Source organism: Cuculus canorus, chromosome 3 (genome assembly GCF_017976375.1).
Source record: "Cuculus canorus isolate bCucCan1 chromosome 3, bCucCan1.pri, whole genome shotgun sequence".
NCBI lineage: Eukaryota > Metazoa > Chordata > Aves > Cuculiformes > Cuculidae > Cuculus > Cuculus canorus.
In genome coordinates, this window is record NC_071403.1 from 31312819 (window position 1) to 31456997 (window position 144179).

General features: G+C 43.3%; 1 protein-coding gene across 5 annotated transcripts; it reads left to right on the forward strand.

The window, feature by feature from the left end:
* Window positions 1-352: 352 nt before the first annotated feature.
* Window positions 353-95908, forward strand: FOXO3 (forkhead box O3). 5 transcript variants are annotated; one of them, XR_008448963.1, is made up of 5 exons: window positions 353-2125; window positions 79223-80657; window positions 81464-82260; window positions 82417-92991; window positions 93150-95908. XR_008448963.1 is itself a non-coding variant. In XM_054061179.1 (3 exons), the coding sequence occupies exons 1-2, from the start codon at window positions 1598-1600 to the stop codon at window positions 80621-80623; spliced, it is 1929 nt and encodes a 642-aa protein (XP_053917154.1). In that variant the 5' UTR covers window positions 354-1597; the 3' UTR covers window positions 80624-80657; window positions 93150-95908. The 5 variants fall into 5 exon arrangements, 1 of the variants encoding a protein (XP_053917154.1); XR_008448964.1 differs by having other exon boundaries at window positions 81464-81586; window positions 81999-92991; XR_008448965.1 differs by having other exon boundaries at window positions 81464-81586; window positions 82127-92991.
* Window positions 95909-144179: the final 48271 nt, after the last annotated feature.

Sequence of the window (144179 nt, forward strand, 5' to 3'; positions counted from 1 at the left end):
CCAGGTGGGCCTGGAAAAGCGAAGCAGGACTGAAAACCGAGACGCTTGCGCCTGCCTTTCCCGTTGAAACCCTACGAGGCGCAGAGAGCCTCGCAACCCTTGGGAAGAGTTCCCCGAGAGGCGCGGCGCAGCGCATCCTGCGGCGCGGTCACCCTGGAGAGGCTTCTCCCGAGCGAAGGGAAGGCGGGCGGGCGGGCAGGCGCCTTCCCCGCCGGGTCCCATCAGCCTCTCCCGTCGCCGGCCGCCGCCGCGGCTCCCCCTGCCCGGCGCCCCCGCCCCACCGGGGCGGCCCCTCCGCGGCACCGCCCGCTCCCCGCCCGTGGGCGGTGCGTGCGGGGCGGTGCGGCGGGGCCAGGGCTCGCTGCGTGTGTCTATAACTTTGTGTCGCTGCGGGTGGTTGTTAGGAGGAGGGATGTGGAAGGCGAGGAGGGTGACGGGCTGCTCGGGCGGGCGGCAGCAGCAGGCGGATCGTTTGCCTCTCGCCGGCTGCTCGCAGAGGGAGCGGGTTCGGCGCTTTCCCCTCCTTCGCCTTTAAAGGGAAGGCTCCTCGAGCTGAAGGCGCAGGAGCAGGAGGAGCAGGAACCGTGCGGCAGCGCTGCTTCTTCCTCCCGTGGATTCGGATCAGGATTCCTGCCGGTGTGGAGGTGGCCGTGGGCTCCCCTGCCGCCTTCCTCCCCTCCCGAGGTGTCTCTCGCTGCCTCCTCTGCCTGCGCTTTTTAAATGACTTGAGTGAAGGGGGGGAAAAATCTGTCAAGATGGCAGCAGCAGGAGCAAGGAGGTTATGAATGTGGTGTTGGTGCTGGAACAAAACCTATTCCCTTTGGCAGCCCTAGGGAGGGCTTAAAGCTTCTGGACCTGTTGGAAGACTGGCGATTTGATTTGTTCACGCGGCGTTTGCTTTTTTCCCAGCGAGAAGAAGGATTTATTATTATTATTTTTTTTAAGGGAGCAGCCCCCGGGTGGCCTCCTCCCGCCCCCTGCGAGGTTTTGGGGGGCTGCTTGTTTGGGGCTTGGGGGACACCGCCAAGTGACAGCCTCAACGCTGGTATCGCAGTCGGATGTACGCCAAGACTTCGGCTCCCTTCAGGGCGTTTTGAAGAAGGAATAAAAGTCTTCGGCGTCACCTGAAGGACCCCTCTCCCTGCTCTCCAGCCGAGGGAGGGGGCAAAGGACCACCTCCCTTCCAAGAAAGGGAAGATAATCCGCGGAAGCGACGAGGAGCCAGCTCGAAGGTGCCGGGGGCGGGTGAGGGGGGGGTTGTCCTCTCCCGGCTGGATACAGCTCGCTTCCCGCTGGAGCTACTTCTGCATCTGGATGGAGTGAAACATAAACAAACGCACACACGCACCGCGGGAGCGGCCGCCGTTCCGCTGCCCGCCCTGCGCTCCGGCTCCTAATCCCATATTTTTGTGGGTTTTATTTTTTTTTTTCCCCCCGTTTTCCCTCCCTCTTCTCCCTCCCCCCGCGGGGTTCGTGGCGCGCATCGCCCGGCAGCCCGTTTCGGAGCGCGGCATGCCCGCCCGGCGCCCCGCCGCCTGCTAGAGCTCCCGCGGGCACCGAGGAGGAGCGGGGCCGCCCCGTCGCAGCCGAGCGCAAGATGGCAGAGGCGTCGCCCCCCGCCGCCGCCCCGCCGTCGCCGCTGGACGTGGAGCTGGACCCCGAGTTCGAGCCGCAGAGCCGCCCCCGCTCCTGCACCTGGCCCCTGCAGAGGCCCGAGCTGCAGCCCAGCCCGGCCAAGCCCGCCGGCGAGCCGCCCGCCGACGCCGCCTCCATCATCCCCGAGGAGGAGGACGACGAGGAGGAGCGGGGCGGCTCGGCCATGGCCGTGGGCAGCGCCGACCCCGCGGTGCCGGCGGCGCCGCTGCCCGGGGGCGGCGCGGAGGGGCCGAGCCTGTCGCCGGGGGCCGCGGCGGGCGGCGGGGCGCTGGGCGCGGCGGCGGCGCCGAGGAAGTGCTCGTCGCGGCGCAACGCGTGGGGCAACCTCTCGTACGCCGACCTCATCACCCGCGCCATCGAGAGCTCTCCGGAGAAGCGCCTCACCCTCTCGCAGATCTACGACTGGATGGTCCGCTGCGTGCCCTACTTCAAGGACAAGGGCGACAGCAACAGCTCGGCGGGATGGAAGGTGAGGACGGGGGTCCCGGGGCGACCGCCGAGCCGCCCCGACGGCAGCCCGGGCACCCGCCGCTCCCCCCGACGGGGCCGCCGCTCGCCCCGCTGCGGGGGCCATGGAACCGCCGCGCGGCTCTCTGTCTGTCGGTCTATCTATCCATCCGTCTATCTGTCTGACTGTGTATCTGACTATCTATCTGTCTGATTTCCTCTGACTTTCAGTCTGTCGATCTGTCCACCTATCTATCGCTCTCTCTGTCCGTCTCGCTGTCTGTCTGTCTATCTATCTGACAGTCTGTCTTATCTATCTGTCTGACGGTGGGTCGATGTGTCTGTCTGTCTGTCTATCAAAGGAGGAGAGAATAAAAGTTTTGGTCCTTTCCCGTCACTGTGCACAAGCAGTGAGGGCTCTGAACTCTGGGAGCGGGGAAGGGGATGCTGGAACAGAGCTGGCTTCTCCGGTGCAGCAGCACATAAGCAGGGAAAGAAAAAGAGACGGAAAAAAAAAAAGAAATTTTAAAGGTGGGCTTATGTGTTTTGTTTTTTTTTTAAAATTTTTGCTTTAGTTTGGTTTTGTTTGTTGGTTGGTTGTGGTTTATTTGTTTTGCGTCTATATATAATTTTTTTTAAGTTCTAGGTATCTTCGGTGTAGCTTGTGCTGGAAAAGCTGAGCTGCTTTTATACAGGGTCAGTCTGCGTCTCAAAGCTCAAACACAGAACGACGACTCTCGTTAGTTTTGTCAAGAAAAATCCCAATGGTTTCCCACATGTTCCTCAAAGGCAATAGAGGGAAATTCAGGTCTTGACATTTCTTCATAAAGTTAATCAAAGCGTGGAGTTATTGGCTGCTCAGCCACGGGAATGCTTGGTTTTTGCATTTCCTGCAGTGGCAGTGTTACGAGGACACCGTCTGGTGCTAAATCCTGCATATCTGAATATTTTCTGTCTAGCATTGTGACAGTTAGCAGCTCGGATTGCTGCTGTTTTAATAAGTGAGAAAAAAAATAATCTGGATTTGTGGCTTGTTTACTTAGTGCGTGCAAAAGCACGTTGCAGGCGAGAAGGGTTTTTTCTTTCCAGCAGAGTCTGATAAGGCCTACCAGGAGCTGCTGCTGCGCGTAAAGTGCATTGGAAGTGAGTTCCAGAACTGCTTTCTTCTTCCTCGTTTTCCATGTCTATCCGTTAGTGCCTGTCAGTCGCTGAAGTGTCACATACTCGCAGCTATACAGAAATGCAGGTGCTGCTCAATGTCGATACTGTTTGTGGAGGGAAATCCCGGTACGATTCAGTTGGTGCCAAGGGCCGATACTGGCAGCATCTGAGACCGAGTTTTTGAATGGATTGCTGAAGGCGAATTTGCCGGCAAGTTTTACTGAGTTACAGGGAAATTAAATTTCTTCTTTGAATCTTTCTCTATCCTTGGGTCAGGGGATAACTTGGAGTGTACACATCAGTCAGAAATACTGTATGGATGAAATATTTCTGACAATTTTCTTGTTAGCAGCCCTGTCTCATATTCTGGTGCCTGCTAGGAACTGAAGTGCGGCTGTATGATTTTTACCTTCTAAATGAAGCACTGTAGAGGAAGTGTTTCACCGACAGACATGTCTTGGGCTGGGGAGAATACAAATACAAAGTTTATTGGTGGCATAGCTAATTTAAGACAAGGCTTTTCAACACACAGATCCTTTTTACAGCTTTTGCCTCTGTATTAGGTGTTGAATTTTGATCTGACTTTACAAGTGTGACACGGAGTGTGATGAAGGATGCATATTCCGATGACAGCCCATGCTTTTGTAAGTTATTTGGTCTCACACAGAAGCAGTGGCTTTAGATGTCAGCTGATATGACAAATCCATCCTTTTTATATGATACATTGAATTTTCAGTAAATTCTTGATACTTAATTCAGTGGAAGATTTAGTGAATGAAGGGGACCGATGTTGTTTCGGCTGAATTTGGTGGCAAAACTCCCATTTGCTTCAGCAGAGGCAGAATCTGGGCCATAACGCAAAGTGCTTACATTGATTAGTATGCTTAATACAGTCACAATTTTTCTGACAATTTATACTGTTAATTTGATATTGATTCTTTTGCTGAGCAGCATTAACTGGTACTTGGAGCTAATTAAAATGTTAAAAACTTGGATCCCTTGAGATTCCTTGGATATAATTTAGTTTAGAAGTTTCTCTCAAGCCTTTAAGATGACCTTTCTCAGGAGATGCAGGCACACTGGTAGCAGAAAATTCATGGTAATAACTATGGGCTGTTTCTGGAAGTTAGGGTAAGGCATTCGATTGCATTAACGGCGGGTGCAGTTTTGCATTGGTGGTGGGGACGTACTGAAAGGGGGCAAAGGAGAGGTCAGGAGCTAATAATTTGCCAGGCGTTCAAGACTGCAAAATATTAATTCCTTAGCAGGAGTAGAGTTTCTTTAAATATATGCGTATACATTCAGAAGAGGACTATTTTGATTTCTTGACTGGAACGTAAATTAGTTTGTGCAGAGGCAACACTTAAATGGAGTCTCCATCTTAGCCTCCCGATGCTAAAACACATTATATGTGATTATTATCTTTGTTTCCCTCACAGGTAATGAGTACAACTCTTCAGGAACTCATGTCAGCTTTTCACATCAGACTTTTCAGATTGCTAGTTACACCAAGATTTTAAATGAACAGAAGATACTTCTGTATCAGAAAGCTTTTATCTTAATTTAGAATATTTTTACACAGCTAAGTTTGTCTTTGAAGGCAGCAAGCCAATTTAACAGTATTCTGCTCTGGCACTGAGTGGGAAAATTGTCATTTTAAACAAAGGCAAGATGAGAACTTGAGTTTATTACCTCATGTATTATTATATATGAAATATTAATACCGTTTCCAGTGAGATGTGCTGAATGCCATAATCTGTAAACATAGCTGGGATTATACTCCTCAAAACAATTATTTTAAGAGCTATATATTAAAGTTGCAATGATCACCTTTTTTTTTTCTTTTTTTTTTTCCTGGAGCATTAAAGCAGAAGTGAGTATTTCAGCAGTGGTTAGGAAGGCATATATTACATTTCCGCTAATTCGGATAAAGTTTGCCCAACACCTCCTTCTTCCCCAACAATCTTCTTTGATCACCCCTCACCCTGGACCTGGTGGGACATTAGTTAACCTAATCCTGACAGCCAGCTACGGCAGTATTGTATGGGGCATCGCTGCAGAGCCAGACACTATCGTGTGCCGCACACAGCGTGCTTTGATACAATCCAGTATGCTTCCAAATCGCTGGGAAGGGTTTAGGTGCTTGAATACTTACAGAGTGTTGGTATTTATATTTATCATTGCTGGGGGGAGGAAAAAGGTCTGAGGGTGAGCTGGTTTCACCCTTGTGAAATCCACTCTGCCAGACGGCTGTTGCAGGTGCTTCCACAATGCTCCTCAATAACAAGATCTACCTGTCTTGCCAAATCCAAGTATCCGTTACCCTATCGATGCCTTGTAGTCACAGAGCTGACTTAAAATACTGTTTTTCTTGCCCCCCCCCAAGTATTTAGGATGCAGTAACTCAGTTCCCTTAATAATCTAGTAATACAAAACCGAAACACCTTTGTGTGTCTCTATACAGCAGAGGTGCCTGGTTTCGCTATAGCTTAAGTACTTCCATATCTCTTCCTATAGTGTTATTTTGTAATTTCTTGCAGCACTATCTTGTGAAACAGTCTTTTCTACATGAAGAGTACACTAGGGGGACTATTTTCCTCTTTGTTGAGCGGTATGGCAGTGCTATGAGTCTGGTCCTTTATACGCAGATACCAGCAATTCTCTAATTTAAATGCAGTTGATTTGCTTTCATTTGCTTTTTTTCATATCAGAAGTTTATTTGTTTTACACTGCTTGCATTCATTTTCCTCATGAAAGATAAACACTGGTGCCTGGGATATCTAATTTGGAGGGGAAATTTTTGTAAACTTTGTACATGGACATTTCATCATTCCTTACCGTGTTTTATTGACCAGCATGTGCCGAAGGGCTGCAGTCACTTCAGTGTAGCAAAGGCATGAGTCTTTTCTCTGATTATTGAGACTTGAAAAGACTTGAAAAGTTTGCCAATAACGTAGACAGATGTCTAAATCTGTTAGCCAGATGCCGATACACAAGACGTGTCGGACTTTTTTATCATCTTTTTGCAAAGGATGGGGGAAGAAAGCAACACCACTCTCTGTTCTTTTCATTTCTCTTTCCTTGGAGTGGCATACGGTGTCTTTATCAAGAGTGGCAGCATAAAACCAGAGTTGCATTAGTTACATTTTTTTCTCTGCTGCTTTTTTTTTTTTGTAGAAGACTGTTTCCTATGAATATTTTTTCCAACTTTCTATTATGTTCTTACCTTCTTTTCTCCCCTTGATTTTAAGCTGCCTTGTTTGTCCATACAGTAGGGTTTGAGTTACAAACTGTAGTCTGATTATTTTAAGTTTTGATCTACTGAAGCGAGCACGAGTTTAAGCACGTGAATGAATCCTTGGGACTCCACTGGGATTACTTGTGTGCTTAAACTTACTGCTTAAGCATCTTACCTGATCAAAGCTTTACTATGTTGTGATTTACCAAAATACTTAGTAACATTTGTAAGTGAATTTTGTCCTGAGCAATGTAGAGAGATGTACAGTTCCAGTCTCAAAGTCGAAATTGCTAGATAACAAGATTCTTGCATCAGAGGAGTGTACTTTAGTGTCAAAGTAACAAGTAACTTGTTAAACTTTCCAGCAGAATCCATGTGTAGGTATTAGTGCACATTATTATTTTATATCTGTAACGTACATCAAAGATCTCACTTTTTCGCAATTCATTCAGGCAGGTGACAGCTATTAGAGGAGAGAGGGAAAGACCGAGTAGCTCTCCTAGAATCATTGACATTGTTTGATCCACAGTGTGACAGTGAGAAGCACTGAAGGACTCCGTAAGCGCAGACAGAAACGGATTGCTTTGGTGAATGTCATCATCTGCAAAGAGTCTCAGGCTCTGATAAACTTAACTTTTGATGTGAATGGGAAACCTCCAGTGAATGATGCCAGATAGTATCGCTGTCAGGTAAACCTGCGTGATAAATACAGGGATCAGTGTTCCTCAGTTCTTCCGAGATAGAAGGTTACCTAAAACAGTCATGCAACATCAGCACCATCTGTATTAGTTTATTAGTGTCAATATTTGAGCATATTTAAAATAGGAAACTTGAGAGTCGGAGAGTTGGCCCTTACACTTACCTGTGTGTTTGCAAGTACATGGTTAATGTTAATAAAAAATAAGTGGCCTTAGTGGCCACTTTTATATCCGTGACACTGTATTGGCTTGAACACACACTGTCCGAGCCTATCAGGCTGGGGAAGAGAGAGGTGCTGTTGTTTCTGCCCTGGGACATCCTGCCTCTGCTTGGTTTTGTTCTGGGAAAGCAAGCGGTGCCTTACACGCGAGGCCATTTTGTATTCGGGTCATTTTGGTGGTGCTACACCACTTTGCTGTAATCCTGGGAGATTAGGGGAGGCTGGGCACGTGCTAGTGCATTTAGAAAGGCAAGCGATTAGGGTTAGCCCGGTGGTTTTGTGAAAGCTCTTTGTGCTGACATGGACAAAGTAGAAACTCGGCATCAGTGGTATCCTTTGCAGAAGGCAGGCAGTGCTGGGACGCGTGCAGTCCCTGTGCACCCCTCCACAGCGGTCCTGCTGTTTTCAGTCAGCTTGTGTGGGGTGCATGGGGGGAACAAGTGTGAAATAGCCCCAGAAAGTCATGGTGGGTGTGCTGGATTCAAAGTGAGGCCGAAGCGATTGTCTTGGAGATAAGGAAAGACCAAAGATAACTAGCCAAAGCATTTCTCTAGGTGGCAGCCTCCGCAAGGTGCCCTGTGAGATTTTGGCAGCCAAATACTTTGCATGGAAGTATGGAAAATCTTTTGTGAAGATTGTTTCTTATTTGCAATGCAATTACAGTGGATCTTAGTGTACTGGCGGCTTGCCAAAGGAGAAACTGAAAGCCTTTCCCAATGCAAGTTGTTACTTAGACTTGAAATCTTTGTGTGTTCTTGCTTCTCTCCCACTTTTTTTTTTAAAAGACTTGCTACTATCCGTCACAGATAATGTGCCCAAGGACAGGGTTATAAAATGGCAGTGTTAGTTTCTTTTAAAGGCAGGAGGCTGGCCGTGATTTAAGGAACACTGTGGAGGAGGGTGAGCTCTGAGCATCCTCCTGCTGCTCTTTCGTTCCCCTTGCCACAAAAACCTGTGATTTCAAGCTGGCACTGGGAAGGGGCCACAACCCCACCAGGTCCCAGGGCAGGAGGTGCAGCCAGGTCCCGCAGCATGTAGCGAGTATCCTAATAAAAGTCTGCTTAATAACATCACACACGGGGAGCTGCAGGGTTTGTTTGATGTGGCTTTTCTTAGGGCTGACACTGTGTAGAGCAGTGGTTCAGGAGCAAAATAAAGTGTTTAATATGCACAGGCATTCAGTTTTCAGTAGTGCTGGCTCAGCGCACCATGAGTTAAGTGAAGATTAAGCTTAACCTTTTTATTTGCTCTTTTTCTGTGCTTCTACAAACTTAGACTGTTCTTTTCTGTTACAATTTCCTGAGCATTGCCACACACTAAGCTTGGAAAATGAGGTGCATTTAGCCAATTTATGGCCTGACATATGTTAATTAACATTAATTACCTGCTTGAATAGTCCATTTAGCACTTATTATTAAAAAGTGGCTTGTCTACAGAAGGGGATTTTCCTTTAGAATGAGATGTTTTGTTCTAACTTGCTTCAGAGAAAGTCAGGAAGAGGTATCCCATGCTTCTCTGCATGTCTGTGCCAGTTTCCTGATATTCCCCTTATGCGTGATGGGATACCATTGCACCACTGACAGATGTCCCACCAGCTCCTTACCCATGTGTATTTAACATTTCTTTGACATCAGCTTAGCTTTCCCAAACAAACCAACCTCTGTCCAAGTTTTTTTTTCCTAGCAGTGGGTACAGTTCTTGCTTCTCTGATTGAGATAGCTGAAGCACCCTGCTTCTCAGTGGGATATTGGAGTGATGTGGCCCCAGACCCTGTTTGGGGTGGAGGGGTAGGAAAATCTCATGTGTGTGAGGCCTCAGGGGTTCGAGGAGTTGCTGAGGTGCACTGTGGTGCCTGGCAGGGAGGACATCTTCAGATTTGGAATCAATGACCTTAGAGGTCTTTTCCAACCTTAATGATTCTATGATTCCATGGTCTGCGTGGTCCAAGGTGATGCATCTTGAGGTTTCTGGAGCTGTTGAGAGCAGGCCAGTGCTGAAATGGAGCATGGTCTCCATCAACGGCAAGTTATGTCTTGCTGTATTAATCAGCGACATTATCTATGGTATCTCCTGGGAAATATGTTGAGCAAGGGTTGTCATAGGTCATTGGTATAAAACCTGTGAGATGGGGAAAGTAACAGGCAGAGAGCACCTGTTCAATTTCCAAACACTGGTATTAAAAAAAAAAAAAAAAGTAGAAATCCATTCCCCAATTCCTCGTTCCTGTCTTGGGAGACTCCAGGCACATTATGTCCTAATGCACCTTCTCCATCCTTCCCTTCGTAACACCAGCTGGGTGGGTTGCATGGTGCATGCGGTGCCTCTTGGGGAGGTGAAGGGCTGGTTCATAGCTGTGTGGGGTGTGTTGCAGCGTATAGCTGCATTTCAGTTGGAGGTGATTAGGCTACAGGATTGACAAAGAGCAATTTCAGGGCAGTTGAAGTGGTTGGGAACAAGCAAGTGGTTGCACTAGTGCTCTGCCTGTGCTGAAATAGCAAGGGAGCTGCCTCTCAGTGGGGCTGGATGAGAAGAGCAGTCCTATGATGGCATTGCTTTTTGCCAGAATGGTTCCTCTGATACTGTGCCCAGCTGTGAAGTCCAGGAGGAGCCAGGCTTACCAGGCTAATCCAGAGTCCTTTCTCTGGCCCACCACCCTTGCACATTTGCTCAAGAACTGACATGGCTTTAGTGCTGCTTTGCAGGGAGTTTGCAGCGAGTTAGGAGTTAACAGCATTGGTGCCTTGTTGAGAACTCTGCATGTGTCCTTCCTGGACTTTGCTTATTGGAGTAATTGTCTTTATCTGTACACTAGTACCTATTAAAAATAAATACTATTTAAATACTTCCACTGATACAAAACAACTTTGTAAGATTCCACTGGCAGAGAAATGCGTTTCTGGGGATTTGTACTGCTAAAGAAATGCCTTGTGAAAATTAGCTCTTATAACAAACTTGTGCTAACGAATTGAATAGATTGCTTGCTTGATCGCAACATGCTATGTACTCAAGAGCTGAATTACAAAATGTTGGGTTCTCACTTGAGCATGTTTACCTGGCAAGGTATTCTTTTGCTTCTTTTGCTTTTCTTTATCATTTTTCTCTTGCTGGTGAAGTTGCTACTCATTATGTGTAAAGGGACATACAAGGGAGATGTGCGCTGGGACAGGAGGGTAGAGGCAGCCTGCAGGTCATTGCTGGAGGGATTGAGAAAAATCCCTTTACTGCAAGGAGGATGGTGTGTGGGACTGACAACTTGTTGGTGCCTTTGCAGGTAGTGCCCCCAGGTCTCCTGGAGAGTGCTGCCCACGTGTTTTGAGGGGCAGGAGGCTGCTTGCAATGGGTGTGGGGCTCTGCCTGTGCAGTCTCTGGCTGCTGTGCACCCGAGTGCTGCTGGCAGTCAGGTGCGTTTCCGGAAGGTGAGTCACTGGATCATGCCACTTCTGCATCCCTTCACCTATTGCTCGTGCTGAGATGAAGGGTGGGTCCGTGATGACATCACCATTCCAAAACTGTGTTGAGAGCTGTGGAATGAGGGCAGGAGTGCTGTCAAAAGTGCAGTTTTTCTCCTTTTATATCTACCTCTGAGGCTGCCTTCATGCTTCACGTCATGCTGTGGGTCTGCCTGGAGGCTGCTTATAACCCAGCACTCAGCCTTGCAGTGCCTTCAGGCCCAGCTCCCCATCCCTGGCTTCCCTAGACCTTCAGGTCTCCTTAGGGAACAGTCGATGCCATGGGAACACCTGGAATTGTGACCAATGGGTGGGACATAGTCCTAAGAAAAAGGGGTTTTGGTAGGTTTACTGGCTTCTGAATTGTGTGAGCAGAAGAGGGCAGGTCCAGGCTGGATGCCAGCACTTGAACAGGGAGGTAACATCTGCTTATCCTGACCCCAGGGAAGTGGGAGGCAGGAGATAAGTCAGAAGGCTGATGAGGATGGATAACAGTCTGCTGGGGGAGGACAGATAGAGGAGCACCCAAACACATTGGCACGTGTCCACTTGGGCTTCACTCTGCTTCTCCACTGCTGTGACTGCTCACTTAGTAGTGGGAATGAAAACTGGTTTGTGTGGATGCAGCTCAGTTTATGCCAGTGCAACTTGCACAGGTAGATGAAGTAAAGAGGACAGGGTCTGACTCTTGTCCCTGCTAAAGGCCATGTTAAAGCAACAGAGTGGGGCTCTCCTACAGTGCTACTGCAACATGCATGTGCATTAATGTAAGTAAGACTCAAGCCAGCAGTGTTTAAAATCCTGGTTGCAGCTGAGCCTGGAGTCCCAGTGAGCACTGAGCATGACCAGGGAGCATTAGTAACAATGTTGCACTTAAGTTTTATGAATTACCTAATAATATTCTAATACAAACTACTTATCTAGCCTAGACAGCCAGCACCTCTGACATAGTAGATGATTTGCCCTCATAACTTAGTGTTTTCTCATGCTGTACCATGTTGGTTTCTGCATTATGTTTTCCAAAATAAGATGAAGAAGAGTAAATATGTTATTCTAAAGAAATCATTTTAGGACATGAATTCCAGGGCCATATTTGTTTTATCTAGAATGTGGACTGAGTTATCTCGATACACATGCCAGTTATGTGCCAGCGCTCTTAAAACCTGCTGTATTTTTTTTTGTCCATGCTGGCTCTTGAAGCAGCTATTTCAGTTCTCTGAAGACACATTATGACCCAAGTTAACACTAGTTTCTCACATTAAATTTGCAGTGTAAATATACCTTAGAATGCAAGACTTAATCCAGATCATAAGTTGCTGACTTGGCAAGTATTTGTGAAGTTAGGCAGTGAACGCCTATCTTGTGTAAATATATTTGCTAGTACTTCATGGAGGATTTATCAGTTTCACATAAAAACTTCTAGATATGCTTAGTACATAAAATTTGGCGTCTGATAATTGAGAACAGCACTCAAGAAAGAATGTCTTTGTGTAAGACTCTTACAGGCTCCCGCATTATCACCTTTTATGCTGATCGGTTTTGTGCTGAGAGCAGTGATGTGGTTTCCTGAAAGTCTACAACTTTTTGTTCTGCAAAACTGCTCTGGACCTTAACTAATTTTCAAAGAATTTTTTTTTTTTCCAGGAGTTTGTAGTTGATGCCAGTTCATGTCCTGAGATGCTTGTAAGCTGAGACACATAAAGCTGCTGTCCTTGTTTTTGTGCAACATGATCTGTTGTGTTTAAAAGTTTCACTGTGTGTGGGAACTAAAAACCGTTTGTCTGAGATGTCAGGTTTCAGGGTGAATGGTGCTTCTTTAAGTATTCATCAAGACCTACAGTGAGAGGCTGCTAGTCCTGCAGTTCCCCTGTAGGAGAGCAGTGTTGGCAACTAGAATAATGCTGCTGCTGAGGAGCTATAAAAACGCTGAAGTATTTTGTGAATCTTGTGTGGACAGCTTCTGCATTTGTGCAGGCTGAACCATATATGTGGCTTCGATAAACAGGCCATATCTAAAATCCTTGGTTTTCAAATGGAAATTATGACAGAGCTCTGCGTGGATTGGGCCAGAGGTTTCCAGCCTATTTTGTGTAGTGGTCAAAAGCTGGTAACCTAATAATTTTTATCATGATGTTGGCAGTGTAATTCTTGTTCCCCATAGCATGGTGAGATTTATGGCTTGCCCCATTGCTCTTATGGTGTGGTTCATGTATGGCAAAAATACTTCTCCTTAAATGTAGTAGAACTTTTACACACTTGGGGCAAGAGAGGTCTTTTATAAGGAGCTGTTTTTTAGAAAGGTCTGGGGAAGGGAGCTATGTGCTTATGAAGGTATTTGAAAATCAGTAGTGAGGCCATTTTACATACAAAAAAAAAAAAAGAGGGAAAGTGTGTAGGCCATGAAGTAGTGGCCTGTGGGGCTGGAAGGAGAAAGGATTTTGTAAACTAGCAGTAGGGAGTAAATCAACCTGATGTATTTTCATAGACATCTAATGTCTACTGGGCCTAGTGGGGTAGCTTGGAGCAGGTGGAAGAACCATACTGTTTACCTAATTAGAAACATAAATAAAGTCTTTCCAACATTTTTTTTTCTAAATTAAAATGCATTTGAAGCATATGTCAGGCTTCTCACATCCAGGAAAGTTCTCTAAAATCCTGCCGTTCCCCAGGGAGGCTGTTTCTAGCCCACCTTCTTCAAGGCTCTACCAGGTAGCGTATCGTTCTGGTCAGAGAATGGACTGGGATATGCATTTGCAGTTGGAGATGTTGGGGTTCTTACTGAGTGCATTTGTACTCCTCTTTATTCCGTGGGAAAAGGTCTGTCATTTGAGGTATAAACCAAGGAATTAGAAAAAACAAATACAATTATCATAGTTTAAATAATTGAAGATAGGATTTCACCTCTGTGTATTTATTGACAAGTTGGTGATGGTGGGGAGCAGGGCCTGGGCTGCTCTACAGCCAGAGCAGCTCCATATCTCCAGTGTGTTTTAAACACTGAGGAGACAAAGATGATGGTAATTGCAAGAGAAACTACTTAACTGCTTTGTATTATGTTTGAAATGAAGGGGGAATAATGCTGATTGAATGACCTATTTTAACTTTCTCAGTATAATATGTTTAATGTTTTAGTCTTTTTCTGGACAGTGAATTATAATTTTATCAAATCCTGCTGGAAATTAATATGTTGCTGGGCAAAGTATTTTATCCTCGCAGTTTTAACCACAGTTTCCTCTTGCCAGTTGACTTGATGGCAGGAGTTTTCTGTTTCAGCAGGAAAAGTCTTTTGCTCTGTAGCCCAGGGAGAGCAGAGTTTTTTTAAAACACAAAACAGGGACCTGTCAGGAAGAATATAAAATAAGGCACTGAAGGAGTCCTAGTTAAAAGGAGAAAGAGCATAAATCTCCACCTCTCCCTGATGACAGAAGGCCAAAGTACAGCAGAGACATTTCCCTCCTTGTAAAATGCTGGTCCTGATACCAGAGAAGTTAAAGCTGTTAAAGGCACAGCTGTATCTAACCTCCTTACAAGTTTTTTTGACGTTATTTTCAGTACGTAATTGGATGTTACATAAGGGGATTCTTAGACTACGAAGTGCCTCCATTAGGGTCCGCTTTGCTTATTGTGCTGTTACAGAAATTGTTTGCTGTTTTGGACCAGTGTCAGGCAGAATAATACTGAATAAGTCCCAGATGAATGTGGGTGGTGAAAGGAGAAAAATAACTTCAAATAAAGAGAGGTATTATCAACTGAGCAGCCAGTGTTGATCCTATGGTGCTGAAAAATGGAAGCAGGAAAAATAGTCGTCTCTCTCTCTTTTTTTTTTTTTTTTTTTTTTAAGATGGAAGATTATATCTGAAAAATCTGTTCTAACCAGAGCTGGATACCGTACTTAAAGTTAAGGCAGCTTGGCATTAGTGCAGCAGGGCTGCAAAGTATTGACTGGGAGAACAGAAGTATAAACAAGCCTCCAAAACTTGAGAGGATCCTCAGATTCTTTGTCCACTTCAGACAGCATGACCTGTAGCATCACTTGCTGCTGCTGGATTGAAGAGTATAAATAGTGAAAAGAATACTGATTTGGCCAGGATAAAATGTTCATTTTGGGTTTTTTTCAATAGCTGTATTAGGACTTAACCCTGGCAAACACTTCTCACATGTCATTTTTCAGTTAGGCTCATGCTAAGCATGTGGAATGACGATGCTTTCTAGTTGAAGAGGAAGAAAAAAAAAAAGTGAAAAAAGTAGTAAATTGAGAAATAGTGTGGATTTGATGTCCTCTCAGCCTGAATGAAAAATATTGTACTTAAACAGTATGATAGCAGTTGTTTGAGAAATTAAGTATGGATTACCTTTGACTGTAGTTGAATCGTGACATCTTACTGAATTTATCTAGTCTTGAGTGCCTAGTTTCTGGTTTGACGTTTTCATTGGGTTGTTGTTGTCCTCTGCATGGGCTGAGAGATTATAGTTTCCTTATTTTCTACAGGAAATTATCAGGTATCAAACCACTAATCTTTCCAGGTGGGTATAGGGCATGTAGGGCAGCAGCTTTGTCTGTAGAAGCACCATGAACGGGATGTGGGTTTGAGCAATGCCAGTGATAGGCCTTTCCCATTTTCCAGAGGCAGATAGGGAATAGGAAAGTTGAATTTTGCGTGACTTGACCGGTAACTTCGGATGGCTGGAGTATCTCTGTGGATGATTCTCACTGCTCAATGAAGTGCCGAGCCAGAAGTACTAAATAAGAGTGTATTTCATTTATACGAAAATCTATGCTGAAAAAATGTATCTGTATAAAAGCCAAGTGCTTGGGAAGTACAAAATGTCAGAATGAAAGTTGCCTCTAACACTTGAAATTACTATGACACTGTCATTAGTAATGAGCTTGCACACTTTATCCACCCTCAGTGTCCTTGTTGGGCTGGATGCTTCAAGGGGTATTCAGGATTTCAACTCATCCCCATGATCTCTGTGTGGGCCCTGTACCGCGTTTGTTGCACTCAGCTCTGAGTAAAGAAATACGCCCTTGCCGGTGTGCTTGTCTCTGTCATTCACCTCCCCAGTATCTGCGGGCTTTCCTGACAAGCACCATTGCAGCCCTGCATCCTCTTTTTCCTGCTCCAAGCTCCTCACCCTCCATGATCTCAACCTTTTTCCTAGCAATTTCCAGTTCTGCTCTTTGCATCGCTCCTTCCTTTTCCTGTGATCTCCCACCCTCTGCTCGCTTGCCTGTTTTTTTTTTTTGTTTTTTTTTTTTTGTTTTTTTTTTTTGTTTTTTTTTTTTGTTTTTTTTTTTTTAACACAGCTTTCTGTTCCACATTTCTCTTTTTCCACGTCTCAGGATTCCCTATTCCCCGTATGTTGCCTATCCCGGGCCGCTTACCCTGTTTCTAATCCCAGTTGCAGTTCAGTTTTGCAAAGCTATTGGCAAAAGGCAGCAGGGTTTATAGTAGGAAGTGCTGAACAATACAAGGTGTAGGTGGGGCTCACAGCACCACCTATAATTTACAACATTTGTTTATTTTTTTAACTAATCCACCCTTAGGTAAGCAGTCCTGGTGCTGTCAGTGTGCAAATCCTTAGTTGTTTGGGTAGTCCTTTTCCCTCTGCTGGTCCTGTGTTGAGAGGGGTTGCTCATTTGTGTAGAAGGTAGAGAATCCAGCCTTAGAGAGACTTTGATCTCTGTTTTAGTGTGAACTAGGCCGCAATATCTGAGGTTATATAGTTCATAGGGCTATTGAGCTATCCCTAAAATATTTAATGATACGTGTAGCAATTGCTCTAATTTCCATAGTGAGAGGCTGTTCCTTTTTCTTTCCCTATTGGTGAGAAGAGAGGGGACATACAAGTTCCTCACTGATTATTACATGACATGAAAGTGTATAGTCTGTAGTCATACCGTGTTCTGCATCCTCTAGTAGGCGCACTCTGATTTGGTGTATTTAGAGTAGAAAATATAAAGAGCCTCTTCCTTCCATAGCTCCCTGGTTTTTCTGCCTCTGCCAATGACTTCATACCTGGTCTTTAGTGGTTCTGGTAAATGCCTCCACATCTAGGTGGAAAGCTGATTGTAGTTTTTTTGAGAGCAGAATTAGGCTGAGAAACTCATACTGAGTTGTTGCTCAAAACTGCAAAGTGATGCTTTGGAGTGTGAGAGGATGGATACCTTAGCTGCTTTCACTGGGTGTGACTGTGGGGGAGGTTTATATTGAATATTAGAAAAAATCACTTCACTGAGGGTATGATGAAGCATTGGAACAGGCTGTCCAGGGAAGTGGTGGTGATTCCTTCGTTGGAGGCGTCAAAAAAACATGTAGACCTGTCACTTTGGGACATGGTTTAGTAAGCATGGTGGTGTTGGGCTAATGGTTGAACTTGATGGTGTTAGAGGTCTTTTCCAACCTTAATGATTCTGTGAGACTATGATACTATGACTTAGCTTCTGTTGTAGTCAGTGGTCAGTTCCAAATGAATCTGATCCTAAATCAAATCATTTAATGGTGTGAATAACCTTATATTGACCTTTTAAAGAGCTTATGCATAGAGCGTGCAGTTTATGAGTTCCTTGGTTTGAGCTTTATCAGGAAGGAACTTCAATCAAGTAGCAGGGTGGCCTGTCCTCTTTCCATCGCAACAAAGCACCTGCAAACAGGCATTGCAACAAATAGCACAAAGGCAAACCTGGTATGCCCTGCTTCCTCTGCTGCAAGAGAAATCTGTGGTTTATTCTCAGCCACTGCTGCCCAGACTATCTCAGCAACTCAGTTGGCTCAGGAGTTCACTGGTAGTGGCTGATGACTTTCAGATACTGCACTTCAGCTTCCCAGGCTATTGGTAACAGCTAGTTAGTCATAGCTCTCTGGGTCATGATGTGCGGGGATTTTCAGATGGTTGTGGTGACCTTGGAGGGGAATTAGACTGGATGTAATGTTTCCAAGAATTGGAGATGCCTATGCCATTGAGCTTGTGCGTGTTGCTGAATCAATTACTAACATTGGCAGGATTTTGCTTTAGGGGGATCTCACAACTACATCACAGTCTTGCTATTAGTAGATTATCATTAATTTGTTTTAATACAGCACCTTATATTTACAGGAAGGATGGACATTAGAAACTTGATTTCTGTGAAGTATTTTCCCTATACAGAGCACTGTTGCAGGGCATGCCCTGGCACTGTATCGCACTTCCATTTGGGGTAAATTTTTATCAGCTCCTGTATGGAAATATACATTCGATGTAGAATTGTCATCCTCAGGTGAGAAATCACTGCGTGGTGCTCTTACCTCTTCCAAAGCTGGTGATGACAACTGAAACTCTCTGCATGGAGAGTTTGTAATTTTTTCGTAATGTGTTGAATCATGACAAGGGCACTCAGCAGTTTTGTAAATTGGGCTGCTACAGCATAGGCCCTGGGCAAGCTTTTGCAGAGGGACTTCTCAGCAAACCCATCAATTTTTATGTGCAGCCTGCAGTCTCAATCCAGGTTGCCGGCTTCTCCTGTACCCGTTGCAGTCAGGTGGCATGGAGCAGTCATGATGCAGCGTGCTCAGATGCCTTTAATTTATGACCTAACATATTGTGAATGTGCCTCGTTGCAGGTAACAATGGTGCTGTGACCCCACTTCACCAGTGCGTGTTTCTTTCTGCAAGATCAAGGTCAGGCTTAGGGCTGCTTCCCTCTTTAGCTTTTCAGTTTTGTGCCAGTGTAGCGTGGTGTTCTCACAGGGTTGCTCAGCCGAAGCCCCACTTGGGTTAGAACTCGCTCAAGTGGTCACTGTAGTTACCAGGAGCTCTCCCTGGAAATGCAGCCTCCCTGGTTCACCTGATCTTTTGTTTTCTATGCTTGTAATTGACTCTTCAAGTGTTGCATTTAATTCAAGTGCTGGTAGGGTTTTCCTCAAAATGCCTGTGTAGCATTAAGCCATTTAGTATTTACAAATGTAAATATGTTTACACAAAAACAAGGAATGCATGAAAGCTGGCATTGCTTAAGCAGTCAAAAGCAGCGTGATTATATGCTAGAGGGACACTGAAAATGTAGATTGCTGTGGAGTGTGCCTCCAGAAGTAAATCCCAACTAGAAGCTCTTGCAGTCCCTTCTAATGCACTGTCTGCCTGCTGTGGCCGCCGAGGCGATGTGGGAGACGGCTCTGGACTCCGTGGGCAGTCTTGTGGAATTTATAGGAAAGTTTGAAATGCCAAAGAGAAGTGTCAACTGTATGTCAGCAGGTCCTTGTTTCAGATTTTCCTGGGTAGTAACAGTATTGCTGGCAGTCAAGGGACCTCTGACCCTAGGCTTTCATAACTTAAAGTTAGGCATTTTTCACAAGCAGTCATTTTTTGGGTTGCGAGCAGAGGCACACCCCTCGCACACCCCCTCCACACCCCCCCAGCACATTGTTTACTTCCCCTGTAAGTTCTGGGACATTCAGTACTAGGGAGCACGATACACTTGCATAAACACCCCAGCCAGATTTATCTCTCAAGCCTATCTTTCCTTTCCCATCTTGGAAAGTGATTAATTTACAGCACACTTTTTGTTCTTTGATTGCAGGACATTATTCTGTAATCATTTACAGTTTTGCAGAGCCGTAGCACTGGCTTGATGGAGTATTTCTGTCATGTAGCCAGTGCTGGCAGCTGAAGCTTTAGCTGTGTAACGCAGAGGGAGCATTACTGTGCAGTTCTGTGGCATGTTAAAGCTGTTCCTTTTTACACTGTGTGCTTTCTGTGCATTAAGAAATGCAGATGTACATATTTAAAGTGCAGATGAGCATCTGCACAGCAATATGTGCTGGGGGCTAGTTTGTAAGTTCTAGAAACAGTGTCAAAGTATTGCAGTGTGCTGGCCACCAGCTGAGGCTTTCCTGTGTGTTTGTGGAGAGTGGAAGAGTTTAAAGAACTTTTGCTTTCCATGCTGCACATTTTGCATTGAAGCCCGCACCAGTTAGAAGTTGCCAGCCTATGTAGATCCAAGAACCTCTGTATATCACCTAGTATCCAAGGAAAACAGAAAAGTGAAGAGACTGAAGGTGAATCATGAAATCTGTCCTGTCTGTACTGCATCGAGGCTTTTCCTTGTGCTCTTTGTGGGTTTTGTTTGGGTTTCCACATTTTCCAGTGTCTTTGTGGGTTTCCACATTTTCCAGTGTGTGACGAAAGGAGCTAGGAGAGGTAGCAACCTTGAGTTAACACGCTATGAGTTGAGATTGGGCTGTCAAGCAGAGTTTCGTGTGATGCCAGTGTCCACGCGGTAAACCACTTCTTTCACTTAAAAGGTATGAAAAGTAGGTAGGAAAAAAATCAAAGAAAACAATATAACTTTGGGTTCTGACGTGCAAGTGGGTTTATTTTTGCAATATGTGTGCAAAATATTTCCTTTCTATCCTGCAAAGAAAGAGGTTATCATGGACCTGAAGTTGGTGGGTCTGTACCAGTCACCTGCATGTGAAGCCCAGTCCCTAATAGCAAAGGACAGACAAACAATGAGCATCTTCTTCAGAAGGGTGCACAGAGATCTGGGCTGCTAATACCACACACCATATTGGACAAAACGCTTTTCTATCACCTTAAGACAAACCAAAGCCCCATGGTTAAAATGCAGAAGCCAGAACACTGATGTACCACATGCAAAGGCCAGGGTAAACTGAGGGCATTGCAGGTGCTGGGTGTCTGTTAAATGAGATGTCCAGGGGATCCCATGCCAGCAGTAGGGACAAGAAAAATCTTCCAACAGCCTTCACTGTCAGTCTGATCTTGAGGGCAGGGCAGGACAAAGGAGAGGGGTTTCCTCTCACTACAAATCCAGCAGTTGTTTTCAGTGTGCAGATGTCAGAAGAGTATCAGCTTCACATCTCCAGCAGTGGGCTTTGGAGCAGGGTGAACACGCAGCACAGATAGGTAGTGGGTTTTAACCCCTGGCCTCTGATTTGCTGATGTATAGGGGTATCTAGAGCATCTGATCACAATTTCACTTCTTTGTCCTGGAAGTACAGATTTCTGTAAAGTCCTCGTGCAGAGTCCTTAGATATAAATAGAAGGGAACTTAAAAGCTAGGAAGAGGATGACTAAGAGTCATGTGAAACAACAGCTGTCTAGGAAAACTACTAAATTCTGTGAGGAAGCGACAGGGTCAGAGTGTGTCTAGGTATGCAGGTATCCCGCTGCTTTCTTGGGCTCAGCCCCAAGTTTAAGATAACTGTTCTGTGGTTGTGTGCTGTGTGGACTGTGAATTTGTACCGTCTCCACTGCAGTGGGATGAGGCCCTTGGTTAGATTGTATTTGAGGAAGGAACCAGGTAAGTAACATTTTTGTGCAGTTGTGAATTAGTAGCAATGGCAGGGATCTTAGAAAATAGACAACTTTTCTTAGCATGTGAGGCTGAAATTGCACAAACCAGTGCCAGTCACTTCCTATGCTCTGCATTCCCCCAAAACCAAATGGAGCTTCTCCTGGTCTCCTGATGCTACTTCAGTCTTACAGCTGATTTTAAGCACTGGTTAATGAGTGGAAGCAACTCAGCATTGGAGGCAGAGTAGAATGAAGTGCTGCTGAAACACAGCCTTGCGGTGCTAGTGCCTGTGCCCATGTCTGGGACCTGCTGGGGAGAGTTGTGGCAGCTCAGCTTCAGAAACTGAATAATTCGTACCCAGAGCCCTGCGGTGGGATTTTCCTCTTGCTGTGCTTGGATGTGTGCCATGGGGTCATAGAGTCCAGGTTCAGCATCACTCACCCGAAATGCCTTATTGCCTCAAAATGGTTTGTAGCAGTTGTATTTGTTTTCCTTTAACAGTGAGTGGTGAACCCCATTAATCTCTGTTGTCGATATTGCTGTTCATGCAGAGTACAGCTGCTGCCAGAAAGATTTCTAGGACATACTGGGTTTGGTATAAAGGAGCTTCACACTGAAACTTGAGGCCCCATCCCATCAGGCAGAAAGGACCTTTTGCTTCAGTGTGGGTTAATTATTTGTTAACAGCTGGCTGAGTAGGCAGCACAATTGTGGACAAGGCATGAAGCCACTCGGCTGTGTCCAGAGTAGTGTGTTTGAGAGTCAGGAGAGGTTTTCCTTAGCAATCCAGGAGTGCCATTTCTGATGTCATGCCAAAGTTATGAATCGTGAGGAAGCTTTGAGAATAAAAGAAGCTTTGAACTTGAACATATTTGATTCTAAAAGAGTACATGCACTGAGAGCAAGATCCTCTTGAGTGGAACAGGTACCTCTAAGAGAGGCTTTAGATAAGGGCCGAGTACTGGGAACACCTGAACATCCCAACCACTTGCTGCTTGAGTGCGGTAGAGTGCTGGTGCTTGGAGCTCGGCTAAAAGCTTAGTGTGGCTGGGGAAGTGGAGGTGTCCGTTCCTGTGTAGGGCCACCTCAGCTCTGTAACTGCGGTGTTAATTCTTAAACCTCCACGCTTACCTGGTGGAGGATGAGTGGAAACAAGATATGTTTGTTTGAAGAAAATCCTTTGCCAAGCTGGATGGGTGAGTTTAGGAGGTGATGCTGTGGGTTTCAACACAGAGAAGCCACTGGCTCCTTGTCATGATCAGATCGGTAGAGAACTTCTGAACCATGAAAATATCCCAGAAGAGTGGAAGAGCCTGTTAAACTGCACACAATCATTTTATCCTCTTCCAGCGCAGCGAAAAAGCATGTGTGTTTTTCCTTCACACAAGGAGTCTGGTTTTAGACAGAGCAATAAGATTGGCCACTGCTATGTGTTGCTGTTGTGTGACTGCTCATTTTTTGACTGCGATAGCTGGAATTGGATCAGATCTTTAGAGAGGACTTGTTCTTTGCAAGCCCCAGTAAGATATTTAGTAAGCCCAGCAGAGGCTGGAACTGACACTGGTGGTATCTGAAGGAACAGTGAGCAACAGGCAGCTCTCCCCGACTGCCCTCCTAGTCCACTGTTGACTTTCAGTTCTTTCTCTCCCCTAAACCATGAGGCATTGGAGATCAAGTCCTATTTGCAGGTCACCCACAAGGGTAACTGGACATTAAATTCTGAACTTCTAACTAGGCGGACATTTTATTTCTTTATTTCATGCTAGACGTTGGTCCTGGGTGCAGTCTTGAAAGCACCTCCTGTGCAACGTAGAATGAGGTCTGGGGAGAGGAAATGAAATTAGAAATGGAGAAAAGTTATTTTTATTATAAATAGCTGTGGTAGAAAGGTACATGTTTATATGTGCAGTAGTACAGTACCTACTGTGTGTATTTTAGAAGAACCTGAGAATAGCAGCTGTGCTGAAATACTTGACAGCAAAGTCAAATATAGTTTAGGTTAAGAAAAAAAAAAGACGCTGGGGAAGGTGGCTTTGCAACCTCTCAGCGTTATCTCCACCGTGTGGCACAGAACAGCCTGTGACTCTGGTGTTTGTTTGTGAACACACAGTTCCCGTAATGGGATATGTCCTGCTCCTATCAGCATGGTATTATGCCCGGGTAGACACTCCTCTGCCTCCCAAATTTCCCCTGGAACTGTCGGAGGCTGACAGGTTTATTTCTTTAAAGGCAGCTTTTTTTCTGAAGTATCGCTGGCTTTGCAGCTGACGCACCTGTTGAGTTTCACATCTATAGAGCTGGGAAGCAGCAAAGCTGCAGGCACTAAAACCAGAGCTCTTGCTAACGTGCTGAGGTCAGACAGTTCAAAATCTGAATTAAACTTGTCCCTGAAGTTTGGCTCTGAATCACAAATTCAGGAAGTTGTACATGAAAATTGGTCTGGGCACTGTTTCTTTCTTAGGAGTTCTTTGGCTGAAAGTAATGTCTTGCACTGTAGTTACAAATAATATGGGCTTTTTTTTTTTTTCCTTCCCCTTTCCTCATCTAATTGAATTGTTACTCTTGCCTCAACTAATGGAAAGGGAAAAAGATAACAACATGAATCTGGTTGAACAACTATGTAGCTTGCAGGTTTCAGCTAGAGTGTTGGCAGCTGCAACAGATGCTGAACCTTACGCTAATGCATTTAATTGTCAAAATTAAAAGCAAAAAAAATAAAAGAATCTGCAGTATTTTTTGTAAAATTGTAGTTGAACCATATAGTAAGGTGTTTTCATGGACTCTAGTGTCTTACTAAAACAACAAGCAGTGGCTGTGAATGACTGCCATTGCAAAGATCAGCACTCACAAGTTTTGCCACAGGTAGATAGTGGGTAAAACTGGAGAAAGAGGACTTCTCTTTATTGCAATCGTGGCACCAAGATCCTCTTTGAAAGCTGCATGGGCAACTTGGCCATGGCTGTCTGCCAGCTGAACGGGAGTGAAGGGCAGCAGCCCAGCGAGACAGCACTTATCACACCTATTGCAGTTTTTATGATAGCCCTGAGAAAAGTTCCGTGTGTTTTGTTGCTGGGATTTGTCAGCGGCTGCCGAGGCCTTTTAGCAGCGTTTGGGGTTTGCGGTGGATTGCCGGGGCTATCGGAGAGGCCATTTAATGTGGTGCAGCTCCTGGGAGAGCGCGATAATGGTCAGTGAAAGCAGTAATCCCAGAGGCCTAAGGGGATAACGACAGGCAATAACATGGCTGCCAGTCTTTACGCTTAATCATGACATCTTTCAGGTGGTGAGAGGGTTATTTTTCCCAAATGAGGCTGTGACAGGGGAAGGGAAGGGTCCTAAAAAGCAGGATACCACAATAAAGCCAGCCTGCCTAGGTGACAGAGCTGGGCACAGGCTCAGAGGTTTATTGCATTGAAATTTGCTGTCACTTAAAAAAAAAAAAAAAAAGAGCAATGAGGCAGCTGTATTATTTCACTGGCAATGATGCAATGCTGGTGACACACCAGGACGGGAGGAACCAGCACGTTCTGTACAGCACGGCATGTACATAGTGTCAGTGGAGCAGCACCCTGCCAACCAGCGTCTTCGACTAGTTCCTCGCTTCATTTAGGGGTTCGTTTTCAAGCCAGTGTTTGTATGTAACAGCTGGGAAGTAACGAATAGTTACTGCAGGTGTAGAATTTCCAGAATACCCCCTTTGCCCCATCCATTTGCTGTGTTTTAAAGAGTTTGAGACTTTAATAATGCAGACAAGGCATTTACTAATTTGTCATTCACTTGTCAGCAGCTCTGCAAGAGTGAAAAATCTCACAGGAAAATGCCATGCTCTGATAAGGTTGTAAACAGAGAGCAGAAATCCTAGTATTCATTTTAATGGTTTACTGCATTATCTGTAAGTCGTCTGCTGCCCTCCAAAAGTTAATGATGGCACAGGCAGAAAGAATGCTGTAATACTGAAACAAAAGACCCCAAAAGAAGAAACTCTAAGCATTTTTTAAAGAAAAAATGCAGAGAGGGGTGTGTGTGAGAAAGCCAGTGAGTAGGTGTGTGGTGTTTTTTTAAGGAATGGAATGAGTAGGAAATACTTTTCCATGTGTGTGGAAAATGAGTTGGCTTTTGCAATAGCATTTTATGGGAAGAAAGATCAAGGGTTCAGGAGCTGAAATACTTATTTATGAGACATAGGGAGAAAAGACAAGCCACTTGTTATGCTTCTGCCCATTTGCTGTGTGTCCAATCTAGCCAAATCATTTCTAGGAATGGAGTGGGTAACTGGATTTTCAACCTCCTCTTCATCCTTGGCTGCTCTCCTGCATGGCTGCTGCTGATTAGTACTGGTTGTACTGAGCTGTATGTGGAGGGTACGTGTCTGTCCACTTGATAGCTGAAACTTTTACCACTTTGGGATCTAAGCATAATGCACTTGAAACTGGATTAAAACAGCCAACTCGTTTTGCAGAGGCTTTTTAAACAGCTCTCGGGCAGCAAGCAGAAGCTGACCCAAGTGGGATTTTGATCTGGTGCTGGGGAAATAAAATGCCCTTCCCCATCACTGGTCTCATCGCCACACTCTGTGTGTGGCTTCTGACAAAAGCTAAAACCAACCTAAGCATTTCCTGTGGTATCTGGGGTCTTCTGACAGGTTGAAGACATATGATCTGCTATGTGAAGCCAAACTATGCTGCAAGTGTAACATTTTTTAGTTCAGTGAATATGATCTTTTATTTGTATCTCTGAAGAAATTTGGGACTGGGCTGCAAAGGCTGCTCGCCTGCAGGTTTACACTGGCTGTTTCTCCCAGCTCACACTGACTGGATGATTTGAGCCCCACTCAGCTGCCAGGGAGCGAATATACGTCAGTATAGCAACCTGGGCTTGACCACTACACCATCCCGCACCCGGCTTTATTTAATCTGGACCCTTCCTGGTTTGCCTTAAATACTGCTGTGTGCCTGAAGTCTGTGCAGCTCAGCAACAAGGCTGAGCTGCAGAGGGGCAAGGTTTCACTTTTTGTCCTCTTTTTAAGTGAGTGTAATGGGAGTGGGGAGGGATTAAAACCAGTAAAAGAACATTTTATCTAGTAGGTACGTTTCCCTGCCCGTGGCAGGGGGGTTGGAACCTAAAGATCATTAAGGTCCGTTCCAACCCAGAACACTCTATGATTTTATGAAACTCTGATTTCTAAGACTTCAGATGCAAGGGTGGTGGTGTATATCTCAGGTGTTCAATCAAGTATCAAGTACCATTCAACTATTCTGCAGCTTTGCATTTTATTTATTGACGTTATTATAGAAAAGTAGAAAGCTCAGGATGCGCTTTTGAGGGGGTGTGAGCTCCTGTGCCATCCGTGGGTTTCCGGAGGGGTTAATGCCACATTCAAGGATTCCATTTGTCCATCTGTTGGGAGGCAGAGGAACTGGGCTGGTGCCACACAGGCTGCGTTTGACTCAGTTTGGTTAGAAAAAGCAGCCTCTGTTGTCTTGCTGATGAATATAATCCCTATTGGGTGTTTGCTAGCAAGTTTTAGTATTTAGTATTTTTGAAATTTGGCTCTGAAAGAGGCATAATTTGGATCTTGTGTTCTTTTTCTCCCAAAAGAGGGAAGTGTTTTTTGATGACTATCTTGCTCCAAAGTGCAAATTGTTCTTTAGCAGCAAGCGAAGGAGCTTTCTAGAGGAAAAAGGTTCTCAGTAAAGCTGTCACCTCTGTATTCTGCAATTATCTTGCATTTAACAAATGGCTTGGGAGGGCTAACAAAGTTCATTAAAAGCAATTTGTTTACCTAAACAAAGCCTATGTGAAAGTGCCATGACTAAAGGGACTCAAAACACTCAAATGATTTTGTGGGGAGGAAAGTTTCGTTGTTGTTGCTGTGTTTAATCCTTAAACGTGATCCTTCACCCTTGGCTTTTCTAGCTCTGTGCCCATTTTTTTTGTGTGTGTATGTGTGGCTGTCTGCCCAAATGTGGTTCCAGGTCCCTTGGGCAGCAGCCTTGCCTTGCCTGATGGCTCTGAAAGGCCTCTGCACAGCCAAAAAGATCGCAGCGATTTACAGGTACCACCCTGTTGTTCTTGCATGCCTCTCACAGGCTTCTTTGCCAAGGTGAGACTGTGCTAGATAAGAGATTTTTCTCCCGTTTTGGAGCAGCTGTTTTACCTTGGGGGTATTCCTGCTGCTGGGGGACTGCAGGGAAAGATGCTGGCAGGCTGGGCAGAGCAGCTATAGCTGGGATGCTGACAGCTCTCCATCCCCTCTGCTGGGGTCTCCCCACTTCTGCTAGGGCAAGCAAAGGAAAAGGGTTTGTTCTCCCCAGCACACTGTTGTGCACACAAAGAGGGGCATGTAAAGGGCTTACTCCTATGTTTACTGCTCCATCATGGTGGTCTATGAAATCTCCACCCCCATTACCTGTTTCATAGCAGCTTCCTTCCCTTGCTGGCTGCCTCTTGGCTACCCCTCTCAGCTGGGTACGTTGGCAGCTGTAGCTTCAGCAAGGTTAGGGGAGAACTTGCTAAGGCTGAGGACCTGGCCATTGCAGAATTGTAAAGAGGAGATGATGACCAACCTTTGGGGCATGATGACAGAGGCATTTAGGCTGGCACGCTCCTTGTGCAATTTCTTGCAAGGCTGGGCTTCTCCAGATGTTGGCTCTCTGTGTTATTGAGCCAAAGCCAAGGAAATATTTCAGTCTGCCTTTACTGCTCACCTTGGTGAATTTGAGTCCTTCCCTTTTTAAACCAGCATGAAGTAATGTAAGAATTGGTCAAGTCAGCACCAGAAGGTTTATGATGGCAACATGATAATTGGTGGCTGCTACTTCTTTCCTTCTCATGGGCTCCTTACCCTGAGCTGGCAGGACAGCCTGGCCCCTGTGTGTAAAACACATCATGGTGTTACACTGGAGTTGGGGTGAATGCTTGGGATGCGAATGCTGTGCCCACTAGGACTTCTGCAGCTTTTTGGGAGACCCAGTGGTGAGGATTTCATGTCTTCCTCAGCATTCGCTTCTTCCAGCAGGGAGATTTCCAAGTCTTTCCAAAACTGAAGAGCTGTAAAGGGAAGATTGTAACTGTATGTGATACTTCAGATAGCATGTCTGTGTTTAAATACCTTTTTGGCTGCAGGAGCTAGCCTCTCATACCTAATGATGTCATTTAAAGAAATAAGTAGCAAGAAATGGGAATGAATTGTTTTTTAAGTATTTTAAAGCTAGCCAAGATATAGATGCTCCCAAGACCTCTGGCAAGAAGAAATTAAATTGTTTTTAATCCAGTGTATTAAGAGCTTCAAAAGCAACCTGTCTTTTAGGAATGTTATGCCTCTTTTTTTCCCAGCCATCTGGGGAAAGCAAACTTCTTTCTTTAGGAATATTTCTTTATAGTGCCAGGACACAGTTGTCCAGTCTTCCTGCCTTTGCTACCTCCAGTCAGTGCTTTATTGAAGGAGTTGTGTTTATTATTTTCAGCCTGAGAGTTTGTTTCAAATTTATGCTGTGTTTCCACATAGAGCCAACTCAGATCCTGTGTTATTATCACTAATACGTGAAGCAATTAAGATCATACAGTATTATGCAAGATGAGCATAATCCAAAGATATTCCTCTCTCCTCCTAGCCTCTTCCACGTTGTGCAAGTGGTTGTGCTCGGAGTCCATGCGTTTTGGAGGTTTTCTGACCTCCTTGCATGTCGGGCCAGCAAAATTTAAATCGTAGAGGTTGAGAGGCAACTGCCTATGTGATCTTGCAAGTGTTGCCAGGTATGGGGTGGTACCGCCGGCCGTATGAAGATGGAGGATGTTGACACGTTCTCACAGGGTGTGATTTACGGCTGTCCTTCTTTAGATGGGAGGTGCCAAGATCAATCGAAGCTCAGTGACCCAAAGGCTCTGTTTGGGGCAGAGTTCAGGCAGTTAACTCAAAAACCTGCACATTTCGTTTGCAATATCTTAAAAATTTTATTCTATTGTAGGCAATAAGGTGTATTCAGAACAAATGTACAACGGGCCATGTATTTCGTGCATCATTTTCCTGTAGGAAATAGTAGGTTGCCATTGTCATTGGATCACTATTTTGGTCAGGAGCTACTTCACTGTACAAGGATGAAGATGTAGTAATAATTATATCAGTGCATAATATGCTAAGTGAAATGGTTGCTTCTCAGCAGAAATAATTTCAGAAATCAGATTTAATGGAGCAGGCTTGAAAGCAGTTTAGTAAATCCCTTGCTTATTTTAGGTACTTCTCAGTCACCAGGTTTATTTGCCCTCCAGGAACCTCTGCGTTCTCTTTGTCTCCAGTGATTATTTTTTGGGGGAGTTGTTTCATTAGCCCTGTGTGCATGGTGGTCATAGTTTGCTGCCTGACAGGAGTTACTAGGATTGTAGGAAGGAAAAAATGGAAAATTAATTTGTAATTGCATACTTGCCATTTTGATTTTATCCTGATACAGATGCGGGATTATGCCGGAGAAGTCTAACACATACCTAATACTCCATGTATTTTTGGTGTAATGCTGGATGTTGTATGTGTGACTTAGAAAGAAGGAAATGAAAATTAAGTTAATGTCATAATATGACATTAATTTTGGACTAAGTTCTGTTTTTCCACAGGCTTTTAAGGAGCAGGGTGAACAACTTTCACATACAATAAAAGAATATATTGAGAATATTTTTTTTTTGTTCAGTTACCACTTTTAGGCATTATACAACCTCTTGCTTTAGCGTGACAGTTGCTTCTTCAGAGTCAGTGTGACTTCATATGGGGAGAGAGTTTAGGCTGTACTTTAGGCTGTATGAGTTCTGTTGAAGAAGTTAGGCACTTCTCCAGAAGCATCCCCTTCTCGAGATGGGAAGGGACAAGATGAGAGGACGTCACTGTGACTTAGGACGGTTCTGCAGTCAAGCAGGAATGTTTGTGCATAGACAAAGGTTGCATTAAAGCAGTACAAAAGCTGGTGCATTTGGTGTCGAGAAGGTCTGCTGCGTGCATCTCTGTGTCAGCAGCCTCTGTGCTCAAGAATGTCACTTGGGAGTTGGACTTGTATTATTATTGTTTTCAGTCTGGCTCAGTGCATTGCTGGAAAGTAGCTCAGACCTTCAGTGTGTTATGACAAACCGACTGAAATTAATACTGTATTTTACATTATTTTTGAGACTGACCTCTCCTCACTTGGGAAGCATAAAGGACCTCATCTCATTTCCCCAGCACTTCTTTCTAAATCTGTGTTCATTTACCCCTGGTTGGGCTGAATTTATAACATTGGAGACAAAGTCAAATGCAGAAGGTTTAAAAAAGCTGGTTCTCGAACTTCAATAAAAGTTCCTTCGAATAGGCTAGGCACTTCTAAATATCTCCTTATTTACAGCTTCATTTTCTCATTTCCCTTGCTGGAATTCTTGAATCAGATGAAGGAGATTTCCAGTATTACTGTGCTGGAAATTTACCTGTGCTTTCTATGATACTTAATGAAAAAGATCACCAAAAAATCCCCCGCGCCAAAGCTGTATTTCGTTAATCTAATTACTTAAATGTAATCTTAAGACACCTGATAGTCGGATAGAGAATACAAACTCTCTTTGTTGAATTTTTGGAATCGCATTGCATTTCTCAATCACTGGCACCTGAATGAAGCACAACAGGGCTGACTCCTCAGCAGTCGCCTTCCATCTTCCTTTGTTTGAAGGATAGCTGGCAGTTTTAACCTTATTCCCTGAACCTCCTTCTCTAGGTACTTGTAATAAATTTGTTTTTTCCCTGCTTTTTTTAGAAATTACAAGCAGTGGAGTAGAACTAAGCCTAAGATTTGGTAAGTTTTATATGAGTGATTACCTCTGTATTTGCATCTGTTGAACAGTGAGGAAGGAGATGCTTGTGTTAAACACCCAATTGCATCTCCTAGAGCTTTGGTCAGAGGTTTTAGGGAGCACGTTAGTAGATTTTTCTTACTGAAAGCATGTTATTTATTTATTTACTTCTAGAATTGAAGGACCTGGTATCTTCTCTCATCAGCAACTTTCCTCAGTGAGAACTTGTGATGGACTTTCTGGATAATTGTGTTTTTTCTTTAGCAGGGTTGACACAGTTGAAGTGAGAGCTCCTTGGAGATTTTTCCAAGAGCAGTCTGAGCCTTTGTACCCAAATCATCTTTATAGTGATGCACTTTCTGGGAGTCAAAGGCAGGGTCCTGCAGGGCTTTCAGAATCCTGGACAGCTGCAGGAGACCTCATCTATCTTTTTTGATGTGCATGCCCCTTGCAGTGCGTTGTGCCCATATTTATGGGCTTGTAGGCACTGTGAGCCTCAGCTCTGGTGGACAGAAAAATGAACTCTTGACGGATACATGTGAGCCAGCTTTAGCTGTGGTCTTTAAGAAAAGCGTTCACTGGAGGCTTGAGGTCTTCATGTAGCTGGTCTAACAGCTTTTTGAATGTTGTTAGCCTTTGCCTTTATTAGCAGATTGGTGATTATTACCTTACGATACCTTTCACATCATATTTTGTAATTTATTTCTGGCGAGAGGACATGTTAAGCTAGCCCAAGTCTGCTGTTGTCTCTCTATGCCCATTGCTCTAGTGATAAGGGAGGACATCCCCCGACCTGGACCACATGTTCTGGCACATGCCTTCTAGCTCCAAGGCCTTCACTGAATACTTTGAGTGACTGGACTTTTTACTTTCTACTTTTTACCTTTTTCTGATATTCTCAAAGTTTCTCAGCTTCTAGGGCTTTTCATTTTCCCCACCTTTCGGTAATTCAGATTAGAGGCAAGTGCGCAGTGGCTGTTTTAGGCTGTGGGTCCAGGCTCCTAATCTTAAAAGAAACTTGAACGGAAATCACATTTCATCAAGAAAACGAAAGCTGTGCTTCCCTTGCTGGATGGCAAAATGGCTGAGCTGAGCAGATCTGCTCATTAGGTCTGACTTGCTTCATCTCCCTCCCATGCAATTATTTGCAGGGTAAAAAAAACTCCCATCGCATATTTTCATTCATTTCATCCAAGCTTGAGGACTCGGTCTAGAAAGATTATACTTGTGTTCTGTGCGTGCTGCCAAGATGCTGCAATCGACTGGAGATAAAATTAATTCTTTTTTGCTGAGTGAGAATTCAAAGCTATTTATTTAGTAAGGAAAAGAAGGTGCCAGATCTTTCTCCTTCCCCTCTTGTATGTATGGACATGCGAAGGGTACTGTTCCTGCTTTTGACCCTCCATTTCCTCTTTCCAAAGAACATTTCGTATAAATCTGCATTAGAATCAGGTTTCTGAAACCAAGTGTGACGGAACTGGCATTTAATTTAAATGCCTTTTAATGTAAAGTCATTCACACTTTCCGGTGGTTCCATTTGAGCAGTAGTGAGGAGACTTTCGGAGTGTCCTAGAAGAGTTGGTCTCTGAACTCCTGTTGACTTTTATTGGGATATGAAGGAAAAGCTGTTGCCACTGTCCTTGAAAGATCTCTGTAAATACCCAGCATTTTGTGATGAGTTGCTCTTTGTCTCTGGGAGTGTTTGAAGCTAGTATTTTCCTGAACGTCTTACCAGAATTACCAAGCAAGGCTTTATATTCAAATATTTAAAAGATTGTAATTGTTTTAATTAAAAAAACATGCACGTACCTGTATTTGATTTGTATTACAAATACCTGTATTATCAGGTTGCATTTGCCAGAGTAAATACCTGAAAGGTTTTAAGAAACTCATTATGTCGAAGCTCATGGACTGAGCTGGCCTGTTTCTCAGGTTTCTCAAGGTTTTGTCCTATCTTCCTATGTGTATGCATGTTTGTATGAGTGTAGATGTGTCCTTGCATTTACCCTAGCAGAAAGCCAGCAGCCTGAAGAGCTGTAATCATCCTTGGTTGGGATAAATACACATTGCCGTGTTTTCTAGAACTACTGCAAACACTGGTCAAGTTGTCTTGAATTGCAAGAAAAGGTTTGGTTCACTCCCATATAGGCAGTCTGAGTGTTTCTTCCATGCAAACTAGTGGAAAAGCTTTGTGCAAGCAGGAGCTTGGCCTGGAGTCACCAACCTTTCCTGCCTAGGACCGTGTGTTTATTCCTCTTGTTAATGTCACGCACAACCACGTCAGCATTGCTGGCACAAAGGAGGAGTGTGCGGGTGATCTGCTTGAAATGTTATTTTCCTTTTCTTCTCTTTGTGGGGTTATATTGGTGGCTTCTGCTCCCACTGAAAACTATGAGTTGGAAAGCAACACTAGGTAGGAGGCAGCATTTTCTAACCTGTATTTTAATGGATTTAATGCACACTATCGAACAACTTGTTTTGTGATCTATATACTTCAACATATATTTAACATACATTTCTACAGCCACATGTTTATCAAAACATGTCATGTTGGGGTGAGTCCGCTTGTGCCCCCAGATGAGTTATGGACCAGTGTGAGACAAACTCATCGATTCTTTGCAGGAGATGAGGTCGAGGCGGGTGTTCTTGCACTAAGCTAAACTTCAGGAACTCTCGGAAATTAAGAAGTTAAATTTCACTGGGAAGTAAGTAATGTAAATCAATTAAAGGGCATTTTTTTCCCTAGAACAATACGGTGGTCCAGTTGTGTTTGCCTTAAAAATGAAAACAGCAGGGGAGGCTCTAAATAACAGGGGGCCTGAGTGAGGACAGTAGGAGAGGGGAGGGAGGGAGTGGGAAGGTGGGAGCCTCTTTCTTCTCACCTTTGTCCAAGGAGTGAAGCAGTAATGGAGTGTTTTACTGGATGCAGTGATGGGGGTTGGAAGATACACATGCAAAATCTGGAAAGAGCTTTCAGTTTGGGGTGCAAAAAAGCCATCTTTATTTGAAAGTGTTCTTGGGAAGGAGCAGAGCAAACAACGTTATCATAATGCATCTTCTCTTCCTTGGCGTGCAGTTGTCACGAGAGATTTGTAACTCTTTTTTTGGTTCATTGTTCCCCAGCTAGTGTGTACTCTCCATTCAGTAGTGCCAGAATTAAGATGAAGCCTGCCTGTTTCAATAAGGCGGCTTTGTTGTCCAAATGGCAGCACTTGTATAGAAATTGGATTGACTCCAGCAGAGCTTGCACGATACACTGAAAAACTGTTGTCATATGATCCTTTTTATTACTAAGAAAAAGCCTGTTGTCAAAAAAACAGAGTAGTCCTTTTTTTCTGTTTTTTAGGGGGGAAAAAATCACCAGAAAATTCTTTCTATTAATAATTAGCTGCAAATTTGAAAACTGTGCCTAATGATTGAGCATAATAAAAAGACTGGATTTAGTGAAGTGACATTAATGTAGAAATATGATGAAGCCCTATCTCCTTCATTCTATGTAGCAGCAGCCTTGATTAATCAGCTTACAAGTGTAAATGAACAGGTACTGTTCAACCTTGGCAACAAGGGATGGGAGGTGAAGGCACGAAGGGGAAGCAAGAGATGTTGGAGTGATGCAGAGTGCCTCTGTGGTTTGTGAAAAGTACATTTCTCTCACCTACCTGCATTTCCTCAAGATATGGAAAAGAGACAGCTTGCTCTAAACAAGCTGTTAGAGAGAGCAAGTGTCTCTTGGTACTCTGCGTACTTATAGCACCTAGCACTATGAGTCCTGCATCCGGGTCAGGCACAAGATAGGGCGCATCCTTATGTGAAAGACATTTGTGCTAGTAATGGAGATTACTGTTTCAACTCAAAAGTACTTTATTCTCTAAGATTTTTTTGTTTTCCATTCCGGAATAGTGCATCTATGAAGAGAGCACTTCTTATCAATTAAAGCCCAAGTGTTGGATTTGAAAAGAGAATTCTCCTCCCTTCATTCTTTTTTTCCAGTTGTGCAGAAAATTTATAATTATATAATCTATAATTTATGATACTAACTGTTAATCAAGAAACGTTATTAAAAAAATTGTGTGAACAGTGGGGTAATGTGAGGAGAAACTGCCTTAGGTCTAGATGACTTTCAGAAAATGTCTTTTTTTTTTTTTTTTAATTTATTAATCCACTTTTGTCTTAAGGTGCACTAAGAAGCCTCATTTTGCAATGCTTTGTGACTTATAAACTGTTTCTTCTTTAGCTCGTCTTTGTAGCAATATTTGTGTAGGTTTTGGTAGCTACAAAATATAATTGAGTTTCTAGCACATACAGAGTAAAATTAATAGATTTTAAAGCTGGAGGGACCTATTATGCTCATTGTCTGACATCTGTGTGACATACAGGACATGGAATTTCGTCTAATAATTCCTGCATCAAGCACATAAATTCTGGCAGAGCTTGAGGGTACTTTAAAGGTATCCCATCCTGATTTAAAGACCTGAAATGATAAAGCTCTTGGAATTTTTTCCAGCAGTTAAGTACCTTTTTTTCTTTTTAATAAGAAGTTTGGTACTGGTTTTCCAGCCTGTATTTATCAAGCCACTGGGATTTTCTTTTTGTATTCTGTTTTCATATGCTAACTTCAGCTGATGTCTGCTATCAGAGATCTTTGCTTAGTGAACGTACTAGATCTTCTCTTAGATAATCTGAATCAACCTACCCTTCCCTGAAAGGTATGTGTTTTCGGGTTTTACTCAGTAGTTCTTTACTCTTTATAAAATCATTTATGTAAGTATGCTCATTATAGTTGGAAGTTTTGGGTTTTTTTTATTAGGGACACTGAACTTTTTCAAATAATGAAATTCTCTAAAACCATATTTATTGTTCCATCAAGCACTAGTTCCACATCCATCTCTAGGCACTACAAAGTATAATTTGTGTTTGTTAGGTGTGCAGGCAACTATCTGTACATTGAGTGACTGAGGAACTGTCTATTTTTTAGCTGCTTCAAGAGCTGGGAGGGTTATAGGCTATATAGGAGTGCCAAGCGATACGATGAGGGACAAATATGTTACATTTTGGAAAATTCTAACTTCTCTTCCCCCACCTCTTCCCTGGCTGAGAATAGTTCTGGAGTTTGAGAGTTCATCATGAACTGTAGGTCTAACAAATAATAATTCTGTATAGAGATGGGCAGTCAAACTGCCCTCTGCAGTGTCACGTGTTGCATACACCAGGCAATGCATAAATTGCTTCTTATAGCTAGGGATTGAGGATCTTTGAATTCTGTTTGATTGTGAAGCTAAAGGTACAAACGTGCTTTACTTTTGTTCAACAGCCTGCAGTGCTTCCACACCACATGTCTGCTCCAGAGCATTTCTGCAATCCTGATGGGAAAATTAGCTCTTATCTACAAATAATTTCTTTTTTCTGAGTGTGACTTTTTTTTCTTCAAAGATTTTTGTTTACGTGGTACATAAATCAACAACTATTATTTTATAGAGTTAATGGAATTCAGTAGGCAGAGGTTAATGGAATGGGCTTAGTGGTGGGCGTTTCAGAACACAAAAATCGCACCTCTGCTTCCCAGTATCTCTGAGCTAGTGGCAGCAGGGGGGATCATCACCCTGTGTCCTCCCTCTTAGCCTCTTCCCCAGACACCTGCTGTGGACCATTTCACTGGGTTTCACATCGAGGATGGGGGAATTTGTCATGGTGGTCCTATATCACAAGTACAGATTATGTGAAAGGTTGTATTTGCTGTTGGGTAAACCAGCCTGTTCGCTGTCAAGTGCAAGACTCAGTACTATTGGTTGCTCTTTTATCTTGTACTGTAATAATTCATATGAATAAATTAAGTGCTTTAATAACGTTCAGGAATTACTTACAGGGATGAGTATGGTATTGAGCAGAGAGATTAGGGGTATGTTGATGAACAGAAATCTCAAAGCTTTACATTAGGTCTTCTGTAGGACGCACATTGCCCTTTGCTCTTCACGTTTAACTGTGAGGCTTGGAGCATCCTGTTGTCACATAGACATGTTGAGGTTGAGTCCTATCTCCCCTACCTTTAGCAATAACTGGATGGGCACCCAATCTAAATCCATACTTAATGGCCCCTGGGTAGTCAGTGGATGGAGAGGCAGGGTGATTCTTCACACCAATCTTACTGTCAGCTGAGCCTAGCTTTGTACAGACATCTGACTTTAAAGTGACCAAAGCTGGTGGTGGGAGGAGACCTTTTCCAGCATTGATCTGGAGTTTGTGGGAGCAGAACCTTGCATACCTGCCTCTGCACAGATGGTTTGGTAGCCTGGCATGCCGCTGTACTCTGTGGGATTGGGGACAGCAGCTCTCCTCTGCCTTTTCATCTCTCTCACCTACTTCAATACCTCCCAAAAAGTGTTCGCAAAGATGCTTCATAGTGTTTGAATCTCTTCTCTTGCTCCACAGCTCCACTGATAGTATTCATCTTTGTAACTGAAGTGTTCATGGAAGTTCATTTCCACTAGCAAGTTTCTTTTACTAATACATTTTTTAGTCACTCTTATGTTTTGTGTTTTTTCTTGTGGGTTTTTTTTTCCTTTTAATTGAATGTGGAGTTTTGTTTCCTTGGCGTTATAATTGAATACATTTCTTATGTCAGAGTTTTAGAATCTCCGCTTCCCTCTCTCCACCTCTCTATAGCGAAAGATAAATTTCTTTACCTACCCAGATACGCTAAGCCTTTTGTTTTGATTTAAGTGGAAACAATGTGGATCTTCCATTCCTTTTTCTGTGTTCTTGATCCATTTCCCTACTATCCTGTGCATGTGGTGAGAAATTTAGCCTTTTTTTAAAATGCAGGAGCTACAGCTCTTCTGAAGCCACCGAAACTCCAGCCTCTATTTACTGCTGCTTTTTGTTTGCCTGTTAACCTTGCACTGCAGTTTGCAAAGAGAAGTAGCGCTGAAGCTCTTGAAGAGAAGAAAGGAAATGGTGAGCTCTGGCACAGCAGAGCAACTTGCAGGAGGCTTCAAGCCCTTTTACCAGCAAGGTCAATAGCATGTTGGGAACCCTTTCAGCCTGCATGAGGGTATAAGAAAAGTCAGAAGAGACAGAAAGTAGTATAATGTGATTTTTTTTTTTTCAGACATTGAAGAGGGAGCTGCTGTTTGTGTCATGTCTGGCTTCTGTTCCTTGAAGGTTAGCCATAGAGAGGGAGGAGCTTGCATCCACTGCTGGTTGTCTCCATGCTGGGAAAGGCATAGATGTCTTGTCTCACTGGCAGGCCAATGGAAGCTCCAGGACAATTTTGGTTTGCGTCTGTCTTAATCCAAATCCACAGCTTTCCAAGTACGTGGCACATGGGAGGTTACTACAGGTCGCTTAGCAGTTTCCAAGTTCAATGGAGCTGCTGTGTAGTGCTTATTAAAGGGATGGGAGTATAACAGGTAAGCCGAGTAAATGGATTAGCTGTAAGCACTCCTATTGTTGGCACCGCCTGGAGATGAGTTGTGAACCAAGCGGGAGCGTCTTGCAAGCGATATTCTTTCATCCCCCGATTACAGAAGAGCAGCATAAATAGAGTGGCCTACATTGAAATGATTCCTGGAGGAAAGAGGCATTTAGAGCCAGGGACAGTTATGGGTACTTGGAGCAAAGTGTTCAGCCACAATACCCTTTCCAAGAAGGATGGGGGGGGAGAGGGGAAGAAGCATTAAGCCAAGTGTCTTTTCTGTCCATCTCTGTCTAAATGCTTGAGATGTCAGGGACAAATGATTCCTTCAAGGCACGCAGTGCTGCTATCGTCTTCAGGACCTTCATGGAACAGCTTTTACCTTTAACTATTTTTAGTGGTTGACTACTGTTGGCTTGAGGGGGAGTTACATGAGGAAGGTCACTTAAGAGGATGCCTTTGTGTTTTATTAACAAGACTGACTGGGGAGGGGTAGAAGCATCGTACGCTTCTCTTGGTGCACATTTGACATATTTAGAGAAAGCATCAATCTGCAGCACAGGAATTGCTAATAAAAACCATGATTTATGCCTGTAGTCCCTGTCCAAGAAAGATGTTTAGCCTTTGAATTCTCTTTGCCCCAAACACTAGATAAAGTGGCTTTCCTGCACTGACTGGGAGGTGGCACGTCTGCCCATGCTGTGTGGTGGCATCCAGGGTGTGCATGGGATGGGAATGCTGGCCAGCTGGTGTTTGTCCCAGGCTGAGCCATGGCTCTGGAGGGCAAGCTCTTCTTTCCCCTGCTCTGCGGCTTGCTTTTCATCAGAGCAGCCAGCACAGATTACTTTTTGCTGAGATATGGCATGGTATGCTTGGCGGTGTGGTTTTGATGTCTTTCCCTCCACAAACTTCTGGCAAGGTTTGTAGCACTGCAAGTGTCTGACGGTGTGGCTTGCCACGATCAAAGGAGCTCAGGAGGCTTAGGGCTGGATATGTATGCATTTGTTCATTACCTACTATTGTCACTCATACTATTGTAAGATTACTTAACTGAAAGAGCTTGGGTAAAACACAGGTTTTGCCTCTTCAGTTTTCCCTGTCATGTCCTCTGCACTCCCAGTTTCTTTGAGGACAAGCAGCGTTACCTGGAGCTGCCTCCACCGTATCACCTCCTCTGGGTGCTGCTGCATCCCCTGACACGTAGACACCCAACAAGGGTGGTGTGTAACCAAGGCACACGCTGGGCAAGGGAGGAGAGGGCCCTCCACATCACAGTGGACTTGCTGGGTTGAGTTGTGCTCTTGAAGAAACTTCCTCCACTCCCCGCCTCACCCATTCTGGCCCTTAGGTATTACAGGTATCTAAATCTGGTCTCTTCAGGTCAAAAAAAGACTCCTTCCCAATCATAGCATCAGTTTCAGCTTTCCAACTGGGTATCAACACACCCTTTCTGGTGGACTGAATGGGACTATAAATACAGGTGAGGCTCTAGGCAGTTCCCACCCCACGCCCCAGTCCCACCCTCTCATTTATTTTCTTTTCTTTCTTCTTTTTCTGTTTTATTAAGCTAATAGGGTTTCAAACTGATAGCGGATCTTTGAAGATAGAAAGACATTTACTGTTGTGTTTATTAAAGCTCCATGTTAGGTAAATGTCTTCCACGCAAACCTGTTAGTTTGGAGTGTCCTGCTGTTTCTGCCAGGTGGAGCTGCAGGAATTGACACAGATTTACCACCTAGAAACAATCTTTCTCTCGCTGCAGGCAAGGAAAGATTCTGGAAGGTAGAATGAAAACTCAGGTGCTTTGTATCTGGAGACTAAGGCTGCTGTGAGAGTATGTTAAGCATTAAAGTATCGCAGGAACAGCCTACCTCTAGGACTTGTCGTTCTTGCTGTCACCCATGTTCTGCAAAGACTTGGGCTTAATAGTCTGAGTTGGTTGGGGGACCGTGTATCCAGAAAATGTGCATATTTGGGGTCAGCTCTTGATCTTCTCCACCTCATCCACTATTTGTGTCCATTGTTAGAGACTCCAGAGTGATCTGGGTCTGTGGCAGATTTGTTTCCATGTGTAAGTGGAACAAATTTTGCAGTTTCTTCAAGCTGGTATCTGTCTTTTGATGTTTCTTCCCCCTGAATAATAGGATTGAAAGTCACAGCAGTGATTGAAGCCAAGTTAGAAATAGATCCCTCTTCTGACACTTCTCTGTCCCAGACCCGGCACAATGGGCAGCCCGCAGCCTTGCCTTGTGTTGCCTGACACTAAGAGAGTCCACCAATGTTTTGTTGGAGGCTGTCTTCCATGGCCACTGCTGCAGGGAAGCAACAAGTTCCTTTAGCAGCTCATGTTCATGAGACTCCCTGAAAAATCTCTCTTTTGGTGCAAGGGAGATGGAATCTGTTGGAAATGCAGCACTTTATTAAAAAAGACATTGACTTTAAACAACTGATCTAATAGCATTACTCATTTTCTGATGCGTTTGATTTTAAATCTTTTGTAAATCTCCACATGGCTCATTGCCCCCTCAAAATTGTTTTTTTTTCCATGTGAAATATTCTGCAGTTATACTGAATAGAATTCATATTTAACATAGTATGGAAATAGTATAATTTGAGTATGTCTAATTTTAATTTGATTTTTTTCTTTAAAGGATTTCTATTAATGCAGATCTTAAAATACCATGCAGCATTGTCTGCGAACACGGGCATGAAATGACTGTGCTGCTGAGCTCCCTGCAATTCACCAGTGAGGCTGAAGAGCTTTCTCAGTGCCTTGCAGCAGGTCAGAGGAACTACTTCAGCTGCATTCTTTTGCTGCCATTTCTGTGATTGCGCATTGCTTCCACCATAGGAATGATGAAGTGGTATTTCACATAATTTTGCTCCTTTGGCAGTTCTTCACAGAGAACTTTGTGAAGCTGCAATGATCCATTTGAACTCCACTTCGAGCATTGAGCGTGTCAGAGTGGGTACGTGCCATCAGTTTTGGCCTCATTTTACATGGAGAATTTATGAGTTTCATTTCAGGAATGTTAATCGAGCCATTTGAGTTTAGGTATGAACTCTTTCCGTAACTGCCTTTCATCGAGGGAGTGAATTCACATGACCCTGGCCTGTCCCTCCTCACTTGTGTCACTTCTTTTTCTCACTGCAGTCCTGCTCCTAGGTAATTCCATAATCTAGATTATGGCCAAAGGCAAGACCTACATAAGCATATGGTGCACAATGCACATTGCATTATCTGAAGTCATGAGGGTGTGATTAATGGGCTTAGAGTTTTAATTTGGCCTGTCTTACTCTTGTGTCTCTCTCCAGTGAGGTTGCAAAGCCTGAGCAGTGGCTGCTGGGTGCACACATGAAGTGGTGAGGTGGCTCTGATTTCCTTGAAGTGCTGGGCAGCTGCCAGAGGTAAACCTGCTGAGAAGAGGAGCTTGCTTCAAACTGGCCAATAGGTTTTAGTTGGCATTGTTTTGTCAGATCCTAGTGTCTCAAAGCAGCTTGGTCTCTGCCTTCTGCGCTGCAGTGGAGAGAGCAAGTAGTCTAATTGATGGGTCACATCAAATTATGGCAGTTGCCTTTCAGGAGTTGCTTGGGCCTGTGGAGCACTGTAGATGTTGCAGGTTTGTAGGGGTGAACTGCTCCCAACATACTGTGATGGTGTTCAACAGATGTGTAAGTCCTGGCAAAGAGGCACATATGAGCTGGTCCAGGGGATAAAATCCTCCCTGCATTGCCAACACTATTAAACCAGAAGTCTGCCCTGTGGATTTGTCATCTGGAATTTGAATAAGGTCAGTTGTACCTTCTTCATCAAATTAAGCGCATAGAATTATTTGTTAGTGCAATACATGGCTATCCAGGGAAAATATGGTAGATGTCTGTCCTGCACAAATAGCAAAAAGCATTGGTTGTCCTGGCAGCTTTCTGTGCTGGAGAGATGTGGGCTTCATTTTGCTGTTTGGCTCAGTGGGAGAGGATGAGTAGTTAAAGCAGCAGGTGCAGAGGCTGCTGTATCTACGCTATATTAATACTGAGCATTTTATTCCAGACTAGATTTAGTCTGGTTCTTTGGACCAGATGTCCTCACTGCATATGTATGTTAAATCTTTCTGAGGAGAGGAAGTGGAGAAGAAGGTGCTGATCTCTTCTCCCTGGTATCCAGTGATCGGATGTGTGAGGTTGGCTCAGAGTTGCACCGGGGGAGATTCAAATCGGACATTTGGAAGCATTTATTTACCGAGAGGCTGGTCAGATGCTGGAACAGGCTTCCTAGGGAAGTGGTCAGTGCCTCAAATCTGTGAGTGTTTAAGAGGCATTTGAAAAATGCCTTTAGCATGCTTTAACTTCTGGTCAGTGCTGAAGTGGTTATGCACTTGGATTAGGTGTTTGTTGTAGGTCCCTTCAAACTGAAATGGTTTAATCTTTTCTGTTCTGTCCAAGCAACCACTTCTTTCAAATCCTTCAATCTCTGTTAATAAACAGGAGGGCATTTGATACATCCCCAGAGCTAAACTTCCCACATAGTTTTCTCTGAAAGAAACCTAGTTTTGGCCCAGCAGAGTCACCCTGTGAATGAAGCCAGGATGCAACAGGTGGGATGGCCAAGGAGTTTTGCTTCAAAGCTGCTCAGGACCACCCACGTATGGACACATCCAGGATAAATCCTAGCTGGAGGTTAAGGAAGTTCAGGTTTTCTTTGCGTCTCTGGCATCAATGAGTGTTGCGTGGTGGGTGATAGGTCACTGCACCTCAGACTGCCCTGTCTGCTTCAAGTAGGGTGGGATCAGCTCTACAGGTGAAAAGTGGCTCATTGTATATAAAATACCGTCATTGTATTTCCTAGCTGCTGGGGTAAATGTTGCGTGTGTGTTGTGGTCGGATATGTATAGCCTGCATCCCATCCATCTTCCATGTTGTCATCCTTGCTACTTTCACAAGAAAGCCCACACTCCATTCTTAAAATCTCAAATGTGTCGCTCTGAGTATGGGACAAGCTTGTTGAGGTATGTCAGCCATGCTACCTCAATGATATTTCAATAACAAAGATTTGTGTTTACCTATAGTAAATCATTTTAGAAGAGAAAAAAAGGAAGTTTCAGTTTCCAGCCACATTGCTTAAGGTAGTGAAATTAGCTTTAGAGATACAGAAATTGAAGACGTATCTGTTTAATCCATGGTGCAGTGTTCAAACAAACTAAATTAGGAGCTTTGTTTGTGGACTAATAGTCAAAATTCTAAGTTTTTATTTATCTTGGACGGATCTAATGGTTTGTTTTTAGTAATAACAATTCTGCTAATTTTTATGTTAGGCAGCCAAATGTTGTTGGCTTAAATATCTGTGTCCCTCAGAACTGTTGTTTTTAATTTTTAGATTTGGAACAAACCCAGCATCCAAAGTTAAAAGCAAAACTTTTCTCAGCAGGTTGATACAAAAAAAAGTGCGATTGTATCACAGAACGTATGCACCTAGCAGCTGAGGTTTTGGATTCCATGGTTACAACAACAAAACAGAAAAATCCCCGTGCATATAGCCAGTTGGTGATTTTATTGTTTGAGTCGGATGGCCTTTCTTAAAATGAATTTTAATGGACAAGCATGAAAGAATGTATTGCTGTACTTGTGCAACTGAAGTTTATGAAATAGGATTGGAAAAATACACAGAATAATTGGGCACATCCTGTACTTAGTGAATCACTGAGCTAGGGCAGTAAACATTGCTGTGTTCGGGAATTCAGATCTATACCCTGCTTTTGCCAAGAGCATTGGGAATTTCTTAGGATCACAGGTGATCTGCAACACAGACTACCTGAGCTGTACCCTGTGCAAAGTTTTTTCTTCTTTGCCTATTTTGTGTTCTGAGGCAAGTTTTGTTTTCGTGACACCGATGTTTGTCCAGTTCTGTGACGTCTTGCATCTGCTTAGGCTAACTCAGTGGAACCTAGGAGACAAACCAGGAGCTGTGTGTAGCAGGACCTCTGCAGGCATTGGTGTAGTAAAGGAAGAAGGTTGAAGGTTCCTGACGTATGTGGTCTAACTAACATCTTCCTTCGCAGAAACAGTCTTCTGTCTTCAAAAGTAAAAAATCAAAGCTACAGATGTTTGATTGCTTCAATGTTGTTTGCCAGATAAGAGGGATGGACTTGTGAACATGTTTAAGAAATTACTTAGTTTCCACAAAACAGGCTTTTATTTAAGGGACATGAGAACCATTAAGCCAGAAACAAACACCACATCCAGATCTGCTCTTGAATATACACGTGGCTCTTGCAAACTCTGAGAGAGCTGCGCATGCACGGGCTTGATGGGTCTTGATGGAAACCATCCAGGGCTGGAGTCTGGCTCCTGGTGAAACTAGGACTGCTGTCTGGCTGGGACCGACATTCAAGTCTCGAGCAAACTGGTGGAGATGTTTTTTTCCCTCAAGGAAGTATGTGTTTAGTCGTCAGCTAGAAAGACAGGATAGCTTTTGTTCCAGGCTTTTGCAGTGTTGCTTAGTGTTAGCTCTGGGCTTCTTCCATGTTTACTTCTCCAAATTGTGATAGTCCTTTTGAGGAGAGACTTTACTCCCATTGCAGAGGGAGTGAATTAGGTATAAACCGAAGTCTGTGCTCCTGCTTTTCCCCCAGTGAATACAGCTGCCATCCAGGAAGTGAAAACCCCATGCATTTTTGGTACCATTGAACTGAATGGCAGAATTAAAGTTTTCAGTCAAAGTAGCCAGTAGTTTCCTCAACTGTCTGTAAACATGGATTGATATGTTCCCAAAGGGTCTTTACAGTTCTGCTTTCGTCTAGGCAGCAAGAGCCGGGAAAGTAGGAATAGATTGAAAAGTCTCACTAGCCCCTGAGAATTGCTTTTGTTTGGAGTGGTGGGACAGACAGAAAGAAATAGTAAACCAGAATTTCTTATGTTAGCAGAATTTCTGGAGGTTGAACTTTAAAAGCATGGCCATTTTTGTTAAAGATATAGCCTCTCTTGGGGGAGGAGAGAAATGGATTTAACCAGCAGAAGGCATTTGCTAGTCTTCTTGCCCTCCTGGATAAAAGCCGTAAAGGTTCAGGATGTTCCTGGGGAGGCAAAATCAATTTTCTGCACTCCTCAGTTCTACGCGAGTGCAACCGTGGCTGTACAGTAAGTGACTCATTCTGTAGCCATCTTTTTAATGATGAAACTATTATGTGCTACATCGCCTATTCAGGCATTTTGTTTTCTAATTCTCTACCCTTGGTTCCCAGAAATATGAATAATGAGGCTTTTAGCAGAGAGGTGGAAGTGCTCCCTGAGACATACCGCTCAGTTAGGACATGCTGTTGGTTGATGCTGTGGATAATATTAGGGATACAGGGTCATAATTGGCTTGAACTTTTGCTCACCCCTAAAATCAAATCCGAAGCTTTTTTATCAAGTTCAGATAAGATGCCCGCTTCTGTTTGACTCCCATTAGAGTTCTGTCCTTCTATGTAGCTCATGTTGGTGTCTTTTTCTGTCTGCTTGGGGTTTTAGGTGGGAATGGCAGTGCATTGCGGATGCAGTAGTTGAACCCTGGCCTGCAAAACCTAGTGAGCACAGATGATAAGGAAAGGCAGTTTATTACTCCAAGAGCTGCCTTTCCCACATCAAGTGGATTTGCATTAGGCAGTTGTGTGAATCAGATCTTGATCTTCATTACCATAAAATACAGCAAGGAAAATCCCATTTCTGAGTGTCTTTCTACTGTACAAGATCCAGATGTAAAGCACCACTATCTGCACTGCGAATGGGACTCGTATGTATTTTATTAATGTAAGTGTAATGTAATTATTCTTTTGTCCATCTGGCAGGTGGTGTTTTCATTAAGAAGTGAATAATCTAAGCTATAGGCTCTGTAGAGGGGGATGAGTATGGAGGAGATTCGGGTCATCTGCTGTGAGACCATAAATAGAAGCTAACAAGGGAGCCCTTGCTGTCCTTGTCTACTAAAACTGAAAATCTGTTGCTTTTATTTTTCCTTTAGCAGACTACTAGCAAGCTTAGAAGCTAGTGTATTAATGAAGTCTTTACACGATCGTGCCATTTAACTCCTCGTTTATGGTAGTGGCTGGAGGCACAGTGTGAAAAAATAGGTATTATATAAGAGAACGAAAATTAAGTACTTATATAAACCCCTATGCACAGGAAGATAAGATTAAAATCACACTTCTGGAGGTGCCCAATACGTCTCTGGGTGTCAAGTAGAGTTTAAAAAGGAAACATGGATTACTTAGATGTTTTTATTAATGTAGAAGGTCCCGATTTAAAAAAAAAATCAAAAGAAAAAGATAACAAAACACAGACACAGAAGAACAACAAGCCTGAACCATCCCCCAGAAAGTTTTGTGAAGCATGATGTGTGGAGCTTTGTAAAAGAAATCTGGTTGCTCTCTTGACTGTTCGTGTGACATCTTCTGTTTCCAGCCAGAGTTTTCTGATGTCCACATGGAAGCAGAAGCAATTTCCTCTTTCCATGTCCTAGCAAGACTTTTCTTGGCACAAGTGACAGCAGAAGGCCTAGTTTGAGTTTTGCCCTGGAAAGATATAAATATCCTGGCCTCATCCCAGGAACATTCTAGCAAGGATTAGGTTTTATTTTTTATCTGGTAATATTCAGGGAAACCTATCAGGATGACCAGGCTGGGAGGGACGTTCATTTAGTAAAGTCTGTAAGTCAAGAAGAAAACTGAGGTTTTGGGTTTTTTTTAATTATTATAATATTATTTTTCATTATCTCATTTTAAACTTAGGAGGGGATGCTGAAATGACACTGAGCATTGTTTCTTCATGTATGGTGCAGGTATCGTCAGGTGGAAGGTTAGAGATTGTTGTTATTCTTTTGTTAAGGCACAGATTTCTGTTCAGACAGGCTTGCTTTTTTTTCCAGAGGAGCCTCTTTATTCTTTTTCCCAGTAAAGCTTAGGTTCAGTTGATGTACAGCCAGGGTAGAGCACAGGGGCTGCCACACCACCACTTCCAAGGAAACACCTCCAAGAGTGCTCATCACCCTGGCTGCAGATAATGGGAAACTGAAACCAAACCTGAGCAATAGCCCCTTGAAAACAGCTTTACAGGCTGGATGCCAGTTTAGTGCTGTCTAGAGGTTCTGGTGTGATTCCTTCTCGTTAAGGATGCTGCTGAGCTTCTTTCTTTTGTGGGTACTGAGAATACTTGAAAAGAGATATTTAACTACTGCACAACTTGCTCAGTACATGAGCAATGGGAGTGGCGACAGCATCACAGGCAAATGATGAGCTGGAGCTTTGCCAGGCTATAATAAAGCATGGGCGACCCTTTGCCAGACATGCCCCTTTCTCTCTATGTAAAGATGTTATTTTATCCCCCCCGACTTCATGAGATGCTGTCTGGGAAGGCTTGCTGTGCAGATCAGTCTTTACCCTAAGCCTTCTTTGAAACACTTTGCTTGGGGGTGGGGGGGTCCTTGACTTCTGCAGAACTCAGTGATCTCAATGTTTTAACAGTTTCATTGTTTTGAACAAGGATCCGCTTCTCTGGATGCATCAAGTCTCAGTCATTTGTACGTATGTGTGAAGGTCAGTGGGCTTGTCAGATACCCTGTTGTAAATCCTGTCACTAAATCAATTTCTTTTAATTAAAAAAAAAAAAAAAGTGCTGCTCTTCAGAAGAAGTGCACCCTTTCATCTGGTCAAAACCCATTATATTCCAACACAAATAGGATAGCTGTGAGCTCTCTGCAAGTCTCACACTGGCTGCATGTTTCAGCTGGTGTCTGTGGCTTGGAAGTCTTGGTGGTCGGAGTGAGCTGCATTTTGCAGTCCTCTGAAAGAAATGGCTACTCTTGCTACTCTGTTGTCATCTAACTTTGCACTGTCAGAAGCAGAAAAATTCGATAGCAGAAAAGCAGGCAGACAGCAGGTGAGAGATGTTCATGCCCCTTCCTCACATCCCCGACGCCTGCACCAGCAGCACACAGAAGTCTGATACAAAGGCTAGGAGCAGGACAGGATTTCAGATTCATTTAGTAATTCCCTTGGGGTTATATTCTTAGATGACTTAATGACTTAGTGTATACCCCGTCTGGAAGATAAGCAGGCATAATTCATTGCAGGCAGGTCATTCATCCTTTGAGATAACATGCAAGTACATGCCATAGGGAGCAGGGAGATAAAGATACTATATATCAGCAGCAATAGTTCAAGGTTTCAACCCCTCCACCTCCTTCTCTGACCCAGAAGTCATTTGCAGTTGATTATTCAGCCGTTTGCTTTCTTTAGAGAAATACACTGGCAGCGGTTGGCTGAAGTGAGTAACTTTTCCCTTCTGCCTGTGCATTTCATTTCAGCTCAGCCATTGCATATCTCTACATAGAAGGAGGCATCCTCATGTTGCTTAGAGGCTTTATGGCTGCATTAAGTGCTGGTTTTGAAAAGTTACTATAGATTGATTGCAGTTTTTTAGTGTTATTTAAATGGTGACTGTTGCTCAGCTACTGCTTGGGATGCTCTCACATTGTTGTTTTTCAGTTTCAGTCCAAGAGGAGCTTTTTGGGGTCCAGTTTATGTGTTAGCAGTATATATGGTGCAAACTGAGGCATGAAGAGAGACTGTTTATATGACATACTGTATTCTGTTTCTTGATTTTCTTGTAAAAATACAGTTGCTTTCAGTGATGGCAGATAAAACTGAACAAGTCGCACAAAATCACGCTGCTCCTAAGTCAACAAATATTAGGATCAATCATATGATGTGACCTCTCCTGTGTTAATGTTCCCTCCTCCAAAAATTTGCAGTCCATAAACAGCAATCTACATCTTGAGATCCCCTGCACTGCAAAGATGAAGGATTGACTGAGGAGGTATTTTATGACCAACTCTCAGTGAAACATTTGCTCTCGCGTAGACACATAGCAAAAGAAGTAGAAACTATGAGGCTTTTGATACGGACATATGATGGGTGCCATGTGATTCACAGTCTGTGATGTTGCTTTATTTGAGGAGGAGGAGGAGAGAGAGAGAAATAAAAGTCTATATTTGTTTGTTTGTTTTCGTATTATTTTTGCTATTTTTTCTTTGACTCAGCAACTCTGAACAGTACATACTGTACTACTGTAACTGGCAGTCAGGGACGGGAAGCTGAATGATGGTGATGGTAGAAGTAAATATCCTGCATTCTCAGAGGGATTAGGAGGAGACAGAAGAATTAGTTTCGTTACGGTTTCGTGTGATGCCACCATTCCTTTCTGCATCAGTGCTGTCTTGTATGTAATATTTAGACTTGTGTTTCTCAAGTATAGTTTCTCAACAAATCAGAACAGTTTTATTTTCACATTTTTTTCATTTATGAAGTTCATTTGTTAAATGATGCAAACATTCAACTTGCACTCAAAACCACTCTGAAGAAAATGAGGGAGTCAAGTTGTTTTCAGTAGTGCTTGTGGCTTGTTTGGAGAATGTCTTAAGAATGGATTGGAGATCGATTTTGATTGACATGAAATAATTTGATAATTGACATGAAGAAATTTGATTGACGTGAAATACTGCACACCTCATGATGCTTCCCTGCCAGTCCGCATGCTTCACAGTAAGAGTTGTGCTCATCATGGTACACCTTGCCTGGGTTGTCTCATTTAAAATGATTTGATTCCCAACTTCTAAGGTGAGCCCTTACTACTTTTAAAGGTATTAAGTTGCATTTGTGTTTTCATACAAAGAAGCACTCAAACCTGTAATGGATTGCCAGGAATTCTGTCTGGAAGGGGAAGAAATGCAGCCTGTGGACTTATTTGTGCAAGAAGGGATGCTCACCAATGCACTTGTCATCTTTGCATTCTGTGCCAAACTGTTTCATTAATGCAAGACATTCACATGTCAGGATATGTTTAATACAAGACTTTCTGGCTCCTTGTGGGAAGAGCCTCACTTTAGCGAGAGTTGCTCACTAGAGTTAGTTGGGCGTGAATTTTACACAGAATATCCAGGCAGAGGATTTGGTGTCAGTGGTCACTAAGGAGCAGAATCCAGAGACCTTCTCTTCCCCTCAAGAACTGGGAATTGAAGAATGTTTCTTTATCTTACAGGGTAAAAGCACTACGAAATATGTTCTTCTGCTTTATGATGTGCTTTTCTGAGAAATTTCAAGTGATGAGGAGGCTTGTGGAAAGACAGTGGTGTTCTTGGGAAGGATGGGCTCCCCACCTAGGTTCTTGGCATGGGTAGCAGCTCCCATCTGGTTTTTTTCTAGAGGCTGCTATTGCAGATTCTTAATGCTTTATTCCATGTTCTTGCTTCTGGTGTTCATCACAATACTAGAAATCCTCCTGCAGCCTTTAATTATGTGATAAAAGCTATGTCCATTTTAAAGCCTATTCTTTTTCCAGAAGGGATGACCTGTGGAAGGCATTCTCTTGTTAAGAAATAGAACTTCATTCACATTTGCTGTTGCTGGTTTTCCCTTCTTCTCTGTTCCTTACCGTATTTCTTTTTTTCAGTTCAAAATGGTTCTGTGTGATTGTAATTGCACTAAGTACATTCAATAATGCAGAAGTGACCTATTTTGTGCACAGTTTGGCTGATTCTGCAGTTGCCTGTAGGGTTTCCTAGCAGTGTTCTTCAGCCACTCCTTGGCTTATGTAAGTTAAGCATGGCCAGTACAACACACTGGAGGCAAAGGAAGTTCAAGGTAATGGAGGAGGGTGAGCCATGCAGATGTCAATGGGTTGGACTGAGTGTTTAAAAGGCAAGGTGGAGGCCTCTGGAACAGATTGGGAGGACTAGAGTAGATGTCATTGAGTGTATTAAACTGTTGGAGGTTCTTTGTATAAGGTTGTTAATACTCCAGTGACATGGCCAGATATTGCGCCCCTGTAGGCTCAGCAGTTAATGTATGATAACTCTGGCATCTGAGGTACGTACTCAACTATAAAAAAATAGATGAGCTGGGACCCATTACCATAAACACTGTGTGCGGTGCTAGCCCTGATAACAGATTGTTCTGTGCCTCATTAAAAAGGAGATAGCACTGTCAGAGGAGCTAGTGCTCCGTTTTGCCATGTTTGCTACATAATCAGTTAATTTTGCTTAATAGTGCATTGCATCACAGATGCGCAAAAGGGCAAAGTCGCCTCACTTTCTCCATAAAACCTCCACACCGGTGCAGCTGAAATTTTCGTGGAACATGTTAGCAAGTGAGCTGGCCTCAGCCGGTGTCCCTGCGTTACCCCTGTCCTGGGTTCTCCCAGCAGTGCTCTGGCCAAGCTCAGTGCTTGCAGAGATTCAAGGTACAAGTCCCTCAGACTAGAAGAGAAGACATAGGTGTATATGAGGGTGTTCATTCAATGTCTGCTGGGCTTGTGCCTATTGGGTTTTTTTTTAATCTTGCACAAGATGCTGTCAAGGACATCCCCACTTTTCGCTGGGAAGTACTTTAGTGCCTGTCTTTCATCTAAGCATTGCTTAGAATATGAAATACATCACTGATTTTTAACGAGATGAATCCAAATAATGCCTATCTTAACACAGATCTTTAAATGTTACTGTCCTTTGAGTGCGGCTTTTGGGAAATTTATTAACAAGTCAAATGTGGTAAGGCAAATCATTTGGAGGAGCAGAGTTTAGACTGCTGTTTAGGAGCAGATTATTAAAGATTACAACTCAAGGTTTTAGAAGATCAGCATATTACACAGTAATATGGCATATCCAGCAATTAATGCTAATCATATACTGCTTAAATTTGTAGTGAAACTAGATATGTGTAAATGGTTTTCTTCAGATGCAAATTAATATATTCAAAATAAGTAAGTATATTCTGTACTTACACGTCCCAGTCTGAGAATATTATAGGGATCTAAATATACCTAAAATTCAGATATCTAAATATCTGAGTTTATAAACTCTGCAGTGTGGTGTGAACATGTTGTTTAAAAAAAAACCAAACAAACCCAAACAACTCTGCAGAAAGTAATACTGAATATGTAAAGAGCCCCTGCTTAGAAAAATAGATAGATGTGTCATTTAAGTTCACATTTCTTCAGAGAAGCAGGCAAGCACCTGCTGAAATCTAAATGTGCTTAAGTTGTGTTTGCTTCCAGAAATACTTAAGTGAGTTTGAAGTTAATCATCCACACAAAAGATTGTCCCCAATAAAGATTGGCATACCCACAAAGGGAGAAAGTCAGTGATTATGGGTGTAAGCAATGGGCTCCATTTTAGAAGAACCTGAAAGAAGTAAGTGCACAAATCTAATTGAAATTCAATTAGTCTGGAGCAGCTAATTGTCTTGGGTCCCTCTGAAAGCCTCAACCTCTTTTAAATGCTAACAACTGAGCTAGGTGGTGGCTCTTACAAACTCGTTTCACATTAGCACATACAACACCTTGCTGGATGTTTGTCCCCAGATGCTCTTTGTGAGAACATAACTCTGTGCATATTTCTCCAGTATTGCCAAATACTGGTGACACTGAATGTTTTTGTGAACTAACAAAACATGTAGAAAACTCAGTGTGTTTACAGACTCTGGTGCTTATCACCCAGGGAGAATTGCAGAAGATAAAGGGTGGGGGTGGAAATGACAATTCCATTGCGCAGCTAGGAAGTTAATGAGCAGAAGAGCCTTTTGGAAGCTAGCAAGGTCCAGGTGAGATTTCTAATTAAGAGGTGCCTGACCTGGCCCCCTGTCTTTGTCCAGGCATCCCACACAAGAAGATTTGGATCTAAATTTTGTATTTTACTCTTCCTCCAGTTAGGAAACATGAACAAAAACTTAAAAAAATAAATCCTTGAATTTGGCTGCAACTTCCCAGGGTATGTTCCCATGCTTGCAGAGATTAGCTTTATCTCAGAGCACAGAGAGGGGTGCTGCTCCTGACTTCCATGTCTTCCATGCAATGTCTTCCATGGCAGTGTAAACTGAACTTAAGGAGCTTTTGTTGTCCTCATTGTTTGTTTCTCTTCTCCTCATGTCACCCGTATTCTCCTGTTTCCTCCCTTTCTCCACCAGTGTAAATTCTGCTGTTTTGCAGGCCAGTTCAGAGAGTTGATCTGTCCAAAGTCTGCCAGGAAGAAGGTAAAATAAAATTAAGGCAACTATAGGAGCCCTATTTGGACCAATGCCACCCAACATAAACCTACACTCACATCATGGTGGCGGAGCTGTGTGCAGGCAGGCAGGTGTCTAGACTGGGGAACTACTAAAGGTAGAAAATGATACACTGGGGAAAAGCACAGGCATTTTTACATTGGGCTGTCTACCCACTCATGCAACCACCTAAGCAGCTCAAAAAATCCCCAAGGGCAGTGCAGGGGCAGGCCTGGGCAGCAGGAGAAGAGAGCTGCTTGAGGCAGCATTGCCTCTGAAGGACGTGTTCCTCAAAGCACTGCTCTCACCCTGCTTGGCAGCTACCTGTTTCAAAGGGAAGTGGTGTTGCTCAAACAGGGACATGAAGCTGAATGCCTTTAAAGAGAAAGAGGAAGGTTTTGGGGTGACTGGCGTTAGCTCCTTAGACAGTTGGATGTGAGTCTTGTTAGTGTGCTGCACTCAGCAAGGGCAGCCAGCCCGGTTGCATAGTGGCCCGTGTGGTCTGTGGCAGTGGGCAGGCAATGGTGCATGCTACTTCCAAATTGCAGGTTGCTCAAATCAAGGGGTCTTGGATAACAAGGCCTACAGGATCTCTGGGATACCTTGTATTGCCTTTTTTTTTTTTTTTTTAATTATTAAAAATGACTGGCAGCAATATGCTCTTCCAAAGTTGGCATACTTTTCCTCTTGCTCTTCCACTTGCACATAGACACATAGAATTAAACTCACACAGCAGCCTGTCATATACAATTTGTATTCTTTGTTTGAGAAGTAGGCTATAAACAGACAAAACCTGTTTGCTTCTCCCTTTTGTTGCATTAAGCTATTACTGAGGGGATTTTGACGGCGCAGAAAGGTTAGGCACCTGATTTCTGCTGACTTGAGTAGGAATCGAGGCACCTACTACTGCCTCTGGTGACTGAAAATCTCCCCACAAGATTTGTCTGGCTGAAAGCCTCTTCATTTTGTTTTGAAAAGGATGAGTAAATTGTTAAATGAGGAGTGCGTGCTTTTTGGGTTTGAAGGCCTTGTTTTGTTAAAGCTGTTAGTATGCAAACTAAATAAAACAAGTCTTGAATGTGCTAGGGTTAGTAGCAGTCTACTTACGGCTTTCCTTTAGTCACTTATTTCCTCTGCAGCGAAGGAGACAGATGGGACTTTCTGCTGCCCTGCCTGATTCCTTTTGTTAAAGTTGGTGATGGGAGACCTGTGTCTCCTTGGGGCAGCTACACCAGGCTTGCTTCTATCGCAGGTAGTGTTTGCCAGAGCCTGGGGAGAGGGGCTTACAGGCAGGATTGTACATACAGGACTTTTGAAGATGGGTCTTACGCACTGTGTACAAAGGCTACACCTTAGGATCTCTTTCTGAGCCTCACACCTTTTCCCACGTTGTCTCCTACAACACCAAAGTGCAATTTCTCAGTTCCTTTTTGTTTTGATTAATGGAGTTAACCCTGGTGATTATATTTATCTGGGATGGGGGGCCACAGACTGTTAGGTGCACTAGGAGTTTGCAGGTGTTGGAGAAATAAAGTCACACAGGTAATAGCGTATTTTGCATAGGTAGTAGGTTTCAAAAGCTCACACCAAAGTCTGTTTTTAAACAGGGAACCACTTTGAAGGAAACTGAAAATATCTTGCGTAGTGCGATCTGCACTTTCTATCTCAAATCTTCCTCTCTCTTTCTAGTTGCTAGTCTTTGATATAGCAGAAGCACCATAAAAACTTAATTATGCCTTGATGGTGTTATGTCTGAACCCGAGTAAGTTAAAATATTTAATAATTTTAAATTGTGTATGCAGTGTAATTCCGTTTCTGTTTTGCTGTCTGAGGCTGGGCTTAACACAAAAGGGCTAAGGGGCTGGATTAAATACAAGACTCCTCCATATCACGGGGCATGTTCTGCTCTTGCTCTGCTTGCTGAACTCCTGCTGACATGAGACAGAGGTCCTGTTAGAGCTGCAGGAGAGACTAGAATTGTACCTTTTTTTTTTATTATTATTAATACCTGCTTATTTTCTGAGGTGCAAGTTTGGATTTCCCAGTGCCAGCATGGAGGTTAATGGTCAAGATGGCAGTCGGTACTGTGGTCATTTCTGCACCCGCTCCCTGGGGTGCTGTGGTGGAAACAGTTGGTTCTGCCTGCTTTGCTCCTGTACAACACCTACAAGGTTAATCTGCTTTTAAGTTTGTTTGCGCTCACTTCTTGAACAATGTGTGCTGTGTGTATTGTTTACTTTTCAGCATTTTATTCAAGCAGAAAGGCAACTTCATGCACTTACTTTATGCCAAAAGCAATGGAAATATTTTCCCCATGTTCATAATTGGACTCATTACTGAGCTTAACCATTTAGTCCCTGCTGTAAAGTGAGCTCAGAGGAAGGTTAAGGGTATAAAATTTATTGAAGTTTAAATGTGCATTGAGATGTACTTCTGCCTTCCCAGGAGGTGCGCAGGTATTCTGGGCAGTAAGAACTACAGAGGAACTTGCAGTGAAATCTTAAACAATCATTAGCATGGATGATTTTGATATGTAATTAGCATACAACAAATAATACATGTTCTGGTTTTTCAGCCAAGGCTATGATTCAGCTAAAAGTCGATACAATACAAATGAAGGTAGGATTCAAATTGTCTCTCTTCTCCTTTATTCCTACAACTTTTTTTGACATTTCTTCCAGTTCTTTGTTGGGCTCTCTAGCAATATCAGTGGAAAAATATAAAAGGCTAATGGGTATAACCTCTGATTTTCATGTCATTCTGCCTATTTACGTATGGCTTTTTTTGCCAATTCCATATGCCTTCAGTGGAAAGGAGCTAGCAACAATGTTGTGGGTCCCAGGAAAGGTGCTTCTGTTTTTAAGTTGAGAGGGGGGCAATGCGATACTACAGAGTGTGTTACAGGCTTGGAATAGTTCTTGTTACAGTCACGGGTGTTAAGATTAATGTCATCACATGTGGATTAGTATTTTGCAATGCCAGTCACTGCAAACATTCCCTGTTGCACTAAGTGTAAAGAGCAGCATCATATTGGGTTGGTATCTGAGGAGGAATGCAGACTGCAATGTTTCCCATAACATACTGTTTATTTTCATTGCTTGCCCAGGCTGACTGTTTCTGGAAAAAGCCCAGCACCTACACCTGAGGACTTTGTGCCAAGTTTGGTTGATCTGACAAAAATACTGCAGCAACATAGATATTTTTGCAGAAATTTCTTTCTGTAGGAAAGGGCAGCATGAAGACTTTTCACCAGGATCACTAACGTCAGGGCGCAATAGTCTTGCTGCTGCCATATTAGCACAGTATTGTGGATGTGTTTCATGGAATCTCCATCAACCGCATTGCAAGCTTTTAATATGTAGCAGGAGTAGCAAGGTCTCCATTAAGACCTTGACTCATGGTGGTGGTGCCTTGCATCTTCTCCAGGCTGGGTAGGTAGCTGTGCTGGTGGAGGCTCACCCTGGAGGGAAGGCAGATGGTGTTGGTTCTGCCAGCCCTGCCCCGAGGACTGTGCCGGGGATAGACAGCTTCATCTTGTGGATCAGGCAGGAGACGGCCTGATTCCATGGGAGGAGATTAGAGCTAGAGACTGCCAAAGGAGAGTAACGAATGGGTTTGTATCTTGGCCATGCACCTCACTGGCCAGTGGCATGCTTTTGGGAAGCACTAGTGAGCCTCCTGTCCCAACGTTCCCAGGCTATGGTTGTAGTGGCCTGTCTGCCCACCTCCAGGTTGGCTTTCCCAGCAATCTGCGCGCAGCTGATGCTGCTGGACCTGGAGTCTTTCCCCAGCCTGACCCCTTATGCAAGCATTGGCAGGGCTTTCCCCTGCATTCCACAAGATAGGCAAGTTTCCGTATCCCCCTTGTCCTGCTGCAGCAGCCTTGGGGAGCGAGGCCCTTTGGGGGCGACAGTTTACCACCAAGGTGCCAGGTAGGGAACCTGACCCTTGGCTGCTCAGGCAGCCCCCTGGTGCCTGGCACAATGGGAGCATTCTTGGGTGTCCGTGTTGTGGCTTGCATGTTGGCTTGCATCCTTTGGTCTGGGCTCTAATCCTGGCTTGAAATTTTAAATATTGACAGAGTAAATTCCTGACTGCTTCAGACTGCAGAAACTGGTCTCTGATAAGGCTGTGTTTAATAAGGGTATTTGTGGTAAAGAGCTTTGTTGGCTAGACAGAGCTTTACCTTGCCGAGCTCTGCTCTGGCTGGTGAGGAAAAGGAGGTCCCCTCCCAGCGCACTCCCTTCTTGCAGCCTGGCAATGCAGTGTAGGAAACACAGGGGGTGATACCTCTTTCTTCCCCTCCAAAAAATAACCACAAAATACAGTTAAATAGCTGGGAGCAGCAAGAGGAGCCAGAGTAAATGTACTGCTGCAGTAAACCTAAACTCTTAAACAAATACCAAAAATAAAAATAGCATACCTTAGTTTTTCCACCTTACATACTAGTTTCCAACCACATCAAGTGAAAAGTCTGGGTGGGTGTATACTGTTTATCATCACTGAGTAATACACATTACGTTAGCTGGGATGTTTGTTTTGTTCCTGACTGCTGGTTTTAAAATGGTTTTAGTGAAGGCAGGAATAATTATTTAAGTTCATATTGTCACCTAAGAGATAGGAGGATGTTCCTGATTTGGGGAGGAAAGCTGGGAAGGTAAGTAATACCACTTTTTCCCCCCTTCCATTACAACTGCAAGCAGATTGAAAGGCAAGCAGTAGAAGTGCAGAATCCAGTAATGCAGGATTGGTTTCCCTAAAAGATGGTGTTGGAGTGGTTTCTGTGCCCACATTCATTTACAGCATTTGTGTCCTCTAGTATTTGAACGTTGTTTACATACATGGCAGCAAAATTTTCCATCCAAGCAATGAAAAATTAGGAAGAGATCCACATTTGAAATTGTACAGTTTTGCCCCCGTAGTATCTTTTGTACGAAATATTGCAAGCCTCTTTGTAGGGAGACTTGGCCCTGGCTAAATTGCACCCAAGGGCAAGCTCTAGCCACTGCGGTGTGTGAAGAACACAATGGTGCAGCATTTCTGACCTGGGGATGCTGCTGGGGTTACAGGAGATCACCACAGGAAGAGATGACAGTGATGCTGCTGTTGTAGTGATTCTTTGCAAATGAAGAGGGCAGGTTTGATCGGCTGTGTTTGGGTAAGGTCAGCATCAAAAGTGCTGTTTTGGCCCAACATGTTCTGTAAATGGTGGTGGTGCAGTGCTGGGGCGGAACAGGCTGCAGGGTGCGGGATCGATGGAGGAGGTCTGTAGAAGCAGAGTAAGAGGCAAAGACTGAGTCTACCAGTTCTTTACAAGCCCTGAAAGTCAGAAACGTACCAAATACAGACCCAGAGGATATGTAAGGGCTAATGTAAGGGGAATGCTGGTTCACCTGGAGGTGCTGGACAAAGAAAACCTTGTTACCTTGTAGGGTTTTAGCCTTTGACGAATTCATTTCAGTCACAGGATGTTCAAGTTTAGCCAGGAGTTGGCAGACAGATGGACTGCGAGGCAGTTCACAGAGTGACTCAGCCTAGGCGAGCGTGAAGAGTTGTCCACATAAAGGTAACCTATTACAGTATTTTCACAGAAACTTTTTTTTTTTATCTGGGGTTTTTATGGCAACATTTGGGTTTTCATTGATGCTACTTTTCCAGTGAATACATTGCTTACCATCTGATCTGCCCACCCAGTCATGCTTCCACATCCACAGAACAGAGATGCAAGGCTCTTGTTTGCCTGACCCATTGCCTAGCTGTTGTTGGTGGCCAAGTGGTCTTGCCTTTTCAAGGAGCTATGAGGCAGAAAGACAGTCAGCGTAAAAATTGTAGCAGCATCCCTGTGTTTCCACACCACCTCTGCGCTCTCCTTCACTGACTGTGTCAGTTGTGCTTCATTGTGTTAGCTTTATGGAGGATGAAGAAGTCTCTGTGATGTGTAATTTAAGGCACTTGTCCAGCTGCTTGCTGCTTGGTGTGACCCTGTTTCTGCAGTCAAGCAAACTCTTTAGGAACAACTGTTTCACTTGGCCTTTCTTTCTAGAAAGCCGAGGCCTTGAGGCTGCATCACATGGTAGTGGTGGTGTTTTGTTGGTTTTTTTTTTCCCTAAATGAAGAGGATAGGAAAAGCACTATGTTTATCTGTGCTGGATTTTCTCAGAGGAAGCTGCATAGGAAAGTTCCTGCTCTGACCAAGGGTAGAGAGATTTCTCCTTTGGATTAAGGTTTATCAGTTTGTTATCTTGTTGTTTGGTGCCTTTTAAATTGCTCTGGAAGAACCAGAGTGAGGAGCTAGTGATATTTTCAAAAGTGAAAGAAAAAAAATGAAGGATCAAATAGTTTACTCTCTGAGGCTAAAATTGCAGGCATTGAATACTTTGTATGTTTTATTGGTAGAGAAACCTTTTTTGTTTGTTACAAGTCATTTACTTGAGAAGAGCAAGAAGAAAGTCTGTAGCCCCTTTCTGTTGGTTCAAATGAGTTATCCTATGTCCCTAGTACTAATATCTCTTCCTGGACTTCCCTGCCTGCCTGCCTCCCCCTCATTTGAGGCAGTAATATTGTGCTTCTGGTCACTTTAATAGAAGAAACATGGTCTTGAAACAAAAAATTGTCATGGTCTAACTTCAGGTGCCTCTGTGTCACACATGATTGGTGGGATGCTTTTTGTTTCTGGTGCTCTGAAATGAGCTTCAGGTCTCGGGATGCCTCAGGAGCCTCAAATCCCAGCTTAGACATCCAAGATGCTTAAAGATGGGCGGCGTGGCTCATCCCGCGCTTCCTTGGGCCTCTGTCCCCGACATGGTGCACATCACCTGCCAGTGATGAAGAGGGTGTACGCCCCAGTGTTGGGATGTTTACTGTAGGGCTGTGTGGGGCTGGTTTAATATCAAAGTAGTTTTAAAAACAACCAGGCAGGCAAGACAGTGGCTGCTGGTAAAATGACTCTGGGAAAGTGCCTCAGGGGGGATTAAGATACAATACTGAAGCTATTAACTGGGAAGATTCTACCTTCTCAGCTACAATTTGTTTTGCCAGTGTTAAGAAGGAACAGATCAAAGGAACTACAAACAGTTAAAAAAACCTCTCTAGGCAGAGAGGAGGCAGTTGTTTGGGAGCTATTCACTGGGAGCAGACACCTGCCTGCCAGTTTGCAGGAATCCCTGCTTCTCAGCAGCTCCCGAAATGTAGTGGTGTGGGACCGAACTAGAAGAGACATATGTCCTCTTTTGTGTCGGTTTTATAAAATGTTATGCTGCCTGCCTTCTGTTACTAGTAAACCATATTCTGATTTGAGAAAGCTATTTCATGAGGCTGCTGGTGCCAGTGGCTGACGGGCCCTGGGGGTCCTCGAATGCCACCTCGCAAAGCTTCAGTCCCCATGCCCAGGTGGATGCTTCCTTTTGGAGAGGGAGAAGGAATGCAGCCGTGTGCTAGAGAATGTGTGCGTTGCTGCTCACTACTCTTGCTCACTGACCCCTGCACACCTCAGGGGAAGCAGTAAATACTTGCTGCCCCCCAGGGAGGAGGGTGTGATGGGGCTTGGGCAGGTAAGGTCGGGCACCTCTCAGCCCTCCAGTAGCAGTACCGCATCTTTGCAGGAGGCAGTTATGGCCGCAAGTACCAGCACAGCCTTCAGCACAAGGTGTGTCGCTTCAGGAAGCCTGAGCTTTTTGAGCAGTGTCTTTTTCAATCTGTCCTGCCTTCTCTGAAGGTTTTAAAAATCTACTTTTCCAGTAAACAAGAGTCTCAGTCTTTCCCTTTGTGCTTCCTCGCCTATCCCACTCCAAAAAAAGGAGTTACTTGGCCTCGCTGGCAGACAGCCTCTCATAAATCTCTGCAGGCCAGACTGTAATTTATTGCCCACCTACCACACCAAATATTTTCAAATTACTCATGTTACTTTCTGGCCTGCCTTTTACCATCCATGTTCCCCTTCCCTCCCTACCAAAGTATTTATCTAAGGCCTTTCACACGCATAAAAATCCTCAATTTAGATGCATCAGTTTTGAAGAAGTCCACCTCCGCTGCTTTGGGTACGCTTTGTCCCTCTTTAATTTGACTTCTCTGTAATAAGAATCCGGGATTATAGGGTTGCCTTCTCCATCTGCTAGAGGTGTTACATGAAGCAACAGCCTCTGAATTTAGGAGGCTTAAACCATGTCCTCTCCTGAATCCTTCCTGCCACGTCATTTCTTGCATGTAAAATTGTTTATTTGGCTAGATGATGACAGTCTCTGGCTTTTGCTATCTCTGCAGATGCATATGGTCCTGCTGATAGAGAGTCCCGTGTGTCTGCCTCAGAGTTGCAGGTGACACTGGCATCTGCAGAAAGAACTGGGTGGAGTTGGCTGAACTGTACAACGTGCAAGGCTCTGCAAAATCCCTATCTGTGGGAATTACTAGTCAGCTCTTATCAGTCACGTCCCAACGCAGTGAGTTGTAGAAATCAAATTAGCAGACAAGTCAATTGCTTACGTCAGTCAGAAGTTTTGCATTGGGGTTGATGTGATAGTCCAGGGCCCCTCGCTGGGGAGCGTTCCCGGGTTTGGTTATGAAGGTTGGAACAAAATGAAAACCTGACAGTGCAGTTTTGTTTCTGTCTTGCTTCCCTCCCCCCCCTTCTTTCTTGCTCAAAACATTCTTTCAGGCTGTCATTTGGGGCAAGCAGAGCAGAGAATCTGTCCTTGCTACAAAAACAGAGAAAGCTTTGCCCTGTTATTTCATAAAACAAGTTGTTGTGACACACCACACAGTTTCTCACATCACTCAGTAGTTCATTAGTCTGTCACTGTACCAACATATTAAACGACAAGCTAAAAAACACAAGACAGTACAACGGTCTCTTAAAATTCATGAAGTATATCAAATATTCAAACTAAGGGATGTGAAAAGAAGCGCCATTTGCTGTAAATACTAATACTTGTAGGTGCATAAACATAATGAAGAAGTGCTGTGCACCGCCAGCCAGTGGACCGCTGCTGACAAATGTGCAGCTGCCTGGGAATCCCTGCAGTTATTTATCGCCAGAGAGCGGCTACTGCTTCAGCAAAAGGTCTCCTTCAAAACCTCCAGCATGTCATGTGAACCTCTTATCCTTAACAAACACTACGGCTAACTTGAAATTGGAGGCAAGACCAATTACTTTCAAGCTCTCAGTAGCACAGAGTAACAAGACACGATGTTATTAATTTCTTGTGTCTGTGGCAAAAGCAATGAACCTCCTGCTTAACATTTTGGAGGCCTTTACCTGTTTGTCATGAACTGCTTTCCCTGGAATATTTATATCATATGTCATGATATTCTCTAGTAATTCTTAACTTACTACATAACTGAAAATGCCTCTGTTAGCAAATGAGAATTGAACTTCCCAAGTACATGCAGCAGGCAAACTTCAGTGTTTTAAGGGCAGGCCTGCTGAATGAAAGCTTCAGAGTTCCCATCTGTTCTTCCAACAGGAAATCCTGAATTCAGTTTCAGCTGCATCCCACTTTTCGGAAGAATAGCTAGTCTCAAATGCAAAAACTTAAGGCAATGGGGAGCCCACCTGCCTTTAAGTGTGTTTTTCAGAAGGTTAATTACCTTCACTGCTAATACATGCATGTTATTTCTGCTGTAGTTTCAGTTTCCAAATATTGGGCCTTTTTAAGGCTTTGTCTGCTAGAAATACAGTCCCCAACCTCCTCTACCCAGATCTGTAAGAAATGAATTTTTGAGGCTTTTGTCTGTAGTGATTCTAAAAATAATTTCTTATTGGAACCCAATTGAATCCAAGGGAAGTGAGGTGATAATCAAATGATGTCACCCTCATGTCTTGCGCTGCATCTCGCTGCCTGCCAATGCTAGCAACTGTTGCTATGTACCAAGGGAAGGTGATACTCCCAGCCTTTCCCTGGTGCTGGAAAGCACTCGTTTCCAGTGTTTGTCAGGCTCCTGAGAGCTTATGATGTCTGTCTGAGGCTTTTCATTTTAGCCTTACTTGTTGGGATTGCTGTGAAGGAACATGGATCACATGCTCTTGGATTCTTTGAATTTTTCCTATTACTGAAGAAGACCATTTTCTAAAACTGCTGCCAGTCTGGAGGACTGTTGTGATTTAGCCTGTGAAGTGCCTGCATTGTAGTATTTGGGCTCTAGGGTGGAGACTTGCTGTAGTGCACGTGTCAGTGTCTGAAAATCAATGCATGACACGTGGCGTTTCCCAGCCAGTTTATTTCCTATTCTCAGTAGCACCCCTGCAAACTTGGATGATGGTGGGACTCTGCCCCTGGCTTTTCTCTGGGTACGTCTAAAAAGATTAGTCCCCTGCGAAAACCAGCAGGGCTTGTTGTGATTTGACACATCAGGCTCCAAGATTTCTTTAGTAGCGAACCTGATCCTACTGTCAGCAGTAGGTAGGTGATGTAGCAGGCTGTGTGTCTCTTTAGCAAGAGTCAGCATGAACTGTGGGATTCGGTACCTGGCAGATGACGTTCAGTACACCGCAGGAACTGGTCATCAACAAGACTGGAGTTGCAGATTATTTTTTTTATCTTATGCTCTTCTAGCAGAATGTGCTGTTGGGGTGTCCTGGATGTGCTGTTGGTAAGATTTTTTTTTGTTGGCAATGTGTACTCATGAAAGGGTAGATGCCCCTCCTGACAAGCATGTGATGACTATTAATACTTGGAAGAGTTAGGCTCTGGCACTGTTATGACCTTCCTGCCGGCGCTGCTTCTCTGTAAGGCAGAGTCCTAGGTTTGCAGAGACCTCTCCAATACGCATAGGGCCATGCCAAACTCTCTTGGTCCGTGCCTGGACCAAGGAGACAGGCCTGGCCTTATTCCCCCTGCATCAACAGGATCATTTGCCTGGAGTCCCTGAACGCTGTGTCCTCCTCTGGCAGTGCCAGCTGGCCCCTTCCCAGGTGTGGGGCTCTCCTGTGCCTGCCTGTGTCCCCAAGTGACTTCCACTGATCCAGGATTCATGGTGGAAACATGGGAGCAAAAAAAGTCAAACATTCATAAGGCCCCAGTTTGCACTAGCATGTCTTGGCAGCTGCTTCGTGCTCCTGACTATGTTTAAAAGTGATTGCTTACAGTTTTTGTCTTAATTTTTGTGTTATCTAAATGTGCAAGCTCCAGCTTAATTTTTGGGGGAACAGTGTAGGAGTACTGTATTGCAGGCAGCCTGAAATATGATCCTGGTTTTGTACAGGACTTCATTTTTTATTGTAAACACGCATGGTTGCAAACCATTGTACCTCATTCCAGTAATGTCCTGACTCTGGGGAGGGAGCAGGGGACAGAGAAGGAGCATGGTAGAAGAAAGCACTCTCTGTTCGCTGGCTGGTGTACCAGAGTGGTGGGATGAGGCTGAACGTTTTAGGGTGTTGTAATTCCTAGGGACTCTTTCCCAAGCTTGTACACCATCCCAGTATGTAGCAGCAATCCAGAGCTAATTGACATGTAAGTATCCATAAATGGTAGAGTAAAGTTATTTAAAGTTATTAAAATTATTTTGCCTTTCAACAAGTGAAAAAACCCTCGGAGTTGCCTAAGTGAAAGAAAAGGAGAGAAGGAAAAAATGGCAGAGTACCAAATTGCGACTCATTTAAAGTATCTGGTGAAAGTATCTTGAGGTTGTCTTTCCTGAAAGCCTTTGAAATTCAAAGACTACGGACTTTTGCCTCTTGGCTCACAAGCCAGTTCCTTTTCCTCCTCCTGGCAGGCTCTACCTAACAGTTGCCCCTTTTTTTCCTCTCTTAAGTAGCCCTGAATCACAGAACTTGCTCATTCTGCTTTTCTTCATTCAGGTCTAAAGCCTTGAGGACTGTGAAGTACCAAAGAGGACAGCATGTACTAGATGCTAGAGCCAAGGAAGGAGGGGGTGGGCAGAGGGGGGAGATGACCGTGTCTTTAGGCTTCGGTCCTAATCCTGAAAACTTCTCCTGTGAAGAATCCTGCAGAGGTCAGCCAGACTTCTTGCATGAATGGTGATTACTTGGTATTCAGTATCATGCTTGGATTACGCTTAAAGTAATCATAATAGCATGGGCAAAGTTTGTGATGGATGTGTTTTAAAGTATGGATGGACTGTTTTAAGACAACTGAAAGAAGAAGCTTCTGAAGACATGCGTGGATTAATTAAATAGAAGTTTTGCTTGTTTGACGAACAGCGCCAAGTTAGGTGAAACTCTGGAACTTGGAGAAAGTGGGTCCCTAAAAAGCACATACAGTACCACAGGCATCCAGCATGCACTCCAGGGCTGTGGCCACAAGGAGGGAGATTAAGTCCAAGTGCACCTGTCTTTCCAGGAATTATCCGCTCAGGTGGCCCAGTTGCCTGTGTGTTGGTATCTTTTGCACTTCCAGGTTTGGCACTAGTATCAAATCAGGAGGCAGCATTTTGAACCGCCCTATACTCCCATTACATGTGTGATGACATTGTTGGCTCTTGCAGTGGGAACCTTTTGCTGGGGCTTAGAGCTGCAGAGCAGCTCGCCAGGTGCCGCCCTGAGCCAGGGCCGTTCTTCCCAAGCGTGGCACTGGAGCAGCAGGAGGGAAGTGAAAATGAGCAAAAATTTCACCCTGTTGTGCCATAATGCTTTATGAGTACATTTAGGGTCTCCTAGTACAGAAGGCCTGTCAGGTAACTGCAGTTGGCTTCCTGAAAAATCAGCTTCAGTCATTCCTGTTCTGCTGGATAGATATTTTCTGGTATATGCCTGTATTAAGCTACTTCACTAAAATGCAGCTAATTAAAATGCAGCTTACGAGCAACATGAGTCCAAAGTGCCCAACACTTACGCAGCACTGGAAAAAAGATGTTCCTTTATGCATATAGCTTTAAAATTTCTTGCTGTCCTGACTTTAATTGCTTTTGACGCCCTTATTTAGGGGCAGTGAGGTGGAGAGGACAACTCTTTGGTGTGAGTGAAAAAAGAGAACTGAAGCGCTGCCTGCTCCTGCCCATGCAGGCAGAGTGCCGCGGGAGCAACAGCTGACAAAGACGGCAGCTGCTGCAGATGCAGGAAAAGACAAGTACCCCATCTGCTCGCTTCTTTCTGTTGACAGCATTGCTGTTTGTCCTGCTGAAACTTAACGTGGCTATTGCTACCCATCTCCCCCAGCTCCCAGGGAATGGGGAAAGGCTGGACTGCCTCCCAGCCTCTTCCTCCTTGTTTACACATCACAGGAGGAAGAAACCTAGATGGAGATAGGTTGTGCAGGATCATCCTGTTGTAGTTATGATGATGGTAACAATTCATAGCTGAAGCATTTGATTTGTTAACCTTATAAAAAAATGCCATTAAATACTGTATTTAGCTCCTCAGGGGAAGTAGCCTAGTTTCTTTTTCATTTTCCTTTTCTCATCCCTGTTTTAACATTAGTGACTCAGCTGTCACTTTGCTTTGGAAGGGCCGCTGGGGTTATAGCTGTGATTGGATGGCACCAGGAACCCATTTCTGCTGAAAATAATTAATATGGTACATTCTTACCTCAAAAAGAGCCTGATACAGAACTGCTAGAAGGTTTTCATTAACTTTCACAAGCTTTGAAACTTGCCTGTGAAAGAAATTGGAAATTCTTGTGTGTCTTCTCTTAACCCTACACATTGTAGGCATTTCTATTCAACTCCACAAAGGGGTTCATAGAGTATGCATTTAGACACATGCAAAAAGCCTTGGTAGGTGAGAACCTCACTTTGCAACAGAGCACATGGTCAGACCCTACAATCAAAATGAGTTTCCACCAGCTCTCAAAAAAATCTGACCAGAGATAAGTATGGACTCTTCCATCTCTGTAATTTTTTCATTCCCCACCTCACTAGTCTTAACCAAAAAATAGCCTAGTTAATTTCTTTTTTTCTGGAGATCCCATCTACTTTAAACTTTAATCACAGGAAAAAAATAAATGAAGTAAAAAGGCATAAAACTAGTTTGTGTTAGTCTGTTTCATATTTTGCACATCAGCTGATATGGTAAGAGTATTAGCAGAACTGTTATAATGTGTACTCGTACACGTTGCTCAGGGTGCTTGGTAGTGGGTCCTCTCCCTTTCCAAGAAGGAGGGTAAGTATCCCCATGATACTTACCAATGCTCCTTTCTTTGTCTCCTCCTCTGTTCAGCTGAAGGTGCTTGTTTCTTGTGTACCTTTGTTATGAGAATGATGCCTGGCATGCTCAGGAGGCCTAGCATTCTTGAGCTATGAATACTGTGAACAATGTCATAAAAAAAAAAGATTATGTACAAAGGGATCATCGTTCTTAGCAATGTCCTTTGAAATTTGCCCTGTGTCTTGAACACGTAGGTGTAGAAAAAGGACTTATTTCAAACAATGTAGTTCCACTAACATAACTCACTATTTTTCCCCTAGAAGCAGGATGTGACGTGTCCACACAGCCTACCTGGGGTCTGTGACCAGTTTCTGAGAAGCAGAAATTCGTCTGCCTCTCTGGCATTGTACAAGAGCATCTATCACAAAGCCACTCAATTTTAGGTTCTGTAGCATCTTTATTGAATTATTGCTTTTTTTTGTCTGTCTGTTGAGGCCATAAACTTCCAGATGCAAGTGTCTTCTATTTGTGCAGTCCTTCCCACAATGGGAACTCAACTGGTCTGCAACCTAAACGGTAGGTAATTCTTGCCTTAGCGCATGGTAATGACCTTTGCTGTTTGCCCAGTCAGGGTCCTGAAACCCATTGCCCTTGTGGCTTCACAGCTGTCTCTGAAAAATGTCCTAGTGTATCTACTGAGCAATACAATGGCCCCGCCATGTCCTGTGTGTTGGATTCAGAAGGGATTACTCATGTATACAGGTTCAAACTGGGAACATGAAAGGGCTCCTCCACTCATAGTTCTGCTGTTTGGGCTCTGGTGTTGGGGTAGGGCGCTAAGAAAGCACTGCATTTTGACACAGCCTAGCTTTAGGCTTAACATTTAGCACTTGTGATTGTGTCAATGACACTGATCTTAATTTCTAAGATTAGGTAAGTAGCTTAAAAAAGAAAAAGATTACTTTCATACTTGTGCATTTACCTGGCTTGTGAGGTTCCTGGGATGGTGGTGCTGCTGCCAGTTGCATGTGAAACAGGAATGTCCTGCTTAGTGTACCAAAGGGCTGATTCACTGGCAGCATAATAGGTGTCACCTGCCCTTTTGTCAGCTCCTCAGGTGTATTTTACCCCTGCAATGAACAGAAAATAAATTAAAAAAAGAAATCCAGTAAAACCAGTAACATGCCAGCCACCCAAGTGAGGTGAGGTTCAATGAAAACTACAACAGTTTCTAAATGGGATTAGGTGAGGCTGAGATTAACCCAGAGGAGTAGGAGAATTTGGTGAGTTGCAGCGGGGGGTGAGCTCTCTGAAGCTACTGTGCTCTAGGAGGAGCTGGGAATGACTGTCCCAAAGCGAGGGGTGAGATCCACGTCCACCAACAGAGAGGGTCAGGCACTTGTGAAGGAAGACAGGCTGGTGGGTTCATTTGCTGGAGGCACTTGTTTCTCCCCACTGATTGCCAAGGGAGGGCTGGTGTCACTATCTCACATGTCGAGGTCTGACTTGAAGCTGCCCACTCTGGGTGAGAGTTAAAATTTAAAGCTTTATAAAACTTTCTCCATGGGGGGAAAAAGAAAGTCAACTTGAAGATTGCAGACAGGGCATCACAGCATGGAAACCAAAGCCATATGCCTCGGCAGTGAGTTTGTGGGCAGGGCTGATTATGGGACTGGGTGTCCCAATGCAGTGCCCTCGTGGAAGTTAGATTAAAGAATGGATTGGGAAAAGACTCCTGAAATACACTAACAGTAGTGAGGTGGGTTTAAAAACAGTGAGGAGATAGATGGTTTTGTTCACCCATGTTGTCTGGCATGGCATGAGTTTGACTCGTGTATACAGAAAGCAAGTCTGTACGTTTTTTCAGGTATTTTCCTAAATGCAATATTCTAATGTTCTCCAGAGCAGAGGGAAAATGTAGGAAAGCTTAAGAATTCGAGAGGCTAGGGAGGACCTGTGTGTCATTCTTAGGACAAAAGCAGAATGCACATCAGAATACATCAAAAGGAAAACTGATCGCTTTTTATTTTCAAATGACATTAATATTTTACAGCTGCCATTACGTTTTGAAGAGTGCACAGGTATTTATGGGTAGTGCCGTGGCTACCCAGTCCTGAGCTATGAAGGAGGATCTACCTGTTTTTCAAGTTGTTCTGTTCGCTCATCCGTTGTCTCCTAATTCACACCCTGGCCGCACCAACACTGCAATAACTCAGGGAATACCTGGTGTTGATTGTGCCAACTGAAGTACATCATATTTTAAAACGCAGGGTTTATTTAAAAAAAAAAAAATCAGATAGTATCATCTGGTTCAATAATAATTTAATTTTGTGCTTAAAATAGCACAGGAGAGGGGTCCTGTTTCAGATTAATCTACATAGCAGAAATGCCAGGGGCTGTTTTGGAGGTTGCTTGAAGGCTTTCTTGCAAGAAGGTCTCAGGCGCCTGTGCTGGCATTTGAGGGGCTTGTTCAGGCCTGATCAAACTCGGTCAGGCGACAGTGTATCAGATCTATTCCTCTCATCAGTCACATGTCAGCCGTAACTGTCACCAGATTTGCAATTTAATGTGTGCAGCTCAACACTTCCAATTAATCCAGACTGGGTATTTAACAATCTATCATTTCAGAGCTAACACTTCACGGAGCTGCGTGTAAAGCAGCCTTGCACTTCGGTAAGGCAGGAGCCCTGGAAGGCTTGCTTCATGCGTGCAGATTTTACTCTTTCCCTGCCACCGTGGGGTGGAATTTGTACTGATGGATGAAAAGCTGGACATGAGCCAGCAATGTGCAACTGCAACCCAGTGTGCAACTGCAACCCAGTAAGCCAACCATATCCTGGGCTGCATCAAAAGAAGTGTGACAGGTCAAGGGAGGTGCTTCTGCCCCTCTGCTCTCATGAGACCTCCTCACCTGGAGGTCTCTGTGTGTCCAGCTCTGGAGCTTTCAGCACAGGAGGGACATAGAGTTGTTAGAGTGAGTCCAGAGGAGGGTCCCAAAAAATGATCAGAGTGCTGGAGAATCTTCAATACTAAGACAGGCTGAGGGAGTTGGCATTGTTCAGTCTGGAGAAGAGAAGGCTGTGGGGAGACCTTAGAGAAGCTGTCTAGTACTTAAAGGGGACCTACAGGAAGGATGGGGACAGACTTTAGCCAGGCAGGACTTTGGTTTTCAACTGAGGGAGGGTAGATTTAGACTGGTATAAAGAAGAAATTTTTTACAATGAGAGTGATGAAACACTGGCCCAGGTTGCCTAGGGAGGTAGTGGAGGCCCCATCCCTGGAACATTCAAGGTCAGGTTGGATGGGCCTCTGAGTAACCTGATGTTGTTAAAGATGTCCCTGCTTCTGCTGGGGGGTTGGACTAGATGACCTCTAAAGGTCCCTTCCAACCCAAAGCGTTCTATGGTTTTATGATTCTATGAATTTGTTGCAAGTTTAGTTGCACTGACAGACTTAGGAAATGTTAACAAAACTCAACACATGGCCACAAAAACTGTTGAAAAAAATAAAGATTTATAATAAGTGATTCAGCAATGAGAAGCTTTTGTGATCTTCCATGGGAAGCCACTATTTTTAGTGAATTATTATAAGCAGTAGCATCACTCACAGGTATTTATAAAGACATAAAAGAACGCCCATATGTGTTTCTAAATAGTTGATGTATAGTAACAGCCATATGCTGAGAATGAGTGAAAATAGAATTGAGCACTCTGGTTTCCACAACACCGCACGAGGGTTGTGCTGGGATCTTTGCAGCTAAGAAATGAAAAACAGGGATATTTTATTTTATTTTTTTTTTCCTAGTTCTTCTTTCTAGCAAAATAAGCCCAAAGCCTTCAGGGTGAAAATCTGCCTTGCAGTAAAATTGCATTGTTTTTATTGAGGTCTGACTGGGTGACCGCTGAGGTTTGTGAGAAGTCTTCCAGTAGCTTGAGTGGCTGGTGGATTGGGGCCATGCTGACAGTGGTAGCTATTTTTATGAGAGTTACTGTACGTATAATATTCAAGTTGATTAGTTGTGTGTGCTTGTACTTCTCTTGGGGCTCCATGGCAGAAGGAGAAAAACTTCTTGTGCTTAAGTTCAGTAAGTGGCAACATCTTCCATTCTCTCTTTGACTGCGTTCATGTCCTCGTCAGGCCTGCATTCAGATGCCTTGGGATTCTCATGAAGTCAGCACCTTGCAAGATCAACGCCTGAAACTAAATTACTACTTTTAATTAAGTTAAATCCCTTGATTGAAATTGTGTTCTTGAATTGTGAGCAGCTGTGATACAATGCATGTGGAAGAGAGTGAAAAAGGCAGCTCTCCATGAGATGCCTTTAGCAATCTCCTGATGATGATATCTGTCTCTGGATGCCCAAATCCTGTTTTCATACAGAAAAGTGTCAGCATAGCACGCAGAGGCTAATGCTTTATTTTTTAGGGGCTTCCTGTTAGAAAGGGCACCAGTGTCTGTGGCTCCTAATGCTAGGAGTAGTTGCTGGAAAGCCTGACCTTGTTCTTGGTCTGCAGCTGCAGTAGTTAAAATATCAACATTTTCCTCGCGCTCTGCTGCCCATCTCCCAACACACAGTGGAAAAAATTAAACAGCAGCCAGCATACTCTACTCACAGCAAAACAAATGTTATTTATTAGAGTCCTCCTGCGGTCAGAGGACTTCTGACTGTAAAATAACTGGAGATTTTTCTGCTAACTGGAAGCGTGATGCTCTGAGACAATTTCCAGGCAGTGTATATTTTCAGCTAAGTTTTATTTACGTCAGTGTAGTTAGTGATTTGCAATAGCACTCTTTGCAAAGAGCAAGGCAGCAGTTGTTTCAGCTAGAATTAATATTTTAAGGGAAAACTTTTGGTGAAGTTGTGACTCAGTTCCCTCAGCTCTACATGTTGAGATACTTTTCTTTGCAAAAGGGAGGGCATAAACCTCCTTGGCTGGCACATTGCTCGCTGCCTGCCCTTGTGGTGAGGAGTGTGGTGTGCTATTAGGGAGGATTTGTTTTCCTTGCACTGATCGCCTTCTCCTGTCATATTTTGGCACGACGCAGTGCCTTGCGTGCGGGATGGAGGCAGATCTGTGCATTGCTCTCCTATCTGAGCCAGCACATTTCAGCGGATAAATCTTTGCTGGACTTAATGTTCTCCCAAGGAGCTTTAGTATCCCTCCAGGCATTCTGCTCTTCCTAGAGATGGGGAATGATGGACAGAGGCACAGGGAGAGAGCTGATTACAGAGGGGACCTCTTCTAGCTCTTCCCCGACCACCAAGGTCAGAAATACTTTGAAGAGAGGATGAGGAGGGGAATCGACAAATGCACCCTTCAGATGCTGAGCTCTTCTTTCTTTTCCCTGAATCTTTTTTGGGTGTTTTTTCCCTTCCTTTTTCCTGCAGGAGACCATGCTTGAGTGGCAGGGCTCAGCCTGTGTCATTGCACTTATCCTTTGCAGGCCTGTGAGGACAGTGGCCTTAGCCAGCTGGGTGCCTGCTGGATGTCCCCTGCGGGACGCTAGTGTTTTTTTGCCGCCTGCTGCTGTTGAACAGCTGGTGGGATTTGCTGGAGCTGCCTTAGGAACTTGCAGATGATGCCAAACATCAAGCATTGGAAATGTTTGGGTGTCATGAAAGGTTTCTCTTTCTGTATGTAATTTGCTTAATACTTCCCCCCGCCCCGTAACTTCCATAATTCAGGGGAAATATAACAGTATGGAATACAGAATATTGTGTCTTATATGGAAAAAGACGTGAATCAGTTAAACACGGCTGGCTAGATATTGTGGGGAGACTTCCCTTAGTTTTTTTCTGCCTATCCAGAACACCCTCACTACTTTATTAAATTATATCTATTTTTTTTCTGGTTTGCAAAAGCTCTTGGGAAGGAGGAAGAAATTCTGAGACTTCTTTGGGTTGAGGATTTCTAAGTTCCTTGAGAAGAGCAGCACTGCAGCCTTACAGAACAAGGTAGAAAATGACAGTACGGAACCAACAAATTGATACTTCCTAAAGATCTCCTTGTCTAGACTTGCATTGTGCCTTTCACTAGAAATTTATGCACACTACTGGCAACTTTAATTATTTGTAATTTTGGAGTCACGGTATCTGTTTCCTTGTTTATTTGCACTTGCATCTCATCGAGGACTTTAAAGCATAAAACTGCTGGTTGAAACAAATTTTGGGTTACTTCATAAGAAAGCACAGACACTGCTTTAGGTAGATGAGATGAGCAAAGTGTGTTGATTATTCGCAGCCTCTTGTTTCAGCCACAGCTGAATGCCAAGAAAGTAGTTTGTTTCATTTTTTGCGTACTTTTGGGGGGGAGGCCCTTTGTAAGAGTGTTCATCCCAAAGGAGATTCGTGCTACAGCATTTTGAGTATGGTGACACACGCTGCAAAGTGGAATTCAGGTTTGCAAGCAGAGCCATGGAGAAGCAGGGCTCCCTCCAGTCATCTGGAGGCCAATAAACTGGAGTTTTTTTCATAGCTTCTTTTCAGTGGTATTTGATCTGATGCCTTTCCCTACTGTATGGCTACCAGACAACTTCACATGGTGAAAGTTAGAACATTAAATATGTTAATATAGTATAAAATAAAGTATAAGTTTCCCAAGTGAGCATTAGCAGGGTTTATGGGTCTGCAGATAGTGTTTGTTTTTCTCCCATCATGTCCTAATGTCCCAATTGTTAAAATAAACAACTGCTTTGGATTTGTAGCAGTAACTTTACAGTTATGGAGCCTTTATCTGAAATAACAAATTACCCACTCACTACAAAACACTGAAATAAAAACAGACCAGTGTGTAACTTGGACTCAGCAGCCACCAGCTGCACCTCATCTTGCTAATCTTTAGGTTTTTGTTTTGTTTTTTTTTTTTTAAAGGGGGGGGAGCTTTTAAGAGTTAAGTTACACAACTCTCTTTTTATTTTTAAAGTGAGTGGATTCCTTGTTGCGTTGTTGAGGATGATAAATTGATACCACATGTTGCTTCCAGACAAAAAAGACTCTGTACTGCAGTTGAAGCACTTGCAGCTGGTGTCTGAGTTAATGGATGGGCTCCACAAGGTAAACATGGGTTGGAAGAGGCTGAAATAGGCATAGGGAGAGGGAATTTTCTCCATTTTAAATGCTCAGGCATTTGCTGCTGTTGCTCGACCAGGGCTGAGTGTTGAAATAACACACAGTCCCAGCCTCCCTTGGAGACTCATTCAGTTGTTCATATCAAATCAGGTGTACAGCACTTTGGAAATGTTTGAGTGTTCTCTCTGGGAGGTTACCCATTTGCAGTCTTATCAAAATATCAAGAGAAATGTGTAATGAGGACGTGGTAGCCAATTTAATTTTTTTTTTTTTCCCAAGTAAAATGTGTCTTGTTCCCTCCAGGAGTATTAACTGAGCAAAATGCGGTGCAGCAGGTCGACAGGTGCAGCAGGTCCTCAACACAGGAAGGACACAGATTTGTTAAAGCAAGTCCAGAGGAGGGCCACAGAGATGATCAGGGGGCTGGAGTACCTCCCATGCAAGGAATGGCTGAGAGTTGGGATTGTTTGGCATAGAGAAGAGAAGGCTCCTGAGAGACCTTATAGCAGCTGTCCAGTAATTCAGGGAGGCCTACAGGAAAGATGGGGAGGAGGTCTTTATCAGTGAGTGCAGGGATAGGATGAGGGGTGATGGGTTTAAGCTGGAAGAACGGAGATTTATTTTAGATACTAGGTAGAAATTTTTTCCTGTGAAGGTGATGAGACACTGACACAGGTTGCCCGGAGAAGTCATGGATGCCCCATCCCTGGAGGTATTCAAGGCCAGGTTGGATGGGGCTTTGAGCAACCTGACCCAGTGGAGGGCATCCCTGCCTGTGGCAGGGGAGTTGGTACTGGGTGATATTTAAGGTCCTTTCCAACCCAAGCCATTCACGATTCTACGACATGAAAGCTGAGAGTGTGGCCCCAGGTTTGGGGAAAGTGCTGTCACTGCACCTGTTGGCTGCCTTGGCTGCTGGCACGCACCCAGCTGTACCCCTTCCTTCTCCTGATGCCGTCAACCTAAGCTGAGGTAGGGCAGCAGTGCTGCTTGCCTGTGGCACTGCATCACCCTCTGCTTGCACCACATCTGTCCTGCCTCATGTGTTCCTTTATCATGGGTCTTCTTGTCTCCAGGGCTGGTCATTACTCCCTGCAGGACTGTTTTCCCAGGGGACTGGGATCAATGCCATGCAGGATGCTCTTGATCTTATCTGCAGGAACCTCAGTCCTCTGGCTTTTAGCAGAGTGCACAGCGTTCTTCAAGTCCAGTATAAATAGTAACTCTAATAAAGGGGGGAGCTCATTATATTTCTTTTCTACTCTGCTCTTGTGCAGTCCGTATGTTGTACTCATCAGTGGTATCTGAGCTCTTTCCAGGGTGTCTGCAGCCTGACTAGCATCTGTCCCTTCTACATATGGTCTCCAGGACAGATTGATGGAAGTTTCTTTATAGATCTTTTAAAGTTTCTCTATGCATTTTGGCATGGAAAAATGTGTTATGTTTCCATCATTATAGCCTAATCTATCTCCCAAATAAGTCAAAGACAAATACCCATTAATTTGGTCAGTAGCAGGTTCAAATGATAAACTGTATTTTCTTTGCTCCCCCACCTCCTTTACGGTTTGTTGGATGGCCATATATTATTAATGCACATGGTTGTGAGCAAAGATTGTCCCACGATATTTTCCTGTATTTTAAGCAGATGGGAATATTTGACAGCTCAGAAACCAGCTCAGGTAGAAAATACAGTTATTGCCATCCAGAGTACAGCCTGGTGGTACAGCGCAACAGCCTTTACTGATGCGAGTTGTCAATCCTAGTGACTTCTATAGCAAAACTTGCATGTGAAAGGATAATAGGATCCAGCCCTAATGTGATTTGGCAGAGCATCCAACACAAGGAGAAACCAAGTAACTCAGATACTGTTGCTGAAGAGGTTAGCGGGGGAGGTTACGTGAAAGAAGTGGGTTTTAAGGCAGTGTTTGAACAGAGGGTGGAGATGGGGTACACAAAAATAAATTGGCCCATAATTATGCTTAAGAAAACAATCATCCTACAGAAGAAAAGTAAAGAAAAACAGAAGCTGGAGTATAAGTGGCATATTGCATAATGTAAAGGAAAACAAACTCCTTGGATTGTTTATAACCACCAATTTTGAGCGCAAAAGTATTATTGCATTCTTTTATTATTTATGTAATACCGACACTGAGCAAAAGGATATAATAAGATGAAAATTACACTTGTGCACACATACGCACACATGCAGGAGCCCTTATCCTGAAAGGTGCCTCAAACTCACAGTTTACCATTTAGAATATTTCATGGTTTTAGGCCAGATAGTTTCATACTGCAGCCACCACCAGCAGAAATAAGCCATTTTATGAGAATGCTATAGGTTGGAGAGTGTTAGTAGCTGGCATTTGGGCTGAGTGTTTTTATAACTGAAACTATGTGTCACGCTGCATCTGCCACCTCAGGTGTTTCTTTTCTGTGTTTTCTAAGATTTTTTTCATTAGCAGGAGTCACAGTGCTGTGTAATCTTATACCCAGCATTTTTAGGTGGGGAACAGCGGGGTTTGTATGGCTCCTGTAGCCTGGCTTGGTATGGTAGTCTAGCTCTGGTCATCCTCATCCTGCCATCAGCTATTTGCAAGGAGACATCTCCATGCAGATGTTCTTGCGTGTGGTTGTCCAAGAAAGTCACACGGGATGAATGTGAGAGCTGCCTGCATTAATGCAGTACAAGCTGGAATATCAGAAAAGGTTGTTTTTCAAAAAACCAGCAATTCTCCAGCCAAATGGGAGAAACCTGAGGAAGTAAGCCTAGTTATTAGATGATAGAAAAGACTGTTGCCAGACTCAAAATATGGTTAAAATGCCATCAATTAAATAATAAAAAGCTCTTTCCTTCCTTAGACTGAAGAACTATTATACCGCAACTCAATCCACTGTATTTTGATGTCATGATAGTCCCCTAGAAATGGACAAGTTTGTAGCTGAGGCACTAAAACTTACTCTTGAGTCTAAGAAGTCTGGTCTGCTGTTTTGTGCAAATTGTTTAAAACACAGCAGTTGCTATTTTGAACCATGGTCCGTATGATTTCTCTTTTCATTAAGTGATAATCACAACCGCGTCTGTTGTCTGCATACGAGAAGAACTTCAGGCATGTTTTCCGTTTTGCAGCCTGACAAAACCCACAACACTTTCAGGATTAAAAAAAAAAGGCCTTTTGTATTGAAAAGAATTGCTTAAGGAAAGCTGGGCTGTATTTCTTTGTACATCCAATGTGCCACCGGTTCACGTGTGTCAAACATTCATTTATTGTAGCGATGCAAATGTCGAAATGCTTTTGGATGATTTGATAATTGATTTGTTCTTTGCTCATTTAAATCTGAAACTACTTTAGTGCTTTGTAAATGAAGGATATTTGTTCTGGAAGGCTTGATTATGCTATGATCCTGTTGACTTTGTGTTTTTAAAACATGCTGGTAGAAGAAATGTGCTTTTATCCTTTTTATAGATATACCTGGTAATTGCCAAAATTTAAGAAAAAAGAACTTGTGCAACTTTTTAAATTCGATCACCTGGAGGAACAGCACGACTGTTTTGTGAAAGGAGTACAGGGTAGCTCCAAAAATCTTTTGACTTGCACCGGGAGGGGGGGGGGGGAAAAGCAAACCTGGAAGCACTCTCACTAACAAATACTACTTGCTTGTCCTTTCTTTGAGCCATATTTTAAGTCCAAGATCAGCAGCGTGAGCGGAGTGGGATGTTCATCTCAGTTATTTTGATATAACTCTAGAGTCATTTCACCAGGGCTGCCAATGGTCTGGTTTTCTCTGCCTCTTTCTCATCCTGGGGTGGTTATCATTGGTTTGAGTTAACGTGGTTTTTGAATGGTAGATGTTGCTGAGTAGTGCAAGTGGGTAATACGTGAGAGCAGACTGCGCATAGGCTTCCCTGAAAGTACCGTATTTCCTAACATCCTGTACAGCACAGGGTATCTGACTGTGCACAGCAGCTTCATATGACCCTGTATGTAGCAGCTTACAGGGACAAGGGTATCGTCGTGTACTGTGTCACATCATGTTTTGAAGACTGTGAGGGTACTAGAGTGTGAGGGGACAGCTGGCTGGCTTCTGTGGTATGGCCATAATTCTGGTTTCTCTAATCAGGAGACAAAAGAGTGCCTGTGGAGGGGAGCAACAGCAACTTGCAGTTTTCTCAAGGATTAGTGTAACGAATGACACAACATGCATGCCCATGAAGAATTAAAAAGACATTTGCAGAGGCTGCGATGAGAGTGACTACCCCTCCAGTCAGATTTTTGCAGTGTCTTTGCAGTTTTTGTTTCAAGGAACTGATGGGAACATGGTTGATGCTGTAGAGGTTTGTCCTGAGTCAAAAGTAAGGGAGAAATGTCTAGCTCCTTGCTAGCAGGAATAGAGCTGTGTCACATTCCTTTCCTTAGGATGCAGCTTTTGAGCTGGGCACCAGGAATCCACAGCTAGTGCAGGCACAGGGCTTGCTTTACATCTGCATGCTGGCATGCTGCAGTGACACTCCAGTCCTCCCATATCCATCACCTGAGAAACCCATGGTGATGTCCAGGAGGGCCCAGTGCTTTTATTCATCTTGTTGTTTTCATGTGATGTTGGTTTAATAATTAAGGTTTGAGTGGCAAAAGAAGTGGAATGCTGGTCTTGACGTTTTGTTTTGTTCTTTTTCTGCAGAATTCGATCCGTCACAACTTGTCACTCCACAGCCGATTTGTCAGGGTGCAAAATGAAGGCACTGGGAAAAGTTCTTGGTGGATGATCAATCCAGATGGTGGAAAAGGTGGCAAAGCACCCAGGAGACGTGCTGTGTCAATGGACAACAGCAACAAGTACACGAAGAGCAGAGGGCGAGCTGCTAAGAAAAAGGCAGCCCTGCAGACTGCCCAAGAGACAAGTGAGGACAGCCCTTCTCAGCTCTCCAAGTGGCCAGGGAGTCCCACGTCCCGCAGCAGCGATGAGCTGGATGCATGGACAGATTTTCGCTCTCGTACAAATTCAAATGCCAGTACGATCAGTGGCCGCTTGTCACCAATTTTGGCAAGCACAGAACTAGATGATGTTCAAGATGATGACGCTCCGCTTTCTCCCATGCTGTATGGTAGTCCATCGAGCTTGTCCCCATCAGTAAACAAACCATGTACTGTGGAGCTGCCTAGGTTGACTGATATGGCTGGGACAATGAATTTGAATGATGGACTGACAGATAACCTCATGGATGATCTCTTGGACAATATAACACTCCCTCCCTCCCAGCAGTCACCCACAGGAGGAATAATGCAGAGAAGCTCCAGTTTTCCATATGGTTCCAAAGGTTCGGGGCTGGGTTCTCCCTCAAGTAGTTTCAACAACGCTGTGTTTGGGCCATCGTCCCTGAATTCCCTCCGCCAATCGCCCATGCAGACCATTCAGGAGAACAAGCAGGCCACCTTCTCTTCCATTTCTCATTACAACAACCAGACGCTGCAAGATCTCCTTGCCTCTGATGCACTTAGTCACAGCGATGTCATGATGACACAGTCCGACCCACTCATGTCACAAGCCAGCACAGCTGTGTCTGCCCAGAATTCCCGCAGAAATATAATGCTCCGGAACGACCCCATGATGTCGTTTGCTGCGCAGTCCAGCCAGAGCAGTCTGGTCAGTCAGAGCCTGCCTCATCACCAGCACCAGTCCCACAACTCCTCTCTTAGTGGCAGCCGTGCCTTGTCCAATTCCATCAGTAACATAGGCTTGAGTGACTCGAACAGCTTGGGATCCAGCAAACATCAGCAGTCACCTGTCAATCAGTCTATGCAAACACTTTCTGACCCGCTCTCAGGCTCCTCTTTGTACTCCTCTAGCATGAACCTCCCGGTCATGGGACATGAGAAATTCCCGAGTGACTTGGACCTGGATATTTTCAATGGGAGCTTGGAGTGTGACATGGAGTCCATTATCCGGAGTGAACTCATGGATGCAGATGGTCTGGATTTTAACTTTGATTCCCTCATCTCAGCTCAGAACGTTGTCAGTCTGAATGTGGGGAACTTCACTGGTGCTAAACAGGCTTCATCACAGAGTTGGGTACCAGGCTGAAGGATCTTTGAGAACAGGGAAAATGGGCAAACAGGTCAGTGCCCCGCAGATGTGGTAAAATACTTGGTTCCTTAGTTATACTGGAGTTTGCACCAAACCCTTGGTAGTTAGTGCACACTAATAACATTAATTTGGCTTTTGATGGCTTGCTATGTGTTGGTATGCAACAGCCATAACCAAGAAACGTTTGGAGGTATGGAGGGAAACAAGCTGTAGAAGCTGTTCAACTGCAACACTGTGGGCATGCATCTGATGCTGTGCGTCCTCCTTAATTTAGGCATGAGAAATGTTAATGACAAATCAGGCAAACCAGGGTGGCATATTTGTGGGTTTTAGGAATCACGGAGCTCCAACTTGTCTTCTTTGAAGTCGCAACAGATGGATTCTTTGTAGCCAATGCCGCACGTAGCCAAACTGTGTTACATAGAGATGTGGTATGGGGCCTTGCAATTGGTGGAGCAATACTGCAGGGGAGGAGGAAGAGCATCTTTGCAAGAGCAGTGCATGCAGTGAGGATTGGGTGTGTGAGACAGATCTGGACCAAATTAGAGTTGCATTGCTGCTGTGGTACAGTAACAGTAGCAAAGTTGTCTGTTTTTTTTAATTTTATCTCTTGGCAGAAAAAAAAAGCAGATGAAGGAATTATGTATTGAAATAGCAAAGGTGGGATCCTGATCCCAGGAATATCCTGGGTTTAATGTTTTAAATATGCAAAAATTGGTCCACTCCAGGACTGGAGTGGGTTTTCTTTTCTTCTGGACTCCGCCAAGAGAATATCTGTAGGTTTGGGTTCTGGCGTAAGTGCTGTTAGCCTTATCAGGTTATTTTTTTTTTCCCCAGATTGTTGTGGTGTTTTTCCATTGCTTCTTTTCCACAGCTGGGGGCATTTGAACTTGTAAACATTGTTTCTGTCATCCTTTTGTGATTCTGCAGACTCCTGCCCATACCTCTGCCTGCTCTCATGTACGTATTTACTGACTCATAGGGTAGGTGCCACACAAAGTGCCCTTTCTCCTTTGTTTATTTATTAGTGTAAGGGAGTAGATTTCAAAATATAGTAGGATAAAAGGTTAGCTCTAAATTATTGAAAGTGTTTTGTTAACTTCAGAATAGTATGTAGAGTGTCCCAGTGGTGAGGTCAAACGAGGCATTCATTCAGTGTGCAGCTTGCTTCCAACTTTGTTATTTTCTGGATGAAGGATGGAAAGAAGGAGTTGGTGTTGTTTGACTTTATGGTGCATAATTTGCCCCTTTCGTCTTTAATTGAGTTTTCATTCTCTGCTTCACAGTAAGGTTTTCAATGGGAGGCTTTGTGGGAGGTGAACAGCAGTGGTGAACCTTCTCAGTGTCTTCCTGTGTATGTGAATTACCACAGGAGACATATGCTGTCATCTGGTGTCTGTGAGGAAGGACAAAACTTCGCAGGGATCTTCCTTTCAGTCGTTCTGCAAAGCTGCCTCACTCTGGTGGAGCTGTTGGTTTGCACAGTCCTTTCTGTTTCAGTGGGAGGATTTCCTTTGGTTCTGTCGCATCTTTTCACTGAAAGAAGGACCATTGCAGTGCACGGCCAGGAGATGGGCTGCGGGAATGTGCTGTAGAGGACAGTTCCCGCTGACCCTGCATGGAACGACAGCTTGGTAAGGCCAGAGCTACAGCTGAATTTGAGTTTTTCTTTCAATTCCATTGTTGGAGTACTTAAGAAAGGAAAGAGTAATAAAAAAAATTGACTCATGAACCAGAAAGCAAAAACTTGCAGAAGGCCAAGTTTGTTGACCAGTTCTCTTTTCCTCCAGGTCCATGAGCTGTTTGGATTTAAAAACCCTTTTTGCATGAAGTGAAAAAAAGGAGACTGTGAAACATCCAATGGTGCAGTCTGCCAAATGAAGCCTAAAAAATACATGCTATGTATTGTGTCAATACATGCCTTGACACAGGCAAATAGGGCAGCCTCCTGCTATTGTATCTTCATTTACTGTGTATAGGCAGATGATGCTGGTGGGGATGCTTGCCTAGGCAGTGTGGAGGAGATGCACCACATCACCTCCTCACCAATGCTCACCGCTGCTTCTTCACCCTGGCCCATGCCATTCATGGAAAACATAGGCATCGTGATCTTTTTCAGGCTGCTCCCTCTGAATAAAGGAACTGACACATCTGTGTGAGTGGAGTCTCATTGCAGAGGACAGATTTGTTAACGATAACAGCTCTCCTTGGCGAATTACTGTCCAGTCATCTGTGGAAGCCTCTTTCCTTCTCTCTGACAAGGGGACTGGCTGCTGCTGGGTGCCTGTGGTATCAGGTGCAAGCACAGATGATTTCTGCTGAGCTGGTTCATCGTGCACCCTTCCTTGTGTGTTAAGCAGCACTGTGTGAGAGTTTGTTTCCCTATGAGCATCTCATATTGATAGGGACACGTCATGTGGCATTGAATGCAATCATTCTGAATCGCTTTCTCAGTTACTTCTCTGCTTCACTGTAGCAATAGGGACCCCTGAATTAAAATCTTCTCTCTGCAGTGTTCACGGTCCTAACAATGAATCCTTACAGGCTTGAAGACTGAGGAGTGCTTTCAGCAGAGCAGCCTGGCGCTTGCTCATGCTAAATCCGTTTCACGAGGGTGGTCAGGTGTGTTTTGCAGGCAGGCAGAAGCATTTACAATGGGTTACTGGGATATCTGGGAATAGCGAGTGCTGTGTTTTCTATGGAAAATAAGAGAAATGTTGGAGTCAGTTTTTGGGAAGAAAATAAAGCAGCCAAGTGCATAGGTACTTAGTTTTTATACATACCCTAGGTATAGAGAGTGGTTTAGCTTGGAAGAAAATCAACTACAGTTTCTTCATAAGGGAAGTAAAAATCCTGTGCAGGAGACGGGACTGTTATGGGTTTAGTGGCTCTTCACGTTTGCTCCATACAAGCCTGTGAACGGTCCCTGGAGGGGTCCTTGCCCAGTCCCACCGCACTGGCCCTGTGCCTGTAGGCTAGTCATGCACAGCCTTTCACAGGGCCCTCATTGAGGCATATAAATGAAGTTTGGTTTGGTTTGGTTTAGTTTTCTTTTATAAGGACGAAAGGGGAAAATCCATATGCTTTTTTTCTTGCATGATTCACTCAGCCATAATTTTGCTCTCTTAAGCTGGCTGGGGTCTCTATTCCTCTATGTTTGACTGCTTCCCAAGACCGCTGGATGTGCTCTCCACCCACTCAAACAATCATCACCTTGATTTTTCAGCTTGTTTATTAATAAATAAAGACATCACTGGTCCCTCACCTGTCTCTAGAATAGCTTTTATTTTGAAATTAATGGGTCCTCTCTCAGGCTGGGGTTCCCACAGCTCTGTGCTTTCCTCTGTAGTCCTTCTTAACTGTCGAGTCCCAAGGGACTCGGCATTTGCCAAAGAGCAGTCCCAAACAGACGAGCAGGGGAGACTGTTCAGGACATTTACTGCAACCTGGAAGGTTAGGAGCCGGTGATCAGCTACTGCTTAGCAGACTTTTTCTCTAGCATCAAACCCATCCAAAAAGGTTTTTTTACCTTGATTGTTTCAGTGATCCGGTTTACAACGGTGCCACTCAAGCAGTGATGCTGGCAGGGCTTGGGCAGGGGGTGGAGAATGGCTGAGTGCAAAAAGGGCAGGAACTTCTTGAGCTGGTTTCATCATCTGAAAAACTCACCTAGCTGCATCTTCTGAGAGAGATTTCAATGTGCTGTCTAGCCTCTGGGGTCTGGGATGCCTCCGGGGTCTGTTACAGAGCTGTGCTGAAGTCATGTTGACGTGTTAAAAAATGTCAAGTAAAATACTTCACTGATCAGTTAAGGTCACTCATTTTGACCTAGCATCATCTAGGTTCCACAGGATCTTACTGTAGCAGTGGAGTGCACAAGCTACTAATAGCAACGTCATGTGACATTGGCACAATTTGATGATTAACATCTTTGATAAAGCAAAATCCTAGGAAATGTAACAAAATGCCTGTTGGTATTTCATTAGTACATATCAGTTTAGACTACTTGCCAATTTATTAATTGGTATTCAACCTGTTTCTAGGTGAAGGTCATACAAAAGACAAATACGGACATCTTGGGAAGTACCGTTCACTACAACACTATCTTTAAGCTGAAGTGGGTAGTGAAAAGATCTCCATTTGGATGGAGTTTTCAATCAGAGGCCTCTGGATAATGTGCCAGGAGGAAGATCATTTTTATTCTTTACCAGAAAGCTTGTTTTCTGCTCATTAAAGCTGAATTGTGGAAATTGGTGGACCTCTTGCCTGAAGATGCCAACACCCTCAGGACCATAGCTGCGCTTCCTCCTTTCTTATTTTTAGAACTGAAATCTTAGGGGCAGGACTGGCAGTTTTCTTACATTGCAGCCAAGATAGGGCTGGCTGCCTTTAAAAGAATCTACAGGAAATTCAGGAGCAGCAAATTCTTCTCCTTTTCTAACAAATTAGCGGTTAAGGCAATGGCACGCTTCTAACATTTAAGTGTTGTTTCAGCCAGCCCAAGTTTTGAAAGGTGGTTTTGCCAGTAATTGAACATCGTATGTGCCAGGTTTAGTCTTTGAACAAAAATATCTATGCTGAAAATGTATTTTGCTAGGAACAGGGATCCCATTTCCTCCAAGGAAGACCTGCCCCCAAAAGGCTCCTCACTTTCCAGGCACATGCCAGTGGCACAGGAGCAAATTTGACATTTGTGGCCGCTGAGGAAGAGGAGAGGGGAAAGCTGGGCAAACCATGCTGGGACTCTCTTCTGTGCCATCTTGCTGGCTGCAGTGCCGCTCCAAGCCCCTTGCACACAGGGGCCAATCCTGTGCTTGCAGGGATGCTGTGGCTTTTGCCGTGTGAATGCAGCAGGAGCTGACACACAAACGTGATGAATCACTAACTCCTTCTGGGAGTTGGGCTTTTTGGGTTTGGTGTTTTTTTAATCTAGGTTTGTGTTTTGGGGTTTTATTAACTGAGGGAAGATATCTGTAAAAAACAGGATTGCCTCCGCAGGCTTGTGTTGTAAGTGTACAGCAGCTGAAGCCAGAAGAGTGGTCTGATCCTGTGGTTTGGGTGTTCTTCTGTTGCTGTTTTATATAGATATATTTTTTAGTACTTCATGCTTTGTCATGCGATTCAGCGGCAATAATTAGGCAGAAACTTGCTGTCCCTGCAGATGCCAAGATTACAGGATGACATACTCTCACCAGATGACAGTACAAACTGATATTTTTAGAATAGCCCGCATCAACTGGTCTCCCAGTGCTTTCCTCCTTGGATTGGCAGCACCCAAGTTTTATTACAGAATGGATCTTCATAAATCATCTTTTTCATGTGAATTAGGTGTAATGACTGTTTAGAACTGCACATCAGTTTTGGTCCCCAGGCATGCTGTTGCCTGATAGCTGGGATGGCTACAGGTATTTTTTTCTTTTTCCTTTCCTTCTTTTGAGCCATGCTTTTAAATAGCCCCTAAAAAACATATTTTCTTGAAGAAGTGCGTAATAAGAGATCCTTTTTAGAAATGTAGCGTCACGCAGCTGAGGAAATGTCGAGATCTTTTTTCATAGCAATTCAACGCTCAGCTGAGGTGATGAACTGACAGCAAGAGTTTTAAGTCTTGTGTTGATGACAGCCAAAGAGCACAGTTACAGCGTAGGCGGCAGGAGTGCACGTGTTTGAGCAGTACCATACGTAAATAGCTGGCCTTTCTCTCCTGGCGTAGCAGTTGAAGAATGTTCACACAGTGCCTTCCCAGGCTCCATGTGCCAGCGGTGGAGAGTCTCCAGCAGGATGCTCCCATCAGTGCTGCCTCTGATCAAGTCCCACTCAGTGCGTGGGGACACTGATCCCATTAAACCAGGTACTTGCAGTTGAACCGTGTGGACGTTCCATTCTGGTCCAGTCTATGGAGGCTTATTTAGTCGGTTTTTCTACTCAGATTACTGCACAGGAGGGCAGTTGTTGGAGTCTGGCGGACCGGACATCTGCTGAGCAGTAACAGAATGGAGATGTGGCTTAGCTAATGGAGGTCGCTGTGTAGCCGTGTTTGTCTGTGGTTACTCCAGAAAAAAAAGCCAGTTTCCCAGCTGATGCCATGGAGAATGCCTTGTTTTTATGCACTTTTACAGCTGGGCTGAATACCTTTCCCATTGTTTTTCCCTTGTCCTGCCTACTTTTGCAAACTGCTTCTCCTAGCTTTCATATATAATTTATTTCATACAAATGTAGAAAAAGTCTGGTTTTGAGGAAGGACCTTCCCTTTCTTGCCTTTTCTACCACTTGTAAGTTATGATAGAAGATGTTTTGCCTTATATGAACGTGGTGGAAATTCTTTTGTTTGACCTGTGTGAGCATTTTTGGCCTGTCATTTTCAACTTAGTGCAGAGGAAAATGGGGAGACTCCATAGCAGGGATGATGCTTTTAAAATAGGCTTGGTTGAATAGGCCTGGCGAGAAAAAGAAACTCTTTATGAGGACTTTCAGCATAAAGAGTACAGAGCACGTTACCATAGCACTATAAACCCATAATTCAGGATGTTTCCAGCCATGCAGCTATCTTTTGCTCTAAAAGTGGCCCTTATTCTTCATATTCAAAAGTAGAAGCAAAATCCTCTATTTTTGCAGAGAGTGCAGTAGCTGCCCATCCTTTTCCGACCCACAATAGAGGTCTCCTTCCCAGTGCTCCCAAGTGCCTAAAGAAAGTGCCATTATTTCAGCCAAAGTACTATACCCCTAAGGGAAGTTGTATATTGCAAGCATTTTTGGCTGCCTTCTTCCATAGAACAAACTTGCAGTAGCTCAGCAGCATTCCGCCTAAAAGGTGCTGTGTTGAACACGCAGGCTGAGGTCTCCCAGTTGGTGATTGTGTCACCTATAACTGACAGGGTTTCCAACTCTGTCCTCATGCCTCTGAACAAAAGGCAGGGGATAAAATTTACCAAGTTGTCAAGTAAGAAGCCTGGAGACGTCATGGAGAGATGATGTCTTTCATCTAAGCTCCTCTCGGTTGGCCATGGCGGAGGATTGAACCCAGTCAGATGTGATGGTTCTCAAAGGCAGTTGGGTATCGGCAGTGCTTGTACTGGAAAGCTGACATGACTGCATAGTGACATGCCTGTAGGTGTTAAAATAAGTGTGGCAACATATGGTCTTCTTGTATGGGAAGCAACATACTGACACATGCCGTGGAGTTTGCATGCGTCTGCTCCTCCTGCAAGCAAGTGTAGTCTTCTGTGGATTTGGTTGTTCAGTATCAGGTCCCAATACATCAGGAAAATCTGATCTGCTTTTGAGTGTTTGAGCATGAGTGGACCAATTTACCTCTGGATGTCTCCTTATCATGTGTGAAATGAGTAGAAGGATATTCTTTGAGGAAAATATGAACTGCCCGGAGGAGTGGTGGAGTCCCCTTTGCTGGCAATATTCCAAACCTGGCTTGACAGGGCCCTGAATAACCTAACCTAAGGTCCTGCCTTCAACAGAAGGATGGACCAAACGATACTGAGTCCCTTCCAGATTGGACTTTTCCATGATTCTGTAGACAACTGGGACATCAGAATAATGCGCATATCAATAGTTGTGAGACCACACTACAGTTCTGGGCAAGCCTTTTGTCCCAGGGAGTGATAAGGGCGAGAGAATGATTTGCTGTCTTTAGTTACATTTACATCCAAAATACGTGGTTGTCTGCTATCATTTTCAGTGTTTCTTGGAGTGGAAGAGCAGCAACAGACGGAAAATAGACGCTTCCGTGCTTTACATGCCTGCACAAGTAGCACCACAGCAACATTTTAGGTCCTATAAGTCTTAGTTCTGTGCTGGTCTTCTTCTTCTTTCCATCCTTCTCACTCACTCTCTGCTCCCAGTTCTGAGCTGGAAAAGATCTGTTTTTATGAGTAGGACTTACTTAAAGAGAAAAAAAGTGAAGTCGCAACATGCCTGAAGTTCAGGAATTATGTTGCCAGCTCTTTTGTATCCATTGGGCTTTGCACCCTGACCTGACTTTGTCTCTCAGCACAGACCTGTCCTAGTGCAGTCTATGCTAAGCCTGCAGGATGTCACTGTGGTGTACCTGACATGGCATCCTAATTTTTATTCTGCTTGAACAAAAAATCTCATGCTGCAATTTTGTAGTTATAGAAGGATTGGCCGCAATAGTTATGTTCCTTAATTGTTTCTCAACAAATACTGTGCAGTTTTTCCATCTTGAGCTGTGAAAACTTGGGCAGAGTATTAACTTCAACCACACGTTATCAAGTCTTGCTTTTGAGCCTACCCCCATTTTGGAGTAGAGGCTGTACTGCTGGTGGTGGTGACAAGTCAAGGGGCAGAGGCACCAGAACAAACGCACATTTGTAGCTAAAACATGTGAATTTCTTTCAAATTGTTTGCATCCCAAGTCTCTGGAGAGTAAAAGTAGTTATTAGGATTTCCTGTCCATGGAGAGTTGTTATGGAGTGGTAACCAGGGAAAAAACACTTATTTTACAAACCTCTGTGTGGTGATGTTTTTCAAGATGTGATCCACTCAACAAGCCATCCAACCGAATCAGGTGGTCCTTTGTAGGCTGCCATACAGAGTAGCTGTGTGTTGGTACTGTGGTTTCTTATACTATAATCACGTAAAGGTGCACATAACTTCTATTGTAACAGAAAACTGTATGTGCTGATTGTTCTGTTAGCTTACTTATAAACTTACCACCAGTGTACGTTTCCTGTGCCTTGCTCTGGGGAGCATCGATGCATCACCTTTCCATTCTGAAGAAATTCCCAATGCTTTGTAACTGGCATCATTGGGAATCAAAGGGAGAAAGCAACGGGCAGCAGATGATCCTTCAGAGCCACTCAGACAGTGCATGAACTGGTATGGGCTTGGGAGATGGCCATCTGGTTAGATGGTGGAATGTTGTGAGACAGAGGTGAGGAAATGTCGCTGTAGGAAAATCACAACCAACAGTTTGGTCACAGAATAAAGCAAGAGTAGTATTCGTAGCAGGTCAGTAGCAACATAGAGGATGGGAAAGTAGAGAAAAGGACAGAAGAAAGGGGCATCTCATCTCCCACGTAATTGCTTGCAAGCTGAAGAATTAGAAAATGCAGAAATAATTGCTTTTTTTTTGTATTGGAAACACTTTTCCACCAATTAGGATAAATAGATCTGGCATCTAGTGTTCAGAATATCTGTGGGATGGCAGGAGTTCATTCTTACCCCTCAATGCTTTTTCTGTTTCTGTTTTAAAGTCATTAATTTCACTAACCACATGCATGTATGCTTGCATAAACTGTAGCTGGATATAGCACTAAGGATTTTTCTAATGTCCAGTAGTCGTATGTGTTGCCAGCCTTCAGTGCCTAGGGCGTCAAAATAGCCCTAGTGGAATTGCTGCTTCTTTCGATGTGTGTGACGGAGCCCAGGTATCAATGCAGTTGTGAAGACTACACTCCTAAACAAAGCCTTTCCTTTCTTCAGAAAAAAGTCTTAAGCAAAGGAAATCTAAGAAATTTAATGAGAAAGTCTAAAATTCCTCCTTCCTTTCCACTCCCTGATGACTGAAAATGGCTTTCAGGTTTGGCAGATGAGCTTTTCAAGGCAGAACTGAATTTTCCAGGGAGTGGCTTAAGAAGTACAGGCAGAAGATGTTTTCCATTAGTGCCCTTTTTGGAAATTCCCACCAGCCTAATAAACAACATGCCACACGTAAGAGGGGGCTCTACTCCTTGGCTGTGCCAAGTTAGCAAACACTGCTTGAACCCACTAGCCACGCTAAACTACACCTTTCTTGTACCCCCCCCTTGACCTCTGTTCTGAATATTCATTCCTGTGCTCATACTTCTGCTACTTTTATCCCCCAAAACAGTACCCAGTAGTAAAAAGCAGGAAAATAGATACTGTACTTAACCTGGGAAGCTGTGTTGCTCTTAGAGGACAGCAGCATCCTGGCTTACCAGAGCAGAAACCTTGCCTACCTCTGCAAATTCAGGGTGATGCTCCATCTTTTCCCATAGCTGTCAGGAATGGGAGAAAACCTCGTGGTGGCTCAAGATGCAACTGGAGATATGTAGGGGCAGAGAGAGAGGAACACTGGGAAGTTGTGGTTGAGGACCACTGATAAACAGAGACGTATCTGGAATGCTTGCTTCCCTGCTTGACACAGTTTTCATTGCTGTGTAGCAGCAGGGCACTAACTCTGGGTTAACAGGCTTTTTGTGAGGCAGAAAGTGAGAGTGTGTGGGTCTATAATGGACTTTAATGGGGTAATTTCAAGGCAGGGAGGTTAAGGCTTTGATCTATTTCTTTTCATTTTTTAATAAATTTGCAAAGTCCATGTGAAAAGTAGAGCGTGGCGTGGCTTGGTTCTTCTATGAGCAAATTTTACCTCAGCTGTATGTCTGTCTCCTAAACGTTGGCACTGTCTGAAGGACAGGATGTCCTCAAGAAAAAAATAGCAGGCAGTGCCACTTCCACAAATGATGTTCATCATCATCCATCCTCTGGTTTTTCTCTTCTCACTTTGTTTCATAGTATAATATTTTACATACATTTTTAATGTAGATGTTAAACATTACTCTGAGACTTCATTGGGAGTTTCTGTACTTGTTTACTTTTAATTAAAAGCTCCATTCAAAGTCAGAAAGACTTCTCTCGCATGCTGAAGTTAAGCCCACTCTCAACATCACTGGTGACTGCATGAGAGCAAGCTGGCTTGCTGGGCTGAACTGCATGGGACCAAGACTTTGTGTTTGGATGAGATTGCACTTTGGGAATTCACTCATTTCCAGCCCCCCTGATGCTAAGGCTTTAAGGAGGAGTGGAGAAAAGAGCATGCACACATTGGAGCTGCATACAAGCCACAACACAGGTTTTATTGGCAGTTGCCAGGCCTGTCTGAGTGTCTTCTGCTGACCTTGTTACGGCCATCAGGACACATTTACCAAATGGAGTCATTGCCAGGCAGTCGTATTAACAAATGGCAAGCGTTAATTTGCCCTTTGAAAATGAAGAAATCAATATGTTGATCCAGTCGGAAATCCGTTTGTTCACAAAACAGCCTACCCCCAAACCCCTCCATATAATTAAGGCTAAAGCCAAATTTTGTTTGGGTGAAACGCTCAATCTGTCTGCTCCCTAAGCCGTGTTGAATGAAGTTCGCCCCTAATGGCACAGGGAGCAGCTGTCACACTGTTGCTCCAATAACCATGAGACAAAGTGATTAGATTTCCATCAATCATTTAGCATTATCAGAATAGGTCGCTTTAATAAAATGTTATCATAGGATCAGTGCCTGGCACCTTAGAAAGGAGAGGGGCAGTGGTGAAGAGTCATCTCATGACAGCTTTTGAGTCATCTCCCTTGCAGGAGATGCTGGTCCAGATTAATCCCCCTAAATCCACCGTTTTTCATGAGACTGCCTGATTCCAGGATCTTTTGAGAGTAAAGATATTCCTGTAATCAACTCAGATGGCTTTTTTTTTTTGTTTCAGCAAGTGTCCTCTTGTTCTTGCGCTGTGTAAATAAATCACCAATCTTTCGTTTTGGAGGAAATCCTCCACAGGTTATAAATGTTATGGAGGACTAAGCCCTGGTTTCAGAAGCTATTTCAGAGCCAGAAGTTACATGCCCAGCAATGTGGATGGCTACCGAGTGGGCTTTCTGAACATATGAGAGGATTTCATGGGAATGTTTAATTGTACATGCATTCCAAAACTCTACTTGGTGCCTGCCTGTATTTTTAAATCACTGAGTACCTTTAGAAACCTCACCCCTTATCCCACTTGGTTGAAATATTCATCTGTTTTTGGTGTTTTACGTACTTACCATGTCCCTTTGTAGTCATCTCCATGCTGCATCCAAGGTCTTTTTCTAGTGAGTTTCCCTCTGCAGAGAAGTTTCATGACTACAGAATAAGCTGGACTCCAACCTCATTTCTAAAGCCAGCTGGACCCTGTCTATCAATGCTCTATTGCATGAGTAGGAAAATGGAGAGCTCCAAAGTCAGAACTGAAATTCATAGCTCCTCACCACAAATTTGGTGCTTCTCTTAGGCGGCCTTCTTCAGCTCTCCTTCAAGGGTAGTGGTCAATGTTGAACTCTGATGGAAGATTTGTCCAGCCTTTTGGTGATGTTGAGAAAGGCTGATCATGATAAATGGAGAAAAGCTGGTGGATCCTTCCATGCTTCACCTGGAAATAAAATAAAATAGTGCACCTAAGGTGGTGCACTAAGTTTCTGTAAATCAGACTTGGCTATTGTTTTTCTTCGCAGAGAGGTTTTTTTTTCTTTCCTGTTTAGAAGCAGCTAAACCAGCGAAGAAGCACCCTTGACCCTTGGCAAGGGAGAATCGTTTTCGGGCAAGGTCACAGTGCAACTTTTTTGTTGCTGTAAGTTTGAAGCTTCTGTGTGTAAACAAATCAAAATTGCTTGTCAGTGTAAGGTATTGTTGGGTTTGGAAGTATGCTTTGTTGCCTTTTTTTGTTGTGCCTTTTTCTTACATGCAGCAATCTCACTGTCTTCTCTTCTTTTTCTTCTTCCTCTCCAGGCCCTCAAACTGACACGAGATGTAGAGAGAGAACCCTTTGCCAAATCTGCTGTCAGCAAGTGGACAGTGATACTGTTTACAGCTTACGACCTTTGTGAACCCTGCATTATTTTCCTAATGAAGCAGACTGTTAATAGGCCCCTCACCGGAGTGAAGATCCTCCTTTTTTTCTTTCTTCCTTTTTTTTTTCCCCTTTTTTTTTTTTTTTTTTGGGGGTGGGGGCGGGCATTGAACTAATTCTGAAGTATGCAAAATCTTCCTTTTCTGGGATGGCCAAGCACCTGCTGTGGAGACAATGTTTAGCACCATCCTGTCGAGAACACACTGTGTAGCCTTTACAGTAGTTACTTGTCGATGAGTATGTGGTGTTTCAATATATTAATGGTTTATGGGATGTTTTAAGTTAGCTTTTCTTTTTGGAGGTTTTCCCTGTCTGCCCACCCTCCTCCCTGAAGCCTCCAGTTCAATTTCCTTAGATTTTTGAACCATTTTTGCTTTCTCTCCCTGAGGAATCTGAAGTACTGCGCATGCACAAGGAAATTATCATAACCCAACACTGCTCTGATGTCAGGGTTTGCTGAATATACAGTGTTTGTTATACCAAGGAACCAGCTGAATTCCAGAGAGAGGTGATGTGTGTGGTCTGTTTGTTTGTTGGATTGGTTTGTTTATCTTTCTTATTCTTTCCTTAACTGCAATGGTACACCCCTGTTTTCCATAAGCATCAAACCAGGGTTGATTACAAAGCAAGGGAAGCTGGTGAGTTTGCCTCTTGGCTCGTGAGGCCAGACTGACAGCGGATGCCGTTGCCCACACGTGCACTGAGGCAAGAGCCTGTTTGCTGCCAGCCAGAGCAGGCTATCTTCCTGCCTTCTGTTAGGTGAGCTGCCCCTACTACTGAAGCGAACTGGAAAGGAGTTACAAGCTGAGCTGCCAAACAGGTTGAATATAAGCCACCTGTAAAGATCTTTTGAAAAAGCGAAAATTAAGAGAAATACACTACTTCGCAGAAAAGCTAAGCGTAGTGTCTGGGCATCAGCAAGTGACTTGCAGTGGCAGCGCTTGGAGTTGAAGCACAGATTGTTGCAGGGTGTGTTACTGCATTAGTGATCCTTTTTTCTCCCTTTTGGACATAGCCTTGATTATTTTTTCCTTCTCATTATGTATAATCCATTGTGGCAGAAGAAGCAGGAGAGGGAATGGCAAGGTGACAGTATCATACAAATGGCTTTTCATATGAGCATAGATTGTAACAAGATAAATGACACTGAAAGACAAGGCAGTTTTATATATTTTGCTTCTAAGATTTTCTTTTGTAAAATGAGTAATAATTAATAACAATAATAATAATGAATAAATGGTATGGTGCTGTATAGATCCTCTCTATAATTTGGAAAGTTTGATTACTTTTTATTAGCATCGGCGGGGGTGCGGGAATACAAAAACAGAGGGGAAAACACCAGTGGTACATAGGAACTCAATATGAAGAGGTTCTGAATAGGACAGTGTATACATAATTCTCCAAAGCGATATATGAAGGTTTTTTCTTTGCATAAATGCATTATGCATATAAATATATAAATATATTTTATTATGTACAGAAATGGATCATTATGCATGGTTGTTAGGAAAACGAACTAGCATTTTAACCCAAAGTCTCAGTGCATGAGTTCCCACTGACCCGTGTCCCATGCAATGTGGAGTGACTCCCTCTTGCCACTGCCACTGCACATGCACAGTCATGCACACACAGACACACACATGCATTCGTGGGCCCTTCCTTGCTCCTTCCTTTCCAGGTCCCTCAAGTGATATTGGTGGAACAACAGCTCCTAGTGTGATGGAAGTTTTGATTTTGTCCCGTAGCCCCTACACTGTTCTCTCGTAAAGATGCACCTCTTGGTTTCTCCCTGCAATTATGACCGTGTAGACTCTGTGCAGTTGTGGTGTCATAGCCCTGTAGCATATCAACTCTTCCAAGCAACCAAGGGTTTATCATTCACCTTTTAAAAATCTTCTCTCTCTCTTTTTATTTTTTTTTTTTTTTTTTTTTTTTACACTGAAGTGGTCTATTTGTCAGCGTGGGGACTAGTTTATGGACTTGGTTGGAGTTAGCTGATGCTCATTGCCCATCTCTGTCAGCAGTCAGCTACCCAGGACGCCGGTTTGGCTCAGCAGTCACCTGCGCTAGGGGTTGCTTTGCTTATCAGAGTACAGTTGCAGGCACCTTTTACCAGAACCGATTGAGAGCATTAGCTCTCAGCTTCCTGGTACACTCCAACATGCGAGTGTACACTGAAGGAATTCCCTCTGGTGCTCCTTTCCCAAGGCTCCTCTGTGGCTGCTGCCCTGGTGCTGGGCTCATCCCTGTGCCCCATGGTTTCAGCTGCGAGCGGGGCTTGTTCAGTGGCTTCCCATGCTGGGGCGCAGCATTTGGTCCCTGCATAAGTGAGCTCTCTGGAGACCGAGAGTGCCTACCTTAAGGCCACCAACCAGGCCACTGACAGCACCAGTAAGGCCTGACTTGATGGTATGGCTGAGGTGACAAAAATCCATCATTTTTATTTTACTTCTTCGTACGAAGGCAGTTCTTATCAAAGACAAGTGAAGGCCCGCAAGCAGATGGGGGCAACTTCTGCTCTGCTGCAGCAGCCCCTTTCAGTTCAATGAAGCTAGCTCCCACTGGCAGAAATGAGAGCAAAAAATATGGTCTGCTTTGTTCAGAAAATGACAGAGAAGTTTTGGGTTGTTTTTTTTTTTTAAAATAAAAGCATTAGCAGCTGAAAGGCTTAACCTGCCTCCCAGCCATGCCAAGGAAATAAAAACTTCCATTGGTTTGTGTGGGACACGTTGGACTGCTGCTTTTGAGAACGTTGCAGCACTCACCGAAGAGGAGTAGAGTTGGCCAGCCTCTTCAGGTTTGGTTTGGTTTCCATTGCTCTTTTTCTTGGCCAAAATTTTCAAACAGAAGTGCCTGGTGTCAGGCACCAAATGCTGGGGACTCCAGCGTGGTCACAGGGGCTGAGCTGCTCTGTCCTCATCGCTTTGTGAAGGAAGGAGGGCTGTCAGGTCCCCGCAGGCCCAGGGGAAGGTTATTACCCTCTACACCTGCTGAGGTGCCCAGCAAACACCCTTCTCTTCTGAGGTGCTAAATAAATCTCCCTGAATACAAAGGGCCACTTACTTAGGTGTCAAAATACGGGCTTGAATGGCTAATTTGGGGAACCTAGCTTTTGAAAACTTTGGCGTTTGACTCTTTGAACGTGTTTATGCCTGTGAGTTTTCCTTCTGAAACTGTGTAAAACAGATAAAGATCCAGAAAAATTACATAGGTATTGTTTAAACACTTGGCCTAAGCAAAAGGTCGAAAAGGGTGATTAAGTATGCAGTTCCTAGTCACAGATTTGGGGATTGGTTTAATGATTTTGTTAAAAAAAATTCTCTTGAGAATAATTGGATAGTTGACCACTGCTTAACTCCAGGAATTTTTGTGCCACCGCTTCAAAAAGTTACCTTTTAGGTCATGTATATCTCTAAAATGATGTCATTGCTTGGCAATTGATGTCCTGTAATTGTTTCTAGTACACCATCTACATTAGGAATTGCCAACAGTTGCGAAGGGGGACCAGATACATTTCGTTACTATGGGTAGGAAAAAATGGATTGTACATTTGGCTTCACATGTTTAACTTTTTTTTTTAAAAAAAAAGTTGCATGATTGGAAAAAAAATATGTATACAGTATCTGTAAAACTGTTTTATCTGTTTCTGTTTCAAGCCATGTAAATTGGAAGAATATTAAATCCACAGCCTTATCACGCATGGCCGTCTTTACATACCGAAGAGCTGAACAGTTTATACTTTTCATTTAGGCTATCTTGTACTTTCATTTGAAAGCAGACACTCTCATGTTGCAGTCTTACTGAGGATTTTATATTAAAAAAAAACACACAAAAAAAAGAAGCTGCCCTGGAGGAATATACTACCTTACTACACAGAGGTTGGAAGGAAGTTTGTTTTGGAGCAAAACCTGCCCCTTTCCAAACGAAGTAGCGATGCAGTGCTTACTCCACTTGGTGTTAGTAGATATTGCCTCGTGTATTCCATTTTAAAATGTAATCTAGTTTGTAAAAGAGATGGTGACGCATGTAAATAAAGCATAATGGATCTCTACATTGCACATTTGCTTTCACTCTGTTTAATTGTGTCACGGACGGATGTCTAAATGCAAGACCTGGAAAAGGGTTGACTTCTGAGCAGTGGGTGAAACCATCTGGTGGGGCTTTGGGCCTGGAGGGACCTGGTCCTGCATCCGCTGGAGCCTATAAATGCATGTTTATGTGGGCCTTTGCACTTCAGCCAAGCCGGCATAGTTTTGGTGGTCACATGACCGATGAGATTATTTACTGTTGCTGAAAATCACAAAGTTTGTTTGATTTTGGAGTTGTCCCCTGGGATGGCGGCTGCACCCTACAGCTGCAGCCTGGCTTGCCTGTCCTGGGAGACAACCAGCCCAACTGCAAATTGGCCAGGAGAAGAGTTACACTCCCCCAGTGGGATTGGCTGGGTTTCAAATTGTCTTTGAAAAATGCCTGGAGTACTTGAAACCACCCATTTGGGATTTGGGATAAGAAAACCAGCAGCCTGACTCAGCAGAAAGTTATACCGAGGGCTCTGGCCAAGGCACAGGGAAGTGTGCTCAGAAACATGAGATGTTGACAAAAAACTTCTCCCACCCTGACAGGAAGCCACAGAGATATATGGTTTTCTGGAGTCATTTTTCAAGAGCAGATGATGTTTTTAAAAAAGAAGAGCTTTTACGTGCAGCAGAGAGGAGTTTCCTGTGACTCCGGAGGGACGACTGCTGTGTTGTCCATGCAAAGCCCATGGAAGCACTGTACTGAAGTACTGCTGTATAAGGAGCAGTTTGGGGATACCTCATTTAACTTAGCAAGAGCTATTCAGGCTGTGTCCTAATCAGAAAGAGCCTAAAATATTACAAGATCAACCAGAAAATAGTGTTTGACCAGGATGAAGTGTGCATTAGCTTTCCCAGAGTGAGACCATTTGTTCTGCAGCAATTACAGCTTCTCCTTGGAGATGGAGCAGTTTTTTCTGGGCTTGATTTTTCTGGGCTCCTCCAACAGCAACCTGGCAGGGAAGTACTCGTGTCCTCCTCCTTGCTGGCATCACTCCACCAGTATTTAGGACAAACAATGGGAGTGTTTGGCCCAGTGAGGTGCCAAAGGGAAAAGCCTCAGCCTTGACCTGAATTTAGGTAGAGGCAGCAGCAGCAATGATGAGTTGATCAAATCCTTGTGCTGAACCTACTTGGTTGTGTTGTGCAATGCCTTAGCTGTGACCTTCAGTTCACCCGGCCTTGGAAAAGATCTTTCTTATCTTCCCGAGTACTTTCAAAATAAATCCAAACATTTTAAACTTTTCCAAGTTGTCCCAGTAGACAAAAAGGTTTTTGAGCTGCTCCTGAGACTGATGAGGCAACTGAGAGCTATTTTGGGTGCTCGCCACCACATATGCTGAGTTGCAAGTTCAACCAGACCAGGGAAAACAGTGTTTTACACCTCTTGTTTGGCTACTGCTGCCAAAGAAGGTAGAGGTGCTTTCAAGATAAGCAAATCTGGGAGGCTACCTCTTTTTCTGGTGAAGTCATCGTGACTGGTATCTCCCTGTTCAAAAGAAGGACTTCTTGGGTGAAGTGAAGCCCAAGCCAGATGGAGTCGATACTGCTCTCGCTGGTGTACAGATTCATCCCTCTGCCAGTGACTTCTGCAGTGTCTCATCGCTTCTCTCTTTGCCTGACCCAGCCCACAGGGCTTTTTTCCCCACTGGCTCTGCCTGTAGTTTGGTTTTTTTTCCCAAGTTACAATACTTTTATCATATAAATACAATACTTTTATCATATAAATACAAAACACAGAAACTTCCATTGGAACAAAAATCACTTTAATTTTTTTTTACTGCTTTTTAAATCTTTACAAAACTTCAGAATTATCTTCCAAAATTTAGAAACTCTAGTTTGGAGTTTGGATTTTGTGTTTTTGCTCTTGGGTTTTCTTTTCATACTCATGACACCAGTAGTTTTGTATGTGCCACAACATTTACTTATTAGAACAAAACGTCTCCTGCTTTTATTGTTTGATGTTTAGATGACATACTGAGGAACCAATTTAATCTAGAAAATGAGAAAATATCTTGATTCAGTAGAAACAATTAGTGTAAATGAGTGTAAATATTGTAACACTCTTTTAACATTACATTATACCATGCAGGTTTAAAGATATCTATGCCCTGTGAATGACATGTGGTGAGATGAGGGAACACCAGTGAAAATACATGACTTTCCAATTTCCAAGACAAATATGATCATGATCAGGATTCCCTGTCCCCTCAATTTTCGCCCTTTTTTTTTTAGCTGATACCTTAAAACTTTGCTTTTGCTGAAATTCAAAGCGCAAGGCACTTCTCATTTTAAATTTCTATAGGCTCCTCTAACTTGAGGTTGGTTCATGGATGAATGTCCTGCAGAAAAGTCAGTACTTGGAAAGCAATTCATAAGGGACATAGAATTAAAAAAAAAAAACCTGCACAACACCTTAGTCCTTTTACTCATTAAATGAAACCCATTGTCATTCACACTTCTTTTGAGAGTCATACTTGCAATATCAAACTGCATTAACAACTTCAGCGCGCAGCTGTTAAGCAAAATTTTGGGTGAGACTGCCTCATTTATTCAGAAGTTTTTGCTATGCACTGTCCCTCAGCCTAGCAGACTCCTATGGAAAAGCCACAATTTAAGACAAGACTCTACTGTGCCCGAGTGGTTATAAAATTACAGTGGCTTTTAGAGCTAGGAGGTAAGGTGGGATACCTTGCTGTCACCAAAGGATCACGCAAACTAGCTTACCGAGAGTGAGAGCAAGTATGTGGGAAGATGCCCTGGAATAGCTAATATAGGTGAACAGAAAGCCTTGCTTCCCTTTCTCCATCTCATTGGTAAGTAGCACTTCAGAATGAGCCCAATTCATTGTTTTTCCTTAGACAACGTCAAGGTGACAAGTTATCTGCAGAAAGTGCCCTGAATTGCTGGGTCTTGGAGGACTTGTCGCTACATTTCAAGCTGTTAAAGTTCCTGGCTGAATATCTTTGCTTTTCCACAATCTATTCACCTTATCTTGCCAAAGGTTTGTCCCCGATTGAGAAAGGGCCTAAGGGACGATGACTTGATGTATGATGTTGCTGTAAGCAGAAGCGCCTTGCAGTTTGGTTTTCTCAGACAAATGCACATGTGAGGGGTGTTGGACCAGCTCCCACCTTACCTATTTTTACTTGTTCCCCAGGGCTCAGTGATGGGTTCAGTTCTTTTCAATATCTTTATCAATGACCTGGATGAAGGGATTGAATGTAGCCTTAGTAAGTCTGTGGATGACATGAAGAGGAGGGGAGACCTTATCACAGAATCACAGAATCACAGAATCACAAGGTTGGAAAGGACCCATTGGATCATCGAGTCCAACCGCTCCCAACACTCCCTAAACCATGTCCCTAAGTACTTCATCCACCCGTTCCTTAAACACCTCTAGGGAAGGCGACTCGACCACCTCCCTGGGCAGCCTGTTCCAGTACCCAATGACTCTTACTGTGAAGAATTTTTTTCTGATATCCAACCTGAACCTCCCCTGACGGAGCTTCAGGCCATTCCCTCTAGTCCTGTCCCCTGTCACTTGGGAGAAGAGGCCAGCTCCCTCCTCTCCACAACCTCCTTTCAGGTAGTTGTAGAGAGTAATAAGGTCTCCCCTCAGCCTCCTCTTCTCAAGGCTAAACAACCCCAGCTCTCTCAGCCGCTCCTCATAAGACTTGTTCTCCAGCCCCCTCACCAGCTTTGTTGCTCTTCTCTGGACACGCTCCAGAGCCTCAACATCCTTCTTGTGGTGAGGGGCCCAGAACTGAACACAGTATTCGAGGTGCGGTCTCACCAGTGCCGAGTACAGAGGGAGAATAACCTCCCTGGACCTGCTGGTGACCCCATTTCTGATACAAGCCAAGATGCCATTGGCCTTCTTGGCCACCTGGGCACACTGCTGGCTCATGTTCAGTCGGCTGTCAACCAGCACCCCCAGGTCCTTCTCTTCTGTGCAGCTCTCCAGCCATTCTTCCCCCAGTCTGTAGCGCTGCATAGGGTTGTTGTGCCCCAAGTGCAGGACCCGGCATTTGGTCTTGTTAAACCTCATCCCATTGGTCTCGGCCCAGCAGTCCAGCCTGTTCAGATCCCTTTGCAGAGCCTCCCTACCCTCCAGCAGGTCGACACTTCCTCCCAGCTTAGTGTCATCTGCAAACTTGCTGAGGGTGCACTCAATGCCTTCATCCAGGTCATTGATAAAGATATTGAACAGAGCTGGACCCAGTACTGAGCCCTGAGGAACTCCACTTGTGACTGGCCTCCAGCTGGAGTTAACTCCATTGACCACCACTCTCTGGGCCCGGCCATCCAACCAGTTTTCAACCCAGGAGAGTGTGCGCCTGTCCAGGCCAGAGGCTGACAGTTTCTGCAGCAGAATGCTGTGAGAAACTGTGTCAAAGGCTTTACTGAAGTCCAAGAAGACTACATCCACAGCCTTTCCCCCATCCAGTAGTTGAGTGATTTTGTCATAGAAGGTGATCAGGTTAGTTTGGCAAGATCTGCCTTTTGTAAACCCATGTTGACTGGGCCTGATCACCCGGTTCTCTTGCGTGTGCTTCATGATAGCACTCAAGATTACCTGTTCCATGACTTTCCCTGGCACTGAGGTGAGACTGACAGGCCTGTAGTTCTCCGGATCCTCTCTGCAACCCTTCTTGTATATGGGCACAACATCAGCCAGCCTCCAGTCTAGTGGAACTTCCCCAGTCAGCCAGGACCTCTGGAAGATGATGGATAGGGGTTTGGAAAGGACATCCGCCAGTTCCTTCAATACTCTTGGGTGGATCCCATCCGGTCTTATCATTGTCTACAACTGCCTGAAAGGAAGTTGTAGCAAGGTGGGTGATAGGATGAGGGGGAACGGCCTCAAGTTGCATCAGGAAAGGTTCAGGTTGGACATCAGGAAAAAATTTTGTCACTGAAAGGGTTATCAGGCACTGGCAGAGGCTGCCCAGGGAAGCAATTGAGTCACCATCCCTGGAGGTATTCAAAAGATGGGAAGATGAGCTGCTCAGGGGTATGGTTTAGTAGTGGACAGGTACGGTTAGAGCTGATCTCAAAGGTCTTTTCCAACCAAACAATTCTATGATTCTACCTTATGGACTGTGCCTCTGAGTAGGCTTCTCTGTTCACGCAGACAAAATATCAAGAGGTGTGAGCATACTGGAATGGCAAATAAGGCAGCACATGAAAAGGGCCCAGTAAATGCTACCCTTTAAATGATACGTTGCCATGGGAGCACTCAAACTATTCCTTCATGCCTCTCCGTCATTCTTTGATCCACGTCTGAAGTCACCAATGTTTCCCATGCTGTCAGCAATGGTCTTCCTAGCTTTTGATCCCCATGAGCCTTTCTTTGAAAAGACATCTTTTTCCTTTTTCTGCCATTGTCTGACTTTTTTATATTCTCTGCTTTTCTAAGGCCAGATATTAAAATGTTGCGGAGTCAATAATGTCAGCTGTAGATACGATTATTTTTAATGATGTTTTTATACAAGCAAAAAGCCCAGGTAACACAGTTCTCTGGGAAGAGCTTGTTGCCAGTACAACTCACTCCATTCAAGCTACACTAGCAAGAAGTGCTCTTTTTTTTTGCTGCTTCAAGCTATGTCTGTCTGAAAACACAGTTTGCTGGTCTAGTTACATCAGCCACCTTTTCCTAACATAGGCTAAACCTTGAACGTTGTTTCACAAGGAAGAGCAAGTTTGCAGCCAATGTAGACAGGTGGCTGTATTCAAGGTCTGCCAAGGTCAGGAAATGCAGAGTCAAGCGTAAGTACAAATGGACTGTGGACCTCTTACCAGGTATGACTGCTCAAAGGAACATGAGCACAGTACTTCAGAGAAAACCACTAGAGCCAAAGGATTAGGAAAAAAAAGTGAGTGCCTTGCTCTTTTAAAAATTGTCTCTATTCATACTCTGCTGAGTCTTTCTGTGAGAAATGGATATTGTGAAGTAGCTTCGTACAGCTGAGAGGCAGCCTAGAACAACTGTCTACAGAGTTGGCCGTTCACTGCCCTCCAGCAGTGCTGACGCTTGTGACCTGTAACACTTCCTGGGCTATAATCTGCAAAATAAAACTGACAAACTCTGATTCCCTCTATTTCAGTGAGTCAAGAATCCTGCTGACTTTCCCTCTTGAAGGTTAACAGGATTGGAACATTTTATGCTGATCACCTCATCCATAAGCTAACAAAAGGCTTATCTGTTTCTTTTCCACTGTAATTGACAGTCCTCAGTAGACGCATGTTCAGCATTTCAAGACTAACTTAAAGGTCAGGTTTATCATATGGGAAGATTGGATGAGCTCATGGCTGAGGGAAGACTATCTAAAGGTGACTTGTTTATCATATCTATGTAAACACACAGGCACACAGAGCCCACATACCTTTCTTTTTGGCCTAGCCTTGTCTCAGACATCACCTGTGTGCTAGGAGTCTCAAGATGAAGCTGCACTAGAAATGTTAAAGGTTGATTGAATTTGGCACCTGGAACGTAAGATAATAATAAGAGTCTGAACAAAGGAGATGTGTTCAGAAATGGATAGAGAGGAGTTTCATTCTTCTGACTTATCTTATCTGAAATCTTAATTATGACAAACTGCTGAAGTACCTTGTTTTTGTCTAAGCAGTTTACTCACAAATTTTATGTTTCCAAGTGTGTAACTGTGCCACACCAGAGAAAGTGTACAGAACTCTACATCTCACTGCACATGTCTATGTTCAGCACAGACACTGCAACAGCTGATACTGGTACCCAAAGCAAACCCTGGGGAACCTCGTACCCTGCACGTGTGACGATCATCTGGGAATGGTGGCCTGTAACACCACACACGCTGGGCATATGCTAAGCCTTGCTCAGAGCACTTGTCACGGTGCAAGTATTGCACGTGCTCAAATTCTTCACACAAAAGTAATGTATGAAACTCAAGATATGATAAAACTGTAGTCACAGCTGGAAGTGTGAACTGAGCAAGGGAGGTGGATAACTTCCCACAATTAAAATCAGTATCTTCAGCAGCACCCCCTCCACCCTGTTTGGCAAGGCATTAAAGGATGCAGACTCTTCTATTGGGAAATGGTTATCAGCTAAATATTCCTTTCCCCTGAGGATTGCTGTGCTCTACCCCACAGGCTTTTTGACTGAGCATCAGTTTTCAGCCTCTCCCCCTCCTCCTGGCAGAACCACAGGCGGTGGCCATAGAAGAGGAATTTGGGGCAAGAAACCAATTCTCCACCAGACACTTGAACTACTCCCAGCTTCTTGCATGCGTGTTTCCAGAGCAAGACCTGCACGCTATCTCCACTCACACCATGTCCCATCCTCCTCCTATGAGCCTAATCTCGTGCCACACTTGCCCCTCGGTCCTCATGCCTTGTGCCCTACCCAGCCCTGGCTGAATGCCCATGGCCACAGGGCTGTGAAAACCCAAAAGCTGACAACAGCCCAACTGCTGGTGTGTCAACCAGCCTAACAGCTGGAGGACACGTTCCCCACACCCTAAGCAAGGCCTTTGTGCGCAACAAGGAGTGCCACCATTTGCCACCATGAGGAACTAGGAGGTAAGATTAACCTGAAGAAATTCAGTAGACAAAGGTCAAGAGCATCATGCTAACGAAGCAGAGATCAGCTGTGCACACGCCAAGTGGGCTGCAAGCAGCAGCCCTGGAAAAAAGGTGTTGTGGGCAATAATGAGCTAGAAAGCATCCGAGCTCCTGCTGTGGTATTGTGGCTATGGGGCAGCCTTGGATGCTAGAAGCAGCCTGAAGAAGAGCAACAAGAATGAGCAGAGTCAGCAAGAATAGGAACTTATGGGAAAAGGCTGGTTTTATTTGTTAGGCCAGGTTGAAAGAGGACACAAATTACCCTTTATATAGAAGCTTACTTAAATAAAAACCCTTTCTGCCAACTAAGGAGAGGACATAATTGTGCTTCATCTGCAGCAAATGTAGGTTATGTTCTCTTAGCTATGAGGGTAATGAACACATTTCCTAAAGGTGTGGACTTTTCTTCAGTAATAGTGTTTTTTGGGAGAAAACGTTTGCCTAGATTTTCGTTGGCCCTGCCTCAGAGTAGAAGGATAATCTCCAGAGGTCCCTTCTAACCTCATGCTCCTATGAGTTGCCCTAAAGAGTTAAAACAACTTTAAAGGCAATCCAAACCAAACCAAAACAAAAGCGCAGAGGCTCCTGCCCTGTCCTACCTGAGGCACAGGTCTCTATATACAGTAGCCAGTTGTTATCTTTTTTCCTGGTTTGAGTGCAACAGATATTGAGTAATGTTGTCCCTGTGTGCTGACGCATGAGCCAGGGTGTGTCCCAGACCCCGGAGTGCAACTGCATGCTAAAATTATGGTGTTGGTTTCCTTCTGCTCTCTGTCGTCTGCCTTTGTCCACGGAGAAGTGGCATCTTGTCCCAGTTCGTTCTCCAGGCACGTCTTTTTGCAAACAGAAGTTGCTCTCTCCTGTTCCTGGTGAGACTCAAAGCTCTGAGAAAATGCCTTGCCCTTTAGGTTTCCTTTTCCTGATGAGAACCAGTGTAGAATGTGCTCCTCTTGGGGCACCCCATGCTCTGGCATCTACCAACCCCTCTCATGGCTGTGTACCTGCAAATCCGAAGGACCAGAAGTGTAAATGCAAGTGACAAGGCAGATATCCCTGCAGAGAGTCAGCTTTGTTTCAGAGGTGGCCGCCTTCCCCTGCTGAGAGCATGTCTAGGCCCTCGCAGCAGGGAAGTCAGGGATGTCCAGGAGGAGATGCAAGCAGCAAAGGCCCAAGGAGAGCAGAAAGGCTGGTATGGGCAGGGATGCAGGAGACACGGCAGGGAGAGGCAGCTTTGAGTAAGCCCCTGCTTATCAGGAAACCCAGGCTCTGGAGAAAGATGCAGCCTGAAGCTGTTTGGGGTGTCCCTGTTGCTGCTGCTACGCTAGCAAGGCTGGTGTCTGGGAGAGTATCCCACTGGGTCAGGAAGAGCCAGACAGCCCATCCCGGCAACTGTGGGCAAAGCTCAGGCACCTGAGCTGGTGTGTGATGGGCTGTACTAGAGGATGGAAGGGATGCTTATGACAGCATCAGCCTCCTTTCCTGATGGCAAAGAAGAGTAGCCACTGCCTCCTTGTCATGCAACAACACTCCCAACAAGGTCCTGGCACAGTCAGCAGGAACTTGGGCTCCAGACAGAAAAAGCAAACCACTGGGTATTCAGTGTTTACATTAGATGTTTATTTTACAGTTCATTTCACAAGCCGTTTCTCTTCTCCCTTTGTTGTGAACTGAGTTATGGTGCTGGAGATCCTATCTGCCTGCCCTATCCACAGCATGGACTTGGAGAAAAACCTGCCAGTGGTCTGTCTCTTCTTGTTGTTTCTGTTTTATCTACAACTGCCCTTATCTGTGAGTTAAACTAGAGCAGTTTCTTCCAAACAGAGATTAAATCAGTCTCTTGCTCTCTTGCGCTTGCGTTGGTATTTCGAGGAGTGGGCAGCTCTGGGTGTCTGAAGAAAAGAAAAGCAAGCAAGCATAGTACAAAGGACCCTCAGCATCACTTTGACTTCTCCCCTAGCTGGACCTGCAGGTGTTGAAGACCCCTGGAGCACCATGAGACCACAGACCTTGCGTCCCATCTGCTGTGACCTCCTGGAGAGGGAATCATTGCTTCCTTGTACAGAGATGGGTTCTCCCCATGAATAACCGGACCCAACCTAAAAGCAGAAGGAAGTGTATTTAAAAAAACAGAGGTGTGGTAATGACACTATCACGTTTTATGTGCGTTGTGTAATCCATGACATGCATGGCTCCTGAAAAGCCAGCTCCCCAGTCACAGCTAAATCACTCACAATAAAATCCTAGTAAGTTGGGTGGCTAGAGAAGTTTGTTCCTTCTCCCCAGAAAAATTATATTCACCACGAACAAATGCATCTTTTTTTGTGGACTGAATGCTCAAGTGACAGACACGGTGTCTTGTATAAATGAAGTCAAAAGTTTTGAACAAAAAGAATTTCAATCTTTCCAGTTTTCTTTATCACTGTAATTGCCCTGATGATGCATCGGTTTCACACAGAAGGCACTGAGAACCTATGGTTACCTAAATTAATATCTAAATATGAGTCTCCCCACAAACTTGTTTAGCAATTTGCACGTTTCAAATTGCAGTGCTGCCAAGCGTGAGGGGTTTAATGTTAAGAAATTACTTTCATGTTCAATTTGATGCAAACTAGAGTCTACAAGTGGAGAGTCCGTTTGGCAATACATGGTTTTCAGCTCTAGATCACTGGTCCAGACTTAGCCCATTCATACAGTGGTACACGTTCTTGAAGGCCATATAAAAATACCTGGTTTTCCTTCCTTACCTACAAAAATTATATGTACTTTCATTTAACCATGGAATTATTCTTTCTTATTTATAACAGTTCTGCAGGCATTGGAGAATGATGTTGGAAATAGAGAAACTAAATGGTCAGGGAAGTATGAACTCCTCTGCTTTTGTGCACATGGAGATTAAATACTTAAAAGTAAGATCTACTACATTTCACCATTTTATGTGTCAATAACACTACAAATAGCGCATTAAAGAATAATAATGCTAAGCTGTGAGTATAAAAAAATGACTCTAGATTAGCCAAATTCATATCTGATAAGCCCACTAAAACCTAAACCATTTGCATCAATACTTGAAGCTAGAAGAGGGCTCGGGGTTTGCTTTTCCTCTAATTGAAACCGAGCATTTTAGGGAAGGCAGCAAGGCTGACTCTACTCGGCAGCCTGGCATGGAGATATTCTTAAAAGCTTGTAGGAAAGTCAGGGGCAAAACTGAGAAGCTGAGGGGTGGAAGCACTAGGAAGGGCAAGGACAGCTTCTGCAGGATGATCAAGAGGTGATTTCGTAAGAGAGAAACCTTCTCCCTGGATAATTTTTCATAGCTAGTAACCATGCCTTGCAGTTTCTGTCTTGCAACAGAAATTGTAAGCAGAGATTTTGTATCTTTACCTGACCTGTTCTCCCTGATAGAGGGCTATGAAGCCCCAGGGGAAAAACCCAGCTGCTGGGCACTCCTGTGGACATCTCCCTGCCTGCCTCTTGCCCCCCCGCATGCCATGACTGCTGGGGCTGCAGAAGTGGGTGGCTGCTGAGGGTGGGTTAGAGCCACGGTAAACAGAGGAATGGCAAGAGGACTTACCTGGGCACCCCAAAGTCTTGCTCCTGAGCTTGGCTGGGCACTCTGATATGGCAGATACTGTGGGTACCCCGGCACTGCAGAATCGCCATGGATGGCCCAGCATTACAAAGGTGCCATGAGTACCCTGACACTGCAAAGGTGCTGGGTGTACTCTGACATTGCAGAGATGCCAAAGGTGCCCTGGCTTTGTGGGTGCCCTAAAACCTGCTTCAGTCTCTCATGCTCAGTGTAAACTCTGCCCAAGAGACATTTGCGGAACACAGGCTTCCTCCTCACAAGCCTGCCTTCATGTTGAGCAGAAGTGGAGACGTCATCCCCCTCACCTCCTGCCAGCCTCGCCTGCCTGACCAAACTCAAAATCCTGAGAAAAAAAGATTTCACTGATGTTTTGCAATATCCTTCTTTGGTGTGTTTTTGCTGACCCTGTTTCTCAGTCTGTTGGCTAAGATCAACTATAGTATCTCAAGGACACCCTGATTCCCATCCTCTTCAGAAGGGAGCAAGGGGAGTTGCAAACAGTTTTCAAAATACTTGTTTATATTATTTTGTAATTTCTTAGAAATCTGAAATGAAGTACAGCAATCCAGAACTGAAAATAACCCAAGGAAGCAGTAAAGGGGTGAACAATACATACAAAGAGGACTGAAAACTGGTGAACATAATGCCCCTAAAAAAAGAATGGAGATACAGTTGCCGGAGGTCTGGGTTTGTCATCTTTGGAAGTCAAATTTAATGGCCAGTGAGGATGTCCAGCTTCCAGTTCCTGAAGAGTTTGACTCCTGAAGCCCTGCAATGCTTTATTCCACCACATTTCCTGAAAATGCAGTGTAGGATTAAGGAAAATCTACTATATCTTTGCAGAGCAGTTTGTACTTAGCAGTGCAATATGTGCAATACTTAACCCCCTAAACAAACATGTTCAACATAGGGCATGAGCACAGGGTTGTCTCAGCCTTGCGGTGGGAAGGACACTTGGTGTGACAGTGACAGGGAAGCCAGCAGCCGTGTCCCAGGGAAAGGCAACTTCATGCTAGATCCGCAGGTTAGGGGTCTGCCACAGGGTGAGCCACAAGAGCTCTGGACCAAGGGCATGCAGAACATGTAACAGAGGAAACTTCTTGCATAAAAAGAACTCCTGCTCTTTATTTGGCATCCAGAAATGGCCTATGATATTGAGAAGGGATGGATCAGAGATATATGGAGTGCTTTTTCTTGCTGATTGCAGGGGACTACGTTAATAGGGCTGTTGACTAGTGATAAGGGCTGCAATATAGCAAGAGAAGCCAACCAATGTAATAAGGCATGTATTTTTGTGTCATATTCCAAGCCATTTAATTGCATTGGGTGGGAGTGAAGTGAACAGGAGCAAAACTTTGGTAAACGATCTGCTTTATGTTAGAGGAATGTATTTGAACTCACTTTTCTGTAGTTTAAATGAGAAAGGGGGTTAAACTAGTTCTGATAAAATGCTAACTGCATGAATTATGTTCACAGGCAGGAAAAGTGCAAATTTCTTTCACAATTCTGCCCCTGCAGTCTTTTGGGTTTGGGGTAATTTTTATGACACCACTACCCCACAACCTCCCACAGGACTGTACTCAAGGCCTTTCCCTAATAATAGCATCAATTGTAGGAAACGGCATGACAATTCTGCATTACTGCCAGCTCAGGAACATGATACCAAATTTGTTTTCACTGTGGATGATTTGGTTGACCTTTCACTGAGTCCATGAAAGGCTATTGAACCAACTCAGACACCTTTTCCATGTTTTTTATCCAGTCGCTCCCCTTCTCTCAGTGCTCAGAGTGCCTGCGATTACAGGCAGCTTTCAAGGCTGGCAGCTCTCGATATCAGCCAGGATTTCTTAAGGCTCAGAGTGGAGATATTGAATTGCACTTGGACCAGAATGAAAGCCATTTCAACCTGTGCCAATAAACTTCCCAGGCCTGGGACCTCTCCTCATTTCTGGTTGTGCACACTTAGAGGCCAGGATTTAGCCTTGGAGCAGGTGTAGCCCATCACCCAGGTTGTAATTGACTGCTCTTCTGCCATGGAGAACAAACACCAGTGAATCTACCCATCGCCATGTCCTCTGCTGGCATTCCTGACCCCTCTGGTCATGCCTCCCTGTTAAAATCAGGAAAAGTAATATCAGCATGAAAACTTAAAGGAAATGAGAGGTCACAGAGATCCTCCTGTCCTGCCAGGCTTGACCAAAACCTGACCAGTTTCATGAGCTTCTGTGCAGTGACCTGTTCCTAAAATTGTACTGTAATGAGGCAGCTCTATTTTCTAGGACTCACCACCCTGCTCTGATATGCCTGCATCTACATTTAAATCTAGGTGGGTGTCCTGGTGGGTGCTTCACAGTGTCAGATTTGTCACTGGAAGGGATCTGCCTTTGGCACCGCAGGCAGCTCTGCCCCCTCAGCCTGTAATTTAGGTAGTTAGCTAATTTTTACAACGCTGCAGTATGTTTGTAGAGGGAGGAGGAATTTTTCTCCTCGCAGAAGTGATTCTGGAGTTTTCTGCTGCATGAGGGCTGGTAGATTTTTGTCTTGGTTCACATGGTCATTAGTGTTGTTGAAGGCCATAAAATTATTGCATGCTTTCCTAATATCAGTTGACTTTGGACTTGAGGGCCAGTGCTACCCTTTACACTTGAGCATTTCACAAAGACTTTAAACGTTGGCAGTGAGACCTGGGTATGAACTCATCTGGACAGCAAATTACAGCATTGCTTCACTTAAGCTTTTCCATGTGTTGACTTCAGGATCAGAGTTTCTATGTAACTCTACCGTATACAGATGGAGATCCGTGACAGGTGGTGTTCCTCAGGGATCCATACTGGGATCAGTGCTCTTCAATATCTTTATCAATGATATTGACAGCAAGATTGAGTGCACCCTCAGCAAGTTTGCAGACGACACCAAACTGAGTGGTGTAGTTGCCAAACCAGAGGGACGGGATGTCATCCAGAGAGATCTGGACAAACTGGAGAGGTGGGCCTCTATGAACCTCATGAGGTTCAACAAGGCCAAGTGCAAGGTTCTGCACCTGGGTTGGGGCAATCCCTGTTTTCAGTACATGATGGGAAATGACGTGATTGATAGCAGCCCTGAGGAGAAGGACTCGGGGGTGATGGTTGATGAGAAGCTCGACATGAGCCGGCAATGTGCGCTCGCAGCCCAGAAGGCCAACCGTATCCTGGGCTGCATCAAAAGAAGCGTGGCCGGCAGGGCGAGGGAAGTGATTCTGCCCCTCTATTCCTCTCTTGTGAGACCTCATCTGGAATACTGTGTCCAGTTCTGGAATCCTCAACGTAAGAAGCATATGGAGCTTTTGGAATGGGTTCAGAGGAGGGCTACAAAGATGATCAGAGGGATGGAGCACCATCCCTACCAGGACAGGCTGAGGGAGTTGGGGTTGTTCAGCCCGGAGAAGAGAAGGCTTGGAGGAAATCTTGTAGCGATCTTCCAGTACCTGAAGGGGGCCTACAGGAAAGGTGGAGAGGTGCTATTCATAAAGGCTTGTGGATATAGGACCAAGGGGAACGGGTATAAACTGGAGAGGGGCAGATTTAGACTGGACATTACAAAGAATTTCTTCACCATGAGAGTGGTGAGAGACTAGAACAGGTTGCCCAGGGAAGTTGTGGATGCCCCATCCCTGGAGGCGTTCAAGGCCAGGTCGGATGGGGCCTTGGGCAGCCTCCTTTGGTGGGATGTCCCTGCCCATGGCAGGGGGGTTGGAACTAGATGATCTTTAAGGTCCCTTCCAACCCTGAGTATTCTATGATTCTATGTAAATGTGAGAGTTCGTTTTTTTCATTGCACTTTTTGTGACTGAGCTTGAAAAGTTAATTCCTCTGAAAGCCAGTCTATTTTTGCTTTTGCTAAATCGAAGTTTTCTTTCCATACTAGTGGAGTAGTAGACTAAGATTAAACTTTGTGATTCAATCTTTCATCTTGCAGCTACCTCTCCCCCTTGGCATGTGGCTGAGGTCAAACAAGGTAGAGACCATTTCCTTCAAAGAAAGAGCAAGAGGTTCTTGTGAGAAGGCCTGAAATACGCAAAGCCTGAAAGCTTCTTTAGGAATGGAATTCATGGGGTGTGTTTTCTGAGGGGAGTATAAGGTAGATGCATCCGATGCATTTTTATCTACACAACATACACATCTCTCTATGATCCTTCACCCAGAACTGTATTTTAATGTTACAGCTGAAGATACGTATTTAATTGTGGTGCCTATAAGAAACTGTAGGCTCCTCTGAAACCCTCTGAAACTGTGAAGCATTTCACAATATATGAAGAGATAATTTGCATTGGGAATCAATATGTTAATTATTGTGTCAACACTTGTTTCTTTGGTGTGTTTCTTGGCTTCTTGTCCCAGGGTATACAGCCACTTGCAGTCCCAGTTTGTTTGTGAGATATAAGATTAGTCTTGGCTCTGCAAAAGCCACAGGGCTTGTTAAAAGACGTGCAAATCATAGATGAAGAAGTTTGTACTGTTTTATCCAGTCTAGCTTTATTCTGTCAGGGAACATCAATTAAATCAGATGAAGAAATTAGGGAGCTTTTGTCTAGCAAGTAAGTTAAATAAATATCGATTAAAATAAAATGATTGTTAAACAGATGAGTCAAAATAACTACCGTACCAATATGTATGGTTTATATAATGTCAAGTGGTGTTGAAATACAAGTGCCAAACATGGGCCAAAGTTGTTCTCCTTCTTCATTTTATTTGTTTTGAAGATGGTTGTGCCCTGAGTCAGGAACCAGGAATAGCCGTGCAGGGTGCTATGCTACCTCAGAACAAGAAGATGAACTTTGCCACTTGGCTTCTTCTGCAGCTCTTTGGGACTCCAGAGTCATGTGCATGAGAGAAGCACGAGAAACTGCTGGATGGTACAGCTTTTAATGTCACGGCTCCCAGCATGATAGAGTATAAAAACCGGATCTATGCAGTGTGTGACTCTAGAATAGTTGGCCTCAGAGTTTCTGCCATATAATACTCTGTGACCGGGCCGAGATTCACCCAGTAGATCAGCTGAAATGGTCCAAGGGGCTCAGGGAAAGAAACCAGAAAACTCTGTCTGTCACAGAACCTGTTAGTTCATAGTTGCTCTGCGGTAACTAATGACTAAGCTACATAGGAAGAATTATAATGCAAACTTGAATTACGCTTCCAGTCTTTTTAAGTGCTTGCTTCAGGGGCTTTGTATACGTGTGAGGCATGGGGAAGGCCAGCAAAGTGGAAAGATGCTGTGGGTCAGGTTGAGTAGTTCTATGAGAATGTGTCTCTTTAATCACCCTCAGTGTCCCTCGATACATTATTAACAAACACCTGAGAGCTCCTTGCTTTCCAGGTATTCACAGTGCAAATGAAAGTGGCCAGACCACCTGCAGTTGCCCAAACACCCACTAAAACTTTCTGGCAGATCACTTGCTTGCTATTCTTTCCCCTCTCACCTGGGAAAAAGACTGCTGGATTATTGCTTTTCCAGCTACCTGCTAACCCAGTACCACACAACCAAATCTGATGCCCCACCAGTCTCAAAAATGCTTATCAAATCCTGCTACTCATCCCCACAGCAAAAAAATTGATCTTAAACCCACCTTGTACACATGTTCCCTGAGACACATGTATTGGCTGTGGATTCGAATCATAGGGGACCATGGTTACCAGTGCAGTGGGTGATGCTGGGTCAGTCACGCATCCTCTCCAGGTTTGTTCCCCACCACCAGCACAAGGAAAATAATTTTTTTTTCTCTCTACCGCAAAGCTAAAAAGCAAAAGCTAGGAAGGCATTGTGAGTGGCTTATATTTACAAACAATTTTCAGCCAAAACTTTTTTAAGTCTCTGTGATCAGGAGATAGGAGAAGAAATACTGGTGAAGTGTGTCATTCTCCACCTCAGGCAACCATCAAAACCTTTATTTTTTTTTCACAAGTAGCTCTAGTTTGACTTTGTCAAGACTGCCAAGGACCTTCAGAGCCCAATGACAAGCCTTTTCATTTGAACAAGCACATTTTTGTGCAGGTTTTCTCCGAAAGGTGAGAGACAATGCACAGGCAGGGTGAAGCTAAACTAGAGACGAACTGCCCTGCTGCTGGCTCACGTCTTTCTTTTTTTCTTCTGTTTCGTTTTCGTGTTTGTTTTACTGGCAAATTTCTGGGCTACATTTGTTAGGCTTATGTTCTAACACCTAATGTTTTTTACTTTGCATGTCAGCTTTTCCTTTTCAAAGTGCTAACCACTATCAGGTAACTGAGGTTAACAGAGGCTTCTTTCTTTAGCTGTAACTTAGCAGAGAAAGAGCATTTTGACTGAACTCTAGGTATTCTTGACAAATCCCACTCAACATTTCACAGGGCGCTTTCACTCATTTACCTGCAGTAATTAAGTTCACTCTCCTGCAGCTCCCGCTAAGCAGCTCTGCCAGCAGGACACCTCCAGCAGCCACTTGCCCAGGTGAGCACAAAGGCTCACAAAGCAGAAATGCCTTTGGGCCCCAGGGGTGTCAATAGGTCTGCTCAGCTATGCCGACTTTAGTCATGCATTTTAAGTTTCTTCCTGAACCGAGGGTCTTAATTCTTGTGCCATTTTACTGGAACAAAGAGGTCAGATTATTTATAGGTCGGTCGCCTTTGTGTGCGTGCAGCTAGCGACGCATTCAGTGCTCCATTTCCTGGGACTCTTTTTCCCTCCGGCTCTTAAGTCTCAGCTATTCTCTCCTAATGCAATAACAGTAATTATCCTATCGCTGGCCTCCGCAGCACCCTCCATTAGTGCCTGCCTTACCTAGCGTACAGCACAGGCTGGGAGCCAGGTAAAGCCTGTGTAATTTATAGCTCATCAGAGAAGCCAACCTGCCCACAGTCTTCCTGTTTTGTAAAGAGATGGACTTATCACCTAAAGGCTGCTGCAATGAGTGCGTTGGAAAGGCAGGAAGATAAAAGTAGTGTGCAGGCAAGCTCTGGCCCTGTCTGTCTTTGTTTTTGTTCTCTGTTGTTTCATCTAGGCATGCAGTCAAGCAAAATCATCATGACTCCATGCAACCAGAAGAAAATATTGACATGTTTGCAGCTACTCAGTAGACCCACGACATTTCACAATGTAATTGTTGTTTCGCATCCGGCTGCCGAGTGCAGAATGAGAAACATGGAGCTGGACCTGCTAAGGCCAGGCTTCAGTTTAACAACAACGTCTTATATGTTTTATTTACTGCTGTTCTACAGCACCATATAGGCTGTACTGTGCACAGAGTGACTCCATAGCCCCTTCAGTCCTCATATATTTTCAGGGTCTATCTGTGGCCCCTTGGGGCTGAAATCACAATCCAGTCCTCTGATATGCATCTTCGTCTCAAAATTGCAGAAAAGGGGTCAAAAGAGAAGGAAAAAACCCAACCACTCCGAAAGCACAAGTATAATTGGCTCCTGCTTGTTCTGCCACCAGGTCTGTTGGCGCGGGGCAGCATGGGGCTACCTAATAGTCTGTCTGAAAACAATACCCTGCTTATGTTTTTGCCTAAAAACCTGCTCTTTCTATGGCTGAACTCTTTCTCTCACGTCCTTGCCCCAGAAAGTGCTGCACTGGGCAGAGAACTGCCCATAGGGGATTTGTTGTGCCTCGTCCCCAAACTGTGCAGGAATGGTCTGTTGACTTCTTGGTGACCTGAAACATTGGTAGACACCCTAAAATCCCAGCATTCCATCACAGGCACCAAAGAACTGCTGTCATTGTCAAAAATGTTTTCAAAAGTGTAGCCAAATAGAAAACAAAAATCTATAAATTCTCCTTCATCACAGCCCTTTGGTGTGTCTACTCTTGGGAGGAGATACTATTTTTCTTTAACTACTGATCTGACACATCCAGTGGGATTTGGAGGGCAGAGGTAGTTGATGAGGTTAGATAAAATGAGGAGCAGATGTTGAGAGAATCAGTGCTGACACTGATCCCAGCCTCATAAAGGCAAGGCCAGAGAGTCCTTTGTGCCAAGGGCGCAACACACAAAAGTCTGCACTGGAGAGATCAGTTAGGGAAAATCTTCTCCAATGCCATTTGGACTTGGCCAGCTTCTGTCCTCCAGGTAGCAAGGAACAATTTCTGCTGCACCTTAGAATACCTTAGGCTGATAACCATGCACTTCCTAGCATAAAAATTTCTGGCAACATTTTGCTGAGAAGCTTTTGAGCTTCTGATGGTCACAGGTGGCCTCTGAAACTCATCAGGAGCAAAGCTGTGAGGTCAGAAGTACACTTCGTCTTTGTTCCTTCAGCTGCTGTTCACGTTTTTGGCTGAGAAAAAAAACTCTTTCAGAAATTATTCATATCCTCTTTCAGTGTTTTGGCAATCTGAGGAGACTGCATTACTCGATGATGCTTCAATTTAGTAATGGTAGAGCCCAGATATGCCTGGATTTGACAACCAACAAACATCTTCATCCGTGAACTTGTACAAGGTGATGTTGTTTTGATGTGCAATTAAGTTACTAGGGATGTAGTCACAGAGCAGGGCTTTGAACTCACTGTCTGAAGCAAATGTGGGAATAAACACAAATGTGTATCTGTCTGAGACTCAGTTTTCCACTGGGCAAACTGATGAAGTGGGGTGATGCTCCTCAGCAAAGCTGGCTCGAGTGGAGAAGGTGGAGACTTCAGTGCAGGTGAGGCACAAGCAGAGGCACCGAGCTGAGGGATCCCACCCTCCACCTGTGCATTCCACATGTCTGTGACACTCATTTCTCTGGTTAGTCCTGGGAAGCCTTGGAAAGGCTATTGGGAAGACACAAAGGTTCACAGGCTGTAGAAAGAGGACCTGATCATTTTGAGGTCAAGAAATGTTGGTATAACTTTCAGAAGCAAATCTGAGCTGAAACTTGCAGAGTATTCACAAAAAAATGGGGAAAACTTCAAATCTCAATGTAGGAGAGGAAGAAAAGCAGAGGCAGGCTGCTGTACAGCGAATGAGATTAAAGATAATCTAGGCATGGCCTAAAATCAAAGGAGTATTTTGCCTCTGTTCTTGTTTAAGAAAGACAAATCCTAGGGGCAAAAGCAGTCTGGTTAATGGGAACAAGTATATGTAAATGGAATCACTAACGTGGGGAAGAAAAGCTCAAAGAGCAGGCTGTGTTCCTCTTGGGGACGGCAGGTCATGCCTCTCCAGGAGTTCTGGAAAGACCAGCATGTGAGGTGGCATGTCTAATAGCAACTGTTTTTATACATCTGTCATGACAGACCCCGTGAAAGCAGAATATCCATCACAAAGCATTTAGTTGTGCAGGGTTAAACAATAATCCAGACAACTATTGTCTTTGTAACTCTGACCTCACTGGTATGCAAGGCTTTGGAACACGCCTTGAAGGTTAATTAAGAATGCAAAGGCACATGAAAAAATGGGATGAAATGCAACTAAAGGTACACCCTGCCAGACTAACCTGATGGTTCTCTTTGATAAAACAATTATTTTTCCAGACAGGTGATATCTGCCAGATTTCCTTTATCTAGGCTACTTTAATGTATTTGTTATGATGTCAAGCATGAAACAACTGATGTCGCTGGAGACAAAATAGGAAGACAGAGGAATTGCATCACTGATAAGAAGTGGAGGCAATGAATGCTAAGGGTTGAGAACTCAGGCCATGAGGAGTTATATGGAAGACTTCTTCAAATAGGAGTTTGGGGAACAATTCTGTTCTAATGTTTGCATTAATGGCATGCTCCTGGCCCATGTGACCATCGTGCTGATGAAATGTGCTGCACAAAGCTGTGACGCATCACTGGCACTGAGTAGTTTAGAGGCCAGGCAAGATGAGCGAGGCACCTTGAGAATGACTGTAATAAAAGGAGGATGACATTCAAGCAAAAGACAAAGAGTCACAGAGGTGAAAACTGGTGTCAGAGGTGGCTTTTGCTATTAACGGGGAGAGAATCAGTTGGGAAAATAACTCAGGAGAACAAAAAGTCAGCATTAGATAGTTACAGAAAGTTGTGTTCTACCAGTTTGATCCTTATGTTGGCTTTATTTCCAATAGAGATGAGGAAATATTAGTGCAAACACACACAGACCAGATCTCCCTTTCCTCCCTTCCTTTTGGGAAAGCTGCACAGGAGACATGAAAGGGGAACTGGAGACCCTCTCTCCCAGGAGACCATGGGAAGGTCCTGGAGCACATGCATGTGGTGATGAGAATGGAGTTTGATAGAACAGATACCCTCCTGCAGTCTCAGACTCAAGTATCCAAACATCGCCAGCCCGAAGCTGCCCTAGCCTAAGGCCAGCCCACATCGACACCAACTGCTAGCACACTCACATTCATTTTCTTTGGATTAGAGGCAAAAGCAACCCCTGTGGGAAGTGGTGTAGGCCACAGTAGCATAGAGGAGGGAGGAAAGGCCAGGCTGGACCAGCTCAGTGGTGTCTCCTAGGGCTTTGGTATTGAATGAAGCCACAGTGCAGTGTTTCGCCTCGTGTTCTGGGCGTTACCAGCCCTTTCACCAGAACCTTGTGCTACACCTAAGCTCAAGCTGTTCTGCAGCATCAGAGGTCCAGCTCCAAGGATGGTATGTGATAAGGAGTGGTTGCAGTTGTGTGCAATTACATTTGTTTTAATATTTTTTCCTCAAAGCTTGGAAAAGCAACAGAAAAATTAATAAAACCAATTGCCTGTCTGAGCGATTCACAGCCAGAGTGATAAACTACAGATTGCTCTGCCTAGCAATTACCGGAAGTTCTGCATGTATTGTGGGGAAGGGGATTTGCAGAAGGACCTCAAATGAACCCTAAATAAACAAGTACAAACAGAGACCAACCCTCTGGCCATGCCTCAAGCCAGTCAGGCATGGAGCAATCCTGGTCTAGAAGCTATACTGTCTCCTTTGTTGGAGATGCTGTCAGAGGGGAGCTGTTGCTGGCAGCTGTCAGATAAGGCCCATCGAATTGCTAAGAAATGGCTTCCAGCCCAGGTTTGTCACCCAAATACTCAGGTCAGCAAGGGGAGCTAACAGTGCTCTAGGTTGTCAAAACTGGGCTGCAGCACCGTTCCCTTTATGGAGGGACTGTGTGGTTGCATTTCCAAATTTCTTTAGCTTCTCTGGGAGCGAATATTTTATCCATCACAGTTGCCTTTATAAAAAGAGGCAAGGAAAGGGAAAAGCAGAGTAAGAGAAGAGCAAATAAGAAAGAGAAGAGTTGGATGCCCACGCAAAACTGCGAGAATTAAAAGTGGAGGCTCTTAAAGGTTGAGTAAGACCCACACGGCATTTGCAGGTTTGGCAAAGGAGCCAGAAAGGCTCCTGCTCCTCTCGCGAGAGCAACTAGGAGCAGAGTGGGACTCCCCCACTGGGGAACTCTGGCAGTCTGTTCACAAACATGTTGATGTTGAGAAGCTAAGTCAAACACAGTTATTAAACTGATTATTCATATTTCATCCTATTCACTGTGGGGAGATACTCCTTCTGGGGTTAGGTTTATGGGCGATACATATTGCCGGAGTGAATCTAATTAGCAAGACAAATCTGAACGGAACAATGACTGGTAATTGTTGTTAATGATGCAAACGTATTATATCATATAAAATGAAATCTTGGGCTGTAAGCAGTGCTGAAAGGCAAATGAACATTAACAGTTGTACATTAAAATGCCCTACCTCACTGCTGTTTTGTGTGGTTAAATTGAACTCCCACCCATAAAACAGCAGTGACTTGCCAAATGCTTCCTGGCGGCCACTGGAACAAAAACTGTGAGAAACAAATGATCTGTAGATCTTTGGTAGGAGAGATGTTGTAGAACCGGTGTATGGGCTGAAAGCTATCCCCTGCTTTTGGCACTTTTAAGACCAAGGCAACACTCAGTTGATTGAAAAAAATACCAGGATCCTTTTTACTTGCACAGTCTCTGGATTGTGCCTCTGTGCAGGTTCCAGGCCCCCAGCTGGGAGTCAGACCACCCTGGGCTCCCCAGCTGTTGGTGCTGTTCTTGACATGTCTCTCCAGCTCCACCAAGCAAGTGTGGGCAGGCCAGCATCCAAATATTTTTGATTAAATTGGGATCGTGAATTATGGAATACATGCAGACACACACACAACCCCCCTACTTTGTTGCTTCTGCCACCAGCACACAGAACCTTTCTGACCATACCGCGAGCTGTGCATCTGAATTCATTGGAAAGATCTAGTCTAGAGCCTGCATGTTGGTTAGCAGCTCCCAAACCAGAGTGCTGTGACTGGCACTCAGTCTGTGAAAACTGCTGTGCTTAAAGTCAGTGGAGCTGGGACAACATGTAGCAGTTGTGGATTTGGTCCAGCACTGAGCTTCAGCTCTCACATGGGATGGCCATGCCATTTTTCTCTTTTAGCCTTCAAGATGTTTTGGACTGATCTTCAGATCCAGAGCTATCCATTTAACTGCTTTTTTTTGGGATAGGATGGGTTTGAATGAGATGACTTGTATAGAAAATTTGTTGAGAAAGTTGGTTCAAACATCATCTTTTTTTTTTTTTTAGAGGTTAAATGCAAATCAGCTCTTTTTTTTGGCAATATTCTAAATGTAAATGTGATACAAAGCCTGGACAGTTAAAACATTTTGTACTTATTCAGCCTTCTTAACATGTGTGGGCAAGACAACCTGGCACAGACAAAAATTTAGACTCTCTCTTAAATCACTTACTTTACATTTTCTGTGGCATAAAAGATGAGAGTTATAATGGCCAATGGTGGGAAGGAAAGAGGAAGGAAGAAAATGAGAGTGACAGTTTCAAGACTATGGCATTGGAGAAGAGCTCTATGCATGTAAACCACGCTGTCCTTGATCAGAACAGGCAAGCTGTCTTTTAAATATCACTCCATCGATACAGTGGCTGTTGGAGATGAAGCTGGGCACTTAGCTAAACCAAAACATTTTAGTTAAAAAACAGAAAAGAAGTTGATATTAACAGTTGTAGATATGAATATAAACAAATTAATGGGCTGGTAAAATCTAATCCAGGTACTTTCATTTGAAATAGCATTTAAGAGTGGTCTGAGATTACTGGTTTCTTATAAAAACCCTCAAAATTTCAACAATACTTTTCTTTTTCTTTTTTTTTTAATAGGTTTGTCAACACTTCTAAAACAGAGAAAACCAACCTTCTGTGTAGTCCTCCTCTTTTTGATGCAGATTTGAGTCACTATAGCGAGTCCACTGATAGGCATGCAGTTTTGCCAAGGATGCATAAAGTTAAAAATTACGAAGCTGCAAAACTACTCAGTACATTTAATATATTTTAAGGACATTTGTTTGAGGTTTTTCAGTGACTGGCACAGAAGGTTTTTTCATATATCCAAATTCATACCTCGAAATGCATTTTCCACAGCTAAGAGTGTCTTTATAACTTCATTTCTGTCTGTTAAATGTAATGATGAGATTTGACTTTTTCTAAGCTTTTATTTATACAGCAGTATAAACAGTGATTTTTTTTATTTCTCTTTGCTAGTCAGATATGTCAAAGAATCTCAAAGGAAAACAAAAATTTGTCATTGAAAACAAGATTTCTACACTTCTGGCAACCCTTGTTTTAAACGTCGGGAGTGAATTGTTTCTTCACAAATTATTTGAATAAAATAATGCATAAAAACAAAACTTCCATTTTTGGAGATATTTGAAACTCAGTTGAACAAGGTGCAAAGGAGCCTCAACAAACTTAGAAGCTGTTAAGACCACATGAGCTCCAGATGTGCCTTCCAACTCAAATTATTCCACGATGCTTAAAATTGAGTTTTCTCACTTCACAAATTTTTCTATACAGTGCTTTTATTTTAATCTAAAGTTCTTCTGGATAGAATCCATTTTAAAGATCAATACCAGGGTCCAAGTTAATTTATCTCTTCATTATTATCAGCTACAATAAGTAAATCTGTTACCTTTAACCAGAAGACTAGGGCATGATTAAAAATTGCAGAGACCTCTTGGTAACTCTTTAACAAGAATGAACAAACACTCAGGAGGAATCTTCACAAACCATTTTGCTAATTCACTTACAAATATTGTGTAAGAAGACATAACAGAACCAGCAAGATAACTCTGATCATATTATAACCAAGCTTTATTCTGTAACAGCTTCGATATACTAACAAAACCCTTATGTCTTTATTATCGAAACCCATTGCACTGTATCTAACTTAAATTGTCTGGTGTTTTAGATGCACTTTTACAGACAAATCTCTGTGATACAAGTTCCTCACATGCATGCCTCAAAATTATCAGTCAATGGAGCATTCAAGAATATGAAAATGGGTGAAGTGTGGTAGTATGCGTCGTGAAGGGCTCCCTGGTACGGAGCTGCACTCTCTTTTTTGCAGTAACTTTGGGAATCTGCACAGGTAGAAATGGTTATTTTATTTTGTTAAGCCACAGATGAATCTTCCAAGCCTGTTTCTCTTAGCGTGGCCATTGCAGGTTTCCAGGAACTGGAACTATCACACCTGTGAGATGGTGATTCTAGGGACCAAGAGTGGCTGTCACTAGCACAAAAACTTGATAGCAAAAGCCTAAAGGACAAAAATTGTGATTACATTTGTTGATTTAAATGGCTTAATCACTGTTTAACTTGATGTACACCCAATACTATCCCAAGATGTTGTCCAATGTCAAATGTTCGCTCCTTTTTGTCCACCTGACTTCTTTGTTCATTGGCTTTCCTATGGGATGATGTTTTGTCTCGTCTATTAATCCAGAACCAGAGGAAGCAGCAGCAGGGAGTGAAAAACCAGCAGCTATTCATCCAGATCAGGAGAAAAATGTGCTCTCAGTCTGTGGACATGGAAGTGTGAGAGATGATTTGTATCAGGGCAGGACGAGGTTTATGTCATCTAGATTCCACCTCAATCCCAACACCTAAAGTTTGCTGTTGGACATTCATTCATCTCTTGGAAAACACTGGTTAAAAAAATCCTCAACATTTTCTAACCTCAGCTCCCTAATACAATAAACCTTCTTAACCTTGTAAAATGTGATTATTAAAGAACAAAAAATTCCCCCTACTTTATTTATTATTAGTACAATTTAAATACTACCCCATCCTTCCAGTGCAGGTTGGTAATACATAAAAGGCACTGAAGTATGATAATAACAAGTACTACGCTTGCTGATGTATTATGAAATGTATCCCACTAGTCATTTTATATCTGAAAGGCAGAAAAATTTCCACCTAGCAACAGAAAGGCTTTTAGGATTTAAAAAAAAAAAAATTTGGCAGGCAGTAGGAGTGTTAAACTACACCAGGAGGAACCCAGTCAGAGGAGGTTTCTAGAGACAACAGGAACATAAATAAGTGGCCACCAGTGTTGTTCACCACAGAGCCAGAAAACAATTCGAAGCTCTGTAACCTGGAGGAGCAAAAGACAAGTGAAGGGCAGTGCAGTGGCAGCTGTATGGTGGCTGTGGAAATCTCTGGGAGGAAGCATCGTCCTCCAAAGCTGCAGAGAGGAAATGTGGCAGCAGATGCTCCAGTTTACCTGATCCCCACTGTGCCACACTCCTGCTTGTCACACAGGCTGAGCAGCCACCACAAAGAAGATGTCTCACTTTTTTAGCTTACAAAAACTGATACACTACCAAATATACTCTATTAATGATGATGCTGGTGAGAAAGAGTGAGAGATTCTTGCCAAGGCTTCTTGTTTTCCTCCTACACATGAACATAGCTGGCACAAGGGTTCTTACCACTGGAAACCAGAGCAAGCAGAACACTTCAATTTTGGGCACAAAGCAAGCCAGACAGAGGATAAGAACTTCTCCTGTTTGTTTATATCAGTAACTACCTAAAAATGTCTTTTCCTGTGACTGTAATTTATCCTGGAACAGAAATGTCCTTGAGTGGCTAGGCAACTGAGTTTTAATAAAATTAAAATTCCCATTCAACTCTTTTCCTGTGGACAAGTATGTCTTCTACCAGATGAGGAGTATGCAAGCAGCGAGCCTCCCTGCATCGTTCAAGAGTGGCACAATGAAGAGAAGTAGGCAGCATTATTTCATTTCCGAGGTGTGTTCAAACCCAAACCTGGGATTTCAGAAGGCATCTAGGGAAATTCTACAGGCCTGGGTGAAAAAAACATGCCTCACTCTCACAGTGCTATGTTCCCAGAAATTCATCCTACAATGAGATGGAGGAATTGTTTTTTCCATCTGTGAAGTGGCACTGCTTTCATATCTGACCACAATGAGTAAAAAGGGCAAAACAAATACAGATGAATGTAGCAAATGCATGTGCCTTCTCGGTCTGGCTTCTGATCCTGGAGGGAGCTGGTTTATTTACAGGACAATCTTTCTGCTTGACAACAAAGACCACCAGAGGAAGCGGGGCTGAGCAAGTGCAAGCTTTGTCAGCCCCAGCCTTGTAGAAGTGGCAGGAGGTACACATGTGGGAGTCAATGCTCCTGCCTTCTTGCTACAAGCCATTACATGGACATTTCTGAAAGTCTCTGGCTATTTGTCAGGAGGAACGGACTCCATTCGCAGCTGGGACTTGCCAACTTGTCCCCTAATGGGAGGGGAAGATGTTTGCCTTATTTTATTAGTGGTGAGTGACAATACTTGTGCCAAACCTTCAGGAAAGGCTCAGTGCTGCTCAGGATGGCAGCAGGGTTGTTCTGAACCATGTGTTTGGCAATGTTGAAGAACAAAGAAACACCATCCATGCTCCTTGCTACCTGCCCCCCAAATGCTTTCCAGTACCAAAGGCTTGGTGTCCATCCCATGGAGGACGCCAGCAAGCAAAACTGGGCAGTGAAAAGCGTTTTGCTGCTGATTATCTGAGAAGCTTTTGGATGCTTCATTTCTTATTCCCACCTGCTGAAGATGGTGCTGCGGCTGATAAACGTCTGCCTGGAGTAAAACTCTTCCTACTCTTTTTGAAGTAGGAAGTCACTTTACCGTAGTTTAGGGACAAGCTGTAAGCTGGAATTTGAGGATAGCTAAAACGGCTGTGCACTTCCCTTCTGTTCAACTGAGTCCTTGTGCTTCCTATCATGAATTAGGCAGGGCAACGGCAGCCAGACAAAACAAGGGCTGAAACCTGCCATCAGAGATCGGCCCCATCAAACAGCCACTGCCTGAGGCTGGAATTCGATCATGGAGGAGCTAATAATAACAACACACAGTGAATAGCAGAGTACTTTGCTGCTGTTGCTGAAAGCATGAAAAATATCATCTTCACTTATAGACTTATTATGGCATATTATAGCAGGGCACACCAATAAATGCAGAGCTAGGTAGAAGTACTATGTATTGGTATGTACTCTTCTTGCAATAATAAAAAAAATTACCTTCTGGAAATGGATGGAAAGGATGTTCTGCTGTTTATTCAACAATAAAAACAAAAAAGCTATCACAGTGACCGAATATTCGCACTTTAAAAGCAGGCAAAAATAAAATAAAATTAACCAAGGGTCAGAAAGTTACTTTTCTGCCTCTGAAAACCCATTAAATGCCCTGTGGCCTGCAGAATAGTCACCACAACTGCTTTGCATCTTTTTCAGATTTGTTTTTCATTACATTTAATATGTCCATTTTTATACTGAAAAATAAAAAAAGCACAGGCACTTCAAAAGTCTGATGGCACTCCATGGCTTTCATTTTTCCCTGGATGTAGGAAAAAAGCTAAAAACCTATATAATATTGCGGCAAGCTTGGTTAGGATGCCGCAGTGCTTGCATACGTGTTCCAGAGGCAGCAGCACGTGTGCAGGTCCTGCCAGTCTGCTCTACCACCTCGTTGTGCTGTTCCAGCTGGGAGATGGACAGCAGACCTGCTGGAGGCTCCATTGGTTGAAGGAGAATCTCAGCTTCAGAAGGACTGAAATCCCTTGCTTCTCACTGCTTTTGTCTTCCCAGCAGACCAGGAACAGGAGAGGCAGAGAAACAGGCATGCAATGGGGTTGCTGTAGACCAGCACCCCTCAGGTACATCACTGGCACTCTGTTGGCACTAAGGCTCCCCAGTGCCAGGCTGGACACAGGCTGCTCTTTGCTTTTTCACAGTGTCTCTTGTAGCACAGTGGATAATGCCCCGTGGTACAGAGGCAGGCTACACCACCACCACCACCAAAACAGTCAGAGCTTTCCACACGCACCCTGGGAGGTGACTTGCATTTCATTTAACAGTGCCTTATAATTATTATTTAGTAATTGCAGAAGGGTTTCTCAGTGAAATACTAAAGAAATCCTGAATTTCGTTGGAAAATGGTAGGACTTTTCTGTTTATGATTATTTGGTGGAGAGATTATTCTCAGACATTATATACCATCCTCCAGCAAGGAAGGAGTGTTTGGGGTTTCCAGCATTAATGCTAGTAAGAAATCATTTCGCTGTCACTAATGTTATGTAAATAGACGGTTCATGTTTGTACTCTACAAAATGCATTTACAAGAAAAAGGCTGACTAATTCGGAGGTCAGCTTCTGATTCAAGGTTAGAGCTCAACAGTTTTTTTCCCCTGCCAAATAAAACCACTAAAGGCTAAATTAAAACCATGTGCTCTAACCTACCTTTATGTTGTTTCTGATATAAAGAGGGTGGAAGCAGTTTTGCTACCAAATTTAATGCCACTTTCTAAGCAGTGAAGTAAAACATTGTCCTATAGAAGCTTTTGTACAAGGACATGTGTCCAGACTGCCCGACCTAGAAGGTGTGAAGTGCTTCTAGGTGAAGTGAAGTGCTTCTAGGAGAACTGAAGGAGTACATGAAAGCCCTCAGTGACCTGTCATTGTTACAGACTAGAGGCTTGATTTCCCAGGAATGCATATAAATAAATATCATTTTAATCAACAAATCATCCTCTTCATTAGGAAGAACAATTGGCTACGGGAAAAATAAAAATGATCAGCATGATGACATTTGATCCTGTTTCAGATGTCAGGATATTCCCATAAAACATGGGAATATTGAAGCTTCTGAAAACCTTCAGCTGCCAAAATTTGCACCAACATTTTATTCTCCCTTCTAGCTACCTTTTTATCACTGCTTAAAAATTATCTGGTCTTTAAGGTTTCACTTAAAACTAAAATGAAAGCTAAACTCCAATCTTTTTTATGAGCTACTCATGTAAGTAAAACTTGAAATTTACCCAGCATCTTCTTAAAACATTTTGCCCGGAGAGAGTGGGAGCATTCACCTGAGGACTGGAGCAGAAGGTCAGTGCTGCTAAAAAACCTCTGCCAGACTAGAAGTACAGTGCGATGTTTCTGTTCAAGCGCCACGAGCGCGCTCCCAAGTGGGTTGAGAACTGAGGTCTGTCTGGCCCCATCTCTCAATCCCTCTGTGTCTAAGAAATATTTGGTCCAGGTTTCTAAATGTGTGCCAGGGTGATAAAAGCTCAAGAAGACATAGTGCTTGTTGAGCAGTGGGACTTTGGCATGCAGGCAAGTAGCTCCCATGCAGAGCCCGCCCCGCCAGCAGCTTCCCAGCTCCTCAGTCACTGAGCTATGAACCTTGCTGGGGTCATGTAGCCTCTCCCACAGAAAGCACTTCTAGTGCTTACGGCCACAGAAGAAAATCTTCGGTTTATGAATAGAGAATTCAGCTGAGCAGAATTCGTCTATAGAGCCAGCCAGCTCAGAGAGTAGATGCCTTTCTTGCAAAATCATTGCAGTTATCTAAAGTAGTCTGCTAACTTTGGAGTGTAAAATACAAATTGAATCATGGCATAAATAACAAATGTTTGTACTTCATTGCCCCAGTGAAAACAGACATATAATTTGTATTACAGCAATTTACACCCCTCCCGCAGCATCAAATATTTTACCCGCTCAAGAGCTCAAACGTCCTGTTTCTCACAATGTCCAGCTTTTATAATCCACTTACGCATCACAGTGGCTGACGTGCATAACGCAGACTATTAGTGCTGCAAGGAAATGCAAATAACAGCTAACTGGAGGATGGGTCTTCATTTCAGTGAAGGCCAGTATATTAAGAGCATCCATTTATTTAACTGCCTTAGGGAGGTACAGCACGGGCAATGGGCAGCTGTGTATGAGGCTGGGTTTGCTATGCTGGCTGTCTGCTTCCACCCAGGTTGGGAAGGCTCCTCTGCCCTATGCAGGACTGGAAATGAAGCAAGGGGACCTAGCACGTGTCTACAGTCCATGGCCAGTGCAGTTCATGGATGTGGCAAACAAGTCCACAAAATGCTGGATACATGTGCTATCTGGAGATGCACCTTGCCTGAAATTAAAATAACAGGCAGGGCTCTGGGTTCAAGGCACCAGTTCAGACACTGAACTAACACTATAGCTTGAAAATTACCGAATCTATCCAGAGTAAAAGAAAAATCTCACAACCACTGTGAAAAATGCTAAGTATTCACTGTCCCAGAAGGATTTCTCAGATGATGAAATCTCTTTTATTACCCAAATCCTCTTCTTAATTCAGGTGTTACATCCGTGGCACTTTTAAACCCAACAAATCCTAAATTTCTTTGTGAACTGAATTATCACCAAAATGTAAAAAATTATCACCACTAGAGGTGGTGACAGTAGAAAAACTGCACTTAGGATCATCTCACATGCAAAATTTTAGTGTTTGAGCATAAAAATGGTGACCACGCACTTTTATAATAGTCTCAGTACTGTCTGTGCATCTAGGACAGTATTCAGAGGTGTATTGACCCAGCAGAGAATGGGAATAATCAGAGTGATTATAACCTAACAGTGAGTCTATGTAACTTTATTCGATCCTGTTGCATCTGTACCTGGATTCTGACCATGCCTCTAGTGGTAACACGCCTTCCATGAGACAAGATATGCAGCCTGAATAGGGAGAGTTTCAGGTTTTTAGATTAAGTGGAGAAATGGTTTTGAATGGATCAGCCAAGATAGCAGTAACTGCCACAAGGCTTATTGTAGCTTGTGCAGAAAACGTTTCTCAATTGCTTATGGTGGATTGTCAGATGTAGGAGCAGGCAAATTGAGCAGACTGTGAAAATAATCCTAGCATAGCTTCCAAAAACAGAAGCCAAACTTTTTTGTTGCTAAGAAATGTGAAGTTACAAAAACTACTAATACCTGTTGCTGCAGAACCAATGAAAGCATACAATATCGTTAGCTGCAATCATTTGTTATACGTCATCTGATTAAAAGAACTTCCTAAGCAGCTTATTCCAAGACTTGACCTTAGATCAAATGAGACATTTTGGCAGACAAAGTCTTCTGTATTGACACATACGTAGTGAAGCTCTTTGTAAATTGAGAAAACAGTTTGAAAAATTTTGCTGAAAAGAGCATGCATTTCCCTCTGCTCACTAGAGACTCAAATCATATTAAAGCACTTCCAAAGGTTTTTCATTTTCTGAAAGGGGACTAATCAGTTGTTTGTCTGTTTTCAATACAGTAATGAAGCAACATTAGGAAATGTTGAACACCCCCCACCCCCAAACTAGGTTACAACTAAATTATTTGAATTTCAATACTACTCTTATTTGGAGATACCAATACTGACTTTGGGAGATGCTACTTTCTAAAAAGCTAATTAAAAATGAGTATGAATGATTGCTGCCAGCTAAGTGTTGAAATCGTGTATATTGCATACACCCATAATAGACGATCATTTAATCTTCATTTAGTCTTGAGGGTTATACATAGCTTTCAATCATTTAGGGAGTTTAATAATCTCTCCAAATGTCAGAATTACCAACTCTTGTCAAACTTCAGTTCATGGGAATGATAAGTCATGCATTCACATGACAGTCTATTCTATACCTTAAAGCTGACAGATCTTAAAATATTTTCCAGCTAATAGAAGTTATTTTTGTCCAGTAGTTAAGAATTGCTCAATTACAATTTTCAAATTCCTTAAGGATGAGAAAGATGGTGATGAAGGAAAGATGTTTCAGTGACTGAACACCCCTTATATTCATTTCATGCTACAAGTGTGTAGCAAGTGCTACAAGTTTGACTGCTCTAATTTCAAAGCTATCAAAACTTTTATGTGCTAAAGCATATGAAATAATGCATTATTAGAAGTACAAATTACAAGAGGAGTCCCTTTATTTGGTGTTATATATAATCTTTATCTAAAATGCATTATGTGGTTAAAAAAATTTCAGTCAGTACTATTCATTAAGTCTTGGACTTTTCTTTTAGAAAAAAAATTACTTCAACCTGACTGAGATGTTTTATCTGGGAAAAAAAGAGCAAATCTTTTACAAAGTCTGCAAGCATCAGTGAATGTTTTGACACGAATTGGATGTGAATCGTGTGTAAAGCATGTTCTTTACTGGGAGATCCATTCAAGTGAGTGTACAAGCCTCAAGAGTCTCACATTGGAAAACAGTCACATATTCTTTCTTTAGAAATGTGAGTTTTTCAGTTTCTCAGAACATGTGGAATGTGTTATATTCATTTCACTGTTGCATCTGAGGAATGTACGAATATTTTCTTTGTATATATATATAGTCGGAAAGATTGCTAAATCTATTAAAGGCAAACTGCTTAAGGCTGAGCTTCCAATTTAAAGTGATTTTAATTGTGGAAGTAAGGAGTTTTATCAATTGATTTTTTCAAGATGTACTTAAATGTTCAAAAATGATGCTTATCATTTTGCCAATAAACTGAAGCTTATCAGAGTGGAATGCTGCACTTGAGAGCTGTGAGGATTTCCACCCTGGAGAAAAACATACGATACTTGAAAGGCAAAATAGCTTTTCCCTGAAATGTCACTTAAATTAAATTCTGAAAAAGTGGCCAACCAGCCCAAGAATGATGCTTTCAGGACAGACGATTTGTTCCATGATGAAAATACAGTGTGAGCCTGGACCCATGCTTTTAGTTTAATCCTAGGACTTGGGTGTTGTTTTTTTGTTTTCAAGTGTCACTAAATCTTTCTCCCTGCTCCTTCACTGCTACATTAATTATTTTCCATGCAAGGGCCCTTCTTTCAAAGTCCTCCATTATTCTGTTTTAACCCTACTGGGGAACTTATCCAAGTCAACAAAAAGGCAGCCTTTATCACAGAGAGGCTGCTCATGAAGTGGATGGTTTCATATATTACTGGGGGAGAATTGCCTTAACATCGCCTATTCACACTGATGTGCCAGGTGCATCCACTTACACGGCTCAAAACGCTGCTACCACCACATCCTCTGCTGCCAAGACCATTATGTACTCCGAGTGATGGAGCAAGAGGCAGGACTTAGATCTCTGCTGGGAAGTGGAGGGAAAAGAGACTGATCTTTGTGTCTCACAAAAAAATCTGCTGTAGGGAGCCTTTTAACTCTCTGTGGCTCTGCAACTGTGAGAGGTTTGGAAGAAGAGGGAGAGGAAAATAGCATGTTTAGAGCCAGACCCCGCTCTGCATCGCTGCCCTGAGATACTGTAAAGAGGACAAAGGGAAATTGGGATATAAATAGAGAATGACATTTTCCTTGCATTGTCCACAATGAATACATTTGTACATGAACAAAATTGTTGGAATGAGACAACATGCATGCCTGATGTTGAAGAAAAGCCTGTTTGTGCTTAGTACATTGGAGACATTGTTTGAAAATAGTTCATCCTTTTGTAAATATTGCCTCGGCATTGGTGCCAGGGTCACTGTCGCTTTGTGCTATCAGCTGAGTAAGTATCAGTCGTGCACGTGCTGCTGGGAGAAATGTTAATATGGGCACCAGACTTAAAAGGAGAAAATCATCCTTCTAAAAACTGTCCTATTAATTTGTAGTCAATGCTCCCTGTTTGCCTCCTCTTGTTTCTACGAGACTTGCCCAGTTTTCTTGCACATAAAGGGTGTTTCATACATGTCACTGAGAAATAGAACTTGCCCCATCCCTCAGGTTCTGCCAATACCTGTACGGAAAGCAGATCTCCTTTTTGGACAAACCCCTAGTCAGTGGAAGTCTCGCCTTTGCTTTCCATCTGTAGTGACAGAGCTACAGCAGTTCCAGGCTATGCACCCTCCTCGTGCAAAGTGGCTGATGTCAGCTGAGTGGTGCGAGTTGGAGATCTTGGCTCTTTGGTTTGTTTACTTGTTTTCGGGACGACATTTATGTGGCAACATTTCACTTTTTTCCTCTCCAGAAGTTTTGAGAATCTAGCAAAACAAATACTTGTGTCCCATGCAAACTAAAATCTGTGAAATGAATAAAATATGCTCTGCATCCAGGGAAAGCTGACTTTTATCCCTGAGCAGAAGGCAAAACTGATGAACTAGATTCTTTCGTATTTGTCCCCACACCCAGCTTTTTTGGCATAAAATATAGAAAAAAAACCAAACCAAGAAAATCCAGAGTTCATTTACATACTGAGATAATGGACCAAAACTTGTCTTCAAGTACTCCTGTGCAGCTCCACTGTTATTAGTGAGAAAGCACGGGTGCAAATGAGGCAGAATTTAACTATCAAATGTTAAAAAAACACCTTCCTGTGTTTTATCACATCAAAACACTTGTGATCCCAACAAATCATGCAGCCTCTCTCCAGTTAATGGCAAAAAATGGCCTTTGTGGAGCACAAGTCCTGTGACCTACTTCAGATCTCTATCTCAGATTGAGACGACCTGGTATTTATTTCTCACAAATAAAAGAGAAGTTCAGAGAAGAGATGTGTGGTGTAGACGCTTAAAGATGACTAAAGTGGATCCAAAGGTGTTTGTTAATGGATCTGTATGAAGGGCTTCTATCAGCAGCTGTAGTCTTGGATGAATATTTAAATAAATTAAGAGTAATACTAGAGGTTGCTCCAAACAAGGATGTATCTGTTGGGATTTCCAACAGACTGTGGTTAGTCTGGGAGGCAATTCTTATTGCTAGGTTATTCATTTAAAAAAAATAAATTAACCAATGTGTTTGATTTGGCAATCCAGGAATTGTGCAGGTGTGTGGGAGTGCAAAGGATGGCAGACTTAGTCTAGTCCCTGGCTGTTTCAGGTTTCAGAAAAGGCTAAGATCTGGTTTCAGAAAAGGTCATCGAAAATGAAAAGGTTTTAACTGAATAGTCTTTGAGTGATCCTCAGCAGATGAATCCCAGTTCCAGGTGGCCTTGGCCTCTCCTTAAATCCTGGTTATCTGTACCCAGGACAGTTTTAACTCTCAGGTGAGACTGGCTCAACTTTTTTACAAAGTAGAATTTCTTATAACTGGAGTCAAATAATATCACCATTTTTTGTATTTCCTTGTCCTCCAAAAAGCAAAGACAACACACTTACATGCACATATTATATTAAGATTGCGAATATTTTGTCTCACTTTGAATATGCCATGCTGCCCTTATTTCCCTGTCTGATTAGGAATGGGCTTTTATTTCCTCAAAAATCTTCCACTCCAGAAAGGAAATGAATATATTTGCATCTGACAATACTGTTCCCCATCAAGACAAACCACAATCTGAAACTACAGAAATTGCAGGACCCTCCAGCATTTCACACTATCAGGCAAATACAGTTATCCCTGTGATGCAGACAAATAAATCAGGGGAAAAGTGAACTACTGACTTGCCCAAGAAGTAGTCAACGGGAGAGCTGAAAATTACACCTTTAAAAAATTCTATGATGTTCAGGCAATTTTCAAAACATTTCTCTGCCCTAAAGAAGGCATAGTTCAGGTTCAAACAAGATGCAGTATTGTACCAGGCTTATGCAGTGTCCAAGGATAATGATGCTACCTATCCTGAAGATTACTACGCGCTTATACTCTCTGCTTTTATCTCCATGACCATGCTGCAAGGTTAAAAAGTGGCACCGCACAAATCAGGCCTACAGATTTTGCAGCTGGCGGTCGGAATGTCACTAAGCTCCCTGACAGAATGGGGATGTTGGGTATTATTCTGTCAGCTTGCATCGCACCCAGTTTGAAGTTAAGCCACGTTGCCCCCACTCACCGTCACCTGGGCAAGAGGGCCACGCACTCAATCTGCTCCTGGTTAGTGCGACAGGGCTCGGGGGACACATATGGTCTGCAGCAGGTTACTGGGTAACCTCAGACAACTTCTCCAAGAGACATCTGGGAGGCAAAGAACTGCATCGCAGGGATCCCTGTTTCTTGGGTAGTGCATATGCTTTAGTCCAACAACTGATTTTGTGCATTTGACCTCTGTCTGGGTTTATGGCACAGAAGGTGTGCTTTTCTGGGTGTCCACTGCTCAGACAGACTTGTTGTATTACCACCTTGATTGTGGTTGCTCAGCTGAGTCCTTCTTTGGGTTTTGCCATGTTATTACAATAATAAGTTAATAAAGTTTTTGCATTCTGCTGTCTCCTAAAAAAACAGTTAAACAATCTACAGGTCAAGGGTGCATGTCCAAAGACATAGTAATTCATTTATGGAACATTTACTACATATCTGATAATAATGATTTAATATATTACCATATGATGCTTCAGGCATTCCTGATAAGTACCTTAATACGGTCCATTTTTACACCTTCTAACTCAGATCTGCTGCTCAGGAGCTATTTGGAGTTCATGAAATATTAGATAATTGTCTGCAAAGCTATTGCATCTACTTTTTTTTTTTTTCAGAAGCAATGCCATAAACCGCTCAAATTAGAACATGAGTATGCTTTCACACATGAGAGTCAACAAACAATAGTAATCAGTACAGAACTGAAAAAAAACAAAAAAAAAGACAGAGCACTGAAATTCATAATTCATTCTTTTTCATACTATGACTCAAACCTTTTGTGGTTACACTGCATAAGGTGATAAACGGAATTTTGTTTTTTTCTAGATTGGTTATGCAGTTTTCTGAAATAAAATGTTGAGAAGATTGCTCAAAGCCAACTACACTACACAAACAGCTTTAATTTGAGCTTTGAACACCTTGGGCCCTCATTTCAGTGTAGCTCTCCTCATGTTTTCTAACACTGCAACAGGGCTGGGATCCCAACCTTCCTGTTTCAATGATTCAAAAAGAATAAGAAAATCTAAGGGTCAAAATAAAACTAAATGCTTTTGCAGTTAAATTAGGTTGACTAGAAATGCAAATTTCAGTGAGAACTAGAATCCATTTCTGTAGCATACGCTCCTGTGATTGGCTTTCTCATATAGTATAGCTTAGTAGACTGTTAAAGTGAAATTTGTAAATTTTACTCAAAAAAAAATTGAGTGGAAATGTTCCTCCAGCCCAGCAGAAAACAGAAGATGAAAAAGTTGTAGAAGCGATTGATTACTCAAAGAAACAGAGGACTGAGTAGTCAAGTGACAGTATACTAATTCTAAGTAGGTAGAGCTTTATTCTCTAGTTGTGTTCTGCAATGAGTACAGAGCCTTGACCTTGAGCCATATTTCTGGTAAGTAGAAAGGATGTTTATCAGTACCTTCACGGGACAGAATTGTAACAAAAACATTGCAATACAATGCAGTTATTTCAAAATACAGTTTCAGGATTGGGTGATTTCTTGATAGACCATAAGCAGGGAGTTAAATGCAAATATTCAAGAGAAAGCACTGTCAACAAAAGAACAACCTACCTTACGCCTTATGAAGAGTTAAAGTAAGCAACTTCATGAATAGGATTCTAGCAACAGCTTATACTGCAAGGTTTTACCACTTTCTGTAGATGACAGTCTGACATCATAAACACAATATATTATTAATTATAATTTGCTTTTATCACCCAGGTGTCCCACTTCAGACCGGGGACCTTTCCTCTAGGCACTGTAAAAATTCATTAGAAATGTGTCTGGAGAGATTAAGATGAGTATCTGGTTGTATCTTGGCCTTGATTGCAAAAGAGCACACTGTCAAGCATCTTAATAACATATTTATGGATGTTCAATTAGACGCTAGAGATCAAAATTGATCACCATGCTTAAAAATGTTTGCTGCTGCGTTACAGTGGTGAAAAACGTTAGCATCCATCATGCATATGGCAGACCTGTTGGCTGAACACCAGTTCCCACACTCTCTATACCTTATGGAGAAGCTCGTAAATGCACCCAGTCCTGTGTCCTCCCCACCTTCAGTTTTCCACATGGACCTGACCAGCACAGTCAGGGAAGGCTGTAGGAGTCAGAGACAAAAGCCCACCCCCCAAAAAAATCCCTTCCCTGTCCATCCTTGGTTAATGAATGCAACCCTTTTTAAACGGTCCTCACAAGATAAGCTCCATCTTGTCTTGAACAGCTTTCTGCATGTGGTTACACTTCACATTTCCTGAGCACAGGTGACCCGAATCACAGGTGATATTGCAGATGTGATATGATCTGGAAGGTAGGACTGACACTGGAAATCCCTCAAATGTGCACGTTGTACCCTACACCTGCATTTGCTTCTTTCCCAGCTGCATCACTTCATTGCCCTACGGGTCACAGACCCTCATGTCTGTCTTGGAGGGTCTAACTCGTAAGCTCTCATCTGCATTTGAAACACTTACTAGTTCTTTAGTGTGTAGGCATGGTTTTTAATCACATTTTTACCTGCTTTTATTACAGCAGTGGACACAACCATTCACTTCCACTGTACTGACAGCTCTGGCCTTGTCAGCAGATTTCACCAGTACAGTTGACACATGGGTTGTGTTGTTGGTACAGGGTCATTAATGAAAATATTAAATAATCCTGGTCTCTGAGGTACTCCTGGGTGCCTCATCTAGGAAACCATGTCAACAGTGTCTGCTGTCACATCTCTTTTGCCCAGTGTTTTGTGTCTGTGTCTGCACGTTATGGTCCTGGCCATAACGTTCTCTCCTGCTTACTAATGATTTTTAGGACAGCCTTGCAACAACTGCCTTACCATTATGAATAGATTTGATCTAGGAAGATAAAATAGGGGAAGAGAGGTCCAAATAAGAGTCAAAGTATAATCAGACTATTCTACAGACCTCCTTAGCATATCACCTATTTCATCCCTCCTTAGCATATCTCCAGCAGTGCCGTGTTTACCCTCTCATGTTATTGCTTCTCCTCTTGGCCTTTCTGAAGGTAGGGAAGGAGCCTGTGAAGCAAACTGTTGTTTTCTTTTAGTACAATAGGTTTTGTTTGCTTGTCTGAAATTGGCTTTCTACCTTTGATTTTGCAATGTTTTTTTAAACACGTGTGTTGCTATGCATTTATGTTAAAGGGAGCCAAGCCAAAGAAACACGTGCCAGACTTGGAAAGTGGTAGAAAAGTTTTATGCAGCACCATAAAAATAGATATTTTTTTCCCCCAATTCTGTTCCCTCACCCTTTCTTTGTAATTCCTAACATTTTGCTCACTTTTTGAATGACTGCCAAGCACATTGAGGTTTTTGTGGCAGTGTCTATTACAGCCTGATGAGGCTGCTCCAGAGGGGTAACAGCCAGCTGAGACTCCACCATTTCCCCCTGGGTATCACAGTGCAGTTACCTCCACCAAGATTCATCTGCTGGTTTGTTACTCAGTCACTCAGGTCCTCATCTTTTGATGTGTTATTTGTCCACATAGGAAGCAGCCTCTTTGCACATGGATCTTATCTTCTTTGAAAGCCCTTGTTAAAAGATGTTAAATGTCTTTTTTTTCATTCCCTGTAGGTGTATTGGCCAGATTTCCTTTTTCCATACAGATGGACTTGCAAGGCACTGCTTCCCTTCACAAAAGTCACCTCTTTCTTTCCCTAAGTCATACTTACTTACTCATTTGTTCACTAACTCTTTTCTTTAACAAGTATCAACAAGGCTTGATCATCAGACCTAATGTCTGGAGTCTTTCTCTAGAGCCATTACTATAAATTAGCGCCGTGTGAACCAGTGAGTTTTTTCCTAAACCCATTTTTTATACACTTAGTAGTGGTTTTACATACATAATCTGCAAAGATGTTGCTTTCTGTTCACTTCCTTTGGGTATAACTTCAGGTTTTTGAATGATGCCTTTTAACTTGTAGCAATCTTCACCAAGTTGTTTAGCTATGCTCAGTTTCTTTTTTAAGACTTCATAAAACCTCTAAGATATGATCAGCTCTTCGCTGGACTAGAAGTGAAGTGTGAAAGTCTTGCAGCAGTAAATTGCAGAATGTAGAGGCTCTTATGCCTCTGGTCTTGTCAGCTACATGCCAAAGACTTCAAGACAATCTTTGTTTCACCACCATCTCCGTGACTGAGCATCTCCGTGAATTGTTTAGATGGAGGTGAAATGGCAAAAAAACCCCCCAGAGTTTCATTCTGGCTTTCTTTATTTCTGGGAGGGAAAACTTATACAGATTGGTGCTTGAATCCAAGTAGAAGAGCAGCCACCTCAAACAGCATTTTAGAAATAATCAGAGTTTAAAAAGCAGAAAAATTGAGACTGCCCACCAAGAACTTGGACACAAGGAAGTGCAGGATAAAATTGTATAAATAGAAAATAACAAAAACACCACAAAGCTTTCCTAAGAATAGACTATGGCACATTAGCCAGACATTTAAAAAAACCACCAACCCCTACTTTCCTACATCAAGGAAATCAGTTGACCTAATCTGACTAGATTTCAGGAAAACATTTGTTAGTAAGCTACTTGTAAAAAAAATAAACGAACGAAGACAGCAATTACTAAATTAACTCTTAATATGAACAAAAGCTTCCAAATAGTTTTGAAGGAGTAGTCCCAGCCTAGAGGAAAGTTGTTAGTGGAAATTATTAAAGATCAATCCCAGACACATCTTAACTATTTTCACTGACTATGCTAACCTAGGAACTAAGTGTATGTCCAGCCGATGACACAAAGCTGGCATTGTTTGCACAAAAGGAGGCTGAAATATCATATAACACAGGGCACAAAGTCATTTTACATGATAGGTTTGACTCAGGATCCTGGAACTTGGCATACACCTAACCTAGAAAAGTTCTCCAGTATGGTGTTTTCACTACAAAGATAAACCACGGTGAACTTTCAAGTGATGCAGTTGTTCCGCAGGCAAAAAAGTAAAATATATCAAATAAAATTGCTATATAAAAATGCTACAACAAAAATTTAATACAGCAAGTTTCAAAGGAAGACAAAGAAGAAAGAAAAATAGATCTTTGCTTAGAGACACTCAATGTTACCTAAACATCAGAAACACCACCACTGAAATCTTCCAGATTGCTCTATGAAAAAAATATTCTTATTTTTACATGTTATTTAGAGTGCCACAAAAGTCTGTACATACCGCTCTCCTTTCACTATCATAAGCATAACCCGTAAACTGGAGATTAACCTACAAGATCAATAGAAACAATATAATGTGACACTCAGTCAATCTCCTCTGTTGATCCTGGAAAAATATTTCAGACTTTGGCCTCGTGCTCCCAGAGCTGCCAAATGCAGCCAGTGCAGGACACTGAGTCAGAAGTACTGTATGACTTTCTGAGGCTTACCTGAAATAACATAAAATGATATACCCGAGGTTAATGTAAATAGTAGAGACAACTCTATTTCTGAGCCAAGCTAGCGCACCTGCAAAGCCCTGCACTGTACCATGTGCATGTGCCAGCTCACGTCTATAGTCGTGCAACATGTAGAGATTCCTGAACAATTCTAGACATGTCAGAAAATTCACAGGAAGCCCATGGCTTGGATGAAAATCGATGACACCCTTCTTATAAAAAGCCTCTGACACCCTTGTCGTGCAATACCAGTATAATAGTGCAAAGTTCAAGGTCATAAACTAGGAAAGAACAACAAGAACTTTTGTTATCAGCATCCATAAAAAAGGGTAACTCAGGCCTGTGAGATGTTGATAGCAGGTAGCTCTGAATATAAATATATTAAATATATATAAGATATATTAAATATAATACAAAATATCAAAATGTTGGTTGCAGTGTATCTAGCAGGGATAGGAAGGTATTAACGCCACTATTAGGGGTCCTGATGGCATCCTGTCTGGAGCACCGTGTCTGCTTCTAACCCTGCACACTAAAAGAAATTTACTGAAAGTGGAAAAGGTGCAAAGGAGGATTAGAATGGTGGACAAAAGGCAGCTTCTACAGCAGATATAGCACGGCTGTTCTGGCTGAGCAGGTTTCGGCAGCAAACTGTGAAAGCTAAAGGGGTGACAGATTGGTAAGTGACTTTACACCGGGAGAGAGAAATGCTCTTTAAACTGAAGTCCCAGACCCCACAGAACACAACGGGGGCAGCCAGTGCTGAATACGCATTATCCGGACCCTTTAGCCATTTAGAAGAACATAAAATGAGGAGCAACCTCATGACAAGGGAAGCTTCAAGATGGAGGCTGGCGTCTCTGCGAGCAAGCTGAACAGCGCAACACGGCTGTCTGTGATAGCTGGGATGGGGCCTTAGGGCTGAGGAGGTCTTCTCCAGTCTTGTCTACGTCAAGGTCATAGCTGACTACAAAAGCTTTGATTTTCAAAATCCGTATCAAATTTAGACATTTGTGACCAGACAGTTTATCATGACCTGCTATCTTTTGTTCAGTAGTGTTACACAAGAGTGTAAATTAATGTGGAATGCAATCCTCCTGATTATTACAGTTAGGGAACAAATGGGTCTGTGCATATGCAAGTATCTAATTAGTCACGTTGTGGTTGCATCTATGTGGAAATACCCTGTTTGACTATGAAATCATACTGACTGCTTTGGCTTATACAACAACGTGTGTTGCTGCGACTCTTGCATAAGGAGAATTAGGCCTTCTGTTTTAATAATACTGTACCATTCTGCTCTATTCTGAGCCCTTAATCTTACATCACAGTAAAACACTGTAGTAGCAACACATAATTGCGTATTTTTCCATTTTGTACAATGCTGGTTCCTGACCTCTGCTAAATGTGTACAGTGGCCTGCCTTGACACAGTATTAGATTACTCTTAACTGAAAAGAGTCCTGGTATAGCTGTAAAAGCAAGAAGAATATGACTTTGCCTAGTCATGAATTTTAGGTTTTCAGTCTTTTTTTTCTCATAAGAGCTTTATCGTCTTAGTATTTCACGTGTGTAGTTTTAGAAGTTACGTTTGTTTTAGACTGAGATGACTTGGCCTTCTATCCCCTCCAGTTCTGGTGGGATCCCAAGTGCCTCCTTAGTGATACTGCAAAAGGAAATCCCCATAAACCTCATAAAGCCCTAAAAAAGCCGAGGGCAAAATTGAGATCTCTGCTCTCACAGGCAGCGCCCTCCCTTTGCACAGCGCTGTCACGGGTGTCAACGGCAGCTCTGCGAAAAGATCTGCAGCCCATGGATTTTGTTTGTTCTCCGTGTCTGGAAGGACAACCTCACTCTGAGCACCTTTTCTGTGTTTGCTTGATGTTTAAGAAAGCTTATTGTGGGGATTTCCAGGGCAGAGTGTGGTCACTGCACCGCTTCTGTAATTTACAGGTAATGGGCGATGAAGCAGAAATGCAGTTTGGAGGACTGGGCACAGTACAGGGTCGTGTTCTCCAAGGCTGGCAAGAAACTTGCCTTTCTGCTCAATTTCTAGGGGCACCGGCTCATTTCTGAAACATCACTACTTCATTTAGATGTCCAGCAATGGACAGATAAAGAATTGTTTGCATGGTTTTAAAAATACCTGGATCTTTTCTCTAGAACTTGGTAATTTCTTTTGCTTACATATAGCAATTCAGATTCCTCTTAATTACTAGTTAGTTACTTTAAGGATTAATTTTACCTCTTTTCCCTTCTCCCAACACACAGACATGTATATACTTACATACTTGCACATTAAAAATTACTTCAGCATAAGTATGAATGCCATGAACCAAAGTTTGGCATCTCTGCTACAGTGAAAGCTGACTGCCACCTATGGGTAAGAGTCCATGTTAACATATTTAGATAAAAATTTAATATTATTCTTTGTAATGAATTCAATTTGTAATTATCTAGCAGGATATTTTTGATTCATTTGCCATATATTTTGTCAACAAAAATCACCGCTCATCCTCTGAAAGCTGGGTATTAAAACCAACTCCCTTACTAAAGAGCATCAGAGTAAAAAAAATAGGGTACAGCATTCTTATTTTTCTCATTCTGTATAAGGAATACACAGAAGTATCCCAATTCCCCATGTAAAGAAAGAAGACTCAACACTACACAGTTAGGTACATCATATGAAATAACACTTTATTTAATGATTACCATGTTTTTAAAGTTTTAGCCACCTTAAGGTTTTAATATTTTGCTTATTTTCTTTTACTAAATACATACAAATAGCTTAGCTATGCAGTCTCATGAAAATGTGTATACAACCAGCATGTAATAGCAATCTTCTATTTACAATTTTTCATTTTTCAGAGTAAAACAAAAGCTAAGTGAGGGAAGGCAGACAGTGGAAAAATGTATGACTTGTGATTATGTAAGACACGATTTTTCTGATAATCAGTCTATATAGCATTTACTTAGAAAAATCAAAAAGAAGTAGAGACTGAAAAGCCAAACCCATTGTATCAAAAATGTTCTTACCGATTCAGCTTTCAGGTACTCAAAAGCAAAGGGGCTGACAATTCTATATATCTAAATACCAAAAGGAAAAACGCTAGATTACAGCTGCTGTACTGTAGTAAGCTGCAATAAAATGGACATCACTATCCATTTCTTAGAAATACCATAGGTAAAAATAGCTGGAATTCTAGCAAATTAATGCATTTATTTCGGTTTGGGAAAAAATAATTTTGCTCCAGTAAACAGAAACTTATTTTGGCCATTATATTTCTCCCTTTTGGGGCAGGGGCATGGTATTTCTGAAGGAAGAGAGCACAGAAAGGAACTTACAAAAGGAAAAACTGCATTAAAAGAGATAGCAACTAATACAAATTAAGAATTAGTCTGATATTTATTTTTAAAAACCACCCTTTTAAAGTAATCCTAGTTCTGGGGCTTCTCATTCTTATTTTATTTTATTCAATGTGATAATCGGCCTATCTAAAAAGCCTGAAATAAATATCACAACTGGTGCTTACCTCATGCATTTTCACTAAATTTTGTTATTAAACTTACATTATAAAATTATGAAATGCTGTAAAAGCAGTCAATAAATGACACGTAAGGATCAAATGTTATCATATCAGCATTTCATGCTTGCTCTCCGACAGCATCGGTGCCCTTTATAATCTACGCAATTCAGACATCTATGGTAAAATCTTTGTGCTTCTTAGACAGAAGCATCTTGCAGCTAAAGTAACTCTGCTCTGCAGTAATATATTTGTGATGCATTTTCCTTCTTACTTTTGCACTGACATATTTTAGACACTGCAAAACCAGCATTCTCTGATTTCCTTCCTTGTGTCCACTTTGGCTACCAAATCAAGCCGCCAACTACCCAGTAACATCTCTCCGCATTTTCAAACCCCTCTCTAAACTTAACCCACTTAAGTCTCCTCAGATGGAAACTTCATATCAGACAGAAATTACTCCTCATCATGTTTGATGAATCCAGCTTAAAACAAAACACAGAACTGCATGAACATCTGTGACAAATTACTTGTCTCAACCATTCTGCTCTTTCTTAATCTCCCACTGGAGTACAATTTTAGGTACACTGTTCTACAGTGCAGACCTTCTCCCACCAACCTACTGCTTGCAAAAGGAATAATTTTTTTTTTCCATGTGTCATACCAAAACCTGAGTAGAATATAGTTGAAACTTTTATTATAAAATAATTACTAGCAGAAGAAGGGAAGTAAATAAATATGCTAGGACCACAAATTTACAATAGCAACAAAAAGGTAAAAAAACCCATAATAATGCAATTGAAGTTTGTTAAATTAATAGACCTATTAATAGGAAATGAATCAAAACCCTCCTTTCCTGA

Coding starts and splice junctions, on each gene's coding strand:
- FOXO3 (XM_054061179.1), top strand. CDS start 1,598: ATGGCAGAGGCGTCGCCCCCCGCCGCCGCCCCGCCGTCGCCGCTGGAC. Junction 2,126..79,222: donor ACAGCTCGGCGGGATGGAAG/GTGAGGACGGGG, acceptor CTTTTTCTGCAG/AATTCGATCCGTCACAACTT.